General features: G+C 40.2%; 4 protein-coding genes and 2 long non-coding RNA genes across 12 annotated transcripts; 2 read left to right on the plus strand and 4 right to left on the minus strand.

The window, feature by feature from the left end:
• Positions 1 to 11,746: 11,746 nt before the first annotated feature.
• On the minus strand, positions 11,747 to 45,153 carry LOC130929084 (zinc finger protein 585A-like). 2 transcript variants are annotated; one of them, XM_057856005.1, is made up of 4 exons: positions 45,089 to 45,153; positions 42,767 to 43,127; positions 14,569 to 14,691; positions 11,747 to 14,413 (listed from the first exon to the last, which is right to left on the minus strand). In XM_057856005.1, the coding sequence occupies exons 1-4, from the start codon at positions 45,128 to 45,130 to the stop codon at positions 12,072 to 12,074; spliced, it is 2,868 nt and encodes a 955-aa protein (XP_057711988.1). In that variant the 5' UTR covers positions 45,131 to 45,153; the 3' UTR covers positions 11,747 to 12,071. The 2 variants fall into 2 exon arrangements, with proteins under 2 accessions (XP_057711988.1, XP_057711989.1); XM_057856006.1 differs by having other exon boundaries at positions 44,748 to 45,142.
• LOC130929087 (zinc finger protein ZFP2-like) lies at positions 44,175 to 104,281 on the plus strand. Of its 5 annotated transcripts, none has more exons than XR_009066802.1 (5): positions 44,175 to 44,322; positions 77,130 to 77,525; positions 86,583 to 86,732; positions 92,913 to 98,254; positions 98,445 to 100,147. XR_009066802.1 is itself a non-coding variant. In XM_057856014.1 (5 exons), exons 1-5 carry the CDS (start codon positions 44,274 to 44,276, stop codon positions 103,957 to 103,959), a joined length of 2,577 nt encoding a protein of 858 aa, XP_057711997.1. In that variant the 5' UTR covers positions 44,193 to 44,273; the 3' UTR covers positions 103,960 to 104,281. The 5 variants fall into 5 exon arrangements, 3 of the variants coding, with proteins under 3 accessions (XP_057711999.1, XP_057711997.1, XP_057711998.1); XR_009066803.1 differs by having other exon boundaries at positions 92,913 to 97,942; positions 98,102 to 100,147; XM_057856014.1 differs by lacking the exon at positions 98,445 to 100,147 and adding an exon at positions 102,368 to 104,281 and having other exon boundaries at positions 44,193 to 44,322; positions 92,913 to 93,302.
• Positions 50,040 to 51,306, minus strand: LOC130929122 (uncharacterized). The gene is made up of 3 exons (XR_009066819.1): positions 51,044 to 51,306; positions 50,477 to 50,653; positions 50,040 to 50,162 (listed from the first exon to the last, which is right to left on the minus strand). It is a non-coding gene; the product is annotated as an uncharacterized LOC130929122 (long non-coding RNA).
• On the minus strand, positions 60,152 to 60,907 carry LOC130929117 (uncharacterized). Its single transcript, XR_009066814.1, has 3 exons — positions 60,835 to 60,907; positions 60,504 to 60,581; positions 60,152 to 60,268 (listed from the first exon to the last, which is right to left on the minus strand). It is a non-coding gene; the product is annotated as an uncharacterized LOC130929117 (long non-coding RNA).
• On the plus strand, positions 66,571 to 67,730 carry LOC130929111 (uncharacterized). The gene is made up of 3 exons (XM_057856062.1): positions 66,571 to 66,885; positions 66,994 to 67,183; positions 67,383 to 67,730. The coding sequence occupies exons 1-3, from the start codon at positions 66,781 to 66,783 to the stop codon at positions 67,688 to 67,690; spliced, it is 603 nt and encodes a 200-aa protein (XP_057712045.1). The 5' UTR covers positions 66,571 to 66,780; the 3' UTR covers positions 67,691 to 67,730.
• Positions 104,282 to 124,452: 20,171 nt separating the features above from the next.
• LOC130929107 (gastrula zinc finger protein XlCGF52.1-like) lies at positions 124,453 to 142,847 on the minus strand. 2 transcript variants are annotated; one of them, XM_057856054.1, is made up of 3 exons: positions 142,524 to 142,847; positions 135,345 to 135,428; positions 124,453 to 127,495 (listed from the first exon to the last, which is right to left on the minus strand). In XM_057856054.1, exons 1-3 carry the CDS (start codon positions 142,648 to 142,650, stop codon positions 126,375 to 126,377), a joined length of 1,332 nt encoding a protein of 443 aa, XP_057712037.1. In that variant the 5' UTR covers positions 142,651 to 142,847; the 3' UTR covers positions 124,453 to 126,374. The 2 variants fall into 2 exon arrangements, with proteins under 2 accessions (XP_057712037.1, XP_057712038.1); XM_057856055.1 differs by having other exon boundaries at positions 124,454 to 127,495; positions 135,335 to 135,428.
• Between the last annotated feature and the right edge of the window lie 1,332 nt (positions 142,848 to 144,179).

The raw sequence follows: 144,179 nt of genomic DNA on the forward strand, positions 1-144,179 counted from the left end.
GCACTGAAGTAGAGAACTACAACAAATGACTTAGCATGAGGCATAAAATAACAAACTGCAGTCAAACCCTATGATCACACTTACTATGTCCAATAACTGCGGCTATGAATGCTGGCAGTAACAGCAAAGAAGAGATTTTGACGTGACAAAAAATGTAAGCACATGAGGAATGGGCCACAGATGGGAACAATAGGTAATCACAATCAGAGACAGGTGAGGCAGCAGGAAGGGTGAGTGGCGGAAACCGGAGGGTGAGGCTTCAAAATGGAAGAGACAACAATATACCTAGACAGGAAAACCCTTACCCAGGTGTGTCAGAACCAGTGTTTGGCACGTTACTTTAAAAAAGTAATTAGTTACATTACTCACTACTTCTTCCAAAAAGTAACTGAGTTAGTAACTGAATTACTCTATAGTAAAAGTAACTAGTTACCAGGGAAAGTAACTATTTCGGTTACTTTAAAAAGAATTTGTGGTATGTCAAAGAATTTGAAATTTTCTGAGCAGTATTCGAGTCAGTGGAATAGAGAAGAACAGACAGGTAGTTAACTTGTTAGGTGCTTCAGCAGATTTGAATTGCTTACCACAGATGTCGACAAAAGCTTTGCCCTGGGACATAAATTACACATTACATGCAGGTTATTTCCTTTAATTTCGACAAACTTGAAATAGTGTCTGTATCTCCACCTCTTAAAGGACAATTTTTCTTCTGAATGCTCTGCCATCCTGACCCTGTGCATCTGTTTTGCGTGTGTGTTTGCCGCACGCGCGGTTCCGGTTTGCTTGTGAAATCACCGGCTCTGATTGGCTTACCACGACACATGACTCTAATGCCCCTTTCCCACTGAAACTAGTGGGTCAACGCGCGTTTTTTCCAAGCCGATGCAACCCACTAGCAATTGGCATTTGGCACCTTTCCCTTTGACAAAAAAAAAGCCGTCTTTTTTTTTTCACCCGTCTAACCCCCCACCCCTCCTCAGCCGTGCGTAAGGTTACGTGACATCACCACGCTAAGATCAATGTCGACAAGTGCGACCGAATTCATTTAGTTCAAGGAAGTAAACAATGCAGAGCATTATGAAATCCTCCTTTCCGTTTGTGTTCTCTGTTTTCATGATTTTTACTGCCCTCAAAATGGTCAAAATGCGGCAAAGGATCAACCCTGCTTGTGCTGGGGCAACGTAGGCGACGTGAATTCTTCTTCTACTAGCTTTGTTGTTAGCATCGACGTGACTACGGTTGTGGGGCGTGTTAATTGGGAGGCGACTGGCATGTTGTTATGACGCATTACGTAAGATTAGCGTGTTGGCTGTTGACCCGGGGTTTTGCTTTCACACTGCATGACGATCAGAGCCGAGGTGATTTTAACGCGGGTCGCTTGGCGGGTTGATTGACACGGGTCGAGGCGGGTCGCTGCACCTTTCCCACTGCCACCAAAAGCCGATTGTTAGTGGGTTGACACGGGTTTTTTGGCCAGTGGGAAAGGGGTATAACCCTCAGCCAATCACAATCACTTCCATCGCATCTCTCGAGGGGCTGCATTCAGGTAGTCTGGTTTCCCGACAATTCACGTCACCTTCAAAGCGTCTGCCGTCCTCAAGATGGAAGCAGAATTATTGCTGGCTGACAGTGGGAGATGGGAACGAGGCTAACGTCAGGCGTAGCAAACACAGAAACGTTACCAAACAACTGAAAAGCATTGTCTAATTGAATGAGCAGGGACAAACAGCTTGGAGTCAGAAGTACGTGCACTATTCTCGAACCTGAACGCACCCCAAGTCTTGGATGACAAATCAACAGAGCAGAGAGTTGACTCGACACGGCTGGTAGTTTCTTCAATTTATTCAGAGTAAGTAACGCACCGCTTTTGACCGTCAGTAACGGTAACGGCGTTGTAACGGCGGGAAAAGTAATTAGTTAGATTACCCCGTTACTGAAAAAATAACGCCGTTACGTAACGGCGTTATTTATAACGGTGTTACTCCCAACACTGGTCAGAACCAAAGGCAAAGCATCACTCTGGGCTTGAAAACACAAACTGTATTGAATTATGTGTAGTGTGTGTTACAGCTGGATTCCCTTTTCCCCGGTTACACGGGTAGCGACTAAATGAAGTCTTTTGACCTTCCAATTTTATTCTTGAACGGGAGGATTCCAATTTTAGTTGTGGATGAATATTTTGTTTGTGTGTGTTTGGTTTCTTTCAATAAAAGTAAAGAAACAATTACAATCACTGACGTCAGCATAACAAATTATAGCATCAGTCTGGCATTAGCAACATTGTTTCATGTATTATCTTTCGGCCAAATTAAGGTACTTGGGGAAATGAAAACATGGGAGGTGCTATACTCAACTTGTGCCATCAAGTTTCCTTTTAGCTGCACGAACTGCATGAATAACAAACTTTGCATTTTTATATTAGCAAACAGGTTATGAATAGTAACGGAATGTCGAAAATAATCGGCATCACCTAGCAAAATGGGCCCGAAGAAGGTGCTGACTGCCGAAGAGGGCGGCCATATCAAAGGATCTCTTGACTTCCTATCAGAGGAGGTCTCTGTGATTAAGTTGACGCAGAAATCAATCCTGAACCTGGTGGAGGAGGTGACGGCTCTCCAAATCCAGAATGCCGAGAAGGACCGGCGTCTGGCGCAGTTGCAGTGCCGAGTGGCAGAATTGGGGCAGCACACAAGGATCAACGATGTGATCGTAACTGTGCTCCGGATCAAGCCTTGGTCGTACGCCTGGGCCGTGACAGATAACATTGGGGAGCCCACCGAGTGAGCAGGATGTCGGCTCTGTTGAGCAACAGGTGGCTGTATTTTTCCAGTCCAAAGGGATTGAGGTGGATCGGAATAACATCGGGCCTGCCATCTCTACCCCGGAGAGATGACAACGACAAACGAGGTGTTTTCATCAGGTTTGTTAACAGAATGCACAAAACCGCACTGTTAAAAAAAAACAAGGAGGTTGGTGAAGGGAACCTACGTATTCATGGGAACGAGCATCTGACTAGGCAAAACGCACTGGTATGAAAAAACAAGGGAAAATTCAGCACACATGGACATCAAACTGTAAAATATTCATCAAACTAAATGGGACACCAGAAGAAGCCAAAACATTGGTCGTCAGGAGCATGGAGGTATTGGTCAGGTATGAATGAGCAACATGGACTGTGAGGTATGAAGACACACACCATTATGACACACCCATCACCATTTACAGACAACAGGAATATATTCCAAAGGATTGCTGATCATGGGAATCTAGAGCTCAGATTATTTCAACATACCGAACATAAATTACTGGATCTGGAGAATGATATAGATTGAGTGTGACAATATGTCGATACAGCGATATATCGCGATATTTTGCAACCCGATCGGTTATCGATATGCTCTCGCCAAGTATCGCTACTTTTATTTAACATATTGGCCATACAATGGAGTATGGCTGCTGTAAACTGCTCAATGTTTGTTGAGCAATTCTTTGGCGGTCCACTAGGGGGGCTCGGGAGTGGCGGTGAATGTAAAGTGCGCACAAGTTGTCTAGAGAAGAAGAGAGGAAGCTCCAAGTGGGTTGAAAAAATAAAAAGGCTTCGTGAGAACGCTGGAGGAAAAAATGAGAAAAATATTGCTACAGATCACACATGGGGACACACTTTAGATTTTACACCAACAAGAAAGGAAGTAAGGTGAAGAAGGACTTTGCTGTATGCAAGAATTGTCTAGCAAAAACAAGGTTCACTGGGAGCTGGTGACAAAGTGCACACCGGATTTCTTCACTGCTTCGCTTTCATCACTTGAGGTAAGAAAGTTTTGCAATGTAATTGATTTTTAATTTACATGTATTATTTTGATGACATTTGGTGTTGAATGATATAAAATAAACCAGGACCCTAAACTGGATGAAAATGAGTATCGAACAAGCCCACATGAATTTGCCAATTTATTTGATATTATTTGAGAACCACTTTCCATCTAGTTTACTACACAAACTGTTATTACTGCCATTTTGATACAATAAGCTATAAAAATGGTTTGAATAGGTTCCAAGTTATATAAAGTGATGTGCATGATAATTAATGTAGCCTACATATTAAAAATAGGAAATTATTACATTTTTAATTTCTATACATTCAATTCATATATTTTTTAAATTTAATACTTCCAACACACACAAAAATCTGGATTTCAAATCCAAAGCTATGAAGTAGCTAATATTTTTGTTTTATTTTGTTGTTTTTAAGGTGAGGAAGACTGTGACTGACCAAGTCTGACATCTCAAATGCTGAAGCAGATAGTGGAAGTGCTCAAACCAACGCTTATGGCAACAAAGGTCATATACGAAGAAAAGACCCACCAATTTTATCATTGCCCCACTCCAAGCTCAACTGCCGACTGACACCTACAGCACTGTTTTTTTTTTTTTAAATGATTGAAAACTTAAAAGAAATTAAGGGTGCCATGCATCATGATCTCTCCAAGAGATATCAGTGGTTGTGGTTTGTTTCCTATTTATGTGCAGGTGCACAATTTGCAGCAGATTTATATTTTACAGCAATGTTGCATAGAAAAGGTGTCACTGTTTAATAAATGACAGTATTTTTTGTATTTTGAAATATCTTTTTTTTCCCCATTTCAACAGTTGTCCATCCATCCATCCATCCATTATCTTCCGCTTGTTCCGGGGTCGGGTCGCGGGGGCAGCAGCTTTAACAGGGAAGCCCAGACTTCCCTCTCCCCAGCCACTTCAACCAGCTCCTCTGGCGGGATCCCAAGGTGTTCCTAGGCCAGCCGAGAGACATAGTCTATCCAGCGTGTCCTGGGTCGTCCCCGGGGCCTCCCGCCGGTGGGACATGCCCGGAACACCTCTCCAGGGAGGCGTCCGGGAGGCATCCGAACCAGATGCCCGAGCCACCTCAGCTGGCTCCTCTCTACGCGGAGGAGTAGCGGCTCGACGCCCAGTCCCTCCCGGATGACCGAGCTTCTCACCCTATCTCTAAGGGAGAGCCCGGACACCCTGCGGAGGAAACTCATTTCGGCCGCTTGTATCCGGGATCTTGTTCTTTCGGTCACGACCCAAAGCTCGTGACCATAGGTGAGGGTAGGAACGTAGATCGACTGGTAAATGGAGAGCTTTGCCTTTCGGCTCAGCTCCTTCTACACCACTACGGACCGGTGCAGAGTCCGCATTACTGCAGACGCCGCACCGATTCGCCTGTCAATCTCCCGCTCCCTCCTACCGTCACTCGTGAACAAGACCCCGAGATACTTAAACTCCTCCACTTGGGGCAGGATCTCATCCCCGACCCGGAGAGGGCACTCCATCCTTTTCCGACTGAGGACCATGGTCTCGGATTTGGAGGTGCTGATTTTCATTCCAACCGCTTCACACTCAGCTGCGAACCGCTCCAGTGAGAGTTGGAGGTCACGGCTTGATGAAGCCAACAGCACTAAATCTTCTGCAAAAAGTAGAGATTCAATGCTGAGGTCACCAAACCGGACCCCCTCAACGCTTCGGCTGCACCTAGAAATTCTGTCCATAAAAATTATGAACAAAATCGGTGACAAAGGGCAGCCTTGGCGGAGTCCAACCCTCACTGGGAACGAATTCGACTTACTGCCGACAATGCGGACCAAACTCTGACACCGGTCGTACAGGGACCGAACAGCCTTTACCAAGGAGCTCGGTACCCCGTACTCCCGGAGCACCCCCCACAGGACTCCTCGAGGCACACGGTCGAACGCCTTCTCCAGATCCACAAAACACATGTAGACTTATCGGGCAAACTCCCATGCACCCTCGAGGACCCTGCTGAGGGTGTAGAGCTGGTCCACTGTTCCACGGCCGGGAAGAAAACCACACTGCTCCTCCTGAATCCGAGATTCGACTTCTCGGCGGACTCTCCTCTCCAGCACCCCTGAATAGACTTTACCAGGGAGGCTGAGGAGTGTGATCCCTCTATAATTGGAACACACCCTCCGGGCCCCCTTCTTAAAAAGGGGGACCACCACCCTGGTCTGCCAATCCAGAGGCACTGTCCCCGATGTCCATGCAATGTTGTAGAGACGTGTCAGCCACGACACCCCTACAACATCCAGAGCCTTTAGGAACTCCGGGCGGATCTCATCTACCCCCGGAGCCTTGCCACCGAGGAGCTTTCCAACCGCCTCAGTGACTTCAACCCCAGAGATCGAAGAGCCCACCACGGAGTCCCCAGACTCTGCTTCCTCAAAGGAAGGCGTGTCTGTGGAACTGAGGAGGGCCTCGAAGTATTCTCCCCACCGGCTCACGACGTCCCGAGTCGAGGTCAGCAGTACACCATCTTCACTATACACAGTGTTAATGGTGCACTGCTTTCCCCTCCTCAGGCGCCGGATGGTGGACCAGAATTTCCTCGAAGCCATCCGGAAGTCGTTTTCCATGGCCTCGCCGAACTCCTCCCATGTCCGGGTTTTTGCCTCGGCGACCGCCGAAGCCGCAGTCCGCTTGGCCAGCCGGTACCTGCCTCCGGAGTCCCACAGGCCAAAAAGGCCCGATAGGCCTCCTTCTTCAGCTTGACGGCATCCCTTACCGCTGGTGTCCACCAGCGGGTTCGGGGATTGCCGCCACGACAGGCACCGACCACCTTACGGCCACAGCTCCGATCGGCCGCCTCAACAATGGAGGTGCGGAACATGGCCCACTCGGACTCAATGTCCCCCACCTCCCCCGGAACAAGGGAGAAGTTCTGCCGGAGGTGGGTGTTGAAACTCTTTCTGACAGGGGATTCTGCCAGACGTTCCCAGCAGACCCTCACAATACGTTTGGGCCTGCCAGGTCTGGCCAGCATCTTCCCCCGCCATCGGAGCCAACACACCACCAGGTGGTGATCAGTTGACAGCTCCGCCCCTCTCTTCACCCGAGTGTCCAAAACATGCGGCCGCAAGTCCGATGACACGATTACGAAGTCGATCATCGAACTGCGGCCTAGGGTGTCCTGGTGCCAAGTGCATATATGGACACCCCTATGTTTGAACATGGTGTTCGTTATAGACAAACCGTGACGAGCACAGAAATCCAATAACAGAACACCACTCGGGTTCTGATCGGGGGGGCCATTCCTCCCAATCACGCCCCTCCAGGTCTCACTGTCATTGCCCACGTGAGCGTTGAAGTCCCCCAGGAGAACGAGGGAGTCCCCGGAGGGGGCGCTTTCTAGCACACCCTCCAAGGACTCCAAAAAGGGTGGGTATTCTGAACTGCTGTTCGGTGCATAAGCACAAACAACAGTTAGAACCCGTCCCCCCACCCGAAGGCGGAGGGAGGCTACCCTCTCGTCTACCGGGGTAAACCCCAACGTACAGGCGCCAAGCCGGGGGGCAATAAGTATGCCCACACCTGCCCGGCGCCTCTCACCTTGGGCAACTCCAGAGTGGAAGAGAGTCCAACCCCTCTCGAGAGGATTGGTACCAGAACCCAAGCTGTGTGTGGAGGAGAGTCCGACTATATCTAGTCGGAACTTCTCTGCCTCACACACCAGCTCAGGCTCCTTCCCTGCCAGAGAGGTGACATTCCATGTCCCAAGAGTTAGCTTCAGCAGCTGGGGGTCGGACTGCCAAGGCCCCCGCCTTTGGCTGCTGCCCAACTCCCTACGCACCCGACCCCTTTGGCCCCTCCCACAGGTGGTGAGCCCATGGGAAGGGGAACCCACGTTGCCTTTTCGGGCTGAGCTCGGCCGGACCCCATGGGGACAGGCCCGGCCACCAGACGCTTGCCTTCGAGCCCCACCTCCAGGCCTGGCTCCAGAGGGGGGCCCCGGTAACCCGCGTCCGGGCAAGGGAAACTGGGGTTCATTTCAACAGTTGTATCGTAGAATATCATGTATCCATTTTCTGACCAATATATCGGTAATCGCTGTATCGTGATATCGTGAGATAATCGTTATCGTGAGCATTGTATCGCAAATCGTATCGTATCGTGTGATGCCCTGGGGTTCCCACTCCTAATATAGATCCAGACAATAATTACTTATTTAATACCAAAATCAACTGCTGCTATTACACGGAGGAACAGTACAACTCTACCATTAAAATGAACAATAAATTATCAGTAATACAGCAGAAGTATGTATGCTAACTTTAGTAATATGAGAGAATATCTGAATCAATTTATAAGACCATTCAAAATAATTGCCATATCCGAAACATGGCACAAAGCAGATAAAGGAATGCATTTTGAACTGGATGGTTATGAATTTAACTGAACCAAAGGTTTAATGTCATAATCCGCTGTATATATAAAGCACCAGGCTCTAGCATTGAAGCATTCAGGGACTGGAAAGGAGAGATGTTTTCAAAAGCCATTCAAAAGGTTGTGTTCATTTTTGTGGATTTCAATATTGATTTGCTCAATCCAAACAAGCACCAATCGGTTGATGAATTTATCAATACCATGTACAGTATGAGTTTGTATCCAAAAATCACCAGACCGAGTTGAATCACAACTTACAGTGCTACTATAATCGATAATATATTCACCAAGGACATCGAAATACAGTAAGCGAGCTGTTAATTAACCAGATGATTGATCACCTACCAGTTTTTACAGTTTATAACGGCACCCAGCTAAGAAATTTGCCAGAGCAGAATGTCAAGTACAGGCGACTGAGGAACTCATTTAAAAGGATTTATTGGCACAAAATTAGGAAAATGTACCTTATGGAATTGACATTGACTGTGTATATGAAACATTTTAAAAATATATATATATTCACATCATTATATGATAATAACTGTCCAATACAACGGTACAGCAGAAAACAAAAGTATGTTGGACCAAATCTGGCAACAACAACAAAAAAAGTTTATCTGAGGAGTGGAATAGAAACCTCATTGAAAGGAATCCCAGCTCAATGGCCTAACTTACAGCAGTGGTGGAAGAATAATTGATACTGTAAATACATGTAAATGCAAAACATCCACTGATTGAAATTTTTTTTAATAGACATGGTCACATTGTGTTGAAGAAACGTATGCGGCGATCCGTTGCCGACCATTACGGTACGTGACGTCACCATTTTGTTTCGGTAGTACTTCACTCTAATCGGCCGAATGATTTCGTCAGTGTTAAAATTCTAATTTTTTTCCAATCTTCATAAAGCACAGAATTTCTTGAACTCATTTGAGTCAACGTTTATTACAGCTCCGCGACTCGGACCATAACAAACGTAAGCACACAGACTTCCTGTGTCCGTCAACTATATCTGTCCCTCGGGAAACTCAAACCCAAATAACAATAGCTCCTATTGTTACTGTCGTGTCGACAGCGATGAGCTCTCACGGTTTCCGACTGACGTTCTCACTTTCATTTTACCATATCAATCCATGGAAGAAACATTTATTCATCATGATGAAACAAGCAGGTTAGACGGCAGCCTTTAAAAGAAAAGTCATATCTGTTTTGTTTTCTCCTAGATTCTGATAAGTTGAAGAAGTTGTCAAATCATATTATTACCGTAAATATTGTCAGTTTATGGTAGTGTTTTGAACTACCAATGTGCTATGCTTGTGCTGTGTTACTGACTGGTGAAAGTCAGTAAAATGACATTTCTGTATCGTTACACGAGCTGTTTTCTTGTATTCTTCTATTTATTGGTGCTAAAATTAGGGTGCGCATTATAAACGGGTACAATAATTTCCCCTGGATTTTGCAAGTAAATTTGGGGTGCGCATTATACACGGGTGCGCCTTATATTTGGGAAATTACGGTACTTAAATCTTAAGAAAACATTTGACACTATTGATCATGACATTTTAAACAATAAACTTGTAAAGTACGGGATCGAGGGGGGGGTGCGACTAGACTGGGTGAAGAGGGTGACTATTCATCAGCATGCTTGGACATTGCTTGTGGCATCCCCCAGGATTCAGTGTAAGGTCCAAAACTGTTTATTCTTGATATAAATGATATACGCAAAGTTTCAAGAATACTAAAATTAGTTTTATTTGCAGTTGACGCAAGTATCTTTTGCTCTGGGGGGATGTGCATGAGCTCCTGGGGTGGGTTTCTGGTGAAATTTGTAAACTAAAGACATGGTTTGACACAAACAAATTATCATTAATTTTAAGTAAAACCAAATTCATGTTATTTAGCAGATACAATAAATATAGTCAAGTGCAAATACAGATAGATGGGGTGAATATTGAAATGGTCTATGTAAACAGGTTTCTTGGGGTAATTGATGACAAGGTTAACTGGAAAGCTCATATAAAACATATGTAAAGTATCAAGAAGCATATCAGTCCTGAATAAAGCTACACAGTCTTGAGAATAAATCACTCCACATTCTTTAATCCTGCCATATTTACACTACTGTGGCAGAGGTCTGGGGCTAACACTTATACATGTACAATAAAATCACTATTTATTTTACAAAAATGAGCCATTGTTTCATTTTCAAACAGTTCAGCTCATGTACAAGGCTATACACAGGTGACTTCCTGCCAATATACAGAAATTGTTTTATTAAACAGATAAGGTCAATACAGTTTGAGGGGGGAGCTTCACTGACAGCATCAGAGGGTACAGACTACATTAAAATGTTTTTGTGTTTCTGTTTGTTGAGTGACGCTGTGAAATAAACTAGATGAGGGGCTCAAGCAATGTCCAAGCGTCACTCAGTTTAGGAAGTGGTACAAACACATGGTTTTCACAGGGTATAGAGAAGAAGAGGGGTTCAAAGACAGGTGGTGTTCAAATATCTGTTATTGGCTTTGTCCTATTTATTGTTGTTCATCTTGCATCTTATGTATATGGTTATTAACTTTATTTCTTTGTTGATATGAGGACTCGTCAAATAGGGCGAACTGATATACTGTAATTAAAGAATAGAAAAGGGGGTGTTGGTGTTAATAAGCAAATGCTTCATCCTCCTCCTTTTTGGACACAATGAATAAATTCTGATGTTATTAATATTGTCTTAAATGTTGTTGCTGTTATCTCAAGTATTATCATTGGTTTAGTCAGTAAAAAAAAAAAAATCTCATGTCGTAAGTAAAGCATTCATTCATTCAAAACAAATGTGTTCGTTGGCTGTCACCGAGTAGCATATGTGATTGCTACACGAAAGTAACAAAATAAATCATCCCGGACAACGGTCAGAGACGTAAGACAACCAGAGGATATAACATTTCAGAAAGACAGGGCATATGGTGGTAAAGGATAGATTGTTGAAACAGGAGAATGTCATTGTCAGTGGCGTAAGGCTACCTCTGGATCAGGTCTGCTCTTTTGTCCTGACTTTTTTGGCCCTCGACATTCACGCCATATCTTTAACTGAACATTTGTATGTTCTTCCACATCTTTACCAGTGAATTTGGCACCAGGGGCATCATTTTTGGACAGAATTGGTAGGTTTAGCTCAGTAAACATCTCTTTCGTACATTATTTACATGAATGTACCATGAGGGACAAATGCATATTTGATGACCCCCAGCAACAGTTTCTAACGTCATGAATATTAATGAGCAAAGGTGACATGTTACATGCGGTACGCTATTTTAATGAACATCCAATATTCTTAAGTAGTTAAAATTGAGGTTTTGCATTTAAGAAATGTGGGGGGGGGGATTAGGAGATGGAGTTACTGCTCGTTCTGTGAATGAAAATTTGTTTGTGTTATTGGAATAACTGTGCCAAAAGCAGTTTTATCTAAATGTCAGTGTTTTTCCGAGGTTTGACCCCCCCCCCCCCCCCAAAAAAAAAGACACTTCTAGCCACTTTTATCCCTGGTACAACTTTGCTGCAGTTTGTGTTGTGATGAGGAACACATTTACTGTGTATGTGTTATGAAATGACAGTGAAATAAGTACTCGTCTTCTACCTGACCTATGTCCTGGAGAGGACTGTGGAGATTCCAGTGTGGTCATAGACCGAAATCACAGAGCCGGCATGGGGCGCCAACTCTGCAGAGAAGCACTGCCTGGATGTGTGAGACAAAATATGTGGGCCTGTGTCTCCAGCCAGAGAGGAACTTCCACTGGCAGTGCACAATCTGATAAAGGCAGCATGGATGACAGGCAAAACAGTCATTGGCCACTGCCTCTCACACCAATACACACGTGACCACAATCTGAGCAGGAAAACGGTTTTTCACCAGTGTGGGTTCTTGTGTGTACGGTTAAGTGGTGACTTTGAGCGAATCCTTGACCACAAACTGAGCAGGAAAAAGGTTTTTCACCAGTGTGGGTTCTTGTGTGTACGGTTAAGTGGTGACTTTGAGCGAATCCTTGACCACAAACTGAGCAGGAAAAAGGTTTTTCACCAGTGTGGGTTCTTGTGTGTACTTTTAAGGCACTCTGATAACTGAATTCTTGACCACAATCTGAGCAGGAAAACGGTTTTTCACGAGTGTGCGTTCTTGTGTGTGTGTTTAAGGCCCTCTTCTCAGTGAATCTTTTTCCACAATCTGAGCATGAAAATGTTTTTTCACCAGTGTGGGTTCTTGTGTGTACGGTTAAGTGGTGACTTCGAGTGAATCCTTGAACACAAACTGAGCAGGAAAAAGATTTTTCACCAGTGTGGGTTCTTGTGTGGTTTTTTAAGGTGTCTAAATGAGCGAATCCTTGACCACAATCTGAGCAGGAAAAAGGTTTTTCACCAGTGTGGGTTCTTGTGTGGTTTTTTAAGGTGTCTAAATGAGCGAATCCTTTACCACAAACTGAGCAGACAAAGGGTTTTTCACCAGTGTGAGTTCTTTTGTGTGTGTCTAAGGTGCTCTTCTCAGTGAATCTTTTTCCACAATCTGAGCAGGAAAACGGTTTTTCACCAGTGTGGGTTCTTGTGTGTACGGTTAAGTGGTGACTTCGAGTGAATCCTTGACCACAAACTGAGCAGGAAAAAGGTTTTTCACCAGTGTGGGTACTTGTGTGGTTTTTCAAGGCGCCTTTTAAAGAGAATTTTTTACCACAATCTGAGCAGGAAAAGGGTTTTTCACCAGTGTGGGTTCTTGTGTGGTTTTTCAAGGCGCCTTTTACAGAGAATTTTTTACCACAATCTGAGCAGGAAAAGGGTTTTTTACCAGTGTGGGTTCTTGTGTGTACGGTTAAGTGGTCACTTCGAGTGAATCCTTGACCACAAACTGAGCAGGAAAAAGGTTTTTCACCAGTGTGGGTTCTTGTGTGATTTTTCAAGGTGGCTTTTTCAGAGAATTTTTTACCACAATCTGAGCAAGAAAAAGGTTTTTCACAAGTGTGGGTTCTTGTGTGTCTTTGCAATTGTTGTTTATGAACGAATCCTTGACCACAAACTGAGCAGGAAAAAGGTTTTTCACCAGTGTGGGTTCTTGTGTGTTTTTTCAAGGTGTCTTTTTCAGAGAATTTTTTACCACAATCTGAGCAGGAAAAGGGTTTTTCACCAGTGTGGGTTCTTGTGTGTTTTTTCAAGGCGCCTTTTACAGAGAAATCTTTACCACAATCTGAGCAGGAAAAAGGTTTTTCACCAGTGTGGGTTCTTGTGTGTACTTTTAAGTTTCTCTTCTGACTGAATTTTTGACCACAAACTGAGCAAGTATAAGGTTTTTCACCAGTGTGGGTTCTTGTGTGTACTTTTAGGGCGCCTTTTACAGAGAATTTTTTACCACAATCTGAGCAGGAAAAAGGTTTTTCACCAGTGTGGGTTCTTGTGTGTTTCTTTAAGTCGCTCTTGCTACTGAACCCTTGACCACAAACTGAGCAGACAAAAGGTTTTTCACCAGTATGGGTTCTTGCGTGTTGTTTCAAGGTGCCTTTTTCAGAGAACTTTTTACCACAATCTGAGCAGGAAAAGGGTTTTTCACCAGTGTGGGTTCTTGTGTGTTTTTTCAAGGCGCCTTTTTCAGAGAATTTTTTACCACAATCTGAGCAGGAAAAGGGTTTTTCACCAGTGTGGGTTCTTGTGTGTACTTTTAAGTTTCTCTTCTGAGTGAATTTTTTACCACAATCTGAGCAGGAAAAGGGTTTTTCACCAGTGTGGCTGCTCATATGCATACGACAAGTATAGTTATTAGCAAAGGTTTTCCCACAGTGAGATGTCTTCTGACCATCATCTTTGTAAGGTGAGTGTGAAATGGCGCCATTTCTATCTGATGGCGCAATGAAAATGTGTGCTTGCCGTCCTTCCGTTGAGCTGCTGCTTGGAGGCTCCGTCCCTCTGCTGGCCTCACTTGGACCATCCTCGCTATTCAAGGGCTCACCAGTCAACATGGTGATATTGTCCTCCTCTTTAATGTATGGCAGCTCTACCTCCTCCTTTTTGATTGGAAGTTGTTCTGCTCTCTTTTGCTGTTGAGGGTGCTCTGGCTCTTCCCGTTTCATTTGCAGGTGCTCCAATTCCTCTTTAACGGCAGGAGACTCAGACTCCTGCCACTCAGGACCAAGATATTTGCTGAATCCTGCAAGACACAAGAAGACAAAAGATATCATTTGAGAGCATTTGCACAGTTTGTTGTCACGGTGAGATTTCTTATGACCATCATCTTTGAAAGGGGAGTGTGACAAGGCGCCATTTCTATCTGATGGTGCGATGAAAATGTGTGCTTGGGCTCACCACTCGACATGGTGATATTGTCCTCCTCTTTAACGTATGGCAGCTCTACCTCCTCCTTTTTGATTGGAAGTTGTACTTCTCTCTTAAGCTGTTGAGCGTCAGGACCAAGATATTTGCTGAAACCTGCAAGACACAAGAAGACCAATGATATGTTTTATAGACCATCTATGCAGCTGGTAGGACGTGAGGGTAGACTGGCTGAGAGAGCGAGTGTGTATGTACGCGTGCGTACGAGATGCTTTCTGGGCTGTCATTCACAATGCACCGATTGGCTGCTAGTCATCGTGCATTGACACACCCTCATCCTTCAGGCGCAAGCAGTGGCAATTTTTTTTATTGATTAAAAAAAAAAACACACACACAGTCATTGACAAAGCTGAGGCTTGGGTGAGGTTGGACCTTCCAACAGGACAATGATCCTGAGCATACCTCAATATTTACCACTTCTTGGTTGCCATTGCAATCACCATACTTAAATCCCATTGAAAATCTCTGGTGGTTCTTGAAGAAGGCAGGTGCAGCACGCAAGCCCAAAAATGTTCATGAACTGGAGCCCTTTTCCTATGAGGAATGGGCCAAGATATATGTGGATCACTGCAAGAAACTTGTGTCAGGCTATGCTTCATGTCTAAAGGATGTTACTGTTGCAAAGGATGTTGTACTAAATACTCAAGTTATACATACCTAAGGGGTAGAATAATTTTGTTGATGAAGTTGTCAGGGAAATTCAATTTTGAATTCCAAGACAAGTGTCAACTCGGTAGCTCGATGAGAAATGAATCAGACCAACAAAAGATTGCCTGCTTCTAAGACTATATAAACATGATACATCAAGGGTACAGAATAATGTGATTCAGCCAGCAGCTGTGACCACCCAGAGGTACATAGAGGAACCATCAAGCAAGTCGTATATATCATTGAAAGGGCTGTGCCGAAGCCCACCGTGAAACGAAACTAAGAAACGAAACTCATCATTTCACAAACCTGGGTATTTTTCCATACAAAAAATCTTTGAGCTGGGACCTTGAGCACTGGTCCCGGCTGGTACAGAGTGAGTCATATCTGATAAGGGGGTCCACAGAAACCCATTGTGAATGTTCAAAGGAATGTTTGGAGCACACGAATATAGCCATGTATTATGCTATGATACAGTCTCACAAATGAATAAAGTATCACACCAGTTATGTGTTTTATAAGCATGAATAAAATTTCTTTCACAGACTAAATTGGAATATTCCCAAAAATATTTAGGTTATTTCAGCTATATTTGTCTATTTGACATGTCATTATTTGATGTGATTATGAACAAGTTGAAAAATGAATGTCAAACTTTTTGTCACAGTTTGGCTCACAAGCTCATTCACTTACAGTCTGGTGTCTAGACACTCGCGAATGCTTTCTGTTATGTTTTTATGCCTCGGAAATATACAGTGCCTTACAAAAGTATTCGGCCCCCTTGAATCTTGCAACCTTTCGCCACATTTCAGGCTTCAAACATAAAGATATGAACTTTAATTTTTTTGTCAAGAATCAACAGCAAGTGGGACACAATCGTGAAGTGGAACAACATTTATTGGATAATTTAAACTTTTTTAACAAATAAAAAACTGAAAAGTGGGGCGTGCAATATTATTCGGCCCCTTTACTTTCAGTGCAGCAAACTCACTCCAGAAATTCAGTGAGGATCTCTGAATGAGCCAATGTTGTCCTAAATGACCGATGATGATAAATGGAATCCACCTGTGTGTAATCAAGTCCTTGTATAAATGCACCTGCTCTGTGATAGTCTCAGGGTTCTGTTTAAAGTGCAGAGAGCATTATGAAAAACAAGGAACACACCAGGCAGGTCCGAGATACTGTTGTGGAGAAGTTTAAAGCCGGATTTGGATACAAAAAGATTTCCCAAGCTTTAAACATCTCAAGGAGCAGTGTGCAAGCCATCATATTGAAATGGAAGGAGCATCAGGCCACTGCAAATCTACCAAGACCCAGCCGTCCTTCCAAACTTTCTTCTCAAACAAGGAGAAAACTGATCAGAGATGCAGCCAAGAGGCCCATGATCACTCTGGATGAACTGCAGAGATCTACAGCTGAGTTGGGAGAGTCTGTCCATAGGACAACAATCAGTCGTACACTGCACAAATCTGGCCTTTATGGAAGAGTGGCAAGAAGAAAGCCATTTCTCAAAGATATCCGTAAAAAGTCTTGTTTAAAGTTTGCCACAAGCCACCTGGGAGACACACCAAACATGTGGAAGAAGGTGCTCTGGTCAGATGAAACCAAAATTGAACTTTTTGGCCACAATGCAAAACGATATGTTTGGCGTAAAAGCAACACAACTCATCACCCTGAACACACCATCCCCACTGTCAAACATGGTGGTGGCAGCATCATGGTTTGGGCCTGCTTTTCTTCAGCAGGGACAGGGAAGATGGTTAAAATTGACGGGAAGATGGATGCAGCCAAATACAGGAACATTCTGGAAGAAAACCTGTTGGTATCTGCACAAGACCTGAGACTGGGACAGAGATTTATCTTCCAACAGGACAATGATCCAAAACATAAAGTCAAATCTACAATGGAATGGTTCAAAAATAAATGTATCCAGGTGTTAAAATGGCCAAGTCAAAGTCCAGACCTGAATCCAATCGAGAATCTGTGGAAAGAGCTGAAGACTGCTGTTCACAAACACTCTCCATCCAACCTCACTGAGCTCGAGCTGTTTTGCAAGGAAGAATGGGCAAGAATGTCAGTCTCTCAATGTGCAAAACTGATAGAAACGTACCCCAAGCGACTTGCAGCTGTAAGTGGAGCAAAAGGTGGCGCTACAAAGTATTAATGCAAGGGGGCCGAATAATATTGCACGCCCCACTTTTCAGTTTTTTATTTGTTAAAAAAGTTTAAATAATCCAATAATTTTTTTTCCACTTCACGACTGTGTCCCACTTGTTGTTGATTCTTGACAAAAAATTTAAATGTTATATCTTTATGTTTGAAGCCTGAAATGTGGCGAAAGGTTGCAAGGTTCAAGGGGGCCGAATACTTTTGCAAGGCACTGTATGTTTGTAATTATTTTAGTGTTTATAATAACATATGAATACGCAGTAAATGTAAGCCTGTCGCAATATGCAATAATTCCATTTATCGCACGATAAAATGAAGACAGTATTTTTTCCGCTGCGATTTATCGCCTCACGTGCGTGCACGCGTACGGAAGACGTGCTGTTAAATGTTTGGATTCCCTGTTAACAAATACGCAAAATGCATCTTCGTTCCAGGTCCGGCCATAAATAGCGCCGGAGCCAATCCGTTCCCATGGTATCCTATTGTTCTACGTATACCGGCCGCGTCGGTGCTCCGGATTGACTGCGGACCATCTCTGGCGTGCCGGAGCCCGCCAAATGGTTTAGGCAATGATCTATTTTTGCTGGAGACGCATCCGTCAAAATGGGCGGATCCAGGCCTTGAGTCGACAGCCCAGTGTCTTATTGACGGTTAAAACACCAGCGAACATGGACGAAGAACGTTTCATCATGGAGGTGGAAAGTCACAAAGTGATTTATGATGCAGCAGATCATGATTATAAGGACAGTATTAAAAAGGAAGCTGCAAGGTGTCCTATTAAGTGTGTTTTTCTGGCAACGATATCAAACACAAGACGTGCTGACAACTTTTGTTTTTATTAACACATGGCGCTAACAACACTTCCTCAACCTGTGGCTCTCGGTAAACAGTCTCTTTCTCATTCCCGCATCACATGAACAAAACAACATCACTGTTGCGTGTGCTTCAGGATATTTACAACGAAGTCCGCCAAAACATTGTTACCAACTTGGCTGCTTACGAACAACCTCGCTTTCACAACGGACAGCTGAATGGACATGATGAACAATGAGTGGCAAATTAAGAGCGCTGTGCTTCAAACTCGTCCTGTTTATGAAAGTCGATTGTCAAATGCTGGTGTTGTGCAGTAGTGCAGACGCAGTGACGTGCGGTCAGAGGAGGCAGGTGAGGCAGAGCCTCCCCTGTCATCATGACAAAAAAATAATTATAGCATCAAATTTATATTAATATTTGTCCATTGCTCTTTATGTATGACTCATTTCAAACATTTTTTATAGTCAAAATCGCTGAATTTGCCCATTTCCTGTTCAAATAACGAAATGAAACGAGAGGTGCGGCAGCAACGAGTAAAGCCTCACCTCTGATTGCGCAATCCATAACAAACTGGGTTGATACATGGAATTGGAGCGTGCTGGTTGCCGTACATCTGCATGTCGCCATTATAATGTTTCCAGATACGTTTATTTGACCTGATTTTCCACAGTCTGGCTAATGTCTTTAACCCTTAAAGTTTAATTTTTGTTAGCGACATATTTAGTTTTGCTGATGGGAAATAAAACCGCAGTGAAATGGCACAGGTTGCGGCAGATAGTGCTCTGCCGCACTGAAAGGGGGCGTACGTGAAACTGGACTTTCCGTCAAAAGTGGACGCGATCAACAACACCGGAGCTAAAAGGTTTGCTTCAAACTAGGGGACAGAAGATAACTCGCGCTTTTCAAACGGACTGGTACACCCGAAAAGACTGGCTATGTGGCTGTCCTTCGAAAAAATCGGCTTTGCTGCTTTCCCTGCCTTTTTTTCTCAACTTGTGCCAATGTCTGGACTAACAAGAGATATTGTGACATTAAAAAACTACCACGAAGCCTCAGCAAACACGAGAGCTCGACCACTCACATTCAAAGCCTGATTGCTTTAAAAACTTTTGGAAGCTCAAGGATCGATTTGGCTTTGACGAACAGCGGAAGCTCAACGGTAGCATCTAGAACGCTAAGGTAAAGAGTTTGAAATACCTCATTAATGCAACCTGCATCCTAGCTAAACAGGAGTTAACATTTCATGGTAACGATGAGCGTGTAAGCTCTTCTAAACGTGGCATATATGTAGAACGATTACATGGTTTTGCTGAGAAAGATGAAAGGTTAGCTAGACATTTGGACACATCCACTTCTGGCTTGTCAAATAGAACACAGCGATCTAATTGAAGCAATCCTCTCCATTGAGGCGGAGAGATTTTTTTTTAAGTAAAGGAAAATAAGGAGGACTTTTACAAAAAGGGCGTAGGTTTGACATAACACTAACAACTTTTCAGGATGCTAAAATTGTCCCCACCAACGTTTAAGCAACCTTACCTTTTTTGCATGATATAATGTTCAGTTATATAGAGAATTTAGATCTTTCAATAGTTCCATATGTTGTAAGGATAGAATTGACCCTACCATTATTAAGTGAATTATTTTCATTATGTTTATGCTAATAAAAACCAGACATTTATTCAGGAAGTTTTCAAAATGTTTCTTTAGTATTTTTTGAAAACAAAGGTTTGAATCGAACAGTGTATCATCTGAAATGCACATAAAAGTTATCAGTAGATAAGGATTTATTTTGCATTGATCATTTTGCCTATTAATTAACTAGGTTCATATACATGAGAAATGTGGCCCTTTGCCCCCTTCATCCAATCTGTTTGGTCTTATCAATGTCCCGTCCCCAGCAAAAAGTGTACCTACATGCAGGTTATGCTGTTATATCGTCCCTACGAATGTTGAGACCAAACCTATGCTCTTCCAAAGTAACGGCGGTTTTTGTGGTGAAGGACAGGCGCAAGACCACAAACAGTTTTCATTTCAATCTTATAAAAAAAAAAATTTTTTAAAAAGAGCTTAGACTAAGAAAAATACAATAGAATATTTAAAAACTAAATTCTGGCCTTAAATAAAATATTCTTTGTTTTTCTTTTCACATTTTTTGTTTAGCAATCTGTAATAAATTGATTAAAGTATCAGAATTACAAGTTTTAAAAACAACTGAATATTTCACTAAAGGTCAGAATTGAATTCTGTGGTTTTGTACACCACTCTTTACTCTCATTTATGTTGCATGAATTATCGCAAATGCATGTTATTTTCTTACTTTTACGTATCGATAATATGTACCGTGTGCGTGTGTTTTGTGAAGAATGCTGATGAGATATGAAATAACCAGTAGCCAATTGAATAAGCTACCCTTTTTGGTTTATATATTTGGAAATCTGACACTAAAGGAGTCAGTGCCTCACCAACCATGAACCTCACCGCACGTCACTGTGCAGACGTGACTTGTGTGGCGTTTGCTAACTTTTTTAATGTGCGCGTACACTAGATATCATGAAATGGCAAACTAGATGTGCTGACGTAGTCCATATACTAATCGATGAATTATAAACCGAATGACTTATGAATTATAGACTGAATGGAAATTAAGCAGGCCAAATCAACCCATACCAGTGAGGCAGTGACTATCGATAATGCTGCAAATACTGTTAATTCAGTACGTGACACAGATAGTTTCGCACCACAAATAGGATGTTTTGCTCATGTAGTTAACCTAGCTGCTAAGAGAGCTGTAGGAATCAACAGTGTGCGCCGCCTCACTTTACAAACAGTAAAGATTGTTCTTAGCACTTTTATACACAATTTCTTTAGGTCAGTAAGAAGTAAGCACATAAATATTATGCACTAAAATGCATGTTTATATAATGGTAATTTAATTTTTGCTCGGTAGCAAAAAACAATTGTTTTTTTTTTCCAGAACATTAAATGTAATGAATCGGATCGAAAATCGTGTCCCCCCTATCGAAAATCGTACCGAACCGTGACTTAACTGTATCGTTGCATCCCTATGGAACACCATTGCAGAAGCTATGAGGGGAAACGTTTTCATTTGCCTAAATGCTTGAGTTGTTATGCTTGAGCAATTTTACTTTTTTTTTCTTGAAAAGGACATTTTATTTCTTCTGTGTTTCTGTGCGGGTATTGTCTTATACTTAAGAGGCATGGTCTATTGTTTTTAGTTGTGATTTCTTAAAGAGTAAACATTTATCGTGTTTAAATGGGTGTAATTCGTCTATTAATACAGTGGGGCAAAAGGGTATTTAGTCAACCACCAATTGTGCAAGTTCTCCTACTTGAAAAGATTAGAGAGGTCTGTAATTGTCAACATGGGTAAACCTCAAGCATGAAAGACAGAATGTGGAGAAAAAAAAAACAGAAAATCACATTGTTTGATTTTTAAAGAATTTATTTCCAAACGAGAGTGGAAAATAAGTATTTGGTCACCTACAAGCAATATATCTGGCTGTCAAAGAGGTCTAACTTCTTCTAACGAGGCTCTACGCGTTACCTGTATTAATGGCACCTGTTTTAACTCATTATCGGTATAAAAGACACCTGTCCACAACCTCAATCAGTCACACTCCAAACTCCACTATGGCCAAGACCAAAGAGCTGTCGAAGGACACCAGAGACAAAATTGTAGATCTGCACCAGGCTGGGAAGACTGAATCTGCAATAGGTAAAACGCTTAAGTGTAAAGAAATCCGCTATGGGATCAATTTTTAGAAAATGGAAGACATACAAGATCATTGATAATCTCCTTCGATCTGGGGCTCCATGCAAGATCTCACCCCGTGGCGTCAAAATGATAACACGAGCGGTGAGCAAAAATCCCAGAACCACACGAGGGGACCTAGTGAATGACCTACAGAGAGCTGGGACCACAGTAACAAAGGCTACTATCAGTAACACGATGTGCCGTCAGGGACTCAAATCCTGCACTGCCAGACGTGTCCCCCTGCTGAAGCCAGTACACGTCCAGGCCCGTCTGCGGTTCGCTAGAGAGCAATTGGATGATCCAGCAGGCATGAAAATGGGTCAGAGGTTAAAAAGGTGACAAGGGTGTGAAGGAAATATGTTCTGGTAGGCCTGTCCCAAACGACAAATTTTCTCCCAATTAGTCAGCCAACTATTTTTACAATTAGTCGGCTAATAGAAAGAAAAAAATATATAAATATTTTTTGGGGGGTTTTTTTGTTACTAATTTAGCAATTAAATTTCTGTTGACGCTTATTAATTCACAGAAACATTTTGGAAAACTTAAATTCTTTATTGAAGTACAAATAAACATGTAAATAACAATAATTAATCACATATAAACAATGAGGTCAAATGATCATAGCATTAACTAGTGAAAAACAATGGAATGTAAACATTCAGCACACTGACTTTGCCTTTCCAACATGATTCAAAACAATTCTTAAAAAAAAATCTAGCATTATTATCATAGAATACTACTATATATAATAGTATTATAATAATTATAATATTCATTGGCAATCATTTTTCAAAAAGGGTGTCATTTGAAAGCTATTCTTAGTGTAGAGTCTAAATTCTGTAGTATTATAGTATTTACATATTATAGTATTACTTCTGAAGTATGTGGGATTAACTCTAGAAATCGGTATTTATATGAACGTGGCATGCTTTTGTTTTGAAATGTACACCGGAAGTACATTCGCTAAACCGCTAACAGCTTCACACTCCGCAAAAAAATTACTTTTCGTCATTGCTTGTGGTGTCACTGTCACTCATAGTTTGTTTTTTTCTCTCTCGATTTTTTCATTAGCAAATGATGTTAACATGCGATTTTTCATGTTTGAAGTGTCACCTTTTGACCGCAGGTTTGTGTTTTGGAAAAGACTGCCAATGTTTTATAGCAGGCTAAAGTAGGTTTGTCTTTTTTTTCCCCCCATTAGTCTCAATGTAACAATGCTAACGCTTACAGTGTTTAGCCCTTTAACACCTAAGCCTATTTTGGCCGAATTTGCATGCATTTGATTTTGCATTTATATTTCAAAGAAAAAATTGTTCACAACGGCCAAGTTGGTTCCTTTTTTCAGGACACTTTGAACTGTTCAAACTGTTGTTTTCTTTATTGACCAATTATAATCCAAATTTTGGACCCAAAAAGACAAAAAAAATCCCAAAATCTTTTTTCAAAATTTGTAATGTTGATGTCCTATTGACAACCAAACATGCTCGACCAACCGTTTTGTAGCTTGATAATATTTATTCAACTTGTTAGGCTAAACATTCAATAGAAAAAAATTAGTTTGAAAAGTTTTATGTTTGACAATTTAACACAAACAGCAGGTATGGTTATAGGCGTTTTTGACCTTTACACATACTATGGTCAAAACAGGTTATATACAGTGCAAAATAGTAAGAAAAAAATATATATTTATTAGGGGTGCAAAAACCTCGGTTCGGTACGTACCTCGGTTTTGAGGTCACGGTTCGGTACATTTTCGGTACAGTAAGAAAACAAAATGCAAAATATAAATGTGCTAGTTGTTTATTACACACTTTTGTGCTTTCAACAATAGGAACATTAGCCTATACAAAGCTAGAATTCTGCTCAAAAATAGAAAATATAATATTCTGAAATGTAGATATTTTGAAAAACAACATAAAAATAAATAACATTGGCTAAGACTTTTTCTTTAAAAAAAATATCTGATGTGCAAAATTGAACAGTTGCAACACCGAACAGTTTCAAATTTCTCATATTAACTTTATGACCACAGCCTCGAAAAGTAAAGGTTAGGTAAGGACTGTCAAACGTTTAAAATTTTTGAGTTAATCACATCTTTAATTGCAATTCCCCATTCAGTGGCCAACCGATGTTACACCCCCGTACCGGCGCCGTATATTCGGCTTAGACTCCAGCAGACTCCGATGGCTGGATGGAGCCCTGGTGGCCATTATGCTTGCTTCATACTTTTATATCATTGGCGTAGCCACCTGCCACTCAAACACACCGGAACTAGCATTGAAGTTGAATCTTTGTGTCAAAATGATTCAATTGAAAAAAAGTGCCTTCAAAACTTTTTCCACTTCAAAAAAAAAGTGTTCAAAACTTTTTCCACTTTGAAAGAAAAAGAGTTTAAAACTTTTTGCTTTTCAAAAAAAGTGACACTTCAATAAAAATATATATATATATTTCAAATTAAAAAAAATATTTTCAAAAAATATATATTTTTGCAAATTATTTTTTTCTTTGATTAAAAATAATTTTTTGATTAAAGCAACTTTTATCGCGATTGAATGATTTTGACACAAATGTCCTACCCCTTATATGGTTCAAACACAAAAAGGATTGCTTCAATCAAAGAAAACAGTTTAAATGAAAAAGTGTTCAAATGGGAATTTCTGAGTCTCAAATATTTTTTCACATTCAAACCTTTTTTTCTGCGATGGAATATTTTTAAAATTTTTGATTGAAGTGATTTTTCTCTTGAAAATATATATTTTTTGTTTGAAGCAACTTAATTTTTGATTGAATAATAAAGACACAAATGTCCTAGCCAAAATGTGGTCCCAACGCAAAATTACATGACTTCAATCATAAATGGTGTTTCAATCAAAAAAAACTTGACTTAAATCCAAAAAAAAAATTTTCAATCAAAGAAAAATAGTTTTCAAATATATTTTTGGGAGTTTCAAATTTATTTTTGGATTCAAACACATTTTTTTGATTGAAGTGACGTTTTCTTCGATTGAAAATATATATTTTGATTGAAGCAACTTTTTATTTGATTGAAGCAACTTTTTTTTTGATTGAATAATAAAGACACAAATCTACCTCCATATATATGCATCTCTCATCTGTCCAAGGGCGAAAAAGGGCAGGAATTTGGCCGAAACGGCGGTCAACTTGCTAAGCCTTCGGGGCTACGTCAGACAATGGCTTTCTCTTCAGGCTCCGTCGAAGGATCTTGCTGAAAATGCGTCGACTGGGATTTTTAATGACATTGACTACAGGTAAGCCACACACACGCCTTTTGTTGTGAATAACTATGGGAGTTGGGGGGCTTCTGGTCATATCACATATAGGCATTTGCCGGTATGAGATTTTCACGGTACGATAACCGTGAACAAAAATACCGCGGTTTCACGGTATCACGGTATTGCAATTATAGCTCCAAAATTTTGAGATGGGTTTAAAAAAAAAAAAAAATTCCATTGAACAGGATTTTTTTTCAAAACATATTTGCAAATAAGAACATGAATATAATGTGAAAATAAATAAACAAAAAATAACATTTTATATAAAATTAAAATGAATATAACCTAGACTATACCCACAGCCACAGCTCAAGTTGCTCAATATTAGACTAAGAACAAAATAATTGCTATAAAGAGTAAAAAGACTTCTAAATAAAATTAAAAATATATCCTGTATGACTTGTTTTAAGGGGGAAGCTCAAGTGAATTTTCGCCATTTTCAGCCACTGTGTCAACTCTAGTCTACATGGTGCCATGCCTTTGTGTTAAAAAGAACAAAGAATTCATAAGTTAATAAGTTAGTTGAAAATGTATAAGTTAGTTTTATAAATTAGTTAAAATGTAAATATTGTTGAGGAAAGGTTTCATCTAAAAAAAAAAAGTGAGGAGTGAGACCTCCTTTTCTCAATTAGCGATCTTTGACGCGATTCTTTTTCTTCCCCCCTTCATTCAAGCTTGTCTCTCACTCAGCGGCTGTGAGACATAAAACCACAACGAAGCTGCTCTCCCAGCTTAGCCTAGGCTAACATTCGTCTTTGTAAGTTTTAGTTAGTTTGTATATTGAATTTGAAAGGAAAATGTGCGTTTTGTTTTTGGCGAACTTTTTAATGGTGTTACTGCTATCCTGTTGAACCTAATCACACGTGGAAAAATACAATTGTACAACGTTTTAAATGTATTCATTTGTATATTTCACCACGATTTGAGTGCTCAATAAATTGAAGAAAAGTACGCCTTGTGTTTGGAGGATTTGTTTGTGGGTTTGCTGGCTGTTTAGCAGAATACCATCACTGACACTCAAGGCAACAAACGGGAAATTTTAGTGGTTTTGAAACCGCGACGTTTTCACACCACGGTAAACCGTGAAACCGGTAACCGGCACATGTCTAATCACATATGAAGTTAAGACTTGCAATGTGAGTTCTGGGCTGTAGCGGTCATTATTATGATGTTATATTGATAACTTTGAGCAAAAAGTTTAGATTGACAAATAACATAGTATTTAGTTTAACTGTAATTCCAAAAACCTATTTGATAATTTTATTCAGGAAAAAATGGCAGAATAGACAAGCCTAGATAATTTGGATTGGAAGATGATGTAAATATGATATGGATGAAACAGTTCACACATGGTTTATGTGTGTGTGCGTGTTTTTCAGAACTGAAACACCCTTCACTGACAGCTACAACTTCTTCTGTGAGACCGTTGTCCATTAAAGGATTAAAAGAGTTGACCAGGAAGTGCTGCGAATGGACAAGCTTGTGGAAATATGGCTTTATTGGGACCATGGAAAAAGTGCTTAGAAAATGGATTTCATTCCACTACGCTGGATCTATGCGTTCAATGCATTTTTTCAAAGCCAATACCCTCCTAACTTAGTCACCAGCCAGAAATGTATCTTGATGTGAATACACAAAAATACAGATCTAGTGTTGCTGTTTTTGCTTGTTTTAAGTGTTATATTAATTATGGCAACACAAAATCTTTATCAAATGTCATAAACACATCTACCAAACATTTGAAACAAGTATTGGTGCCTTAGTAGACACATAGGTGAATTCAGAATGAGAAATGTAGCTAATTTCTTGAAGGAAACACTTCAACATTAATGATTTGCACCCAGCACAATGAAATATATACTGAATTAAGCTAAAGGCTTATGTGTCATATATTAAAAATATCACAACCTACTATGCAATGAAATATATGAAATAAAAAATGCACACTATGATCATAAATGGCTGAAAATCAACCGAATTGCAACCACACCCTCCTAAATGTGAATCATGGCAAAAATGGAATCAGACAAAAAATTACAGGGTGATCAAAAAATAATGTGCCAAAATCATAAGGTGATACTTAAAAAATGAAAGACATCACAAAAGAAGTGATGGACACGTGTTGAAGATAACTTCCAAGTTTTATTTCATGTTTCACAAGTGCTCAAATGTGAGCACACCCAGCAGCACGGACAAAATCAAGCCACGATGAGAATTCCTATCAAACGTGTGCATGTCGCAGTTATTGTCTTGATTGCAACTGTTGTTCGATATTTCACATCATCAGTACTTGCTGGACGTGTTGGTATGTTAAAGACAAAGTTCATTATCCATCTTTATGGCACATAACGTATGTTATACACTAAGTGTATGTTCCACCACTTCCAGCAAATATTGATGACATGAAAGATCGAATAACAGACGCAGTCAACGCGGGAGGGAGGAATTCTCATGTCAACTTGATGTTGTCCATGCTGCTGGTGATGGCCATATTTGAGTACTATGAAAACATGAAATTAAACTTAGTTACTTCCTACATCTGTCCAAGGTAGAGTTTTTTTTTTTTTTTTTTTTTAATGTTTTTCGTTTTTGACATGGCATTATGATTTTGGCACAGCCTTTTTTAATCACACTGTATATACACAAAAGGTTGGAATCATTCAAGTATGGTACTGTTGGTACACAACATTTATTTAAACATGGAAGTGTCTCATACTATAAAAATACACATTATTACACATACAAATATTAAAAAACGAATTAAAAAATATATATATAGAAATAAAAAAATAGTAAAACTGTACATGACAACATTACTCCTCAAAATCGCTTTCATCAAAGTCATCATCCCATCAAAGTGTCTTCTGTTTCTTTGGAAACATTCTCACATGCTTGGCACCGATATAAATCAGTACAAGAAAGTTTTGCAGACATACAGGAATATCTTCCCGTGTCACAATTGGTTGCCTTTCAACTACAGTTGACTACTTTCAAAACAGTATCAGGGGCAGGATTTTTAGTCATCCATGTCACTGCCAACTGCCCATCCTCAATGTCCCACCCATTCCCAATGGGTGAAGGGGCACACATTTTACCTGTCAGACAACGTTTCATAATTGCTGCTTGATAGTTTGCTTGCAATGTTGGTACAGAGCATCAGTTTTGGGGGGAATAGAATGTTCTGGCAAGACTGACGAGGCCATACACTGCATTTGGCATCATTTTTGGCACATGAGTGGCCAAACAGGTGGCACACGTATTTACACAACTTGTTAAATGTTTGTAGGTCAAGTTTAAAACTGCTGCCCAGCTTTGCAAAACCAGTCAGGTATTCTTTTTTATGACGTGCAAAAGAATTACTTTTTTTTTGCCTTTGCCATGAAAGGCACAAGCAGAGTCACAACCTGTGAATGTATGGATGCCAATGAGTGCTGAACACACACTAGTGCCAGGAGCTGCAGAGACTAGTGTTGTATCGGTCGCGAACGAGTCGTTCTTTTTGAACGAATTGTTTGGGTGAACGAGACCGAACTAATCACCTTCTGCACTGATTCGTTCTATGAAGTTGGGGCTGCGTTTGCTGTGTGGGAGGGCTTTGAGCAAGCGGCAGCGTCTTCTGACATCGCACACGACCAATCAGACGCCAGCACCAACGCGGGCAGGGGAGGGCGCGGAAACAGAATCAGGGCATCTGTCACTCACTTCCACGTGTGGCCAATAAGCAGCCAGCGTGCAAGCAGGGGGCAAGACTGAGTTATGTCACTTCCCGTTCACTTACTCGGTCCTCTGGCTCCTGACCGAGCTTGTTGCTAACTTGCCTTTCCAGTCATGCGGTTAACGAGTCAAAAAATGAAAGGAAATGACTTTCTCACCTATTTGTTAATGTGGAGCCTATCATATGCTGCTCAAACAGACAAAAACACCACACAAACCTAGCGAGCATGGTTTAGTGTACTACTTTTCTCAACAGACTCGGGACTACATATGTGACGACATACTATCAAATTTACAGTAGTTTAAAACACTTGCGCAGGTAGCTACGAGGCAAGCAAAAGCTGAGCTGCGGTCGCGTGACGGCAGTGCAGGGGGGTGACAACTGCCATTGTATGGAGGCTTCATGGCAGCGATGTTTACCTCATATATGCACAGAAAAAAGAATATTTAGTATGATCACCATAATACTGATTTGCAATGAAACTGTATTACATGTCCATTTTTCCGAGTGTTTAATTTATTTTTTTTCTCGTGTCAGAGCGTGTCGGGTGTGGTTGGTTTGACAAATTATGTCCATCCATCCATCATGTGCTACTCAAGCGCCCAAAAACAACGCACGCGGGCACGGGAGATGTCGCAATATGTCTACATTTTTCTTAACAGACTAATGAGAGTAGAAAGGCAACATTGTAAAGAGCAAACCATTATTTCTCGTCAGCATTTGACAATCTGAGATGAGGGGACGACAGGGGAGCTGACTGGATTATTTTATTTATTAATACCAGTGATTTGCATTGAAACAGTCTATCAAAATGTAGTATTGTTTTCATTTCAGAGCAACACATTTGACAACTAGCTATTTACACTTTAGTTTTAACAATAGTTACCAAAAATAATAGTGATGAGCATAAAAACAAAAACACAACAGAGCGTGAGGTAAATATGATGTGTTGGCCGTTCCATAATTAGAAATTAAACTCTCGATTTATTTTTATTTTCGTGACAGCAAGCATTGTGTATGTGATCAAGATCATGCTAAAGAAAGTCCGTGCGCCCCCGTCCCCAAACCCCCACTCCACCCACAAAAGGAAAACGTTTAACCGTGTCCTAAATCGAAATGCAAGCACAAGCCATGACTTTGATCCAATAGAAATACGACAGACGACGCGGAAGTGCTCCCTCGCTTTTGCAGCAGCGAGAGGGAGACGAGGCTGGGAAAGCAGAATGATATCGTCTGTCACTCATTTCTGAAACTACCACGAGCGGTCAATGAGGAGCCTGTGTGCAAGAGAGGGAGGGACTAAGCAATGTCACTTCCCGTTCAGTTATACTGCGAAGCGGTCTTTGGTGATTCGTTCGGCAACGTCACTTCCCGTTCACTAACTGAACGATTCATTTGGGCGGGGAGGTGGATGAGGGGGGCGAACGATTCGTTGAACGATTTGTTTGAACGAGTCTTTTTACTGAACGAACTGGAATGGATTCGTTTCCTCAAGTGAACGACAGATCCCGTCACTAGCAGAGACCTTAGAGACGTCAGTCCTCGTTCTGTTGCCTCCTCCTGTGAAAAAATGCAATTTACACTGCAAATCTATCTGCAGACTTACAGCAATCACTGCCACGTCAGTATCAGGGCTTTTATTGACTACAGCTTGATGTTCTTGAGCCAAAAGGTTTATTTAACCATTGTCACCCATAACAGGTTTGCAATAAAAAGTTCTACTGGATTCACTTTCGACACACTGTACCCTATATACATTTTATAACAAAGTGGTATTGATATCTGGGCTAAAAATGGTATCGTTACAACACTAGTTTAAATAAGAATTTTTTGAGCATAAGTTAATAACAATTAACCTTGTAGTAAAGGCGTGCGTGTGGCTTACCTGTAGTGAATGTCGTTAAAAAACCCAGTCGACACATTTTCAGCAATATCCTTCGACGAAGCCTGGGGAGAAAGCCATTGTCTGACGCAACCACGCGGGCTGTGCACGTTTTTTCCAAATTCCTGCCCTTTTTCGCCCTTGGACAGCTGAGAGATACATATAACATCGTTTCGATGCCTTTTGACTGAATTTCGAATCCGTTTACTTATCTTTTGTTCATCTTCACTTGTGTCGTAGCTTGACATGGTCGCCGCCATGTTGTTTGTTTTACAAACCATAGCAACAATCCTCGTCTTCCATTGGTGCACGTGACCTAAAATGGCTTCACACACTGACGATACGACTCCGCCTTATCAATATTACTGCGCCACGGGAAAAAAAAAAAGACCGACACGAAAACGCTAATTGCTAAAAAATGACTGGAAACCGTGAGTAGAACTTTTTTTTGGGTACTAATTAGCATCATATGTAAATTATAATATAGAGGTCATGTAGATCCACTTTAGTGGAACGAACCAACACAATTTTCGCTCAGCCAATACAGCCTATAGGTAATTTTCTGAGATTCTTCCAGTCAGCTGATCGTCGCCTCCACCAGCTGGCTGCTTCCCCTCCCACTGTGACGACAACTGATCGACGCAGGACGAACCGACGACGTCACCGCCGCTGATTGGCCACGGAAAAAGGCGCCAAGCTTCTTAAACCTGCCGCTGTCAACGTTATGGGAGGTCGCAATTTGGCAGCATTCTGTCGCGTTCCTCCTCGCTAGCTGTTTGCTCGCCATTCACGCTCGTTTGCATTTTGATCGCTAGTTTGATACACTCCCGCTTTTTCGGTGAGGTCTTTTGTGTTTATTCATTATTGTTTTTGTTCACCTCTGTAAATAAGAGCACTGAAGCTAGTAAGGGTATGTCGCCATTTCTGTTCAACCCGTTTTCTCCTGTTTTGTATAGAGTAGGAAGTTAGGTTAGAAGCTGTGTTTTCTTTGTTCCTTTTACATGATCAGGGCTTAGTTAGCAGGTGGGGTTTGAGTGTAATTCCTTTTGTTTGTTGTTTTGGCCTGGGGTTACCCTGAAGTCACGCTTCCTCGGCATTTTGTACATATTCATTGCGAGTTTGATTATTGTGTAAATAAATTTGTGTCCACTTGTACTTTTTGTGTGGATTGTTTTATGTTACGCCTTTCGCGAGCCATCTTTGGCACGTAACATGATGTCACATCAAATCCTTTAATGGCGCATGCACCAAAGCAAAACCAAAAAAATGGCTGACTGCAGCGTTGTGCGTGGAGCTAACCTGTCAGGTGACAGTGATAAATCACTGGTAGAGTCAATCGCATGTTTTTTCAATATTTTTGTACTTTGTACTTTGTACTTTATTGTACTTTATTATAAGATGTACAGTTCCTGGACTTACAGTTACTGTTGTAGCCCGTAACTGCCTTTGTTTTGCCATAATTAACCAATATTGATTCATATACAGGGTGACCCAAAAAGATGCGTACCCATGAAAATTTCAATTGTGACTTTGATTAAAAAGCTATTTATTTCAAATTACAACCACACATTATTCAGTTTATGGAAGACCATTCACCAGAGTTTCAGCTATTTCTGTCAATTTTTGGTCAATTTATGGCTTTCCCAAGATGTGTTCCAAATGTCCACCATTCCGTTGCAAGCAAACCTGTACTCGTCTGACAAAGTTGTCAATCACTTTTACACACTCCTCTTTCGGGTTGGGAAGGGTTGTGAGAGCTTCACAATGGTTTCAGCAAGACGGGGCCACACCTCATACAGCCAACGAAACCATTGCTTGGTTGAGGCAGAGGTTCGAAGAGAGACTCATAAGCAGAAGATGCGATGTGGAATGGGCCCCGCACTCACCAGATCTTAACCCCCCAGATTTTTATCTGTGGGGTAGGCCTGAACGATATTGGAAAAAACTATTGTTGTGATTTTTTTGAGGTGTGCAATATATTGCGATATTATATTGCGATAGTAAAAATATATATATATATATATTTTTTTTAAATAATTTTTTTAAAGAAATTTTCACTAGATGACTTGAATAGCTGTTTGGAAATACTTTGCATGACACACCGTGACCACAGTGTATTCATATAATACCGTTTCATTTGTGAATGATTAAGATTGCTGTATTATTTTGAAGGGATCCAGGAAGCCATGTCTGCACAAAATAGATAATTTATTGAACACCACATTTGACACTTCAACAGCAGCAAATACATTAAATGACAAATAAAAGAGCAGGTGCATTCGTCCCCTAAGTTTTTGACAAAATATAACAATAAATAAAAACTTCAGTAAAATAACAAAAAAGTTGTAAACATATTTGAACAAAAATATTAAATATGACAAATAAGAGTTGTTCACAAACTATAACAATAAATAAAAACCTCAGTAAAACAATAAAGTTGTCAACATATTTGAACTTAAATATTAAATCTGTCAAATAAAAGTGCAAGTGCATTAGTCCCCTGAGTTGTTTACACAAAATATAACAATATAGAACTGCAAAACTGCAACAAAGTTGTAAAAATATTTAAAAAATATTAAGTATCAAAACTTTATGTGCAGCTGTACTATAGTTATTTGAAAAATACGATTTACAATTAATTTAAATATAAAAGAAACAAACTCAATTGAACTTGTAAATAATTGAACTGAATAACAGCAAATAACTGATGAATAACAGAACCATTTTAACTCCCAAATTTCCTGCCTTCCTGATAGCTGTCACATGAATAAAAAGAAGGAAAGACATTCCTGCAGCTGTGTTATGTATTTGTCTGCATATCGTCCACCTTCCTTGCTCAGCAATTCTCAACTGGGTCTCATGGGTTTTTGGCCAAGACTACTAGTTTATCCACCATTGCAGGCTTGAGACAAGAACGTTGGCACGTAACAATGTTCCCACCTGTACTAAAAAGCCTCTGATGGGAAGCTCGTAGCAGGAATGCATAGATACCTGCGTTTTAAATTAGGCCTGAACGATATATCGTTTAAACATCGCCATCGCGATGTGCGCATGTGCAATAGTCCCATCGCAAGGACGTGCGATAGTTTTTTAATTTCATTTTTTTAAATCCACAAACGTTTGTTTTGAGGAAGGAGAGGGAAAAAAAGCGCACAGCTTCTCTTTCTCTCCAGCAAGTCATCGGCTCCTCCCCCTCCCCCTGCAACAGCGGAGTGGAGGGAGGAGGGGCCGAACAGCAGAGCGGAGGGAGGAGGGCCCGTTCTCAAAGTGAAAGCAAGCAATCAACACGTTGGAGGAGCAAGGAAGACTGTATCCAAAAGGAGTTTTGGAAGTATTTTGGCAAGAACAAGACTATAAGGAACAAAAAACAGCCCTGTCGACAGTGCCTCGCCATGGTTGCCTCAACAAGAAGTAATCTGTCAAACATGTGGGACCATTTAAAACGCAGGTATCTATGCATTCCTGCTACGAGCTCCCCATCAGAGGCTTTTTAGCACAGGTGGGAACATTGTTACGTGCCAACGTTCTTGTCTCAAGCCTGCTATAGTGGATAAACTAATAGTCTTGGCCCAAAACCTATGAGACCCAGTTGAGAATTGCTGAGCAAGGAAGGTGGACGATATGCAGACAAATACATAACACAGCTGAAGGAATGTCTTTTCTTCTTTTTATTCATGTGACAGCTATCAGGAAGGCAGGAAATTTGGGAGTTAAAATGGTTCTGTTATTCATCACAGTTATTTGCAATTATTCAGTTCAATTATTTACAAGTTCAATTGAGTTTGTTTCTTTTATATTTAAATTTATTGTAAACCGTATTTTTCAAATAACTATATATAGTACAGCTGCACATAAAGTTTTGATACTTAATATTTTTGTTGAAATATTTTTACAACTTTGTTGCCGTTTTGCAGTTTTATATTGTTATATTTTGGGTAACAACTCAGGGGACTAATGCACTTGCACTTTTATTAGTCAGATTTAATATTTAAGTTCAAATATGTTGACAACTTTGTTGTTTAACTGAGGTTTTTATGTATTGTTATAGTTTGTGAACTCTTTTGTCATATTTAATATTTTTGTTCAAATATGTTGACAACTTTGTTGTTTTACTGAGGTTTTTATTTATTGTTATAGTTTGTGAACAACTCTTTTATTTGTCATATTTAATATTTTTGTTCAAATATGTTGACAACTTTGTTGTTATTTTACAGAAGTTTTTATTTATTGTTATATTTTGTCAAAAACTTAGGGGACTAATGCACCTGCTCTTTTATTTATCATTTAATGTATTTGCTGCTGTTGAAGTGTAAAATATTGTATTCAATAAATGATCTATTTTGTGCAGACATGACTTCCCGGATACCTTCATACAGAAATCTTCATCATTCACAAATTAAACGGTATTATATGAATACACTGTGGTCACGGTGTGTTATGTAAAGTATTTCCAAACAGCTATTCAAGTCATTTAGTGAAAATTTCTTTAAAAAAGATAGATCTTTTTTTTTTAATATCGCAATATAATATCGCAATATATTGCAAACCTAAAAAAAATCGCAACAATAGTTTTTTCCAATATCGTTCAGGCCTATTTTAAATGGTCCCACATGCTCGACGGATTACTTCTTGTTGAGGCAACCACGGCGAGGCACTGTCGACAGGGCTGTTTTTTGTTCCTTATATTCTTGTCGATAGCCAAAATACTTCCAAAACTCCTTTTGGAGACAGTCTTCCCTATTCAACGTGTTGCTTGCTTTCACTTTGAAAACGGCCCCTCCTCCCTCCGCTCTGCTGTTCGGCCCCTCCTCCCTCCACGCCGCTCTAGCAGGGGAGGGGGAGGAGCCGATGACTGCGAGCTGGAGGGAATGAGAGGCTGTGCGCTCTCCTTCCCGCTCCTTCCTCAAAACAAACGTTTGTGGATTTAAAAAAATGAAATGAAAAAACTATCGCACGTCTTTGCGATGGGACTATTGCGCATGCGCACATCGCGATGGCGATGTTTAAACGATATATCGTTCAGGCCTACTGTGGGGTTTCCTCAAAGACAATGTATACCAGGGAAATCCACAAACAATTGAGGAACTGAAAACTGCCATCACAGCAAAAATAAGAGCCATCCCGAAAGAGGAGTGTGTAAAAGTGATTGACAACTTTGTCAGACGAGTACAGGTTTGCTTGCAACGGAATGGTGGACATTTGGAACACATCTTGGGAAAGCCATAAATTGACTAAAAATTGACAGAAATAGCTGAAACTCTGGTGAATGGTCTTCCATAAACTGAATAACGTGTGGTTGTAATTTGAAATAAATAGCTTTTTAATCAAAGTCACAATTGAAATTTTCATGGGTACGCATCTTTTTGGGTCACCCTGTATATACACTCACCAGCCGCTTTATTAGGTACCCCTGTCCAATTGCTCGTTAACACTTAATTTCTAATCAGCCAATCACATTGCGGCAACTCAGTGCATTTAGGCATGTAGACGTGGTTTAAGACAATCTCCAGCAGTTCAAACAGAGCATCAGTATGGGGAAGAAAGGTGATTTGAGAGACTTTGAACGTGGCATGGCTGTTGGTGCCAGAAGGGCTGGTCTGAGTATTTCAGAAACTGCTGATCTACTGGGATTTTCACGCACAACCATCTCTAGGGTTTACAGAGGATGGTCCGAAAAAGAAAAAAATTTCAGTGAGCGGCAATTCTGTGGGCGAAAATGCCTTGTTGATGCCAGAGGTCAGAGGAGAATGGCCAGACTGGTTCGAGCTGATAGAAAGGCAACAGTGACTCAAATAACCACCCATTACAACCAAAGTAGGCAGAAGAGCATCTCTGAACTCACAGTACGTCGAACTTTGAAGCAGATGGGCTACAGAAGCAGAAGACCACACCAGGTGCCACTCCTTTCAGCTAAGAACAGGAATCTGAGGCTACAATTTGCACAAGCTCATCGAAATTGGACAATAGAAGATTGGAAAAACGTTGTCTAGTCTGATGAGTCTCGGATTCTGCTGCGACATTCGGATGGTAGGGTCAGAATTTGGCGTCAACGACATGACAGCATGGATCCATCCTGCCTTGTATCAACGGTTCAGGCTGGTGGTGGTGGTGTAATGGTATGGGGAATATTTTCTTGGCACTCTTTGGACCCCTTTGAGCATCATTGGAACGTCACAGCCTACCTGAGTATTGTTGCTGACCATGTCCATCCCTTTATGACCACAATGTACCCAACTTCTGATGGCTACTTTCAGCAGGATAATGCGCCACGTCATAAAGCTGGAATCATCTCAGACTGGTTTCTTGAACATGACAATGAGTTGACTGTACTCAAATGGCCTCCACAGTCACCAGATCTCAATCCAATAGAGCATCTTTGGGATGTGGTGGAACGGGAGATTCGCAACATGGATGTGCAGCCGACAAATCTGCACCGTGTGATGCCAACATGTCAATATGGACCAAACTCTCTGAGGAATGCTTCCAGCACTTTGTTGAATCTATGCCACGAAGAATTGAGGCAGTTCTGAAGGCAAAAGGGGGTCCAACCCGATACTAGCATGGTGTACCTAATAAAGTGGCTGGTGAGTGTATATGGCGCATTGGATTAAAGGGCGCACTGTCTGCTTTTGAGAAAATTGAAGGCTTTCAGGTGCGCCTTATAGTGCGGAAAATACGGTAGTCTTACAATGAGGTAACTTGGTTACTTACTCAATTATTCTATGGGAGAAGTAATTAGATTCTTAATTCATTAAAGTATAAACTAAATACTTTTTTAAGCAGGACTAACAACACTGGTCGCCGTATAAAAATCTGAGCCAAAGGAAGAGATGCTATGGAGCTCAGCATGCGCCGGTATGGGATTTTGACGGTATGATAACCTTAAAGAGATCCACGGACATAAAGACTTGTAGTTCTTAAAAATCCATGTTAATATGAGTCAGAATAATTTGATATTATAACCCCTCTCAATGTTTTTGTTTTTAGAAAATTTGTAACATTAGCTTAACTAGTCGGTCGCCATTGTTGTCGTCTTCGTAATGCACTCTGGGAAGTGACGTCAACGGGTCATGTCGTCTGTCCAGCCGTTTCGATTTGAACCCCAGCTGAATATTAATGAGCAGGACGCAGTGTCGGTATTTCACAAAGCGATCCTTTTTTGGAAACCGCGGAGGCGAACAATACTGACGTGACATTTCTGCTCCTCGTTTTACACATGGAAGCATTTTTAAACATTACCTTTGAATTAGGGCTGTCAAAATTATCGCGTTAACTGCCGTTAATTAATTTTTTAAATTAAATTAAATTAAATTAAAAATATTTGACGCAATTAACACACTAGGCCCGCTCAGAGAGATTTAAATGTCAGTACAGTGAAAGGCCAACTTGTTAATTGTGTTTTATGGAGTTTTTCCGCCCTCTGCTGGCGCTTGGGTGTGACTTGCATATGTTATGTGGCGTAATGTCGCCCTCTGCTGGCGATTCAGTGCAGCTGATTATTTGGGTTTCGGCGCGCTTTTCTGACGTGATTATATGTCGACGCGAACTCACACTAATAGACAGTGCTATTCAGACCAGCTAACGTCCGCATCCAGTATTTAGTGGCAGTTGTCATAGCCCCATCACACTGTTTGTGTCTAATACATGCATCGTTTGTGAGTTATATTCTTCCTTTGTTTATATTCATTAGCATTAGATAGTTATTGATGATGTGTATTTGAATTTGTTCACATATATGGTGAAATGCAGTTACATTGTTAGATGCTTGTGAGCTAATTGGCTAGTGCTACTGCTCAAATGGACACGTGTGTGTACATTTTATGTTATTTTGTGATTTATGCAAGTTATTGACACATTGCCTTGTTATTTTCAGTTTTACAAAAATACAAGAAACGTGCTCCTGTCAAAAAGAGATGACTTCAGTAAAGCCCATGCAACTTTGCCACACCATCTGATTTCTTTTTGGAACTTATGTTCGCTATCTGTCAATTTGTGTACTCACACACATTGAGGACAGAATAGGGCTACTAGTTTATTTTTTGATTGAAAATTTTACAAATTTTATTAAAACGAAAACATTAAGAGGCGTTTTAATATAACATTTCTATAACTTGTACTAATATTCATCTTTTAAGAACTACAAGTCTTTCTATTCATGGATCACTTTAACAGAATGTTAATAATGTTAATGCCATCTTGTTGATTTATTGTTATAATAAACAAATACAGTCCTTATGTACCGTATGTTGAATGTATATATCCATCTTGTCTTGTCTTTCCATTCCAACAATAATTTACAGTAAAATATGGCATATTTTATAGATGGTTTGAATTGCGATTAATTGCGATTAATTACGATTAATTAATTTTTAAGCTGTAATTAACTCGATTAAAAATTTTAATCGTTTGAAAGCCCTACTTTGAATACATCCTGAGTAGAAACGCACAATTGCTGGAATAAGGGCTACACAACAGCAAAGACTGCAACAATTGTTGGGCAGTAGTTTGGAGGAACGTCAATCTGGAAGGACAATTTTGGACCGCAGACAGTTTCAGCCCCCAGTATCAGTTGTGCGAGAGGAAACAATAAAGGGCATGATGATGACAATGGCTTCTCTGTGCGTTACCTCAAGAAGCCACTTTGCATACAACAGGGGGGAGGATGTTAGCATCATCCGAGAAGGACCACCTGATTACTATAGATGGGTAGTACCTACTCCTGCCGACTATGAAATTACAAAGTGGGGGGGACTTCCTCTTCAAGATCTAGTCATTGATTTTGTTTCCCTGATTAAAAAACAAAGACAAAAAAAAAAAATACTTCCCCTGCTCCAAAATTGCCCAATTATCTCCCCTTTGTTGATTTGAATAAAATTTGTGTTCCAAAATGTGACTTGAAGTGTTTGTTATTTAATATGTATGGGTGTCCAAAACATTTAGGGTGTTAAAATTTGCCCTCCTGCTTAAACAAAACACAAAAAAGATATTTTAAACTTTCAAATCATGTATCACACATGCATGTTGGCATTTTTGTAATTTGGTAAAATTGGGGGAGTCTCGGAACGGTACTTGAGATTTTTGCACCATGTGCTCGTCTTTCACACAATCATGGTGGATATGCTTGTTCTGCAAACGCTCACTCTACACACACTTGCGTTTCCTACGTTTACACATACAGTGGGGCAAATAAGTATTTAGTCAACTACTAATTGTGCAAGTTCTCCCACTTGAAAATATTAGAGGCCTGTAATTGTCAACATGGGTAAACCTCAACCATGAGAGACAGAATGTGGGAAAAAAACAGAAAAGCACATTGTTTGATTTTGAAAGAATTTATTTGCAAATCATGGTGGAAAATAAGTATTTGGTCTATACAAAAAGTTCATCTCAATACTTTGTTATGTACCCTTTGTTGGCAATAACGGAGGCCAAACTTTTTCTGTAATTCTTCACAAGCTTTTCACACACTGTTGCTGGTATTTTGGCCCATTCCTCCATGCAGAGCTCCTCTAGAGCAGTGATGTTTTGGGGCTATCATCGGGCAATTTGGACTTTCAACTCCCTCCTCACCAGAGGTTGCGCTAGACATTTTCGTTGTCTGTCATTTTGACTGACAGGGTCATAAAAATCCGGTCATAGTCTATTTTTACCGGTCACTTAAATTTTTAAAATGATAATGATGACATATTCAATAGTATTTATTTTTCATTCATTTTTAATTAATATTGTAACGCTTGCTTGGCGGCGAAAAATTAAGACACGGGAGTCGTGGTATTTTTCTCCCTTTTTACTCTGCTTACCGCCAACAACTCCGCCCCCAAAGAAAAAGAGGCAACGATATAGACCCCAATCACCAACGTCACACAATGATCTTAATTGTGGTTGTCAGCTCAAAATCTTCTAAATATATATTAGATGCATCTTACCAGATATAAAATGACTACTACATAGTCTGTGGTGATCGTTTGGTGCCCAGATTTCTTGTCGAATTACAGCAGTCCATCTCGCTCTCATCCTCCCGGGTCTCTCAGAATACGGTAGAACTTCAAGTCTCTCCGTCTATCTTTTCTGTTACAGCAACCAACCGCCACACACGCCTTCACCATTTTGATTATTAATATTAACGAGCAGAAAAACACGCCGTAATAGGAGGCATGTACGTAGCGGTAAACATGAACAGCTGACACACAATATGGCGGCTCCAGTCAGGGGGGCGGAGTTGTGGCGTCATGTGATTGGGCGGCAATCTTGTCCATCAATTGGATGACGCGCTGGCACACCGGGTGCACCAATAAGAACCTCGCGTTGATGTGTCAATCACGGTGCCGCCGCCAGACCCCGGTGACGCTACAATATTCTGACAAAAGAGCCAACGACGTCATGCATTAAGAGAGACAATAGCTAATTAATATCGCCACCCTGTGGTCTGGGGTGTGAATTGCAACCTGTCAAAATGGCGGACGGACGTCAGTTTTTTCCGTCACCGTTTTAAAAAACCAGTCAACGACGGAAAATATCTGGTTAACGCGACCCCTGCTCCTCACCCCGTGGCGTCAAAATAATAATAACACGAGCGGGGAGCAAAAATCCCAGAACCACACGGGGGGACCTAGTGAATGACCTACAGAGAGCTGGGACCACAATAACAAAGGCTACTATCAGTAACACAATGCGCTGCCGGGGACTCATATCCTCATGTCCCCCCTGCTGAAGAAACTACATGTCCAAGTCCGTTTTCGGTTCGCTAGAGAGCATTTGGATGATCCAAAAGAGGACTGGGAGAATGTGTTATGGTCAGATTAAACCAAAATAGAACTTTTCGGTAGAAACACAGGTTCTCTTGTTTGGAGGAAAAAGAATACTGAATTGCACCATACCCACTGTGAAGCATGGGGGTGGAAACATCATGCATTTTCAGATGAAACCAAAATAGAACTTTTTGGTAGAAACATAGGTTCTCGTGTTGGGAGGAGAAAGAAGACTGAATTGCTTCCAAAGAACACCATACCCACTGTAAAGGATAAGGGTGGAAACATCATGCTTTGGGGCTGTTTTTCTGCAAAGGGACCAGGACGACTGATCTGTGTAAAGGAAAGAATGAATGGGGCCATGTATCAAGAGATTTTGAGTGAAAATCTCCTTCCATCAGGGAGGGCATTGAAGATGAGACGTGGCTGGGTCTTTTAGCATGACAATGATCCCAAACACACAGCCAGGTCAACAAAGGAGTGGCTTCGTAAGAAGCATTTCAAGGTCCTGGAGTGGCCTAGCCAGTCTCCCGTTAGAAAATCTGCGGAGGGAGTTGAAAGTCCGTGTTGCCCAATGACAGCCCCAAAACATCACTGCTCTAGAGGAGATCTGCATGGAGGAATGGGCCATTGAAATACCAGCAACAGTGTGTGAAAAGCTTGTGAAGACTTATAGAAAACGTTTGGACTCCATTATTGCCAACAAAGGGTACAAACAAAATATTGAGATGAACTTTTTGTATTGACCAAAAACTTATTTTCCACCATGATTTGCAAATAAATTATTTAAAAATCAAACAATGTGATTTTCTTTTTTCCCCACATTCTGTCTCTCATGGTTGAGGTTTAACCATGGTGACAATTACAGGCCTCTCTAATATTTTCAAGTGGGAGAACTTGCACAATTAGTGGTTGACTAAATACTTATTTGCCCCACTATACATGTGTTGCACCACTCACACTGATGTGCCAATGTCAAAATGAATCAAGTCATATCGTCAAACAACAAGGATTGGACACACTATCGCATCAAAACTAAACGGATGGAACGGATGCCACCAAATGTCAGTTCCGGCTTCTTCAGAAAGAGCCCCACACTCCCCTTAAGGTGAGTAACGTGATACTCACAGAACAGCGAGTGTGATGTGAAGTCGTCACTCTCTGATGGTCGAACGAAGAGGTTGTCAGCTTGGAATCCTTCTTTTGAACTGCTCCTGCTGCCAGACGGAGGCTCTGCCCCTGTGCTGGCCTCACTCGGACCTCCATCTTCACCCTTCAAGGGCTCACCAGTCCACATGGGGATGTCCATCACCTCCACTTTAACATATGGAGGGTGCTCTTCCCCCTTTTTGAGGGGATGAGGTTGCTGCTGCTTCTCAATTTGAGTGTTCTCCATTTCAATGAAATACTCCTCCTGTTCCTCTTTAATGTGAACAAATTCTTTCTCTACGTTCTTGATGTATAGTGACTCTTCCTCATCCTCAGACTCCTGCAAGACCAAGACCATAATCACACATTGTTGACTTTGGGGCATTTATGGTCACTTTCTGTTGATTTTGGGTTACAGGACAGGAAGTGACCCAGGGTTTCCTCTACATAGAAAGGATTGTGGCACGCCGCCACACCAAAATAAAAGCTGCCACGTGAGATTTTTTTTTTTTATTTAACTATACATTCTACTTTACAATTTGTATAATATTACATCTAAAAGTATATATATCCGGTTTTGTCAGTAACGCTTTTCTGGAATCGGATTACCGTAATTTTCGGACTATAAGAAGCTTTTTTTTCCCCTTCAGTTTGAATCCTGCAGCTTATCGCCCAGTACGTCTTTATTTGTTGATTTATTTGGGTTAATAGGCAACACCACCCTTCTAGCATGCATTGCAGTGCTACAGATGTAAATAACAATCAAAACCCATTGTCTTTGCTAATTATTTGTTCAGTTACTGTTCCAGTTGTTTCATTAATTGCTTGTTATGGTATTTGGCGTCATAAGCCTGTCAAAATTATGAAATGAGACTACCATGGGCATTACTGAATTCTTATGACAGATGTCATTAAGTGTCACCCAGCAAATACAATTGTTCCCTTTTTACGCCTTACTTTGAAAATCGCATCAGTTCTCTTATTGTTAACTTGCGCCCGAGTTTGTCAGAGTGGAGTTAGGGAGAAAAATCTGATTTGATGAATTCTGGTTTGAGCCTGTGAAAACAACCTTAGCATGGCATCGACGTAACGTTGAGGTTTTTTATGGCGTGTCTTTGACCAGAATCGTCGCGTCCTAGCCTAACGTTTCTACGTTACTGATGTCACTCGTTGTAATTTCAGATGTGTATTTTGAAGTATTTTGGAAAGAAAAAAAATTTCTGAAGATAGGGTCAGGTGACAAAAAGACTATTATTGTAGTGGTAATGTAGATCGTCACGTTCTGAAATATTTAACTAGCTTGCTAATAAAATATTTTGGAACGTGAGGCTCACCCTCCCAGGTTCTGAAGGTATTTAGCTCTCACGTTCAGAAGAGTATAAAAACTGAATGAGGCAAGATCACAGCTGGAGATGAGAGATCAGGAAGGCGCACTTAAACCAAGGAAGGAGAACGGAGAAAACGGGGAATCTGGCTGGGACGCAACATGGACAGAAAAAGCTACGTTCAAGTCCTGGCTGACCACACAACTCAAGGTGAGTATTAAGAATTGCGCAACTATTATTTTTCTTAATCATAATCATATTGTGTGAGAGAATTTTACTCATGCTTAAAACACAACCATTATACATCATATTTTGTATGCTTTTGTTATGCTTGCACGAGAGCATTATAGCATTAATCTGTTAAGTTTGCCTTCACAATATGTCCAAATATGGACTCTAATTTTCCTGTTGTTTTCCAATATGCCCTGAATGTATGTATACAATGTGGCAACTGTGGCTTATCAAACCTCGTCCCAGCCACAGCCGGTGTTTGTCAGAACACCGGTGTTCAAGGTTATAGCTTGCGATTAAAAATTCGAATGCCTTGACAGCATCACCTTTAACATCCAAAATGAATTCTCAATACTGGGATCCGTCTGTCATGTGCAGTTTACGTATCAACAAAGTGGACCAACCTTCTAATCTGTGAAGGACCTTTGCGTGCATTATTTTGCACATAGTCGAGTCTTTGTGACGTTGGGGCTCCTCTTTTACCTCCTCGAACTTTACTGCAGCCGGCGTCGTTCTGCCGGACATTTTCTGAACGCTTGACGACGTGCCTTGTAGCTTTGTTAGCGGTTGGCCAGCTAGGCTAGGCTAAAGTAGGTCGCAAACTTTCAACGAGTGCTGAGACTTGAAGACTGATGTTTGAGTCCGTAATGCGGCTAATGCCAGACACGTCGTCGAGGCTTCGATTTAGTTAAGTGACTAAAATTAACGAAAACAACAAGACGCGCACAAAGAAAAAATGTTCCACCTTGGCGAGTCTTCTCTTTTGCATTTCCGACCAGGATTGCATGCCCACATCGACGCCATTTCCTCCCGAGGGATGACGGGAGATATAGACATTAATGTGATAGATTCAACGATCGAAATACATTTAAAATGTATTTTTTTTTATCGGTAGGGGATGTGAGGTACACCCTGATCCAAGCAATGCATGTGTACACACAAAAGAAAACGTTAAGACTTTATTTAATCATGAATAAATCTTAGGCGGGCCTCGATTGGTTCTGCGCATGCGCGTAAGCACCGCCCCCACTTGAGCCACGATGCCTCAAGAGTGATTTATGTGGTAGATTCAGACATATAAAAACATTATTAATCAACCTAGAGCAGTGCTTCTCAATTATTTTCTGTCACGCCCCCCCAAGGAAGACGTAAATGTTTCGCGCCCCCCCAAACTCTCTGCCGCCACTGTAAATAGTATCATTTGTCTACAAAATTACTATTATAAATACGCATGTGCCTAACATCGTGTCCTTTTTTCTAATAAAGAAAAAAAAGTAACATAGATCAACTTATAATAAAGTATAACTTTATTAACAGTTTTGTTTGTAACAGAGAAGACTTGACGTGCATCAATTTGCCTGAATTTAAAAAAAAAAAATTCACATCCAAACTAAAAAATACACTCAATGTACATTTTTGACCATTTGATACAGAAAAATAAAATGTAATAAAATCAGTAAATAATAACAAATTAAAATTGATTAGAAACATTCACTCATGAGGACAATGTGCCAAAAAATTTGACCGAAAAAACAAATCTGAATAAAAGAAGAAGAAAAAAAGTGTCCTTGGACAGGACAGTTTTTATTTTTGCTGCTCACAGTATTTACCTCCTTTGCAATGGTGTGGAGTTATTTTGCAATTAGCATGCTAACTATGCTCACTGGCTTACTGATATAACACTGACAAAGCAGGACGATTGTTGGCAATATTCGGCACGTTTTCACTGAAAAAATCAAGCGGCTTAACAATGAGATTGGGGTCTAATGTCTTTAAGTGGCGTCTTAATTGATTTGGCTTCTGGCTGTCTGCTATAATTATTTTTAGACACAGTAAACAGTGGTCTTTCATCATCACCCACTGTATTAAAAGTCAAAGCTAAAAGGCAAACGGCACGAAAAAAGCGCATTCACGGCGGCCGAGGTAGAACCGTAGGTGAGGGCAGTCGTCGTGACGATCCCAAGCCGAAAATGGCACTTCTCGGGCGGCGACGTGAGAACCGGACAAGACAGTGGGTCGCTGCTTGAGTGAGTCCGGTCGGAAAACAGCTTTCGAAAACGGCGGTGGCACACTGCTCTTCATATCTGTTGTCTGTGTGTGCTGAGTGCTCTTCCTTAGTTCAAAAATACTGCGCGCACTCTGAAAATGAGAGCGCGATTGCCACCTACTGAGTGGATGTGCAAGTACACTTTATTTCAGTACGGCAAAAAAAAAAAAGAAAACATGTTCCCCGAGGTCACATGCGCCCCCCCCTGGCATCGCTCTGCGCCCCCCAGGGGGGCGCGCCCCACTATTTGAGAAGTACTGACCTAGAGACAAATCGAAGAATAATTTTTACGTCCGAATCTCTAAAAAGCCTTCGAAGGAAGTGACGTAGTGCAGTCACGCGAGAGACGGTCGCAATCGGGTAGCTATCTGCGCATGCGCGTTAAATTTTTTTTTTTTTTTTATTAATCGCAAACTTTAGTGCATACTGCCATCTACTGTATAAAAATGTACACCACCTACAGTTTACCTCCACCCTTATCTGTGTATCAATATAGTAATAATAATTATTTAAAAGAATTGAAAAAGTGCTTTCCTTACATACCTAAATGTCTTTCTCTCCCATCACCCCAAGTAACCCCTTCAGAGACAATTCACGCTGGTAAAATTTAAAAGAAAAACTTTAAACCTTACGGACTTTGTTATAACATACGTTTCTCAATGGTATTACAATTAGAAACTGTTATTGTAATAATGTACGAAGGCTCCAGAGTCCTAGATTTGTATAGTGAGTATAGTTTAGTCCTTAACAGTAACAACTAAAAAGAGCCTCTATTTTGACTTTTTTATATTTAGTATATATATACAAAATTTTGTTAAAGCCCATTTTATGATTTAATTCTGCAGCTAAATCCGACAATAAAATGTTTTTGTTTTGTATTCATTTTGGTATATTCGTAGTTTCATGTAATTTGTTGTGATTATAAAAAACAAAACATTATCACTGTCAAATTTATTTTTGTAATATTTCGACCATTTTATAAGGGTTCAAGGATTTTTATTGTCTCATCAGTTCACATTTACATGTTAATGGTGAGAAATTAGAACTCCGGTCCCGTTTTAAAAGTCAATATAAATGCAGAGTGAGTATAAAAGAGCAAAATTGTAAGGTGCATACAAAAATAACAAGCAAGAAAGACAAAAATGCTGGATAGAAGTATAAAAGTACGTAACTACGAAAACAATTTAGCAGTTGGCTGACTTGGGCCTGTTAGGGGCTAAGATGTGCGTGAGGTACAGTATATAGATATGATCATAAGTGATATGATTGTCTTTAAAGTGATTTCAGTGATTAAAGCGAGTCCAGTAATATTGGGTGTGTGTGTGTAGGGGGGGGTCCTATGGAGCATGGCAAGAGTTCAACAGTCTGACAGCTTTAGGGAAGAAGAACAGAAAATCTATGATAACACTGAAAACTATGTGGCAGTCATTCTACAGTAAGAAATACATAATACAAACCTACAAATGCAGAAATATGATTAGAAATACTCTTGAGGATAATCAGTAGAGAAGGTGAATAAATAAATAAAAGCTGTAAGGTGACATTTATTGCTGTATTAAATTTAGGAAAAAAATAAAGTTTCATAGGAAAGCATCCAATGATTATGCCGTAGATTGAAGAAAACAAAATCCCTTAAGCTGAAACAGTTTTAATGGACATCTGTAGAACAAACTCAAACCAAAACATTAAAGTTTAATGCATTGGACAGCAGGAACGACTGCGGTATCCTGTAGGTGTTTCCTCCTCGCTGTAAAACGCCGTTACTTTACCCCTTTTCCCCTCTTCCAACAAATCCTATAAAAGAACATGAAACACTGAGAAATACTGTTTCCAAGCACTGTGGCTTTTCCACCATGTCTATACTATGTTGAGATTTTAAGTGTCTCTAATGACACAAAAATAAGCTTACACAGTGCAACTCACCTCGTGGGAATTGTTTGAACTGCTCCCCATACCCATGGCAGATCTCAATGGTGTACATGTTGTAATACTCTCTCCTGAATCCTGCAGAGAACCTGCTCCATGTCCAGACACCTGTGGGATTTAAAAAAAAAAAAAAAATCACGTTTACATATATAGCTTGTAGACAAATGTGACAACAGCACAAAAAAAGTACATATCATTACATTTTACTGAAGTACTTACTGTTAAGCCATTTAAAATGTGCCCGTCTTCTGAAGGAGTCTGGAGAACCAAGGTCTCTGATTCTGGAGCACACAAGCGCCAATGTGCATATAGACCCTACCCACCGACGTCACAAAATCACGTGCTCGCTGTATGGTTCCGCCCCCTTGTCCGTCATTTTGTGTCTGTATTATCAATGGTCTCAATTGATCGAGCAATTTATAATGCATTTCATGGAAGACCCGGTGCTTTCGGATGCCGTAAACTCACTTGATGCGTTGCATAAAAGGCGTTATGTGGAAAAGCTTCAGTTTATCCATTCGCCAGATCCATATTTGATGCCTAAATCGATGTTTTTCGACCCGCTGGCTTCGCCTGACATCTGCTATCCTAATATTTACAACTATCTTGTCCACACAAAATCAGCCTATTCTCACGAAAGTTTGAAAAACTTTAAGAGCTTGGAGGCTTATAAATACTTTGTTGCTGGTTGGGTGAAACAGGTCCTCGTACACGAAAATTCGGCAGGAATCTTGTGCTCGGAAGGTGAGTTACGAAATTTTCAATTCAAAATCTTTTGTTCTTGCTAACATCCACTGTCAAGTCTAATGTATTTCATGTCATTTGTCAATGGAGCTAGGGCTTTTAATGTTTATATGGTTTAGCGATAGCACTCACTACATACATACGTGTATGTTGTCGGCGATTAGCCTAGCAATGATCTTAATTGTGGTTGTCAGCCCAAAACCCTCTAAATATATATTAAATGCATCTTACCAGATATAAAATGACTACTACATAATCTGTGGTAATCGTTTGGAGCCCAGTTTTCTCGTCGAATTGCAGCAGCCCATCTCGCTCTCTTCTCTCCGGGTCTCTCGGAATCCGGTAGAACTTCAAGTCTCTCCGTCTTCTCCGTCTATCTTCTCTGTTATTGCAACCGACCGCCACACACGCCTTCACCATTTTGATTATTAATGTTAACGAGCAGAAAAACACGTCGTAAATAGGAGGAATGTACGTAACCGTAACAGGTAAACATGATGTGTTGACGGACAATTGGGCAGCACCAGTCAGGAGGAAGGAGTTGTGACGTCACGTGGGTAGGGTCTATAGCACGGTCACCTTCCCGAAGGACAACTTCTTCATGTATGTTGGCAGTCAAAACGTCTGGCAACTGTAAAAGATAGGTGAGCAGACAATGAAAAAGTATCAAATTTATTAAAAAACAAACGTTTAAAATGTAATTGGCTTCTCATGACAATTACTAAACTCCCTGTGCAATACTGCCTCATTGGGCCCTGCCTCTGATTATAATTACTAGTATAGCAGTTATGTTCTCAATTTAAATCAAGGGAAATTATGTCCAGGATTAGGCAGCTGTCAGTGTCATCCTCAACCTTTCAAAGAAGACATAATTTACACATGACATGCAGGTGAACGTTATGACCAGGTAAGCAATCAATTGCAGTGATGACCTTTCCCCTTATCAACACTGATTGATTATCTTGTAGTTTTCTTTTACCTGTCTGATTGAAGTTTAGTAAGATATAGAGGGGTTGCCTTTGGAACCCTGAAGACAGGCTGTAGAGTTCCCTGAAGGAGAGGGGACACTTTCTCTGTCCAGAAGGCAAATCTATGCCGATGCCTTTAAAAAGAAATGCAAATAAATCCATGCCCAATACCTCCCAATGTTCTTTGACCTAAGTGTCACAAAATGAAAAACAGACCACCAAAAAGGCTTTAAATATGTGACAATGTTTGATAATTTCTCAGAAATTAAAAATACAAATGTATTTACAATATTGCAACAATTCTGAAAAGCAGGATGGTCTAACACTGTAATGTCTGTTGAGAAGTGAAAACAATCCATTTGTGCTTCAATGTAAATCATTACATTAGATGAAATAAATTTCATGTAACACTTCTGATTTAACTTAGTTGCTCAATTAAGGCATTTACCCATTCATTGATGTCCTGAATCATTGTTGGCCGAGAGAAGCTAGAAATGGCTCTGTTGCGGGTGCCCTCGACGTCGCTCTCGTTCCCAGTACCAGAGTTATTGTGACACTCCATGAAGATAGTGCGCTTCCCCTTTGACTTGATGACCAGGCGCATATATTTTATTGGGGGGGTTATCTGTTGGACGAAAATTAAAAAAGCAAAGAGAATCTTAAAATGCAGCAGATTAAAATGACCACCACCTGAAAGAGATTAATAATAATAATTTAAAAAAATAAAACTCAGCTCTGGACCTTCTCCCACCTGAGATTCACAACAGTTTCTCTTATTTTTATTTTAACATTTCATATCTTTCTCATTTTCTACTTAAAAAACAAAAATAGAAAAAGTGCCTCTTTTTTCAATTATTTAAATATCTTTATAAATAGCTTATGGAGCTGCGTTTTTAAATGGCCAAAAATAGTCACTTGGCCTATAAAGGATAAAAAAACGTAGAGGCTCATATATTCATGACCCTCTTTTCAGACTTATAACACAAATTGCTAGTATAACATCAGTTTTACTTACCTTTAACAATGAAATCACGCACCATTTGTCGAACCTTAAGGCGCCCCACTTAAGTAGTTGGAAGCGTTCCGTCAACCAGGTACGTTAGAAGATGCTAGGTATCCACATTCATCTTCTCGGATCACTCGAAGTATCTATTTAGACAAATTCAAGCATTTCATGCCACTCTAAGAATTAAACTAACCACACAAGTTTGATGTATCCACTACTCGAGTCAAAGTTCGCAGGAACCTTTCGAAGATCGTGGCGTACACACACGCATAAAAAACCCTCAATGTCTGAGCCGAACGCATGATAGAGTTGTATCGGTCGCGAACGATTCGTTCTTTTAGAACGAATTGTTTGGGTGAACGAGACCGAACTAATCACCATCTGCACTGATTCGTTCTATGAAGTTGGTGCTTGTTCACTGCGTGGGAGGGCGTTGAGCAAGCAGCAGCGTCTTCTGACATCGCACACGGCCAATCAGACGCCAGCCTCATCGCGGGCAGGGGAGGGAGCGGAAACAGAATCAGGGCGTATGTCACTCACTTCCACGTGTGGCCAATAAGCAGCCAGCGTGCAGGCAGGGGGGCAAGACTGAGTTTTGTCACTTCCCGTTCAATGACTCGGTCCTCCGGCTCCTGACGTAGCTTGCTGCTAGCTTGACTTTCCAGTAATGACTATGCGGTGAACGAATCAAAAAATGAAAGGAAAGGACTTTGTCACATATTTGTTAACGTGGAGCCTATTAAATGCAGCTCAAAAAGACAAAAACACCACACAAATCTAGCGAGCATGGTTTAGTGTACTACTTTTCTCAACAGACTCGGGACTACCTATTACGACATACTATCAAATTTACAGTAATTTAAAACACGGGTAGCTACGAGGCAAGCAAAAGCTGAGCTGCGGTCGCGTGACGGCAATGAAGGGGGCAAAGAACTGTCACCATATGGAGGCTTCATGGCAGCGATATTTACCTCATATGTGCACAGAAAAAAATATATAGTATGATCACCATAATACTGATTTGCAATGAAACGGTATATACATGTCCATTTTTTCCAAGTGTTTTATTTTTTATTTTTTCGTGTAAGGTGTTGGTTGGTTTGACAAATTATGTCAATCCGTCCGTCATGTGCTACTCAAGCGCCCCAAAACAACGCACATGGACACGGGAGATGTCGCAATATGTCTACATTTTTCTTATCAGACTAATGAGAGTAGAAAGGCGATATCGTAAAGAGCAAACAATTATTTCTCGTCAGCATTTGACGATCTGAGATGCGGGGACGACAGGGGAGCTGACCGGATTATTTTATTTATTAATACCAGTGCAAAAATTCAATACGATCACCAGAATACTGATTTGCAATGAAACTGTATATACATGTCAATTTTTTCCGAGTGTTTTATTATTTTTTTTTCGTGTCAGAGCGTGTCGGTTGGTTTGACAAATTATGTCAATCCGTCCATCATGCGCTACTCAAGCGCCCCAAAACAACGCACGCGGACACGGGAGATGTCGCAATATGTCTACATTTTTTTTAACAGACTAATGAGGGTAGAAAGGCGACATCGTAAAGAGCAAGCAATCATTTCTCGTCAGCATTTGACGATCTGAGATGCGGGGACAACAGGGGAGTTGACCGGATTATTTTATTTATTAATACCAGTGCAAAAATTCAATACGATCATCTTAATACTGATTTGCAATTAAACTGGCAAATATCAAAATGTAGTATTGTCTTTATTTCAGAGCAGAACATTCGACAACTAGCTATTTACACTTATAGTTTTAACAATAGTGACTAAAAATAATAGTGATGAGCATAAAAACAAAAATACAACAGAGCGAGAGGTAAATATGATGTGTTGGTCGTTCCATATTTAGAAATTAAACTTTCGATTTATTTTTATTTTCGTGACAGCAAGCATGCTGCGTTGGCTGGTGGCAGCAGCATTGTAAATGTGATCTAGAACATGCTATAGAAAGTCCGTGCGCCCCCGACCCCTACTCCCCTCACAAAAGGAAAATGTTTAACCGTGTCCTAAATCGAAATGCAAGCACGAGCCATGACTTTGAGCCTATAGAACTAGGACAGACGACGCGGAAGTTCTCCCTCGCTTTTGCAGCAGCGGGAGGGAGGGAGACGAGGCTGTCTGTGAAAGCAGAATGATATTGCCTGTCACTCATTACTCGGTCAATGAGGAGCCTGTGTGCAAGAGAGAGGGAGGGACCAATAATGTCACTTCCCGTTCAGTTATCCTGCGAACTTGGCGAAGCGGTCTTTGGTGATTCGTTCGGCAACGTCACTTCCCGTTCACTAACCGAACGATTCATTTGGGCAGGGAGGGAGATGAGGGGGGCGAACAATTCGTTGAACGATTCGTTTGAACGAATCTTTTTACTGAACGATCCGGAATGGATTCATTTACTCAAGTGAACGACAGATCCCGTCACTAACGCATAAATCTATATCTCCCATAATCCCTCGGGAGAAAATGGCGTCGATCTGCGCGTGCGCAGTAGCAAACCGTCACAATTGATGCACCCGTCACGATCGGGTAATGACAAGCCCCATCACACAATCACACCGTAAAACTTCTTCTTCTTTTTGTTTATTGGCAGTTTACCCCTCGGTGCCGTGGGGCATTACCGCCACCTACTGGACCGACGGTTTGGCACGAGATCAGGCAGTTACAGACTAAAAGTAATCCCTCCTGACAGCCAGTGAAACACACCCAGAGTGTAGACAAAACCCAAGCCAAAAAATTGGATAAATGAAATACTAACAACCAAATTAAATACTAACGAATTACCCTCTGCCTATATCCTTTCCAACAGCCCTGTGTCCTTGAGAAACTTTATTAACCCTTTTTGAATATTGGCCCTTTTCATCTGTAGAACATTTCCCATCCCAAACGTCTCTCCTGCCTGGTCCAGCACCATTGTGAACCGATCCCTCTGCTCTCCATACTTCCCGCATACTATTAGAATGTGTTCAACCGTTTCACGCTCCCCACAGTGTTTACATTTCCCATCTTTGTGTTTTCCTATCCTATGCAACAAATCATTTAGCCCCGTGTGCCCTATCCTCATTCGACTCAACACCACCTCCTCCCTTCTGCTTCTCCCCAATCTCCTTCCCACACCCACCTGTGACTGTATTGAGAATAAATGTCTCCCCGTTTCTTGTGTTTCCCAATACCCTTGCCACCTCTTTTGTACGTAGCCCCCAATAATGGATTTCTCTTCCGCTCTACTCAGCACTACTTTCTACTTTCTATCCCCGGTACTCTCAGCGATTGCTTGGCCAGGATATCCACCACCTCATTACCCTCAATCCCCACGTGCGCCGGGACCAACACAAACTCCACCCTGAGCCCATCTTTCTGTGCTTCATACAGTAGCCTGTGCGACTCGAATGCTAAGTCAAGTCTACTGGACTTCATGGTTAAAATACTCGTGAGCGCCGACCAACTGTCTGAAGCAATCACTGCCAATTTTATCCCATTTGTTTGAACCCACCCAAGTGCCATTAAAATTGCTGTTACTTCCACTGCATAAACAAACAAGTGATCTGTACACCTCGTTTTAATGTCCACATTGTAACTCGGCACATGTACCGCCGCCCCAGTATGTCCAGTTTCAGGATCCTTTGACCCGTCCGTAAATATCAGAACGCTTTGCCCATACCTCTGTCCCAGATACTCCTCGGCCACCACACCCTGGTTTCCCCTCTCCCAGATCATTTCCTTGATCTCAAAATTTACCACTGGACATTGGTACTGTTTTGCCGAACTCCAACTGGCTAAGCCCTGCCAGTTCTGCCACTGCATTCCCCACCCCGCTGAAGGTCATCTTCTGTCGATTTATGTCTTCCCACCTGTCCATCAGCACTTTCTTTACTGGATGTGTGTCTCCATGGCCCCTTACGCTCACCCAATAAGCTAGCATAATTTTCAATCTTCTAAGTCTTAAAGGGAGCTCCCCCAATTCCACCTGTACTGCTGCGACTGGGGACGTTCTGAAAGCTCCACTGCATATTCTGAGACCGTGCGCTTGTTGCACCTCCAGCTTTCTGAGGTGGGAGTTCGCTGCCGAGGCATAAGCCACATACCCATAATCAATAGAAGACCTCATGATCGCCCGATATATGTTGAGCAAGGCAGTTCTCGCTGCTCCCCAATCCCTCCCTGACCGGCACCTCAATATGTTATTGACCTTTTTACATTTTTCCACCAATCTATCTATATGCTGTGCCCATGTAAGCTTTTCATCAAACCACATCCCTAAAAACCTCACGCTTTTTACCTGTTCAATTACTCGTCCGTACAATTTTAACACCACCTCCTTATGTCTCCCATAGAAGCATATGGCCTGCGTCTTCACAACCGAGAACCTAAACCCCCACCTGTCCGCCCACTCCTCAACCCTATTAATAGCCATTTGCATCTTCTTTTGAAGAAAGTCGCCATTTCGCCCTCTCACCCACAATACCCCACCATCGGCATACAATGCCCTCCCTACTCCTGGTCCAACATCATCAAATATATCATTAATCATAATATTAAATAAGGTTGGACTACAGACACTCCCTTGGGGAGTCCCATTGTCCACCTGGTACATCCCAGAAAAGTCTGCACCTACCCGCACTTCTATTTTTCTATTCAACATAAAACTCAATATCCAATTATACAATCTCCTCTTTACCCCCAATCTAGTCAATTTAATAAGAAGCCCCTCTATCCACAACATATCATATGCTTTTTCAATATCAAATAATAGAGCTATCACTATTTCCTTATTTACTCGGGCTCTACTAATCTCGGATTCTAGACATATTACATTATCCATCGTTCCTCTTCCTTTTTGGAACCCACTTTGACACTGAGTTAAACAGTTATCCCACTCCAGAGCGTGATTCAACCTTTGTACCACCATTCTCTCCATAGTTTTCCCCAATTGGGAGGTCAACGCTATAGGCCTGTAATTTTCCGGCCTCGTCGAATCCTTCCCTGGTTTTAGAATTGGAATCACCACTGCCTCCTTCCACTGTGCTGGTACCTCACCCGTTTCCCAGATTCTATTAAAAAGTTTTAGGACCACTCCCAACCCTTGGTCACTCATATGTGCCAACATATTATAACACACCGCATCCTTCCCCGGTGCTGTGTATTTGCGCTTCACGTTCGCTAATGTTTTCTTCAATTCACACAAGCCGAATGGCACATCGAAGTCCCCGTCTGTCACCGGCCTCCTGTTTTTAGTTCCCGGATACCGACTGAGAGTCTCCTCCCTACTCGCTTTGGCCCTACGTGTCAAATTCCCCATGCTGTGAATCCCAACAAACGTCTTAGCCAGCAATTCTGCCCTTTCAGCTCCCACCACCGCTTTGTCCCCCTCATGTAGTACTGTTGAAACGGTGCCCCCTTTAAGTCCATTCATTCGACGTATCATGCCCCACACTTCCGACAACTGTGTTTCCCTAACCAATTTTATCACAATAACCTCCCCAAAATGCACGTTTTGCCGCCCTTATGCGCCTTCGTACCACTGCTTGTTTCTGCTAATACTGACACAATGTCCCCATTGTGTGGTGCCGTTTGAGGAGCCTGAACGCTCTGTTCCTTTCCTTAATTGCTTGCCTACACTCATCATTCCACCACGGTACCCTCTTATTGTACGTACTCCCACGTGACCTAGGGATGGTATCCTGCGCCGCCTGCATTATGGCCCCTACCACTGCTTCATTACCGTATTTTTCGGACTATAAGTCACATTTTTTTTCATATTTTGGCTGGGGGTGCGACTTATACTCAGGAGCGACTTATGTGTGGAATTATTAACACATTATGATATAATTTCACGTTATTTTGGTGTTTTGCAGTGACACTGATGGTTTTGTAAAGTTGTTCGCATGTTCTTATGCTATAGTCTTCTGAATAACTCTTTATAGCTATGGCCACGTTCGCATTCTGCCTTTGGCAGTGTATGTTCAATTGTATTATTGACTTTTTTATCTTGAAATGGATGCATTTAGTTTGTGGCGCTTTCACTCCCACGTGAGGGCGCACTCGCACTTGTTTACGTGATACGCCAGAAGAAGACGGACAGCTACGTAGTAGTGACGGGATCTGTCGTTCACTTGAGTAAACGAATCTATTCCGGCTCGTTCAGTAAAAAGATTCGTTCAAACGAATCGTTCAACGAATCGTTCGCCCCCCTCATCTCCCTCCCCGCCCAAATGAATCGTTCGGTTAGTGAACGGGAAGTGACGTTGCCGAACGAATCACCAAAGACCGCTTCGCAGTATAACTGAACGGGAAGTGACATTCTTGGTCCCTCCCTCTCTCTTGCACACAGGCTCCTCATTGACCGCTCGTCGTAGTTTCAGTATTGAGTGACAGGCAATATCATTCTGCTTTCACAGACAGCCTCGTCTCCCTCCCGCTGCTGCAAAAGCGAGGGAGAACTTCCCCGCGTCGTCTGTCCTAGTTCTATGGGCTCAAAGTCATGGCTCGTGCTTGCATTTCGTTTGAGGACACAGTTAAACATTTTCCTTTTGTGGGGGGAGCGGGGGTTGGGGTCGGGGGCGCACGGATTTTCTTTAGCATGTTCTTGATCACATTTACAATGCTGCTGTTACCAGCCAACGCAGCATGCTTGCTGTCACGAAAATAAAAATAAATCGAAAGTTTAATTTCTAAATATGGAACGACCAACACATCATATTTACCTCTTGCTCTGTTGTATTTTTGTTTTTATGCTCATCACTATTATTTTTAGTTACTATTGTTAAAACTATAAGTGTAAATAGCTAGTTGTCGAATGTGCTGCTCTGAAATAAAGACAATACTACATTTTGATATTTGACAGTTTAATTGCAAATCAGTATTAAGATGATTGTATTGAATTTTTGCACTGGTATTAATAAATAAAATAATCCGGTCAACTCCCCTGTCGTATGGAGGACCAAAGCTGCCAAAATTCAAAATACAAATAAAAATAAATCAACCAATAAAAAGCAAAATAAAAACGAAAATGAATACAAAAATAAGAAATATGATACAAAAATTAAATATAAATACAAAAATAAATTTGGAAATAAGTAGCTAATTAAATAAAAGTAGAAATAAAAATGAATATATATACAAAAATAAGAAATTACATTAAAAATGTAAGAATAAATACAAAAATAAATGTGGAAATAAATACAAAAATAAATATACTGATTGAAATAAATGTCAATCAATAAATAAAAACGCTTTGCCATATATTTACTTATTTCATTGTCATTGCCAACGTTCAAGTGGAAATGTTATTCAAATGAGGGGGCGGTACTACATGTGTTGAACTATTCACCCAATGGTCGATCGACATGCCAGTTCAGTGATCCTCTCGATCGACGAAGTAATGTCTGCCTTCCTGCTGCTTGCTTGCTTCGTAAATTAATGGGACGAGACGAGAAGGTCGGAATCCAAGCGGCTACGGGATGCTGGCAATCGGTTGGATGAGGACAAGGTACGTATTAAATTGATAATTTGGTGTGTGTTTTTTTAAAAAACTTTTTACTTAAGTCCAGTTGAGGTATGTTGAATCTATATAATCTTCCATAAGCTAATACCTTGCGTTGGGTCTCAGGAAGGGGAGGCAAGGCGGGACATGGATAAAGCTGCTAACAACATTAAACTCACAATTCAATTCAATTCAATTCAATTTTATTTGTAAGGAATAGTTTAGCGTTAGCGCAATTTAGTGAAGCAAAATTCACACATTCAAGTTCGTGTGGTGCTCCGCGAGACTGTTTGCACCGGCTGGTATCTCGTTTAATGCTTTCATAGCTAATCTAGTATACCATTTTGCCGTTGTCATCTATTTTCTTCTAGATACTTCTGAGGAAGGTTGGGGTGTCGTTCCTCAACAATAAGACATCTCTCGTCCTCACTTATCTACGTGCTTTTTTTTTTTTTTTTTTTACCCTAAAGCTCCCCGAAGACGCAATAAATTTACATTTCAGGGAATGCTGATGGTGAGCAGTTGGCCAGTATTAGGGGAAAAAGTTACTGACCTTAAGTGGCTCATGTTGGTGTCCAGTGGACAATTTTTTTGATGAACGAGTTAGTTGTGCTGGAAGTCCTTTTTTGTACATCAATTGCCTGTTTATCATTTGTATTGTATTACACTGGTCATCAATAAAATATTACTTTGCAGAAAAACAATCATTGCCTTTATTATTTCTTCACATTATTGAGGTACTGTCACATCAACGACAACCAACATTCTATGCTGTCATTTAAAACAAGTCCAAATATTTGACGCAGGATGGATAGTCTCGTTGTAGACATTCAATACATTAGAAAATTCTGACATCTGCTGAATTTCTTCAGAAGTGGAGGCCTGTCGCAGCTGCACTTCTGGGACTGACATCGACATGGGGGTGATGACCATGTGGACAATCACATAAAACTGCAAATATGTAATTTAAAGTTGAACCAACTAGTCCTAAAATATAACTAAACATGTACACATCGTATATGGCAAATTTAGTTATTGATTAGCCTCATCTGTATGTGCCTAGCCCTAGACTGTGAAAGTGTTCGCATTTATATAATTTAACTTTTTTGGTCAGGGATATTTCATGCTTTGTTTTTTTTTTTTAATGTTACGTTTTTGATTAGAAATGTGCACTTTACATTATCCCTTTTGAAGTTGAACTTGTTAAGCCATTTTCAAAGAGCCAACAAGCAAAGAGGGCGTGCCACACCTCATAATTTGATTTTGATGGGTAAAATTTCATCCAATCATCTCCCAGAAGTGGCAACTAAAACTATACCAACATTTCTGCAATAACAGACAATGTGTTGCAGGGCCCAGAATTTTTTTTTCTTAATTCTGAGACATAAAATTTTAGGGTTTCTTATTTTTGCAAGCCATAAACATCAACATTTAACTCATTGGCTGCCATTGACAGCGCTTGACATCCAATCAATTTTTGACTGGGAGAGGCTGGCAGCGAAAGCACTCCAAATCTAAATGAATTAGATTCCTAGCGCGTAATAAATTTTTGTACTTCCTTCCGAGTCCCCCAATATAGAGCTTTAATTTCTGACTTTATGGTTGCCTTTGACTGTTGGGGGCTGGCACAGAATATCATCTACGGCGAACAGTTTGTAGTTGTAGTGTGCGGACAATTCCCGGTGGATCCAGACGTGGCATGGATTCTTGCACACGAAGTCCTCCATGAAAAAACAGGAAAACAAGTTGCAATTTAAAAAGTTGCATTGCATAAAAGCTGAAGAAGTAATTTTTAGTGTTTAAACAGGACTTGAAATAACAAAATGGTTTAACCCTGATGGCAAAGTCATGATTCGGCTTTTTTTTTTTTTTTTTAACACAAATATTTCCTCTTGACACTTCATTTGAATGAATGAAACTATAGTCCAAGTCAAATTATTAATGACATTCACTTACTCTGAACCTTTGTACGTCGGAACCTGAGACGTCCTTGCATCATTCTGAACCCAGAATTTGGATGAGATCCTGGGATCCCTGTAATCACTCAGCATCCAACGTTGCGATGTCAGTGGAATTATTCAAGTCAGAGACTCTAAAAACAATGTTATGGTGAGCAGGAATATCATTTGCTTTCATGAGAACTTAGTTGTAACTTCTGCTAAGCTACACTGGAGCAGTTACAAGTAGCTTTGATACCAGTAGCAGTCAGATATATATAGAGAGTGCAGCATGCCATACGAATAACCAAGTTTTCATTTTAAAATATGCCACTGTCATACAAACTCACCTTATACCATGCTTTGACATTCGGCGGTGGATAATGCATATTCTCTCACTTCTCACCAAGTAGGACTACTAAATTATGGGGCGCCGTTTGTAAAGGAGCACATGCTGAAAATTACGACAACATTTTCTCATATTTAGCGCCACACAGTGTTTAAAATGTGGTGTGAAATTTTTTGTCACTTTTTTTTTTTGCACATTTACAACATTATTTACAAATAAATATTTAAGTTGCTAAACAATCAGTATTGTACCTGAATGTTGAAATCCAGAACTAAATGTTTATTTATATCTTAAATGTAAATATTAAATTCATATCCTCCCCTCCCCTCACACCCCCATTATGGTGCTGGGTGATGGCTGCCAGTCGGGAACCTGGCAGCCACAGTAATAGGGTGGTAGGTGGGTCCCACACTTTTTCTATATGGCGTGGCTCCCGGGGTGTGGCCTCCCCTCTGCCTCGGCTGCCGGCCGCGGGAGTGGGTTGGGGGGTCGGGTCTCCGATCTTGCGTCGCCCCATGGCAGTCCCTGGGCGTTCTCCTGCCTCCGCCTTCCCCTCTCTTCTCTGGCTGGGCGTCCGCCCTGCGCTCCGTCGCGGGTCGCTGGCTGGGCGCCGGTGTATCAGCGGGGTGTCGCCTGCACCGGCGGGGGGCCCTGCCTTGCCTGGGGCTTGGTGGGCCGCTGGGGGTCCCGTGGTGTGCCGTGCCGGTTGGGGGGCTGTGGCTGTGGCTCGTGGCCCGGGTGGGCGGGCGGGGGTGGGTGTAGGCGTGGGGTTGGTGATGCGTCCCCTCCTGCCATCCCTGAAGGCTGGTTGATGGGCGCGCGGGTGGCCCAGGGGACCACCCTGGGTCCCGGGGGGGGGGGGGGACGGTGGCTCCTTTGCTGGGCGGTTGGAGGAGGGATGGGCTGCGCGTGGCCCCCCCACCCCCCCGGGCTGGCTGGGTGTGGGCCGTGGCCCTGGGTTGGTGCCCGCGCGGTCTCTCCGCCCGTCTGCGTGGCTGTCGCGCGCCCGGTGGGGCTTGCGTGCTGCTGGATGTGGTAGGGCATGCTCGGGTTGGGGGTTCCGGTGCCGGGATTGGCGATGCGGCGGCGTAGGGTTGGTCGCCAACGGGCTTACACTCATAAGAGATTCACACGATTACTGGGTTCTAGATCACAGAACTGATTTGTGTACACTCTACCCCTTTCAATCACTTAGCTTATAGTCTTATAGACACCCCTACCCCCATTCTCCTCTTTCACTGGCCAATAGGCCCCCACATGGTGTAAACCGGAAATACATCTCGCTGACGATAGCACCAGCATATTAGTAACTAGTTTAGATGTTCAATGTATTTCTTGTTGTTGTTTGTGTATGTGTTTCATTTCTTTCTTCTCTTGTATTTCTTTTCTTCTGTCCCCCCATAATCCCTTCCTGTTCGCTGCTTTGTCATAATAAAAAGGTATTTTGAATGATCACAATGGGAGTATGTCAGACTCTCAATGTGAAACATTAAAACTGTTCAGAATCCGGGCACTTAGACTTCCATTCTCTGTGTCAAACAGCTGAACAGGACAGGTTTAAAAAAAAAAAAAAAAAAAAAAATTCATATCCTAAATATTACATTTATATCCTAAATTTATATGTTAAATCCAAACTTCATATTTATATATTAAATCTAAATGTTAAATTTATATCCTAAATTTATATGTTAAATCCAAACTTTACATTTATATATTAAATCTAAATTTTAAATCTAAATCTTAAATTATATCCTAAATTTAATATTTTAAATCTAAATCTTAAATTATATCCTAAATGTAAATATTAAATTTATATACTAAATGCTAAATTTAAATGTTAAATCTGAAAAAGGGTGAAACTAAATATTTAGCTTAATATGCAAATTCACACGACTGGACACCGGAAGTAACAAAATAAAAGCTTGGAGCAGCTCAGACTGTTTGTTCACGTTGCTTGAAAATGAATAAAGCCTACTGAACGGTGGCGTTCGCCTCTTGGACATGAGTCATTGTGATAATAACAATGTCTAGGTTAAATACACATTTAGGAGAAACTATTTAAAGAGTATTTTGTGCTTTTCGTGTCACTTTTACGTCCATGAGCCCAGTAAAGTTACTAAGAATAGCCACCAGGGGTCTCTGTTGGACTGGACCGTAGCTCAAGGTTGACCTTTCTCACTTCATTCATTCATTCATTTCTACTGCAAAAATCCCGCGTTTCTCACAGTCGGCGAAGGTGGGTTGAAAGAAAATATGTCGGGCGAGTCAAGTTTAGCAGAGACTATCGGTCAAGCCATTCTCACAGCAATACAAAATTTTCCCACAGCTACAGCGTCGGCGACAGCGGCTTCCACTTCACGATCCAATTCGGTAAGTTAAGTGTATTGTGACTGTTCTCTAAATCGCATTTATTACTGTTGGATTCTCAGCTATGCTAATTTACCAGAACTAGCTAACAGGCGCCAGGACCGACTTGCTACAAGTGTCAATGCAATCCACAAGTAGATCCTTTCCCGCTATCATATTAGCAGTCAAACTAAGAATGGCAAAGATGATGCGGGTTCATTTTAACGTGTGCAAAACCTACAAATCAAATAAAGTTTATTTTCAATTTGTGACAAAATGTTGTGGTCGACGCATTTAAAGAATAAAAACATTTTTCTTTGTTTTTTATTTTTTCATACATTAATTCATCTAATGAACCGCTTATCCTCTTCAATTACAGTAACTGCGCCAAATCAAAATTTGGCCTAGTGCGCATGCGCAAATTGTGACGGTGATGGAGTTCTCCGGTAGAAAAAGGACTTGATGGGGCATTCATGTGGGCACTGCTCATGAAATAATAGAATAATAGAAATAGAATCGTGTAAGCATTGGTCTGTGTAAATTGTCAACATCTGTCCCTTTCTCTCCCTGGACTTTCTGTTGTACTTGTTCATCTTTGTTTTATCAGCCCTGTACATCTAGAGGAAGATGAGGCTCTTGAAGAGGCAATTCAACTTAGTCTACTAGAAGAGTCTGATGGACCTTCTAATATTTTAAAGTATGAGTTACAAGCATTTTGGTAAATATCTTGAAGGTAATGGAGTAACTGCACAAATATCTTTGTCTATCAATTGTCCTTTTAATATAGGTCATCAGAAATGTTGAGCAAGGAAGAAATCACAGGCCTTCTTAAAGCTTACAGTGAGAGAGTTATTACACCAAGGCAAAGGTTATTACAACAAGGCAAATCTATATCAGTCGAGCTAATGTTTGGAGCACAGCCTTGCGTGCCTTCAAGAGATCCAGTTTTGCAAAGAGGTGTGAAATGCTCCATGTCACATTTGCAAGCGATGAACATAATGGTGAGGAAGACGCGGCTGACCTTGGGGGTCCCAGGCGGGAATTTTTCCGCTTACTTGTGAAAGCTGTCTTACAGGACAGTGGAGCTTTTGAAGGTATATGTGTATATATAGACTATGTGTCCATAAATATTTATTTGGAAATGTCAGAAAACATATAATACAAAATGCAATGTTAATAGATGGAATCTTTTAGGCACACCGAATGGATGCGCACCTAGACTGAACATTATCCACTTGCAAAATGGATTGTATCGAACCATTGGCACGATGATGACTACAGTAATAGTGCAAGGGGGTGAACCACATGCATTCCTCTCTCCATATGTAGTGGACTACATTGTGTCTGGGGACATCTTTCAAGTTAATGTGACACCTGAGGATTTAGGTGACGCAGGTATAAGAGAGAACCTCAAGAAGGTAATGTGCAATATTCTGGAATGAAAACTATACACACATATACAGTGTATGTATGTGTGTATATATATATATATATATATGTGTGTGTGTGTGTATGTGTATATATTTATAGAGTGTATGTATACAGCAAGGCAAATAAGTTCGCTGCTTTCTCCTAATAAGAGGTACATTGAATGATCACAATGGATGTATGTCATACTCCTAAGTGATACATTAAAACTGTTCAGATTAATCCAACACGCAGATCTCCATTCTCCGTGTCAATCAGTGAACAGGACAGATTAGAAAGAAAAAATATATAGTTATTACATTTGAAGGATTAAAACGAATTATTAAAATATATACATACACAAATGTTTTTTTAATGATACTTTTTGAAAGAAAAAAGTGAAAAAACATGTCTTTTATGTACAGTGGGGTCAACATGGGTGAACCTCAACCATGAGAGACAGAATGTGGGAAAAAAACCAGAAAATTACATTGTTTGATTTTTAAAGAATTTATTTGCAAATCATGGTGGAATATAAGTATTTGGTCTATACCAAAAGTTCATCTCAATACTTTGTTATGTATCCTTTGTTGGCAATAACGGAGGGCACACATTTTCTGTAACTCTTCACAAGCTATTCACACACTGTTGCTGGTATTTTGGCCCATTCCTCCATGCACATCTCCTCTAGAGCAGTGATGTTTCGGGGCTGTTGCTGGGCAACACTTGACTTTCAACTGCCTCCACAGATTTTCTATGGGGTTGAGATCTGGAGACTGGCTAGTCCACTCCAAGACCTTGAAATGTTTCTTACGAAGCCACTCCTTTTTTGCCCTGGCTGTATGTTTGTGATCATTGTCATGCTGAAAGACACAGCCGCGTCTCATCTTCAATGCCCTTGCTGATGGAAGGAGATTTTCACTTGAAATCTCTCGATACATGGCCCCATTCATTCTTTCCTTTACACAGATCAGTCGTCCGGGTCCCTTTGCAGAAAAACAGCCCCAAAGCATGATGTTTCCACCCCCATGTTTCACAGTGGGTATGGTGCAATTCAGTATTCTTTCTCGACCAAACAGGAGAACCTGTGTTTCTACCAAAAAGTTCTATTTTTTTTCATCTGACCATAACACATTCTCCCAGTCCTCTTCTGGATCATCCAAATACTGTCTAGCGAACCGCAGACGGGCCTAGACGTGTACTTTCTTCAGCAGGGGGACACGTCTGGCAGTGCAGGATTTGAGTCCCTTGCGGCGCATTGTGTTACTGACAGTAGCCTTTGTTACTTTGGTTCTAGCTCTCTGTAGGTCATTCACTAGGTCCCCCCGTGTGGTTCTGGGATTTTTGCTCACCGTTCTTGTTATCATTGTGACGCCACGGGGTGAAGTGGGAGTTGAAAATCCGTGTTGCACAACAACAGCCCAAAAACATCACCGCTCGAGAGGAGATCTGCATGGAGGAGTGGACCAAAATACCAGTAACAGTGTGTGAAAAGCTTGTGAAGAGTTACAGAAAACGTTTGGCCGCCGTTATTGCCAACAAGGGGTACATAACAAAGTATTGAGATGAACTTTTGGTATTGACCAAATACTTATTTTCCACCATGATTTGCAAATAAACTCTTTTAAAATCAAACAATGTGATTTTCTGTGGGGTTTTTTTCCACATTCTGTCTGTCATGGTTGAGGTTTACACATGTTGAGAATTACAGTCCTCTCTAATATATTCAAGTGGGAGAACTTGCACAATTAGCGGTTGACTAAATACTTATTTGCCCCACTGTATATGTGTGTCTAGTGGATTGTGGCATATCGCTATTGTGAAATAAAATGGTCCATATTGAGATAAAATATTTTTTTCCATATCCCACATCACTAGTTGTTCATTTTTTCATTGTCACTAGTAGTTCGTTTTTTCACTATTCCACAGAAACACAGATAATCCTAGCTCTGTGAAAGGCATTATTATTATATATATATTTTTTAATTTCCCCTATTTACCAAAAAATACCATTCCAATGGTTTCTTGTCATAGGCAAGTATCTCTTAAGTGAAATTTGAGAAAGTAAGATTTTAAAGATTTGATCTGTACTGTTTAGGTTCAAAATGCAACTCTGCCAAATGATTTGGAGAGTGCAATCAGCTCCTGTGACTCATGGCGATACCAAGTTGAGGGTCTTCCACTCACTGTCACCATGGCCAACAGAGATCTTTTTGTGACAAACGCCATTCTTTACCATACTGTTCTGCAACGGCAGAGCTGTCTTGACCAGCTTATTGATGGCTTGCACCACTATGGCGTAAGATTTACAATTGTGTATCATTTCGGGGATACGCTGTTAAAATATATTCATTAAGAGTCATTTACTCATAACTTTTTTTAAACTTCCTTTTGCGTTTACCTGCAGGTTTTATCACTACTGAGAGAGACCCCCAGCTTGCGTGTGCTTTTTGACAGACCTAAAGAGGGCAAAGTACTAGCTGCTGATTCAGTCGCTGGGATTCTGAAACCAAGTTATTCTGTCCTTGGAAGCAACAAAAGATCTTTAGAGGAGATGATGGTCATAAAATTTCGGGATTTTCTCCTCTGTGTTGAAAGTAAGTATAATCCAGAAAAAAATGGACTCATTTTATTTTTCAAGCACAACCACTGTAATTCTAATTTCTTGAAAGTGTAAAAGTATTTTTCAACAAATTACCGACACAAAAGTCAATGACTACCTCAGTTCAGTCTTTTTTAAACTTTAGTACAATATTTATTGTGTCCAAATAACCAATGGCTTCCCTTTGCTGTTAGATGGACAGCTGAAAGAGACATATGGAGAGAGGATTTTAACGAAGGATGAGGAGGCATTCCTGAAGACATTGAGTCCTGCTCACATCCTGGCATTTGCAACGGGAAGCAGCAGAGTCCCAGCAACTGGTTTTCATCCAACACCTAAATTAGTATTTGTTCATGATGACAACAAGCATCTTCCGATTGCACACACATGTTCAAATGAGCTCCTACTTTTTGTGAACTCAAAAACCACAGCTGATGATGATGAATTCAACAACTATTTTCTAGTAGCACTAATGAATGGATCAGTCTTTAGCACAATTTAAACAAATTTCAGGTATACTTTTGTTTTCTGATACATTGCACCAATACTGTATTTTTGGTTTTGTATGTGGAAAAACCATGTTAGGATATGACTCCATATATTTAGATTAACGGAGGAATTGTGTTTGGGCAGAAAGCTAGTCCACCTCCTAAAGGTCATCACTAAAATAATCGCAAAGATAAAAACTTTTTTTTCTTAAAAAAAAAAAAAAAAAAAAAAAGCAATCTTTTCAGAGATACATGATTAATGATAATATGACATATGTTTGAAATGTTCAGAAAGAATACTGACAGGACTTCACAGACTAGTTTTTATTTTTACACGATTCCATGTTAAGATCACACATTGACAAGTTTGTTGAAAATGAACTGTTGTGCTCTCTGAAACAGTGTTATGCCATTGTTGTTGTCATCTTGAAGAGGATGAATGGCATCGTTCAGCTCATTAAAATCTCTGGCATTCAATGGAGTGAATCCTGTTTGAGAGTTTGGTGCAGAGCTAAACAGTTCTGGGATTTGAAGATGAGGCAAATCACTGTCCAGCACAAACAGCTGAAGTGGTGTTCTGTTTCCTTCAACGGAGATTGAATGATTGTTATATCCAGATTTGAATTCTTCCAAAGTGCGGTTGATTCTGGGTATAAAGACATAATGGAGACAAAATATGTCTGTTTCATTGTCTACATTTAGGATACCCAGGGATTCCATTTCATAAAAAATGGGTGCATAAATGTGGCTACAGTTTTTATTCAAGTCTCGATTAAAACGCTCAATCCTTTGATTGTGTACAGAACTTCCTGTAAAAACAGAGCCTTCACCCCTGCTTGCATGCATGTCCGCCCAAATTTGAGCATTCTCCCCTCCGTGATCAGTTCTAATATGTAGTGGTCTGCCAAACTGTTCAACAGCTGTATTAAAAAGATTTCTCACAGTTTCAGCACGATTATTGTTGGAACAGTGAAGAAAAATCAACATCCTACTGTAGCCATCTATTGCACCGTGAACGACCAATTTCCACCGAATCAACTTATGATTTCCGTCTATATGCCATATAAAATTTGGATGTGGGACAGAGTATACTCTTCGGACTATTGCTGTTCTTCTCCTGCTTAGGACCCCAATTGGGTCAATCCGTCGCAGTGAATCTCTTACACGTTTTCTCTGAACCACAATGTTTTTGGAGCGGAGGTGTCCCATAAGCATCACTTCTCCAACATTTGGGTGTTGAGTTTTTATTTGGGACACTTCACGATCCAAGTGTTCATCACTGATGCTTTTAAATTTGGACGGTGTGATATTGAAGTCTTGCAGTAACTTATAGAAAGTTGGCCTTGAGATGGAAAGAATAGATGCTGCTTCTGTGAAGGTGGTTTTCAGTTAAAGAACATGTTCAAGCTCCTCTTTGGAGATCTGATGTCTTCCTTCATTCTAGAACACAGCAAAGAATATGACATTCAGCATGTTTTATAACAAAAAAAAGGTTAAATGCGTGCCCTAAATAGCATTCATCCATCTTCAGAACCGCTCTCATGAGGGTTGCGGAGGTGCTGGAGTCTATCCTAGCTACGTTCGGGAAGGAAGTGGTGTACACGCTGAACTGGTTGTCAGCCAATCGCAGGGAACATATCGACAAACATCCATTCACACACACTCACACTTACGGACAATTCAGAGTTATCAATCAGTCTGCTTTGCAATTGGCTGGCAAGCAGTTCAGGGTGTACCCCGCTTACTGCCCGGAGAGACCTGCGATAGGCTCCAGCATCCCCCGTGAGGATAAGCGGGTCAGATGATGAATAAATCAGTCTATCATGCTGGTTTCTGTGATGTGACAAGAACCCAGAGTACCCAAAGAAACCTCACATAGGCACTGGGGAGAACATGCAACCACACTTTCATCATGCTTCTCAGACTAGTGACTATTTTCGGTAATTTGAAAAAACCTACATTTTATATATATTTTTTGAATTACTAACCCTTTACGAATCCCTCATTGAACTTACTGGCTGCCACTGACATTGCTTGAAATTCAATTAATTTTGGATTGGAGTCCAAATGGATTTGATATTTAGCACTGTCAATGGAATTGAAACACGAGCTGCCTCATATGAACTCGGCGTCTATTTTTATTTATTGCATGTAAAGAGTTATTAATAAAAAATCATTTTAAGTGTAATATTAGTTTTTGCTCCAGATGTATATTTTGAATCGAAAAAAAAATTGGAAAAAATATATTATTTATAATATATATTATAATATATTATATAACTTGTTATAAATAGAAAACAAATTACCTTCTTTTTTCATTTAAAAAAAATAGATTATTAAACTAAGTTTTTTAAATTACCAAGAATATCCCACAGGCCCATTAGGGTATTATGTAATGTTTATTATGAAGGAAAATGAAAACGTGAGGCTAATGACAGGTAAATAGCAAAAATATATGAACATGAATATTAGCACTTACCATCTGAGCAATGTCTGCTGCTGGTAAATGTATGGTATTACTGGAGCTGGAACCCTGAGTTGTTTTTTTTTTTTTTTAATAAAACCAAATTAACATGTTTTCATGAAGCACTGCGAAAAACCTGGCACTGTGATCAGAATTTATGTGTCAAATACTCATAAAAAGAACATGAATTTTTACCAAATGGTATGTCCCAGTGGTGGTGGTGAGGGAAGCTGGACCATTTGCATTGCTGTAGCTTGTGGGGGCCTAAAGTAACACCATAAAAATAATAGTTGTGATCGGTGAAGGATAAGAGAAAAAAAAAAAAGCAATGGAAAATGTAGAAACAATTAGCGGTACGTTTACTAGTTTTTCTTTTTTGTCTCAGCCAGCTGCTAATTCAAGCAAGAAATGTAGTTTACATCTTTAGCCAATACTACTGAAGCCTTTGCATGGTGCCAGAATTATGGTGAATACACTTGAAGAGTGGAAAATTGCGATAGGGACTTGGGGGTGGGGTGGGGGGGCTCATGAGCAGTGCCCACATGAATGCCCCATCAAGTCCTTTTTCTACCGGAGAACTCCATCACCGTCGCAATTTGCGCATGCGCACTAGGCCAAATTTTGATTTGGCGCAGTTACTGTAATTGAAGAGGATAAGCGGTTCATTAGATGAATTAATGTATGAAAAAATAAAAAACAAAGAAAATGTTTTTATTCTTTAAATGCGTCGACCACAACTTTTTGTCACAAATTGAAAATAATCTTTATTTGATTTGTAGGTTTTGCACACATTAAAATGAACCCGCATCATCATAGGGAATGGGACGTACTACGTCATTGTTTGGACGCGCCTCCATGCTGGCAATATGATTCACTTCCGGGTCGGCAGACTCAATGCGGATTGTAACGTGTGGTCGTGCTAAGCTAACTCTTTCGGTGTTTTAGAAAGAAATTATGGGTGTGTATTGTTGTGTTACCGGGTGCAACAGCTTCTCCTACGACTAAAAAAAGGGCGAGGAAAACTGGACTCACTTTTCACCGTTTTCCTGCATGGAGGACCAAATATCAGATCACGAAGGCACGACGGATGGCTGGGGCGCAGCGGTTCGTTGGAAAAGCATTTCTCTTGATCATATTTCTGCTGGAATGAGAGTGTATTCCCCTCATCTCTACTCTTGTAAGTTGAACGATTTATCCGTTTTGGTTTCAATACGTTTTGTGTTTTTTTTAAACTGTTGTGTAAATCTGCCTCGGTAGCAATGCCAACCTTCTCCTCACCTACCTGTTGTGTTACTAGGAAAACCTGCATATGAAATGCTGACAACACATCCCGATTGGTCACCATATCTCTTCTTGGGTTATTCTGAGGTCAAGCGCACCACATCGGAGCGTTATGAGAGGTTGGAAAGGCGAAGAGTGCACGCTGAAACTTCAGTTTGCTCTGCTCTTACGAACACGATCCCAAGTGTTGTTGTGAAAAGTCAATAAAATATGAATACCAAAACATGACTTGAACAACTTCTTGACAAACTGTAACTGCTTGTTGTTTACTTCAGGTCTTCATAATAAACAGGTGTAATAATTACAAAGTCAGGTGACTTAATTTTGTTATTCTATTTGGAATATGCATTGACAATTTTTGGACAGTGTTGTAGACAAGAACTGGGACTGATAAGTTGCAATAGATCTATTTCAAGTAATGCAATTTCTCCAATACGATATTTGAATTGACAGTTTAAAATCTTTAAATTAGTGCAAACAAGGCCCACCCTCTGACGGTGGCAGCAAATATTATATAATTATAAGTAATACACAAATACAAGATCACAATAAACGTGTCTTTGTCAAAGCAGTTTAAAACACTATTTACTGGCCTTGGGTAAATTGCCAGACAGGATAAATATGTGCTTTAAAGTTCTTGCATTTCCATTTTAAGTATTGCAAGTACTAGTCTCCAACACAGTATTTGAACTGACAGTTTAAAATCCTTTTAGTACAAAATGGCCCACACTCTGGCAGGGGGCAGCAAATATTATAATACATAATACATTATAAAAAGCTATATACTATATAAATACAAGATCACAACAAAACCTGAGTTAAAAAACATCCAGTGGCCTTAGGGAAATAAAGGTGTATAAATATGTACTTTACAGTTCTTGCATTTCTATTTTAGGTATTGCAACTTTTCCAACACTATTTGAATTGACAGTCTAAAGTCTCCATAAGTGCAAATAAGAATATTATAATTTAAAAATAATAATAGAATATATAAATTCAACATTACAATGAAACGTGTCTTTGTCAAAGTGGTTTAAAAATAATAATAATTATAATACGTCACTGGCCATAGTTAAATAGCCAGGCAGAATAAATATGTGCATTAAAGTTCTTGCATTTTCACAAGTTAAAAGCCCGCAGTTCATCGACGAGAAGGGCAGACCCAGATGGCGTCTGCTGCAGGGGCTTGTTTGAGTCCGACACAGGACAAATGGAACCACTCCATTGAACAAATTTTCTTTGTGAAATGATCCAAGAAGAGAGATGGTGACCAATCGGGATGTGTTGTCAGCAGGTTTACCTAGGAACACAACAGGTAGGTGAGTCGTAGTAGGCGAGCATTGCTACCGAGGCAGATTTACACAACGGTGTAAAAAAACAAAAACGTATTGAAACCAAAAGTGGATAAAGCGTTCAATTTACAAGAGTAGAGATGACAGGAACACACTCTCATTCCAGCAGAAATATCATCATAAATGCTTTTCTGACGAACCGCTGCAATCCAGCCATCCGTCGTACCTTCGTGATCTGATATTTGGTCCTCCATGCAGGAAAACCGTGAAAAGTGAGTCCATTTTTCCTACCCCCTTTTTTTGTCGTAGGAGACGCTGTTGCACCCGGTAACGCAACAATAAGCACCCATATTTTCTTTCTAAAACACCGAAAGAGTTAGCTTAGCACTACCACACGTTACAATCCGCATTGACTCTGCCGGCCCGGAAGTGAATCATATTGCCACCATGGAGGCGCGTCCAAACAATGACGTAGTACGTCCCATTCCCTATTGCCATTCTTAGTTTGACTGCTAATATGATAGCGGGAAAGGATCTACTTGTGGATTGCATTGACGCTTGTAGCAAGTCGGTCCTGGCGCCTGTTAGCTAGTTCTGGTAAATTAGCATAGCTGAGAATCCAACAGTAATAAATGCGATTTAGAGAACAGTCAGAATACACTTAACTTACCGAAGTGGATCGTGAAGTGGAAGCCGCTGTCGCCGACGCTGTAGCTGTGGGAAAATTTTGTGTTGCTGTGAGAATGGCTTGGCCGATAGTCTCTGCTAAACTTGACTCGCCCGACATATTTTCTTTCAGCCCACCTTCGCCGACTGTGAGAAACGCGGGATTTTTGCAGTAGAAATGAATGAATGAATGAAGTGAGAAAGGTCAACCTTGAGCTACGGTCCAGTACAACAGAGACCCCTGGTGGCTATTCTTAGTAACTTTACTGGGCTCATGGACGTAAAAGTGACACGAAAAGCACAAAATACTCTTTAAATAGTTTCTTCTAAATGTGTATTTAACCTAGATATTGTTATTATCACAATGACTCATGTCCAAGAGGCGACCGCCACCGTTCAGTAGGCTTTATTCATTTTCAAGCAACGTGAACAAACAGTCTGAGCTGCTCCAAGCTTTTATTTTGTTACTTCCGGTGTCCAGTCGTGTGAATTTGCATATTAAGCTAAATATTTAGTTTCACCCTTTTCCAGATTTAACATTTAAATTTAGCATTTAGTATATAAATTTAATATTTACATTTAGGATATAATTTAAGATTTAGATTTAAAATATTAAATTTAGGATATAATTTAAGATTTAGATTTAAAATTTAGATTTAATATATAAATGTAAAGTTTGGATTTAACATATAAATTTAGGATATAAATTTAACATTTAGATTTAATATATAAATATAAAGTTTGGATTTAACATATAAATTTAGGATATAAATTTAATATTTAGGATATGAATTTAATATTTACATTTAAGATATAAATAAACATTTAATTCTGGATTTCAACATTCAGGTACAATACTGATTGTTTAGCAACTTAAATATTTGTTTGTAAATAATGTTGTAAATGTGCAAAAAAAAGTGACAAAAAAATTTCACACCACATTTTAAACACTGTGTGGCGCTAAATATGAGAAAATGTTGTCGTAATTTTCAGCATGTGCTCCTTTACAAACGGCGCCCCATACTAAATTAGGTCGGCTGTTTCCCTGACTTTCAGACCCACGTTCTGTCATCTGTGGCAGGCATGGCTAGTAGATTTCAGAAATCGAATGACGATCAACCAATAAGCGAATAGTTCAACCCATGGTCAAAATGGTGAAGTCGTGTGTGGCGGTCGGTTGCAAAAACAGAGAAGATAGACGGAGAGACTTGAATTTTTACTGTATTCCGAGAAACCCGAAGAGGAGACCGAGATTGACTGCTGCAATTCGACGAGAAAACTGGGCTCCAAATGACTACCACAGATTACGTAGTAGTCATTTTATATCTGGTAAGCTGCATTTAATATATATTTAGAGGGTTTTGGGCTGAGAACCACAATTAAGATCATTGCTAGGCTAATCGCCGACAACATACACTCAGACGTTGTGAATGAACTACCTGAAAATATATAATTATAAGGGGATAATCAGACAGTTGTCATACAATTAATTTACAATTTCACTATTGAGGTCAAAAGCCAAAAAATAAATTCAACTAGGGACAATCTGGAGTAGTGCTATCGCACTTCATATTTATTACGTATTATATATGTATACAGTGAGAGTGCTATCGCTAAACCATATAAACATTAAAAGCCCTAGCTCCATTGACAAATGATATGAAATACATTAGACTTGACAGTGGATGTTAGCAAGAACAAAAGATTTTGAATTGAAAATTTCGTAACTCACCTTCCGAGCACAAGATTCCTGCCGAATTTTCGTGTACGAGGACCTGTTTCACCCAACCAGCAACGTAGCATTTATAAGCCTCCAAGCTCTTAAAGTTTTTCAAACTTTCGTGAGAATAGGCTGATTTTGTGTGGACAAGATAGTGGTACAGTTCAGGATATCAGATGTCAGGCGAAGCCAGCGGGTCGAAAAACATCGATTTAGGCATCAAATACGGATCTGGCGAATGGATAAACTGAAGCTTTTCCACGTAACGCCTTTTATGCAACGGATCCAATGAGTTTACAGCGTCAGATAACACCGGGGCTTCCATGAATTGCTCTATAACTTGCTCGACTAATTGAAAACAATGAGAATAGGTCTGAAAAAGAGGTACAATATGGCGGCCGGAAACAGCGACACGCCCATTTTGTGACGTAGGTGAGTAGGGTCTATAGGCCATGTCAAGGCCACACGTGGAAATGAGTGACAGACGCCTTGATTCTGTTTCCGCTCCCTCCCCTGCCCGCGATGAGGCTGGCGTCTGATTGGTCGTGTGCGATGTCAGAAGACGCTGCCGCTTGCTCAACGCGCTCCCACGCAGCGAACAAGCGCCACCAACTTCATAGAACGAACCAGTGCAGATGGTGACCCATGTGGCTCTCTATCTTCACTGTTTGTTTTTTTTGTTTGTGTCTCGTTCTAATTCTAATTTTAATGTGATGTAGAAGACTTGAATTAAAATAGTCTCATGTATTAATTCTACATATTTACCAATTAGTAAATGGAGAAACGACTTTTTGGTAACATCCGATAATACTTGCTGGACACAAATATGTAAAAACACATTTACCTCGACTACGAATAGCAATCTGCAATTTATCCAATTTAAAATACTGCATAAATGGCATACAACTTAATTTAATACGTACAAAATGTGTTTTTCCCAATCCAATAAATGTCCAAACTGTCAGGAGAATACTCCAGATACATATTTGCATGCTATTTGGCAGTGTGAACCTGCTGTACAACAGGTCTGGCTGCGGGTAATGAATAATGGGACTCTCATCCCTTTCCAACTGCAGGATTCATTTGTCTCCAAATTTTGGTCTGCTTGGCGATATAAATGTTGTGAATATCACATACTGTGTTGTCACAGATTACTTGAAAAAGCATTTTATATACTGATTACTTCATCATCAAAGTAACAAAGTTACTTTAAAAGTAATCTACCAGTTACTTTTTACCAATTTTTCTCCCTTTGCCGGCTCAACACAAGATTGACAAAAGAAAAATGATTACGTAGCTGAATAAGCAGCTACGTGATTGACGTAGTGCCATGCCGCCTCCTTTAAAATCAACAATATTGAAGCCATCTTGTGTTTTAGAATTGGTCTTACAAAAAAGGAAATCCTGAATATTTTGACCCATGTCCATCAAATGATGACCAATTGAAAGATGTATAATCTAATGCTTCGTCATAGCTCCCAGCTAAGGTAACGTGTGTAACAGTTTACAGTCGCATTACCACTACGTAATAATGACTTTATTCCTCGTAGCAATACTACACCTTTATTCTTGTAGTTCTTTTTTACTTAAGGCCGTATTGCCCATCCCTAATATGGATTTACGAGAGACTACACACGACAGTGACACCCTCCTTTTATCCGTTGAATTAAGTCCATGCTTTGGCCACTGTGGTCTGCTTTTTTGGCTTTGTGCCACTTTCCTTGCTTGCAACCCGAGCGTCTGACATTCTCAACTTTCCACGCATGTATTTTATTTATTTTTTACTCGCCTTTAACCGTCGACGAGATATTGTGCTCGTCGACGCATTTACTTCATCGACTATGTCAACAACTTCAACTAGTTGGGACGGCTCTATTACATTGTGTCGTAGTGGATGACAACAAGATACGAATAAATACAAAATGGTCTCAGAGGATAACTTCTGAAGCGGTACAATTTTGCGGGGACCAATTATGGCAAATGAAGACATAAAATTTGGCCCATGTGTGATTATGGTCTTGGTCTTGCAGATGTCAGTCAAGCGCATCGTCCTGAACGCCAGGAGTCTCCTCGTATGGAGGAAGAGTCGCCATACATCAAGAAGGTGGAGGAAGAATTCGTCCACATTAAAGAGGAGCAGGAGGAGTATTTCATTAGAGTGGAGAACCCCCACATTGAGGAGCAGCAGCAACATCATCCCCTCAGAAAGGAGGAGGAGGACCCTCCATATGTTAAAGTGGAGGTGGTGGACATCCTCAAGTCGACTGATGAGCCCTTGAAGAGTGAAGATGCCAGTGTGAGGGAAGCCAGCAGAGGGTCGAAGCCTCAGAATGGCAGCAACAGCAGTTCAAAAGAAGGATCCCAAGCAGACAACCTCATCGCTCGGCCATCAGAGAGTGACAATTTCACATCAAACTCCCTGTTCTGTGAGTATCACATTACTCAGCTTGAGGGGAGTGCCGGGCTCTGTCTGAAGAAGAAGCCGGAACTGTCATTTGGTGGCATTCGTTCAAACCGTTTAGTCTTTATACGATAGTGTGTCCAATCCTTTTTGTTTTACGATATGACTGACTCATTTTGACATCGGTATCATCGCGAGTTAAAGGTGCAACACATTTATGTCTAAACTTATGAAAAGAAAGCGTGTGTAATCGTCTACAAAACAAGCATGTGCACCATGATTGTGTGAAAGACGAACACATGGCAGAAAACACTCATGTGGTTTGAGGTTCGTTCTGAGACCCCTAATTCAAACATATTTAAAAAATGTCGACATGCAAGTGTAATACATCATTGAAAATTTTAAAATACAGGATATATTTTTTTCTGAGTAGGAGGGAATTTTGGACACCCTAAAAGTAGGTCAAATCATGTGAGCTAAAAATCGAGTTTCTCATTTTAAGTTTTGTATGTCCGTACGGATATTTATTAAATAACAAAACTTCAAGTCACATTTTGCAACAGAAAATTCATGAAAATCAACAAAGGGGAAATAATTAGGTAATTTTGGAGCAGGGGAAGTTTTTTTTTTTTTTTTAATCAGGGAAACAAAATCAACAACTCCATCTTGAAGAGGAAGTCCCCCCTTTTTGTAATTTCATAGTTAGCTGGAGTAAGGACTACCCATCTGTAGTAATCAGGTGGCCCTTCTCGGATGATACCAACGTCTTCATCACTGCTCTATGTATTGAGGCTTCTTGAGGTAATGCACCAAGAAGCCATTGTCATCATCATGCATTTCATTGTTTCCTCTCGCACAATTGATACTCGGGGGCTGAAACTGTCTGCCGTCCATGTCCTACCAGACTGACGTTACTCCAGACTGCCGCCCAACATAAATTTGTTTCAGCCTTTGTCGTTGTGTAGCCCATCTTCCAGCAATTGAGCATTTTGTACTCCGGAAGTATTCAAGGGTAAGGTTTACAAACGCTCCCATGTGTAAAACGAGGCGAAGAAATGTCTCGTCTGTACTGTTTGCCTCCATGGTTTACAAAAATTTGCGGTATATAAACATGTGCCGGGTACCAGTTTGAAGGCATAACAAGGTATGAAAATGTCACGGTTTCAAAATAACTAAGACTTTCCATCATACAGTATTAGCTATTCTTTGTATCCCTAAAATGCAGGGAGAAATTCCTCGCAGCTGCAGGTAGGGCTCACCCCTCCCCTCCCACTCTGGTTGTTTTCTCAGTGTGTCAGCTGTGTTAATGGTGGCTGCAGGAGGTGAAACAGTCCAATGTTTTCCCTCATCGAAGAAAACAAAGTTACTGGTATGGGTTTGGTTAGGTTTCTAGCTTTGACCTAGCAAGAGAAGTCTCTGTAGCTCTACAATTGAAGGCTTCAAATGTGCAAATCATCGTTTAATTTGTTTCACACCAGTCTGTGGAAATTTATTCAAGTGAGAGGCTGTTGTCAGTCACTCAATGAAGCCTTTAATAAAGACAAGCATTTTTTTCTTTGTTAATCTTGTTTAAAAATAATTCAAATTATGAATAGTGGTGGGAACCTCTTGCTACCTCATTAAACGATACGATTTACGATGTAAAGCTCACGATCACGATGATCTCACGAAATGGCGATACAACGAGTATTGATACATTGGTCAGGAAATTGTTCTACAAGACAGCTGATAAACTTAAAAAACAAGCTATTCTCATCCTTCGGCTGTGAGTTTATCACTGGTAGACGTCTGATCCATTTGAACTGGGAGTGTGAACGAATGTTCATTCGCTGCCATCCCTCACACTTTAAACCGATCAGACATCTAAAGCGGTCAATGGCAACCAATGAGCTTAATTTGGGGGCATTTTAGGTCAATTGTTGTTCATTTTGGGGCCTTTTTGACTCACTTCTTGTTGATTCTTCCAGTCTAAGGGGATTGAGAGTCTAGCTCCGTCAATGGCAGCCAGAGTTAAGAGACAGTGCAACAAAATACTGCAAAAGTAAATTTGCAGTAATGCATCTTTAATTGTTGATGAAGCTTCTCTTTATACACTAACAGTAAAACTAGTAAAGTGAACAATATGATTCACATAAGCTACAAATCACCCAAACAGATGCTTTAGTTGTTTGTTTACTTTCACGCTTGCTTCAGTCGGAAATGGTGTCATGCATAATGTGATGTTGTACATCTTTCAAAGGAGACTTCACGTCTCTGCTCCGTCAATGGGAGCTAATGAGTTGAACATCAAAACAAATATTGATCATTTTTGTTTTGTGCCGATTAGAGCTGTCCCGACTAATCGACGTTGTCGACGTCATCTATGACGTAAATGCGTCGACGGGCAAAACATACTGTCAACAGGTAATGACGGGTTAAAAAAAAAATTTTTTTTAAATACATGCGATAAAGTTTAGAATGGCAGGTGCTCGCGATGCAAGCGGTTGTTGCTGGCACCCCCGAGGGGGGCGCTGTTATTTCAATGTGACTGGCATTGTCAGATTGAGCAAAGAGGAATAAAGTGGGCGAGCGAGATCGGTGAGTTGGGAAAGTATGCGGGTAGCGCGGAGTTGAGTGAGTGGATCCCCACGTTTTTGTTTTGGTCAATAAAAGTATCCTTAAAGAGCCATCCGACGCCTCTCGGTGTTACTATGCACGCCGCCGCCTTCCTGAGGAGGAAATCGGACGAACCGACGTCAATGAGCCAAGTGAATCGCCGGTTCACTCCACACTACGGCGAGGAGTTGAAAACACCGCCAATTACCAAAAAGGGCAGAATTGGAAACACGTGAAAGCGGCATAAAGCCAAAAAAGCTGACCAGAATAGCCAGAGCCTGGAATTATTTCAAGGAAAATATGGAGGGTGCCAGTGTGTGTTCTCTTTGCTATGCTGAGCTCGCATACCACGGTAGCACGTCGGCTATGAACGAACACTTGAAGCGCTGTCACCCAAGTGTAATTTTCAAAGACAACAAGAAATAACAAGCTAGCGGATTGTAAATCCATACAACTTTCTAACGATTTTTTTTATTTATGGAAGTTGCCTTTATGTGCGTTGTATCAACGTGCATTTTAATTTAATAAAAACATTTATAAATATAATAATATATATATTTTTTAAATTATTATGAAATTTATTAGGATCATGGAAGCTCCCACTTGGGGAAAATATATACATACAGTTGTTGTCAAAAGTTTACATACACTTGTGAAGAACATAATGTCATGGCTCTCTTGAGTTTCCAGTTATTTCTACAACTCTGATTTTTCTCCAATAGAGTGATTGGAACAGATACTTCTTTGTCACAAAAAACATTCATGAAGTTTGGTTCTTTTATGACTTTATTATGGGTTAACAGAAAAAGTGATCAAATCTGCTGGGTCAAAAATATACATACATGGATCTGAAAAAGCGAATCATTGACTTGAACAAGTCAGGAAAGTCACTTGGAGCCATTTCAAAGCAGCTGCAGGTCCCAAGAGCAACAGTGCAAACAATTGTTTGTAAGTATAAAATGCATGGCACTGTTTTGTCACTGCCACGATCAGGAAGAAAACGCAAGCTACCACCTGCTGCTGAGAGAAAATTGGTCAGGAGGGTGAAGATTCAAACGAGAATCACCAAAAAGCAGATCTGCCAAGAATTAGAAGCTGCTGGAACACAGGTGTCAGTGTCCAAAGTCAAGCGTGTTTTGCATCTCCATGGACTGAGAGGCTGCCGTGCAAGAAGGAAGCCTTTGCTCCAAAAGCGGCACCTTAAGGCTCGACTGAAGTTTGCTGCTGATCACATGGACAAAGATAAGACCTTCTGGAGGAAAGTTCTGTGGTCAGACGAAACAAAAATCGAGCTGTTTGGCCACAATGCCCAGCAATATGTTTGGAGGAGAAAAGGTGAGGCCTTTAACCCCAAGTACACCATGCCTACTACTGGTGTCAACAATAATCGATGCGGCGATGCATCCCGATGCGGGCCATGGACGATGCGATTCGATGCGGGCAACAAGCCGAATCGATTCAGCACATATTAAAATATATAAGTCCGTTCAAAAATCTTCCAGTGATGCAATGGATTTGGTTTCCCATTTGTATTATTATTCTCATGTTTACCTGTAGAGGGAGCTACTGTACAAGCAATGCAGGGGGGGACGAGGAACTCAAATCTGCTTCCTCACGGGAGTAACGTCACAGACATGCGCAATTGCGCAGTGGCACTCGAGAAAGCAGAGATAAAACATAACAACAATGGCTGAAGCGCAGAAAGAGGGAGCGCGAAAGATTATTGACGCACCAAAGACATTGAAAGCAGGCATATGGAGACATTTTGGCTTCTATGAGGTTGGTGGGAAACTTGACCAAACTTATGCGGTGTGTAAAAAATGAAAGGCTGCTACTGTGTTTAAAAAAAAAAAAAAAAAAAAAAAAAAAAAAAAAAAAAAAAAAAGAAAGCCCTGGTCTCATTCAAAGCACTAATTAAATGCTGTGATGTTTTTTTATTATTTTTATATATAATACTATTTTCATTTGACTACAACCAGGAATGACACAAGAGCCTATAAAAAGGTGTTTAATGTCTGACCGCTTGTGTTGCCTCATGATTCACGAAAAATATGCTTTGCTTTAGCATTTTAATGCATCCCAGGCTTTAATGCATCGTGATGCATTGCCGAATCGAACCGAATCGAATCGTGGCCCTCTTAATCGAATCGAATCGAATCGTGGCCCTCCGAATCGTAATCGAATCGAATCGTGAGGGCAGTGCCGATGCACACCTCTAATGCCTACTGTCAAGCACGGTGGTGGTAGTATTATGCTGTGGGGCTGTTTTGCTGCCAATGGAACTGGTGCTTTACAGAGAGTAAATGGGATAATGAAGAAGGAGGATTACCTTCAAATTCTTCAAGATAACCTAAAGTCATCAGAAGATTGGGTCTTGGGCGCAGTTGGGTGTTCCAACAGGCAATGACCCCAAACACACATCAAAAGTGGTAATGGAATGGCTAAATCAGGCTAGAATTAAGGTTTTCGAATGGCCTTCCCAAAGTCCTGACTTAAACCCCATTGAGAACTTGTGGACAATGCTGAAGAAACAAGTCCATGTCAGAAAGCCATCCAATTTAACTGAACTGCTCCAACTCTGTCAAGAGGAGTGGTCAAAGATTCAACCAGAAGCTTGTGGATGACTACCAAAAATTGAAGTGAAACTGGCCAAGGGACATGTTACCAAATATTAGCGCTGCTGTATGTATATTTTTGACCCAGCAGATTTGATCACTTTTTTCTGTTCACCCATAATAAAGTCATAAAAGAACCACTTGATGAATCTTTTTTGTGACGAAGAAGTATCTGTTCCAATCACTCTATCAGAGAAAAATCAGAGTTGTAGAAATAACCGGAAACTCAAGAGAGCCATGACATTATGTTCTTCACAAGTGTATGTAAACGTTTGACCACAACTGTATATCCTGTATATACATAATATAATAAAAATATATATGGAAACAGCACTGGCCTGCTTACTGTAATCCATTACTGCACTAATGTTAGTTACTTTATATCATAAAGTATTATTGTGTATATACATATAGTAGTATACTATAAAATTAATAATATATATTTAATTTTTGTTACTGTGAGTATGTGTGCCTTTCATTCAAAATAATTGTAATATTTCAGTGTGCCCTCTACTTTATCTATTTTTAGGTTAAAACAAAAGTTGAACAGTTTTTCCCTTCCCCCCAAAATGAGGAATGCACACCAGAAAAAGCATCTGAACTCACACAAAGTATTCTGAAAATGGTTGTCCGGGACACTGCAATTCATTTTAACATTTAGAACAATATAGACAATGACATACCACAAAAAGAGTAAGAATTGTTTCGACTCCTGTTAAAGAGGTGAAGTCACAGTGTTTCCGTTTACGTTTTTTTTAGCACTAGTTAATGCCAGCAGCATTTGACCTCATTGCCTGTGATTTATTTTTGATATTTATGCTATTTATTTATACGATAATAAAGAATTTAGGTGTTCCAAAATGTTTTTCGTGAATTAATAAGCTTCAACAAAAATTTCATTATTAAAGTAGTGAAAAAAAAAAAAAAAAAATTAGATTAGTCGACTAATCGTAAAAATAGTCGGCTGACTAATCGGGAGGAAATTAGTCGTTTGGGACAGCCCTAGTGCCGATGTGGATGTGGGTGACGCATGCGCAGTAGCGGAGTTACTCACGGAGCTAGCCACATTGACATTTGTCTGCACATCCACGCCACCATCTCGTCGCCACACTAGTGACTGGATAAACAGTTCACTTGAGGGAGCGAATCCATTCCGGTTCGTTCAGTAAAAAGACTCGTTCAAACGAATCGTTCAACGAATCGTTCCCCCCCCCACCAAATGAATCGTTCGGTTAGTGAACGGGAAGTGACGTTGCCAAACATATCACCAAAGCTGCTTAGCAATATAACTAAGCCCACCCCCTCTTACAACAGGCTCCCCATTGGCCGCTCGTTGTAGATTCAGAAGTGAGCGAAGGATGCTATTATTCTGTTTTCTCCCTCGTCCCTCCTCCACTGCTGCAATAGTGAGAGGGAACTTCGTCGGTCATATTTATATGGGATCAAAGTCATGGTTCGTGCTTGCTTGAACCATTTGTTTTTGGACATTCTGGATGATTGATTTGGCTGAATTTGATTAAAACTTTTACCTTTTCCCGAATCCCCCCCTATCCCTCCTCTCTTCTGCTGAGGGAGCTGCACAGTTGGCCTTATCTGTTACCTTTTGCCAACAGGCCAAATTCAGTAAATGACTAATAGTTCCCTGGTGCAAGGTGCAGTCTTTTTTTATATCTTGGGTGTGTATGAGAGGTATCCCAACCTGAACACGGCTGCATTGAAATATTACTCATTTGGCCTGGCGCCTCCAAGTTAGAACAGGAAGCGCCCTTTTTTGTAAGACAGGCTCGTCCTCCAAGGGAAAAAAATGAATTCGCCTCAAACCTGCATCAGGGGAGCCTTAAGACATGTGTTCAGGTGCCTTATGAAAAATATTGAGGTTTCGTTGAAGCGGAGCGGTCCAAACAGGAAAGTGAAAAACCCCGTCCTAATTTTGTTTCACCACAAATTTTGAACAGTCATACTTGGCAGATATACAGCCCCGCAGTATTGGTGTGTTCGATACAGCAATCCAACGTTCCTATTGGTGCGTTCGATATGGCAACGCGACGCTTCCATTGGTGGTGAAAAGAGAGCTACACTCCTGTGCTAATTTACTGAAGCAACATTCCGCTGCCAATCTTTGCAAGCACTACAGTATTAATTAATATCTAATTTTAGAACGGCTATAATCTAGTTATTTAAACCAACCGATCACCTTAGAAAATAAAAGGATCACCAGGATCACAGTAAGAGCTTTGCCTCTTTCAGAGGGGCTGCTAGACTAGATCAAAGCGCCTTCAAGTTACAAACATTGCAAAACACACGGAACAGGAAATACACCAACATAAAAGCGTAACAGGAAGTTATCGTGAATTACGAAATAAAATACGTTCGTGAGACAGAAATTAGGCAATCTCACCAAAATTATGCATACGAGTAACAACAAACAAAATGATTTTCAACAATGAAACCACAATTCAGTAAGCTTTCAAACATTCCAACACAAGAATTTGCTTTTGTACAGGACGCTCCACAACAGAAGGTTTACTAGTGCGTTGCCCTTTGTAATTCAGTCTTTTATCACCAAAGGATATTTTCACTGTCCGTACAAGCCATCCGTGTTTCAAGTTTGCTATCAAATAATGTTTTGAACAATATGTATTCATGAATTTCTGAGAAACAAGCTTGTTTTAAGATTATATATTGGCCTACTAACTTTTTGCTCAAAATGAGTCTGTTTCGAAAAATAGCTAGCTGAAAATAAACTTATTTCAGGATATCTAAGTGAGTAAAATTTGGCTTATAATTTCCTGTATTTCTAGTAAATTTACACTCTGTCAACGAACGAGCGAGTGAAACCGTTAAATTCAAAACCGTAGTCCATGCGCAAAACTACACTCTAGTCCAGGGGTCCCCAACTGCCGGGCCGCGGACCGGTTCCGGTGCGCATTTACTACCGGGCTGCACAGAAATAATTGAATAACGACCGCATTCTTGCCGAATTAACCTTGTGCCCCTGCTTAACATACCAATATCCCTGTCTACTCTAGATATAATACTACGGGATAGATTAGAATGTCGTCGTAGAAATCCATTGATTGGTACTAGCAGTACATCTTGTTTGTGTATACAGGGTGACCCTAAAAAAAGTTTACACTGCCATAATACAACTTAAATGCCATGTTTATTCATCTTAGAATTAGAATTTAATCACAAATTATACATTATTGGAAAGAACATGTACAGTACACTAGGCATGTGCCGGTATGAGATTTTCACGGTACGATAACCGTGAGCAAAAATACCGTGGTTTCACGGTATCACGGTATTGCAATTATAGCTCCAAAATTTTGAGATGTATGGGTTTAAAAAAAAAAAAAAAAACATTTTCCCATTGAACAGAATTTTTTTTCAAAACATATTTGCAAATTGGAACATGAATATAATGTGAAAATAAATAAACAAAAAATAACATTTTATATAAAATTAAAATAAATAGAACCTAGAATATACCCACAGCCACAGCTCAAGCTGCTCAATATTAGAGTAAGAACAAAATGATTGCTATAAAGAGTAAAAAGACTTCTAAATAAAATTAAAAATATATACTGTATGACTTTTTTTGAGGGGGGAAGCTCAAGTGAAGTTTCGCCATTTTCAGCCACTGTGTCAACTCTAGTCTACATGATGCCATGCCTTTGTGTTAAAAAGAACAAAGAATTCATAAGTTAATAAGTAAGTCAAAAATGTATGTTAGTTTTATAAATTAGTTAAAATGTAAATATTGTTGAGCAAAGGTTTTATCTAAAAAAACAAAAAAAAGTGAGGAGTGAGACCTCCTTTTCTCAATTAGCGATCTTTGACGCGATTCTTTTTCTTTCCCTTCATTCAAGCTTGTCTCTCAGAAGATAGACGGAGAGACTTGAAGTTTTACCGTATTCCGAGAGACCCGGAGAGGAGAGCGAGATTGACTGCTGCAATTCGACGAGAAAACTGGGCTCCAAACGACTACCACAGATTATGTAGTAGTCATTTTATATCTGGTAAGATGCATTTAATATATATTTAGAGGGTTTTGGGCTGACAACCACAATTAAGATCATTGCTAGGCTAATCGCCGACAACATACACTCAGACGTTGTGAATGAACTACCTGAAAATATATAAGGGGATAATAAGACAGTTGTCATACAATTAATTTACAATTTCACTATTGAGGTCAAAAGCCAAAAAATAAATTCAACTAGGGACAATCTGGAGTACAGCTATCGCACTTCATATTTATTACATATTATATATCTATGTAGTGAGAGTGCTATCGCTAAACCATATAAACATTAAAAGCCGTAGCTCCATTGAAAAAATGACATGAAATACATTAGACTTGACAGTGGATGTTAGCAAGAACAAAAGATTTTAAATTGAAAATTTCGTAACTCACCTTCCCGAGCACAAGATTCCTGCCGAATTTTCGTGTACGAGGACCTGTTTCACCCAACCAGCAACGTAGCATTTATAAGCCTCCAAGCTCTTAAAGTTTTTCAAACTTTTGTGAGAATAGGCTGATTTTGTGTGGACAAGATAGTTGTAAATATCAGGGTCAGGCAAACACGGCGAAGACAGCGGGTCGAAAAACATCGATTTAGGCATCAAATATGGATCTGGCGAATGGATAAATTGAAGCTTTTCCACATAACGCCTTTTATGCAACGCATCCAATGAGTTTACGGCGTCAGATGACACCGGGGCTTTCATGAATTGCTCTATAACTTGCACGACTAATTGAAAACAATGAGAACAGGTCTAAAAAATACGGACAATATGGCCAAATACAGCGACATGTCATTTAGTGACGTAGGTGAGTAGGGTCTATAGCAGACATGTCCAAAGTCCGGCCCGAGGGCCAAATGCGGCCCGTGGTCAAATGTCATCCGGCCCCCAGCTTCTGTCATAAAATCAATAACGTCTGGCCCGCACACAGACTTAATAAATTGGTCAGTAGTACTGCTACCAGCTTATGAAGTAGCTTAAATACTAAATGCCGCATCTCATTTACCCACTAAAAGGCAGCAGCACTCTAAGCAACATTACCCTGTGTAACCCTTTACTTCCAATTTTCTAAAATGGCAACAATTAACATTAAAAACAAAAAATGAAAGTTGACTGCGACGGCCGACGTGTCAAAGATAGATGGAAATTGGACTATTTCTTCACTAAAATACGCAACAACTGTGTCTGCCTTATTTGCAAAGAGACAGTTGCTGTTGAGTTCAATGTGAGGCGATATTACCAAACAAGACACGCTGACATGTACGACAAGATTATAGGGAACATAGGCAGCGAGAAATTGAACCAACTTGAAGCTAGTTTAATTTCTCAGCAGCAGTATTTTGCAAGAGCCCGAGAGTCGAAAGAGAACGCCACAAAGGCGAGTTGCGAGATTGTTGAAATTATTAATTATAAAATAATAATAAAGCGAATGTGACACACAGAATGGCTTGCTAAAATTGGCTCAAATATATAACGTTCTATGTAAAGGACGTCAGCCAAGGTCGGCCCCCCATATTTTTGCCACACCCAATCTGGCCCCTTTTACAAAAAGATTGGACAACACTGGTCTATAGTCTATGTGAGGCATGCTGCAAAATGGTCCCCCTGTTCCTCAAGTCTGTCTTCACCTACACAGGAATTAGAAAAAAATGTGATCTAGGAAATGAAAACACTCAAGCATCTCAAACTTACATTGCACAGTTCTGTACAATGCCAATACGGAACGCAGTTTATTCCGTATGTCCCATGGGGCGACCAGCGGCTCCGGTGGCGGGCGGCGGTGCGCCCAGCCCATGCACGTCTGTCACACACAAACACACACCTCCTGCGCTCATGAGTGACCACTGAGCCAAGAATAATGAACAAAAAGGGCAGGAGATATTAAAGACAGCAAGATAGTTATCTGCCTGCACGCAGCTGTCTGCCCTGCACTGCGCTCCACTTCCGGTTTCGTTGCCTAGTTACCTCGCTCGCTCGCTCTGCTCAGCGCACCGCCCCGTGCCTTTTCAAAACAAAAATGTCTTCTTCAACAGCAGAAGGTCAGGACACCCCACCTCATCTTCAAAAGGGGAAACGCCTCCAAAAAATATAGTGGAGTGGGAAGAGGGGTACCCGTAGCTCGATAGAGTCACTGATGATGATTATAAAGCGAACTGCAAGGCAGGCAGGAAAGTTTTTGCAGTGTCTCACGGAGGTGTAAAACAGCATGCTGCAGGGGACCTCCACAAACAGAATATAAGATCCCAGAAGCGCCTTCGTCACAATTCTTTGTACCTGAAACATCTCCTGAGCTTGATTTGGTATGTTATTATGTTGTTGTATATGGATAACATATAGGCTATATTTATATTTAACTTCATACATTTTGCATTGATAGGAGCATAGCTAGGCTATTTCAGTTGCTACTATGGTTGATTATTTTCAGGAATGTTGATTTTTTTTTTTTTTTTGAAAGATGGATTTATTATCAGTCAATATGGAACGAATTTATGTACCTTATAAAGAGCATCTTATTTTGTTACGCTAACTAATGCTCCTCATTTGGAATTATTCCTGATAGATTAACAGCAAATAAACACTGAATAAATAGTCCTACTGCGGATATATATTATCTATTGATTGATTGATAGTGAATTTGACATCACCCCACTCCTACCCTCTAAATTACTGCAGCTGAGGTGACACAGGTATACCACACAGTAAAACGTAGCCAGCCAGAGCCACAATAGTGCTGACTGTGTACACAGGCTCAATCATAAGATTTTTATGTGATTCCAAAATGGTGAAGAAAATGACTTTGGGGAGAACAAAGCAAGAGGCACTGTTGAAACAAGTCCTGGGTCCAAAGGCAGTGGGTGATGTGCTCAAGATTAGAGGTTAGATTTTGTGCCCGAACCCGACCCGACCCGAATGTCGGGTCGGGTCGGGCCCACAATTTAAGCATTCACGTTCGGGTCAGGTCGGGTCGGGCCGCCATGCCGGACTAATAAATTATTTAAAAAAAAAAAAAAAAATGGAGAGCATGCTCTCTGTATTGCGCTTTTGCTTGTGCGTGTGCACGAACGCCGTGGCGCCGGCCGCTTTTTCTTCTTGTCCTCCCGCTGCACGGCCGAGGCGCCGCCCTCTCCTGTTCCCTCTCCTTGTCAGAGAGGCGCGTCCATGTGAGAACAATATCCCACACACTCAGAAATATGTTTAACAAACTTTCCCAGCGTTATTTCGTTGTGTGAATGCTTTGATAATTCTAAAAAAAATATGTAGATTATTTAAACATTAAGAAAACTTGCGTTTTTTTCTGCCAACTCGAAGAAATGAAAATAAATTGCTGCTGCTGCGTTTTTTCCGCGCCACTCAAAAAAAAAAAAAAATAAATAAATAAAAAAAATGGAGAGCATGCTCTCTGTATTGCGCTTTTGCTTGTGCGTGTGCACGAACGCCGTGGCGCCGGCCGCTTTTTCTTCTTGTCCTCCCGCTGCACGGCCGAGGCGCCGCCCTCTCCTGTTCCCTCTCCCTGTCAGAGAGGCGCGTCCATGTGAGAACAATATCCCACACACTCAGAAATATGTTTAACAAACTTTCCCAGCGTTATTTCGTTGTGTGAATGCTTTGATAATTCTAAAAAAAATATGTAGATTATTTAAACATTAAGAAAACTTGCGTTTTTTTCTGCCAACTCGAAGAAATGAAAATAAATTGCTGCTGCTGCGTTTTTTCCGCGTCACTCAAAAAAAAAAAAAAAAAATCGGGTTTTTCGGGCTCGGGCCTGCAAATCTAGTTAAGTGATCGAGCTCGGGCCGGGTCGGGCCTCAATACCAGCGGGCCGTGTCTGGTCGGGCTGGATTTTTTAGGCCCGAACTAGGCTCTACTCAAGATGCAGGACTTCATAGAGAATGCAGACGAGTCAGCTGCTGGAATTGTAGCTCTCCTGGAACATTCCCTAAAGAAATTTGGCTTGTCAATGGATCACGTGACAGGATTCAGTGCCGACAACACAAATGTTAATTACGATATTCACAACTTCGTTTTCACTAACCTGTAGAAGAAAAAAAAAATCTGCTGAAGGAAACTGCCATGCCCACATAGTGCACAATACAGTTTTCTCATCTAAAAATAGATACATTTCTATGCATTTTAGGAGTTTTGGGGATGCCTCTTTTTTTCACCCGTAAGGCTTGGGCGCGAGGGGGGCGTCCCTTATTTCTATTTCTGAAAGGTGGCAACCCTAGTTTTGAGGTCACAGTACGGTTCATTTTCAGAACAGTAAGAAAACAAAATGAAAAATATAAATGTGCTAGTTGTTTATTACACACTTTTGTGCTTTCAACAATAGGAACAGTAGCCTATACAAAGCTAGAATTCTGCTCAAAAAGTAGCAGGTATTGAAAGATAATAATCCAAGAACAATTTGCCTTTCAGACCTCGCGTTTTGGTCAGCTTTCTTTCTGAAAGAAAGAAAGAAGAAAAAAGAAGTCCTGTGCTAAAGAGAAAAGCAATCCCAGTGACAAAGATTTTAACATGTATTTTACAAATGAAATGCCTCAATGATTTTTTTTTCTTATGAACGGTTTTCAAAAACTTTATTGGTGGATTTTCTCAAGGTAAAGCGCCACACAGAAATTAATAAATTTAATTGTGTAAGCAGGATCTGTGTATTACTCTTATTATTTAATTACAGGTGTTTTAGCTCATTTCAATTTATTTTATTATGTGTTTGTATTTTACAAATTTGATGTAGTATTCATTTATATTGTCTATTTTATGTTGTATAACGTTAGCTCCTATGTGAATATTAGTTCCTACTTGTTTTGTTGTGGTAGGAGGGTTTTGTATTGAACACGGGGCCGTGTTGGTTATTATTATAGCAGAGAAGACAACTGTATATCAACAAAGACAAGTCAACTGTGCCCCGATCTACCACTCAAGAGATCTGATGGACTCAAAAAGTGGGTTACGATTGCATATTAGTTTGAAAATCGACCAGATCCCCCGTATTTTTACACGAGTGACTTCCGGTCTGCTAGCTAGTAGTATTGACGCAGGAGGGCCGCGTCTCGCGTCAAATAATAAACTCAGCCATTCTTCAGCCGACACAGTCCACCACAACTTCAAAAAAATCGTAGGGGAAACCCTGCTATTACATTGTGTCTTAGTGGATGATAACAAGATATGAAAAAATACAAAATGGTCACAGAGGACACTAGAGGTTAGATTTTGTGCCCGAACCCGAACCCCGGGTCGGGCCCACATTTTAAGCATTCACGTTCGGGTCAGTTCGGGTCGGGCCGCCATGCCGGACTAATAAATTATTAAAAAAAAAAAAAATTTGGAGAGCAGGCTCTCTGTATTGCGCTTCTGCTTGTGCGTGTGCACGAACGCCGTGGCGCCGGCCGCTTTTTCATTTCCTTGTCAGAGAGGCGCGTCCATGTGAGAACAATATCCCACACACTCAGAAATATGTTTAACAAACTTTCCCAGCGTTATTTCGTTGTGTGAATGCTTTGATAATTCTCAAAAAAATATGTAGATTATTTAAACATTAAGAAAACTTGCGTTTTTTTCTGCCAACTCGAAGAAATGAAAATAAATTGCTGCTGCTGCGTTTTTTTCCGCGTCACTCCAAAAAAAATAAATAAATGGAGAGCAGGCTCTCTGTATTGCGCTTTTGCTTGTGCGTGTGCACGAACGCCGTGGCGCCGGCCGCTTTTTCATTTCCTTGTCAGAGAGGCGCGTCCATGTGAGAACAATATCCCACACACTCAGAAATATGTTTAACAAACTTTCCCAGCGTTATTTCGTTGTGTGAATGCTTTGATAATTCTCAAAAAAATATGTAGATTATTTCAACATTAAGAAAACTTGCGTTTTTTTCTGCCAACTCGAAGAAATGAAAATAAATTGCTGCTGCTGCGTTTTTTCCGCGTCACTCAAAAAAAAAAAAAAAAAAAAAAAAAATCGGGTTTTTCGGGCTCGGGCCTGCAAATCTAGTTAAGTGATCGAGCTCGGGCCGGGTCGGGCCTCAATACCAGCGGGCCGTGTCGGGTCGGGCTTGATTTTTTAGGCCCGAACTAGGCTCTAGAGGACACATATGAAGCAGCAAATGTTTTGGGGGACAGATTATGGCAAATGAAGACATAAAATTTGGCCCATATGTGATGATGGTCTTGATTTTACAGATGTCAGTGAAGCGCATCGTCCTGAACGCCAGGAGTCTCCTCGCATGGAGGAAGAGTCGCCATACATCAAGGTGGAGGAAGAATTTGTTCACGTTAAAGAGGAGCAGGAGGAGTACTTTATTAGACTGCAGAACCTCCACATTGAGGAGCAGCAGCAATCTGATCCCCTCAAAAAGGAGGAGGAGGACCTTCCATATGTTAAAGTGGAGGTGGTGGACATCCCCAAGTGGACTGTTGAGCCCTTGAAAGGTGAAAGTGGAGGTCCGGGTGAGGCCAGCAGAGCGGCGGAGCCTCCCAATGGCAGCAGCACTTCAAAAGAAGGGTCCCAAGCAGACAACCTCATCGCTCGACCATCAGAGAGTGACGAGTTCACATCACACTCGCTGTTCTGTGAGTATCACGTTATTCACCTCGAGGGAAATGTCTGAAGAAGGCGAAACTGTCATTTGGTGGCATTCGTTCAATCCGTTTAGTCTTTATGCGAAACTGTGTCCAATCCTTGTTGTTTTACGAAATATGACTGACCCATTTTGACCCATTCGGCACATCAGCGTGAGTTTACGGTGCAACACATCTATGTGTAAACTTATGGAAGCGCATGTAGAGTGACCGTCTGCAAAACAAGCATGTGCACCTTGATTGTGTGAAATACAAGGTCAGACCCCCAATTCGACCATATTGAAAAAAAATGTCAACATGCATGTGTGATGCATCATTGGAAAGTTAGAAATATCTTTTTTTTCTGAGCAGGAGGGCATTTTTGACACCCTAAAAGTACGTCAAATCATGTGAGCTAAAAATCGAGTTTCTCATTTTAAAGGACCGTACTGGTGCATATTGAATAACAAACACTTCAAGTCACATTTTACAACAGAAAATTTATTCAAATCAACAAAGTGGAGATAATTAGGAAATTTTGGAGCAGGGGAAGTTTTTTTTTTTTTCTTAAATCAAGGAAACAAAATCAACAACTACAGTAGGGCAAACAAGTATTTAGTCAACCACCAATTGTGCAAGTTCTCCTACTTGGAAAGATTAGAGAGGCCTGTAATTGTCGATATGGGTAAACCACAACCACGAGAGACAGAATGTGGGGGAAAAAAATCGCATTGTTTGATTTTTAAAGAATGTATTTCCAAATTAGAGTGGAAAATAAGTATTTGGTCACCTACAAAGAAGCAAAATTTCTGGCTGTCAAAGAGGTCTAACTTCTTCTAACGAGGTCTAACAAGGCTCCACTCGTTACCTGTATTAATGGCACCTGTTTTATCTCATTATCGGTATAAAAGACACCTGTCCACAAACTGTCAGTCACACTCCAAACTGCACTATGGCCAAGACCAAAGAGCTGTCGAAGGACACCAGATACAAAATTGTAGACCTGCACCAGGGTGGGAAGACTGAATCTTCAATAGGTAAAACGCTTGATGTAAAGAAATCAACTGTGGGAGCATCTATTAGACAATGGAAGACATACAAGACCACTGATAATCTCCCTCAATCTGGGGCCCCATGCAAGATCTCACCCTGTGGCGTCAAAATGATAACAAGAACGGTGAGCAAAAATCCCAGAACCACACCGGGGGACCTAGTGAATGACTTAGAGAGCTGGGACCACTGTAACAAAGGCAGTAACACAATGCACCGCCAGAGACTCAAATCCTGCACTGCCAAACGTGTCCCCCTGCTGAAAAAAGTACACGTCCAGGCACGTCTGCGGTTCGCTAGGGAGCATTTGGATGATCCAGAAGAGGACTGGGAGAATGTGTTATGGTCAGATGAAACCAAAATAGAACTTTTTGGTCGAAACACAGGTTCTCGTGTTTGGAGGAGAAAGAATACTGAGTTGCATCCAAAGAACACAATACCCACTGTGAAGCATGGGGGTGGAAACATCATGCTTTGGGCTGTTTGTCTGCAAAGGGACCAGGACGACTGATCTGTGTAAAGGAAAGAATGAATGGGGCCATGTATCGAGAGATTTTGAATGAAAATCTCCTTCCATCAGCAAGGGCATTGAAGATGAGATGTGGCTGGGTCTTTCAGCATGACAATGATCCCAAACACACAGCCAGGGCAACAAAGGAGTGGCTTTGTAAGAAGCATTTCAAGGTCCTGGAGTGGCCTAGCCAGTCTCCAGATCTCAACCCCATAGAATATCAGCGGGGGGAGTTGAAAGTCCGTGTTGCCTAACGACAGCCCCAAAACATCACTGCACTAGAGGAGATTTGCATGGAGGAATGGGCCATGATACCAGCAACAGTGTGTGAAAAGCTTGTGAAGAGTTAGAGAAAACGTTAGGCCTCCGTTATTGTCAACAAACGGTACACAACAAAGTATTGAGAGGAACTTTTGGTATTGACCAAATACTTATTTTCTACCATGATTTGCAAATAAATTCTTTAAAAATCAAACAATGGGATTTTCTGTTTTTTATTTCCACATTCTGTCTCTCATGGTTGAGGTTTACCTATCTTGAGAATTCCAGGCCTCTCTAATATTTTCAAGTGGGAGAACAATTAGTGGTTGACTAAACACTTACTTGCCCCACTGAATATTAAACACTGTAAACGTTAGCATTGCTACATTGAGAGTAATGGGGGGAAAAGACAACCTAATTTAGCCTGCTATAAAACATTGGTCTTCTCCAAAACGCAAACTTGCGGTTAAAAGATGACACTTCTAACATTAAAAATCGCTGGTTAACAGCATTTGCAAACAAACAAAAAACAAAAAAACAAAAAAAAAAAATCAACGATTTCTGGAGTTAATCCCACATAATTCAGTATTAACACTATAAAAAATGAATACTATAATATAGGGGTGTAACGCAGACCTGGCGGCATGGGCGGGCATTAGGGGGCCAGGCCCGCCCTGAGGGACGGCTGTGCCCGCCCTAGCTCGATTAAACTGTACTGTGTTTTTTTTTTTAATCTTCCACAAAAACACACACACACACGGAGAGAATGAACCCTATATTCCAGTGTTTTTCAACCGATTGTGCCGCCGCCGTGAGAGATTGTCAGGTGTGCCGCGAGAAATTATCCAATGTCGCTTTTTTTAACATCGTCGGGCAAAGTGACATTGCTCAAGTCCCCTGTCTGATAGTTTTTCAAGCCTAATCGCTAAACGTTTCACATAGGTCACCTACCTTTTCGTTCAGTTTCGCTCGGCTACCAGGGGCACTAAATAATTTCTTCATAAAATAGATTTATTAGTTCTAAGTAAGAATCCGTGGAGTTCACCCTCTGAAAAAGTGCCAATTTTTTGTTGTTGAAACCCCGGGAGTATTTTTGCGTTGAGGCGCATTGATCTCTGGTGTGCGCGTAGTGCCATTAGGTCGGGAGTGGTGTGATTTTGGTCACATGAGCCAATCAGGTAGCCGCTTTCTCCTCACCATAACAACCAGATATCAAAAATGGCGACTACAACATCGGAGAGCGAAGACGAGCGAATGGAGAAAAAAGTTAAAAAGAGAGCGCAGAAAGTGGGAAATAAACGATGCTACATGAATCTTTTTTCCGTGAAGAATGAGGACGTCTTGGACTTCACTTATCAACGGTGGATCACGTACAGAACCTGCTTTAAAAAGTGGCTTTGTCTTCACGGCGCTAACAAGGATCTTGCAGGAATATACAAACATTGCGTGGATATGGATTTTGAAAATATTCCTGCCGACGCTGGATTCCACACTACATGCTACCGGCGTTTTACTGATAAACAGAAATTGTTAAAGGCTGAGAAAAAATCCGCACGTGCTGGGGGAGAGCCATCTGCAGCCGCGAGCCATTCTGACCCCCCTGCGAGTACGAGCAAAGTTGCAGAAGCGTCTGAAACTCCCAGAAAAAACTTCGTTCCCGTTCTGGTTTGCCCATCGCTTCTGCTGGCCCTGTCCTTCCAGCCATCTGCATCATTTGTAAAAAAGTGTCAAAGTATGCTCGTTTGGGATCGGAAGGCAAACGGCAGCTTGATCATCTCGTCAAAGTAGAGACATTGTCGGCAGGTATGTGCTTCACACACACGCGCCCATTATTTTTTACAATAGGACCGATATTTATAAATGGACTGAAAATACTTTGCTGTTAAGTTAATTTTTAAGGCTATAGTTTAGTAAAGATGAGATGCTAAATGATTTATCGAGTGAATCCAGCAGTTGTTACCAAACTCGGGTTAGCTGTGCCCCTCACAGTCATAGATCACAGCTACAACCCCCCCACCACCACCCCCGCCCCACTCTCACCAACCTCAACAAACCCTTTACTTTTAAATCTGTGATGCGTATATACTGAGAAAAACGGTGATGTGACAATAATACTTATTTATAATATAGTACTATAATACTTACCGTATTTTTCGGACTATACTGTAAGTAGCAGTTTTTTTCATAGTTTGGCTGGGGGTGCGACTTATACTCAGGAGCGACTTATGTGTGAAATTATTAACACATTTTTATATCATTTCACATGTTAATCTGGTGTTTTGGAGTGACACTGATGGTTTGCTAAACTTGTTAACATGTTCTTGATGCTATAGTTATCTGAGTAACTCTTAATAGCTATGTTACGTTAACATACTGGCCACGTTCACATTTTGTTGTTCATGCATCATGTAACATTATCATTATCATACTTATTCAGCGTGTTGTTCTATATTGTATTTTAATTTCAAATTGCCTTTCAAGATGAAATATCTGTTCTATGTGCTGGATTTGATTAAGTAAATTTCCCCCAAAAATGCGACTTATACTCCAGTGCGACTTATATATGTTTTTGTCCTCTTCATTGGGCATTTTATGGCTGGTGCGACTTATACTCAGGTGCGACTTATAGTCCGAAAAATACGGTAATTCTTTTTTTGTGTAAAGGCCGGTTGCTGCAGGCAGCAGAGATAAAGACTCTTCAATCCTTCTACATATCAAAGACAAAGACTGTTGCAAGGGAGGTGCGATACCATAAATCCTGTTACCGAGATTACACCAGGTTCCTAACCTAGTCAACAGCAACAGAAACTGCAACGAGGGACGAAGAAATGTGAGTTATTACATTGTACTATTCCATTTACACTTTGCTAAAATTACACATTTCAAAGATAAAGCATTGGTCAACAACATGTCACCTGTATTCTGCTTGCCTTTAGCCAAGCATTGAAAGCGTTAATCCTTGCACATCCTAAGTATGTGTGTGTTTCAGACAACCCTGTGCTGAGAGCTACAAACTCTTTTGTGAACAAGTGGTCCGTCAAAGGATTATCGTTGACAAAGATGTGCTCAGAATGGACAAGCTAAGAAGGTTGTTCGTGAATACCGTGAAGAACCATGAGTATCTTGATGGTTCAGACTACAGGTAATTATGAATCTTCAAACTAAATTTTTTTTATGTGTTTAGTCTCTAAAAAAAGGCTTTGAGAGAATGTTTAATTTTGTTCTCTTTGGTGTATTTGTGTGAATGAGAAATATAAGCGCAAGAGTGAATGTGGGTGTGTGTGATGTGAATGTGTGTCTTGTGCTCATCTTTCCCTTTAACTTTGTTTCAGGTAGGTTTTGCTGAAAAGAAGATTGAAGCGTGATTTCCTCCAGTTGGTTTTTCACACCCCTTTCCAGCGCACCATGTCTGAAATGTTTTTTTGTTGTTGTTTTTTTTTGAGACATTATCAACAACAGACAAACTTTTAGACAGGATACCTCAGTCATCGGCTACATTAGCAACCAAATCTACTGAGGTAAGCCAAGAAAGTGACACTGAACAAATGGCTAGCACAACATCTGGTTGGAAAACCAGCTCTTGGCCCAAGTGTTTGTTCAGCCCTCATTGGCATCCATACATTCACAGGTTGTGACTCGACCAGTGCCTTTCATGGCAAGGGCAAAACAAAGACATTTTCTCTTGCTTGTCAGCAAGAAGAATACCTGACTGCGTTTACAGATCTGGGTAGTAGTTTTAACCTTGACCAGTCTACATTTGAGGCATTGAGCAAATATGTGTGCCATCTGCATGGCCAGTCAACTGCCAAAAATGTCAACGATGCAAGATACAAGGCATTCTGTATGGCATCATCAGCTTTTTCCAGAACTGTCCATTCCTCCAACAAGTGATGCTCTCTTCCAGCACAGCAAAAGGGCAAACTACCAAGCAGCAGTAATGCGACATTCTCTGACTGGTATGATGTGTGCCCCTTCACCAATTGGCAATGTATGGGACATTGAGGATGTTGAATTAACAGTAAAATGGATGACTTGAAATCCTGCCCCACATAGTGTGCTACAGGTAGTCCACTGTGGTTGCATGATAAGCAAGTGTGAGACTGAAAGATGTTCACTCTTGTCTGCAAAAATGTCTTGTACAGATTCATGCTACTGCCAGAACTGTGAAAATATTTCAAAGGAAACAGAAAGAGGCACATGGGATAATGACACTAATGATAGTGATATTGATGAGTAATCACCCACCATGTAAAATCTGTCCTATGTTTTGATTCATTATCAAGATGGTACTCTCCATTTGAACACTTTTAAAACAAACAAAAAAAATGTCTGTATTCCCTTTTCCCAAAAGATAGACCTTTGTTCAATTTGACTGCCAAAAAAGATGGATGTAAATGACATGCTGTGACATAATCTGACACTTTAATAAATACTATTTGTTACAATTATCTGGGCTCTTAATGCATCTATTTTCATCCAGTCCATTTTGCCTTGTTCCAGTTTTGAGGTGCATTGTATTATTTTCAGCCATTTTTGGCCAATGTGTGCTGCTTCTTGTGTACCTTTCATTACATAGTAGGTTGTGAATTGTTTTCATATATAAAACGTAAGCTTTTAGATAAATGTAACATATGTGCTCCATGTGCTGGTCTCAACTCTAAGTGATTTCTTTGCACAGATTTGCTACATTTAATGATCTAAATTCACATTTGAGTATATTAAACCACCAATACTTGTTTCTGATATTAGGTACATGTATGTATGACATTTGAGAAAGATTTTGTGTTGCCAAATTTAATGTAAGACATTATACAACCAGAAATGGCAGCACCAGATTTTCAATTTTTGTTATTTCCCTATATATATATATATTCCTGACTTTTGACAAAATTGGTGCAGGGAAACGTTGGGTGAACTTTTAACCCAAAGTTCAGAAAGGTATTATCTATCAAAAAATGCATTGAACAAGTAGTGCCCAGACAGTGGAACGAAACTCATTTTCTAGGCACTTTTTCAGGGTCCACCCCAAGGCCTAACACGGAGTAATGATAAATACTGAGAAATTATTTTATAATTAAATATACTGTACAGAAAGTAATTATGGAACATTTTGGTGTGGTGTGCCGCGAGATTTTTTCCAACGTAAAAACGTCCTTCAGAAAAGGTTGAAAAACACTGCTCTAGTCATCCTATCTTGATCTGTCGTCATTCAATTCAACCAATCAGAGCAGCGAATGTAGGCAATTTCTAGCCAATCACAGATAAGGGGGGCGGGCTGAGTAGCCGGCCATTGTGTACTGCGATTGGATAGGGATTGCTCCAGTTACAGAAATGGCGATTGAGCCGCTCCTCCGTTGCTAATTCAAATTGGAATGGACATCCGTGTTTTTTCAAGAAACTAAAGACGAACTCAAGCCATGACAAAGACGCGGCCGAAAGTCAACATGACGGGATAGCACTGCCACCTCCTGCAGTTTCACTGACTTACACTATCATCAGAAAATATAACGGGTAAAAACGCCGCTGTTACGGCTAAATTTACATTGAAGAAGTGTGCCCCCCCCCCCCCAAAAAAAATGTAATGCCCCCCCTGTAATTTCTCTCTGCAGCCGGGTCTGGTGTAACGGTACACAAAAATCTCGGTTCGGTACGTACCTCGGTTTTGAGGTCACGGTTCGGTTCATTTTCGGTACAGCAAGAATACAAAATGCAAAATATAAATGTGCTAGTTGTTTATTACACACTTTTGTGCTTTCAACAATAGGAACATTATATTATACACAGCTAGAATTCTTCTCAAAGAGTAGTAGGCATTTAAAGATATTAATCCAACAACAATTTGCCTTTTAGACCCAGCGTATTGGTTAGCTTTCTTTCTGAAAGGAAGAAGAAAAAAGAAGTCCTGTGCTAAAGAGAAAAGCAATCCCAATGACAAAGATTTTAACATGTATTTTACAAATGAATTGCCTCACTGAATCATTTTTTTTCTTATGAACGGTTTTCAAAAGCTTTATTGGTGGATTTTCTCAACTTAAAGCGCCACACAGAAATTAATAAATTTATTGTGTAAGCAGGATCTGTGTATTATTTTTATTAGTTAATTACAGGTGTTTTGGCTCATTTCAATTTATTTAATTTAAATGGGCTATAATTTATTTTATAATGTGTTTATATTTTACAAATGTGATGTAGTTTCATTTATATTGTATATTTTAAGTTGTATAACTTTAGTTCCTATGTGAATATTAGTTCCTACTTGTTTTGTTGTGGTAGGAGGGTTTTGTTTTGAACACGGGGCTGTGTTGGTTATTATTATAGCAGAAAAGACAACTGTATATCAACAAAGACAAGTCAACTGTGCCTCGATCTACCACTCAAGAGATCTGATGGACTCAAAAAGTGGGTTACGATTGCATATTAGTTTGAAAATTGACCGGATCCACCGTATTTTTACACGAGTGACTTCCGGTCTGCCCGATCCTAGATAGTAGTTTTGACGCAGGAGGGCCGCATCTCGCGTCAAATAATAAACTCTGCCGTTATTTTCGCGTGCGTTGCGTCGAGCAGCTTCTGGGACGCATCTAACACGCGGCCGCACTGCGACTGGTGTGCATTGGCTGATTGACTTTACCACCCGTGTTTCACTGCGCGTTAGCGGCCGCCACGTTATCACGCTGTTGACGTTTCTGGGTTCTATACTGTCCTACCATGTTGGTCCTCATTATAGTAGAGAAGACGGAGTAAATATAATCTACACAAAGAAACTGTAACCCGATCGACCTCGAAAAGCAAGGGTTACATTACGTCAGAAACTCATTCAGTACGCCTCCATTCCGCACCGAGCACCCCGTACCGAAATGGTTCAATACAAATACATATACCATTACCGTTGCTTCTCTCCTTGTTTTAATGACATCATCGCAAGAGGGACTAAGTTCTTCAAACGATTTGATGGTAAACTTCCGGTCTACAAAACATATAAATCGAAATGGTATTTGGCGTCGAATTTTTGGTCGCATCTTGATGCGTAATCATGTCTCTTGCGCCTCAAAATAAAACCGCATATTTTTTCATGCAATTTTTTTGTATGAAAACTTTAGAAAACCGTTAGGTGCACTGAATCCGTGCAACCTGAACAGTGAAGTCGTGAGGGAACACTGTACCTGACTTGTCCAAGTTTTGCACAAAGGAAAGATTGGCCGATGACTGGGTGGGGGTCCTTAAAATATTTCAATGGTTTTCTTGTGTCTTGCAGCTTTCGGAAAATGTCTTGGTGTTGAGCGGCAGGAGCCAGAATCTCCTGGCGTTAAAGAGGATGTTGAGCTCCCCCAAATCAAAGAGGAGGAGGAGCCAGAGCCCCATCTACAGAAGCAACTTCCAATCAAAAAGGAGGAAAAGGAGGAGCTGTCATATGTTAAAGACGAGGAAGGTATCACCGGGGCAACTGGTGAGCCCTTGAAGAGTGAAGATAGTCTGAGTGAGGCCAGCAGAGGGGCAAATCCTCCGAGTGGCGGCAGCAGCTTAACAGAAAGATTGCAAGCAGACATTTTCATCGCTCGATCAGATAGAAGTGGCGCCAAGTCACACTCACCGTACAATAATGATGGTTATAAGAAATCACGCCGTGACGACAAACTCTGCAAATGCTCTCAGTGTGGGAAAACCTTTGCTAATAAGTATACTTGTCGTACGCATATGAGGAGCCACACTGGTGAAAAACCTTTTTCCTGCTCAGCTAGTGGTCAAGGTTTTACTGAAAAGCAAAACTTACAAATGCACATAGGAACCGAAACTGGAGAAAAACCTTTTTCCTGCTCAGTTTGTGGTCAAAGATTCAGTCGCAAGTCCACTTTAAAAATACACGAAAGAACCCACACCGGAGAAAAACCATTTTCCTGCCCAGTTTGTGGCAAAAGATTCACGCAAAAGCAACACTTGAAAATACACACAAGAACCCACACTGGCGAAAAACCTTTTTCGTGCTCAGTTTGTGGTCAAAGATTCGCTCGAAAGCCATACTTGGACATACACACAAGAACACACACGGGAGAAAAACCTTTTTCCTGCTCAGTTTGTGGTCAAAGTTTCGCTCAAAGGCAACACTTGAAAATACACACGAGAACCCACACTAGCGAAAAACCTTTTTCCTGCTCAGTTTGTGGTCAAAAATTCACGCGAAAGCCATATTTGGACATGCACACAAGAACACACACGGGAGAAAAACCTTTTTCCTGCTCAGTTTGTGGTCAAAGATTCGCTCAAAAGACATACTTGAAAATACACACAAGAGCCCACACTGGCGAAAAACCCTTTTCCTGCTCAGTTTGTGGTCAAAATTTCGCTCGGAAGGACTACTTAAATCAACACACACGATCCCACACTGGAGACAAACCTTTTTCCTGCTCTTTTTGTGGTCAAAGATTCAGTCGCAAGTCCACCTTACACATACACGAAAGAATCCACACCGGAGAAAACCCTTTTTTCTGCTCAGATTGTGGTCAAAGATTCAATCGCAAGAGAGCCTTAAAAACACACGAGAGATCCCACACTGGAGACAAACCTTTTTCCTGCTCTTTCTGTGGTCAAAGATTCACGCAAAAGCAACACTTGAAAATACACACAAGAGCCCACACTGGCGAAAAACCCTTTTCCTGCTCAGTTTGTGGTCAAAATTTCGCTCGGAAGGACTACTTAAATCAACACAGACGAACCCACACTGGAGACAAACCTTTTTCCTGCTCAGTTTGTGGTCAAGGATTCACTCTGAAGGATCAGTTGGAGAGACACATGGCCAATGATATTACATTTTTGCATCGGGGGAAAATACTTTTTACTTTAAAATCTTAAAGCGAGTACTTTTGTACTGAGAATTTTTTTTTTTCACCTGTACACCAACTCAAAACTATTTTATTATTTAGTCACATTGGACTATTATGAACACAACCACCTACAGGGTCGGTTGTAGGCAGACCTGTATGAGGGCAGTCAGAAATGTGTAGGGGGCATCATATGTTCATATCATGCTCGCCACTTTCACACACACTACCCGGTTTATTCCTGGGACATTTCCCCATGTGTGAAAGCAGTGACACGGCTAAATCCCGCGTCACCTTATACTAAGTCTTCAGTCTTAATAGTCGGGTCATAAAGTGAGGTTCTGTGACCAACCTCTGGCAAGGATGTTTTGATGATTGATTTGACATCTATGGACCATTTAGAAAAGATTTAGCCCCCAGGTCCCTCCCAAAAATTCCGGCATTTTTTTCTAGAGAGGCAAATTCAAAACGGCGCCTGGCCACGTCTCAAAAATTAACTTTTGATCTGATTGACCTAAAATCATGTATGAAGGCACTTTTCCATACAAGTAAACCATGAGGATTCCAAATCTGACATTGGTTTAATCATTAAAACTAGTTTCGACATTAAAATTAAAGATGCCCTCTGTCTATTGCAGTGGTTCTCAACATTTACAGGCCGTGACCCCTTGTTGTGGGCTATATCGTTTCTTCCGGGATATTTTTTTTTCTTACATTTTTAGAGAATATTTCAAGGCAGCCTTTAAATGCGTATGTTGTCATAAGAATATAGTTTTATGCAATTTACCATTTCGTCAAATGTACAGTTATCTTTTCTAAAACTTACAAAGTCAACAAAACCAGGATAAAAACACTTTTTTATACGGGAAAATGCTAAAGGCTAGTTAGGCTCAAATAGAGAATATTCAGATGTCTTTATCGTCCATGCAGGATAGCTCATTCACCTTGAGACCTCTCTGTTGAATTACAGAAAATAGATACTTAAGACATGCTGCATGGCACAACAGCTTGATTATGGAAGAAAACAATATATCAACAGGGACAAATATGACTGCATGTGTTTTTCAATGTGGTACTCTGTGTAATGAAGCCACAGATACCATTAGGTCAACTCAACGATGGGAAAACATAAAACAAAACTCACTTTTATGGAGTGGCCTTGACAGGTTTGGGCAGCTCTATGCAACTGTTGATTGGGATAAAGGTCCAGTTGGAAAATTTGTCCACGAAGCATGTAGGTTAACGCTATGTAACGCTAAAAAACTGGAACAAGCCAAAACAAGACAGAGAAAACAAGAGACTAATGAATGCCCATCTCAGTCATCTTCTATATTAGATGAATGTCTCAGAGCTGCAGATCCACCTGCCGAACGACTGCGATCAAGTCTTGGGCAGATACATGATAAAACAAAATGTGTCTGGTGTTGTAGGCCTGAGTCCCCAAATCACCCAGGCACGAAGTTGAGCCTGATTTCCTATGATCATGCATGGGCAGCTTTCAAGAACCATACAGTGGCCCTGGAAGATCAGGCAAAGCGGGACAGAATCATCGATTCTGCAGCTGATCAGCCCTATGCACTTGAGATCCGATATCATTACACATGTTGGATGAAATATGTGACAAAATACAAGAAAATGACAGAAGATGACAAACTCCCACATATGCACAATGTCACTCTATGTGAGGCACAGACTATGTTCTTTAATCACGTAACAAAAATTATTTATGAGGAACATGAGTTAAGGTTACTGCAGAGCCTCCTCCAAGACTACAACTCTATAATTTCTCGTTATGGATTCCCAACGTCTGGCATTAAATCATTTTACATCAAAGATATTCTGACCCAGGAATTTGGGAATAAGATTGGTTTCCATTCACGCTCACAGAGGAACCAGAGTGACCTAGTCTATGACACGTCTGGAGGTGGGTCATATGTTGAAGCTGCACTAAACTCCATTGGCGTCAGTAATGAGCAGCTGGTGTACAATGTGGCTCAGCGGATCATGGATGATATAAAATCTGTAAAACTCACCCGATGGCCGCCAAGGGTTGAAGAACTGGAGGATGAGGAAGAGCTCTCACCTCTCTATTCAGAAAGCAGTGACTCGGAATGCTCTGATTCAAACTGATACATGCTTTCTGGTTACAGGTGTTGCTGTTATTGATGATACCTTCCTCTCCACATACAGCAAGTGGCACCTCTGAATTGTTGTTTTTTTTTTTTAAATGCCCCGAAAAATCTTTAAAAAAAACAAAACAAAACAAAAAAAACTACCCTCTCCGGGAACCGTCACCTTACCGTGGTGGAGAGGTTTGTGTGTCTCTATGACCCGAGAGCTATCTTGTCTGGAGCCTTGTGCTCTTGGTAGGGCCTCCCATGACAAACTGGTCTCTGGTGAGGGGCCTGACGAAGAATGGTTCAGGGTAAGATGGCAGGCCCTAAGGGGGAAGTACCCCCAGCTGGTTATCTGGCAATTTTCACTATACTGAATGTCGGCCATCTTGAAATTTAATGTCAAAACTAGTTTTAATGATTTAAATGATGTCAGATTTAGAATCCTCATGGTTTACTTGTATGAAAAAGTGCCTTCATGCATGATTCTTGGTCAATCAGATCAAAAGTTATTTTTTTGAGATGTGGCCATGCACCATTTTGAACATGGCTCTCTAGAAAAAAAATGCCGGAATTTTTGGGAGGGACCTGGGGGCTAAATCTTTTCTAAATGGTCCATAGATGTCAAATCAATCATCAAAACATCCTTGCCAGAGGATGGTCACAGAACCTCACTTTATGACTCAACTATTAAGGTGTCATCCAGATTTTATAAACTAACAACATATATATTAAAGGGATGACCTGATGCTCAAATAAATTGGAACCTGAGAACTGAAAGGTAGTCTTATAAATAATATTATAAAAAATACTTCGCAAACTAATTAGATATACTAACTAAACAGAACTTTTGGGGGGGGGGGGGGGGGCTTTTATTTTTTTTTGTTAGCAAAAAAAATGTTCAAAAATCTCCCTTCACTCCACTCGACGACAAGTGTCCTACTTCCCTTTGCAAAATCTCACAAATTCATCCATGTCCAAGTTGTTAAGGACTTCTCATGGGCCAAGATTATCATATGTCTTCAGTCTGTCACTTGAAGTGGACACTGACTTATTTCTGTGCTTGTTGTGACTAGTGTTGTTAATCTTACTTTGAAAAAGTAATTGGTTACAAATGACTTGTCCCAAAAAGTAATTGCGTTAGTAACTGTTACCTAAACCTAAGAGTACCGTAATCGCCCGAAGATTGCCCTGATTATAAGACGACCCCCTCTTTTTCAAGACTCAAGTTTGAAAAAACACTTTTTGAACACCAAATTCATTTTTATACAGAAAATAATTACATCTGAAAGTTCAAACAAATGATTATAACAATATATTTGAGAGAAAAAGCATGTTATTTTGCTTCATTCAAATCTTAATATCTGAACATTTAAATATGTAAACTAAAGTGCAATCACATTCGTAAATTAATGGCTTCTGGTTCATGAAATATAAATAAACCAATCTACTGTGATAAAACAACAAAATTGCAATAACTGCATTAACCATAAGAGGTTCGCTTTGGCCTGTGGAGTCAAATTCAGCATTCGCTTCAATGATATCTGGCGCCATCTAGCGTCGTGAATGGGTATAATGTCTAGACCCCAAATATAAGAATACTCCTGCTTTTTCAGTCTTATTTCAATGGTAAAAACACCGTTTTATATTCGGGCCAATACGGTAATTGGTTACTTGGCAAAGTAACTGACGTTACTTTTCATGTTTTTCACATTATTATTATTATTATTTTTTAATTTTATCTTTATCAGGCAGTCTCATTGAGATTAATATCTATTTTACAACAGAGGCCTGAGCACAAAGAAACATTCACAAATATCAAACAATTCGAAATACACTAACGGAAACAGTTACAATAATCAGTAAAAACATTAGACAAAAGAGATTTTAAATCACCAAGATGAATGATTGACTCTAGTTTAAGAGTAGTTTGCAATTCGTTCCATTTAAGAGGAGCATAGTAGCTAAAGCCAGTTCTGCCACCATGAGTGCAAGTGAATGGAATGTTTAGGGTTAAGTAGTTGGATGATCATGTTTTGTAGTTACTGGATTAGAATGACAGGAGAGATGTGAGGTAGTCCGGAAGTTTGCACAGTAAAGCCTTATAAATGAATAACATGATATGGATATTTCTTCTTGACTGTAGTGAGGACCAACCAACGTTTTGATAAAGGGTACAATTATGAGTGTAGAAATTGTCATTGGTGATGAAACGTACTGCCCTGTGATAGACCGGGTTTAACTTTTGAAGAGTTGATGGAGCTGCATGACAGTACAGGATGTCCCCATAATCGAGAACAGAAACAAAATAAGATAATACAATGGTTTTTCGGTTAGAAGTTGACAGCCTTTGATTCTATACAGGAAGCTAAGTTTAAATTTAAATTTACGGATTAGATGATGAATATGACTTTTGAATGATAAATTACTGTAAATCCAAATTCCTAAGTATTTGTATGAATCAGTGAGAATACCATTTTGTCAGTTATAGTGGAAGTGGAGAAAACCATGTATTTAATTTTTTCAGCATTTAAAACTAATCTGTGATTATGAAGAGATATTTGAAAGCTATCAAAAGCAGTCTGTAAATGAGTCAGAGCTAGTGATGGGGAAGAACCGGGCACATACAGAATACAATCATCAGCAAAAAAGTGGACATTACAATATTGATTAGGAAGAAAAAATTATTAATGTATAACGTAAAAAGGAGTGGTCCAAGGACAGACCCCTGCGGCACCCCATTTTTAATAGTAAGTGGACTTGATTGAACGTTCTGCTGCTTGTCAGAATTTGTTTTTCTTGCAGAGCCGGCTGTGGGCGCGTGCCGACGTCTTACCTGCAGCTAATCCCTGCTCGTCAGCTACAGTATATAAACGCAGGCTATCCGGGAGAAGAACGCCATGATATTTCCCTAGCTGGTCGCCATTAACACGTACTGCTTTCGAGTCGCTTTGTATTTGCCTTCTAGTTCTTCGGACATCTTAGTTTTTGATCCCCTACCTTGTGCAGGTATTGAGTGTATTTTTGTTTGTCTTTTTGGCTCTCTGCCCTCCGCTCAGTTTTCTCGGTTTGATCCCCGTTTGACTTATTTGTCACGGACCCCTTTTGTTATTCCCTTTTTACCGCGTTCGCGTGTTTTGTTTATTTATGATCAATAAATCCCCGAATGCTTCCCCTCTGTTGTCTGTTGTTGGGTTCAATCTTGTTCTCCGCATTCGCGGATCCTGACAAACTTTGTATTCTGTCTGTAAGGTAGGACTTAAACCAGTTGAGGACATTAATGTCTAAACCTATGGCCTGCAGTTTATGAAGTAGAATTTTATGATCAACGGTATCGAATGCTTTTGAAAGATCAATGAAAAGAGCAGCACAGAACTGTTTATTATCAAGAAAGGAGACAATGTTATTTAAGACAGAAACTGAAGCTGTAATTGTACTGTGACCTGGGCGAAAACCAGACTGTTGCGGCTGAAGTATGTTTGAATGAATGAATGATAAAAACGCAAGCTTGGATATTGGACGGTAATTATTGAGGTCAGAGATATCACCATTTTTATGTAGCGGGATTACAGTAGCAGTTTTCCAAGGGGATGGGATGATGCTGGAAAGAAGCGTTTGATTAAAAATGTGAGCTAAATATGGACTGATAAAATGAGCACTTAATTGAAGTAGATATGGATCTAGATGGTCTGCACCAGCATTTTTGGAAGCCTTCCCTTTCCTCAAAATTTTAAAAACATCAGAACTTTGAAATAAGACGAAAGAAAATTTGGGTTGAGAGTTGAGTTGCGAATTAAGGGCTCCGTCTAAAGGAACGTTATGATAATTGCTTTGAGTTGACATGGAGAGAGACCAGAGGATGGGAAGTGATTGTTGAATAATTCAACCATAGATAATTTATCAGAAGTGACTGCTTGAGTGATATGTGGAGGGAGATGTGGCTTAGGTGAATTCTTTAGAGATGAAATTGTTTTCCAGAATTTGGCAGTGTTGTCAGAAGCAGATTTGATTTCGCTTTCCTCATCATGCTGGTGCAGATATTCCTTTTTTGCCTAAATAATAACCAGTCTTCAGGGGTGCCACTGGATCGAGCCCTGGACCACGCCTTATCTCTGCTGTAAATGACAGTAGCAAGTTGTGGGGAAAACCAGGAATTGAATCTGTTTTTAATTCTGTGTTGTTTAAAGGGATCATGTCTGTCAGCAATAACAGGGGCGGACTGGTAATCTGTGGGTTCTGGAGGATCACAGAACGGCCGGTGCCCTAGACGGCCGGCGGCCGCCATTCATTTTACATCACTGTTTTTATCCCCCCTAGTCTCTAATTATCTACAGTTCGCACCCAATCCGACAGGTGGCAGCAATGCGCCTGGCTGTTCATCGCACAAAGTAGCCTTCATTGGTTCTTTGTAGAAGCAAACTACGACGAGCGTTAATGCACAATATGGATAGTGGTGGCAAAAAAAAGAAAAGAGAAGGGTGGCGCGGAGAAGGTTAGGGAGAAAAAAAATAAAGAAACTGGAGAGCGAAGCATTAAAATGTCATAAGTTGACAAATATTTTCGCAAGCAGCAGTCTGGCTGCAACGGCCACGTCGGGTAACAACTGCCCAGCCCTCGTCGATGGTGAGAGTGGCAGCTGCAGATGCTCTGAGGTGCAGGGAGAGAGAAAAGAAGAGAGAGGGTGTAATGATAATCTGGTGGAAGTTCCCCAGACAAGCGCAGGGCAAGTAAAAAGGGATGAAGAGAGTCACTTGCTCGGTATACTGGCAATTGTTATCCACTAGTTACCTACATTTTAAATGAAATAAATGACAATCAAAGGGTTAGTTCCCGCTAGTCCGTTTGCAATCGTGTCGAGTTACAGTATGCTAGTCCTACTACCACTCTCCTAAGGAAAAATATTTTAGCTGTAAAACAACGTATACACACGCAGCAGCAAGATTAATTCAGAAGAAATATAACAAAATATTAATACAATGAATGATTTTACTTTAAAGTTTAGTTAAATTTATATATTTTTTTAATCATGTATATACCTTTTTGTTTTCTGGTTAATACTTTCCAATGAAGGTTATATATCCAGGATTTGTCTTGAAATGTTTATTGTATTTTCATTTAAATTTATTATTTGTATGGCAAGATTAATTATGGCAGGGGTCTCCAAACCGGTCCTCAAGGGCCGCTGTGGGGCCTGGTTTTTGTTTCAACCGTCCAGTACCGACAGTTTAACCAATGAAGTTTCTGCTAAAACAAGCAGCACCTGACTGCAATCAACTGATTACACTTGTAAGAAACCAGATTGGTGCATAGGTGTTGTCTTGTTTTGTTGGAATGAAATCCTGCGCCCCTATGTGGAATAGTTTGAAGACCACTGAATTATGGCATAAACAATGAAATCATTTTATAGACAGAGATATAGAGAGATATATTATAATCAATTGGATACATAAAACTTGCTTTGAAAAATAAATTATTTCATTGTTTTTTTTTCAGGTTGATCATAGAGCTAGTACAGAAAATGAACCCAACTCCAGTTCAGCCTTGCAGTACTTTGAGCGCCCCAAGTCAGACAGTCACAGTCTAGACACATTTTCTTCATTTTCTCTCATCAAAGTGCACGAAATTGATGCATTTTACAATAAAATGTAAAAAAAAAAAAAAAAAAAGTCTTCCGTGGGGGGCAAGCCCCCGGACCCCTTAGGGGGTCTGTGTTTCCCTTCGTATAGCGATTCTTGTGGGCTGGGCCGAGTCAAAGTCCAGGGCTGCTTTTTAGTCCCAGTCCGCCCCTGAGCAATAATGTTAAAAGAATGTGAAAAACGTTCCAGTGCCACAGTAGGGTCCGTAACGGAGAATAAATTATTTATATTTGAGGCAGACACATCCGTAATAAAGTTCTGGAGACTAAAATGTTTGTAGTTTCGTGTGGAAATTAACTGAGAATGGGATTTGGGCATTTTAGTGTTTCGGATGCAGGCAATGGGACAATGGTCACTGATGTCAAGTGGAAGAACTCCAGATGGAGGGTAATTATGAGGTCTGTAAAAATGATATCAATTAAAGTGGAATGGAGAGGGTTTTTTTAATTTGGTCTGGTGGGTTTAACTATTAGTTAAGTTGAGTTCATGCCACAATTATTTTAATATATTAGAGGTGTCAGAGAGCCAATCCAGATTTAGATCACCCATGATTATTAATTCTGAGTGGATGTATTTTGAGAGAATCTTACCAATATCATCGAGAGTGTCAACATGAGCAGAGGGGGGGCGATATATACCAGTAATGACTACATGAGTGTTATTTCCAAAACATAAATCCAGAGCAATATATTAGATTTTTTTAGGAACAGCAGATGATGAAAGTTTATGCACATTGAGACAATCCTTTACATAGATTAAAACTCCACCTCCCTTGCTTTTTCGGTCACACCTGAAAATAATATAACCATCAATGTTCAATTCATTATTCGATATTTTGGAAGACAGCCAGGTTTCAGACAGAAGGAGGATGTCTGGAGAGGTTTGATGAATTAACACATTAATATAATCCATTTTTGGGAGCAAGCTTCTAATATTGAGGTGTAATAAGCCAAGTCCGTGGCGTGGTTTATAGTCATGAGATGTAACAATTGAAATGTGGTCTAAGGAGGTGGTAACAGAAAGAGCGACAGGTTGAGATGGAGGGATATATTAAGTTGTTTAGTGACGCACATAACGGTCAACTGCTGTGTCTGGGTAAGCGATCAGAATTATGTATGACTGTTATGGTGTTAAAACCAGACTGTGAGGGTGATTGAAGAAGGCTGAGATTTGGAGCCCGAGCCATATTATTTGATATCCTGAATACTAAGGGGCGAATGGGAGAGCTATGTGTATGGTACAAAATGACAGGATTTTGAGACAATGAATGACCGACAGCGTAATGGAACGGACTCACGAAACATCAGTAGAGCTGCAGAGCATTGGAAGATTTAAGAGCCAGTTGCATATTGATGGAGAGAAGACATGATCCGCGGTAGTTTGGGTGTAGTCCATCATGTCTGAAGAGGTCTGGGCGGTGAAGAAAAGTGGTAAAATTGTCCACAAATGGGATCCCAAGGGTGAAACAGTATGCTTTCAGCCAAATATGTAATTGGCGAGCTCGGCTGAATTTCGCATCGCCAAAGCAGGGGGTGGGAAGCGGGCCGGAAATGACAAAACGACGATCAGAATTGGAGAGGTAATCAATGAGGTTCCTGAAATCAGCTTTAAGTAATTCAGATTGTTTGAAGCGCAGGTCATTTGCACCAACATGGATGCAGAGCGATGCGGCGGTTGGGTGTTTATCCAATAGCTGCGAGATTTTGGAGTCAATGTCCTTGACGGTAGCACCTGTGTGACAACTGATTACAGCTGCAGGCAGTGACTCCAAAAGGAGTCCAAGGCGTTCAATATTTAACAGCCGTTTGAGAGGATCGGGTAAAGAAACTTACCGGCACGGGCCCAAAGACTGGGCCCGGAGAGGTCATAGGAGTCGGGTAAGCTCTGGGTTCCTCCGCGTTGCACGGTTTGACTTGATCTGATACCGATGTCTTGCCTGCATACTGTATTACATGATCCATTCTATATGACTTTCACAAATATGATTATATTAACTGATTGAATTGAACTGTCTTTTTCATTCCTGCACCAAAAAACCATCGGTCACCTTTTTACATTCATTCAAATTTCAACACTTAAAAAACTGATCCAAGCCCTTTGATGTAACACATTAAATTTTTGTTTGATTTGTTACAAGAAATCTATTATATACGAAATATATTTACATTTCATAGTGTCAACGTAATAATTTCATTTTCACATTCAGAACTCAAAATGAATGTGTTTCATTTGAATTGGGACCGCCGATTGCGCATGTGCAATTCTACGCGCGCTTCGCCTCTGTTCATCCGGTTTGGACTTGCTTTTTCACTTTTCACCGACAACTTCTTTCGGCACAGCAGCGGGGTTACATATACTTTGCAGAGATGCTCAAAGGTGTTGAAAGCCCACTCATTGCTGAGTACGCGATTATGTAATATTTTAAACAACTTGCTGCGAAAAGACCGTGAGACAAATTTTACCGTCACTGAAGTCAGACATTGCGAGCTTAGCTAGCTAGCTATGCTAAACTACACGAGGGAGAGTTTATATAAATTGTGGAATATACCGGTCAAGTTGTACGGTTTCGGCGTAATTTGTACAAGTGGGCACTGGTTTTTAAATGTGTACGCCGTACGTTCAAAACCTGTCCGTTTTTCGTGCATTAAAGTGATCCTCTGATTTAAATACATGTAGGCTCTAATAAACCACAATTGTTCTCTTGTACTAAAATATGTTGTTAGAAACACATAAAATGTTAAATCAATGGCAATATTTTATAATATTCAGTCCATATTTTGACCGTTAGTTGACGCCATGGTTTGCGGGCTCGCAGTGATGACGTCAATGGCATCTTTCCAAATGTGTAGCGTGTTCAACAATTGCTTATTGCTGCCTAAACTCGCAAAGTAAAATGCCACGATGTGCTGCTTTTAGATGCAATTTCCAGTCAAATGGAAAAAGGAGTGAAGTGAGTGGTCAAGGTGGAATTATTTTTAGTGAATAAATGTGCACAAGTGGAAGCTTCTCCCCCTTTTTGGTCCCTGTATGCATGTATCCTACCCACCTCGCGTTACAACTGGCGCCCGAACATTTTTCCTAGATCCTCAGTCAAGTAAGGGTCCCATCGCGTCTGCAATAACGGTTTTGGATCTGTCCATTTATTTTTATTCGTCGGTCCCACAGCGGCTTTTTGGATCCGTCTATTTTGTGGAATCAACGGCCTAATCGCGGCTGTGATATTGCCATGGGGTCAGTATAATTCCTGGATCTTCGAGTGAGTAAAAAACTAGGGTTGGGAATCTCTGGCATGAAGCCGATTCGATATGTATCTAGATACACAGGTTACGATTCGATTAAAAAAACGATACATTTTTAAGGCCCAGCGATTCGATACGATTCGATACAGTTTAAGAACGATACGGTTCGATACAGAGTGAAAACGATACATTTTTAAGGCCCAGCGATTCGATACGATTCGATACAGTTTAAGAACGATACGGTTCGATACAGAGTGAAAACGATACATTTTTAAGGCCCAGCGATTCGATACGATTCGATACAGTTTAAGAACGATACGGTTCGATAGAGTGAAAACGAAACATTTTTAAGGCCCAGCGATTCGATACAGTTTAAGAACGATACGGTTCGATACAGAGTGAAAACGATACGATAGTAAACATTTGTTGTGTGTGTTCGTACAGTATTTTAAAAATATAAAAAAGACCATATTTTTTAATAGCAAAATTTACAAAATTTGATACCAATGTTATGTTTTATTTTTTATGAGAAAATAAATAAGGCTTACTATATTTTGTTGGATGGGACTGATAATACAATAAAACTCCAGTCACAGACAACAATAAAGTGCAGTAATTCAATTACTGTATTTCCTGGTGTTTTTAACACAAGAGGTAAGTAATTTAAGTGCAAACTTTCAATGTAAACATCTTACAAACAAAAAATATTAATTATATGCAGCAGCTCTTGAAAAAAAAATTAAACCTGCTAGAGTTATCATAAATAAATAATAAATTATGCTTTACGACTAGTATAATTGGGGGAATAAAAACATAGCATTTTAGACAGGTCAATAATCATTACTTTAACCTAATACACAGCAAAGTCATTCACTTATGCCCGTGCTTCCTCATTTTTTATTGCTCATCACTGTCCATATCTTTTTTGAAGGGCAAATTTTTCTTAAGGAAGATCAACTAATCCACATGTTCATATTTAAGCAGACTGCGTTTCGTGGAAACAATATGCCGCCCTTTCCAGCATTGTAGTGGGTTATTTTTCAGGGTTAAAACTCACGATTTCTGTACCACTTCACACAAGCTCTGTCCCATGCGAACAGATCTGGCTGCTTTCATCACTTAAAAGTCCGACTTTTGTTTTCCTGGGTGCGTTGAAAATCAATCACAGCACGTCGCTGCCGTCGGTGATCACACTGTCCATTGTTTTAGCATGTTGCTTCGTTGCCACTACTAGTTTCGTTTTCGTTTTGGGCTGTGAAGAAAACGCGACGCTGCGTGCGTTACAGTGGTTTCGTTAGCTCTCGCGTTGTTATGACACGCCCGTGATGATCAGGTAATGACGGCGACTAGTAGCGGTTCTGCCGAAATGCATGGGAAGTAACTTGTGGCAACCACGACTGTGAGTAGTGCTTATCCATATTATATCATGCGTGCGGTCTCGATCTATGTGTGCGCTGTGTGGCGAATGACGCGCACTTGTGTCATTCACTGAAAGACACAAGCGTAGCATGTGAAGTAAAAGCTAAATTATCATATTAAGCAATGCATTGAACTAGGCATTAGAAGCCGATTCTTGTGCTCGCGATAGCCGAATTCTATCTCTACTATCGGTTCACTGAATATTTAATGGCTAATTACTGTGGAATGGTAACTTTACAATCGATACATCTGTATCTCTCACCTGGAAAACCGGATATCCGGTCGTATCGGTTTATCGTTCTCAAGCTTATAAAAAACGCGGATTTGGATTAGTATTGCTATCTTTTTTGTTGACTATTCTTCGTGGGAGTTTTCCCCAAATAATACTAAATAATGAAAGCACTATGGCAAGCTACAGTGACGACAGTGACTCTGATGTGGACCTTTTCAGGGAATGCATGTTTGCGTACTGCTGAGCTCCCGAGTGAAGAGTGGTCAAGGTGGAAATATTATTTTTTGTGAATAAATGTGAATAAGTGGAAGCTTCTCCCCTTTCTGGTACTTTTATACACTTATCCTAGCTACCACGCATTACAATGTACAAGACCTGGATTACACAAGGTGTGCTCTTTGGCCTGTACAGTATGTAAAGCACACGACAGCTGTGGATGCTAACAATCTACATAATTATATTGGGAAAATGTTTGAAAATGCAATATGCTTACCTTGAATATCTGCAAAAAAAAAAAACGGAGTTCCCGAATCCCAACAGCATGCACTCTCGCTCCCAACCGGAGTTCCCAACTTCCCAACAGGACTCCCTCGCATCAACAGTTTTGCCCAACTTTTGTCTTATCAGGTATTTGCTGCACGCATTTTTCCCTGAAGCTCGTCTTGTGAACCACCGACAGTGCTGTCCTGCTTTTCACTTTTCAGATCGTGTTCAAATAGGAAGGGTAGAACTGACGACATGTTGGGAAAGCTAACGAGTGACAAGCTGGAATTTCGGCATTCGGGGCCAGTGACGTCACGCACTGCGACGTAACAAGAATGGCGACCTATCACTTAAAATAATTTTACCAACTTTATTAAAACAAAAACATTAAGAGGGGTTTTAATATCAAGTTATTATAACTCATACTAACATTTATGTTTTAAGATTTACTTGTCTTAAAAATAGAGGATCCCTTTAATTTTTTTTTTTTTTTGTGTGGATTTTATCAGTTTCGGCAATGAGACAATGTGCGTTACTACTAGTGTTGCACCGATACCATTTTTTGGCGCCAATACCGATACCTGGCTGTGCAGTATCGGCCGATACAATACCGATACCACCCCATTTGTATATATATTAGGGCTGTCAAAATTATCGCGTTAACGGGCGTTAATTAATTTTTTAAATTAATCACGTTAAAATATTTGACGCAATTAACGCAGATGCCCCGCTCATAGAGTTTTAAATGACAGAAAACATTGAAACGCTCACTTGTTGTGTTTTATGGAGTTTTGCCGCCCTCTGCTGGCGCTTGGGTGCGACTGATTTTATAGGCATCCATGAGCATTGCGTAAGTAATTATTGACATCAACAATGGCGGGCTACTAATTTATTTTTTGATTGAAAATTTTACAAATTTTATTAAAACGAAAACATTAAGAGGGGTTTTAATATAAAATTTCTCTAACTTGTACGTTTTTCTATTAAGAACTACAAGTCTTTCTATCCATGGATCGCTTTAACAGAATGTTAATAATGATAATGCCATCTTGTTGATTTATTGTTATAATAAACAAATAGTCCTTATGTACCGTATGTTGAATGTATATATCCATCTTGTGTCTTATCTTTCCATTCCAACAATAATTTACAGAAAAATATGGCATATTTTATAGATGGTTTGAATTGCGATTAATTACGATTAATTAATTTTTAAGCTGTAATTAACTCGATTAAAAAATTTTAATCGTTTGACAGCCCTAATATATATATATATATATATATATATATATATATATATATATATATATATATATATATATATACACACATACAGTATATATAGACTTTTTTTGGATAAATGTAAAAATCTTGTGAAAATGTCTTTGAATGTTAAAGAAAAAATATTGAAAAATAATTAACATGAAATACCTGATTGAGAATGGGTCATGTGACCCCTGTGTGTTTAACACACCTGTGTGTGTTAAATACATAAAGAAGCCATGGGCGAAATGCCTGGTTTGCTCTGAATAAAACCACAGCAACACAGTTCAGAGTGCAGTAGTTTATGTTGATGTTCTGACTTGAGATGTTCCTGCGGCCGACCAGCACCTGATTCCTAAAACTGGTTGTGCAGAGGGAATTCTGTTCACTTATGTTTGATAATTGTATTTCAATGATATTTGATCATTGCAAAAAACGGAGTGTTACCTAAAAATTCATCGTCAGTCAGGCTCCTTTAAAAAGTCTGCCTCTGAAATTTATTTCATTTGCATTTAATATGTACAGTGCCTTGCAAAAGTATTGGGCCCCCTTGAATCTTGCAACCTTTCGCCACATTTCAGGCTTCAAACATAAAGATATGAAATTTAATTTTTTTGTCAAGAATCAACAACAAGTGGGACACAATCGTGAAGTGGAACAACATTTATTGGATAATTTAAACTTTTTTAACAAATTAAAAAACTGAAAAGTGGGGCGTGCAATATTATTCGGCCCCTTTACTTTCAGTGCAGCAAACTCACTCCAGAAGTTCAGTGAGGATCTCTGAATGATCCAATGTTGTCCTAAATGACCGATGATGATAAATAGAATCCACCTGTGTGTAATCAAGTCTCTGTATAAATGCACCTGCTCTGTGATAGTCTCAGGGTTCTGTTTAAAGTGCAGAGAGCATTATGAAAACCAAGGGACACACCAGGCAGGTCCGAGATATTGTTGTGGAGAAGTTTAAAGCCGGATTTGGATACAAAAAGATTTCCCAAGCTTTAAACATCTCAAGGAGCACTGTGCAAGCCATCATATTGAAATGGAAGGAGCATCAGACCACTGCAAATCTACCAAGACTCGGCCGTTCTTCCAAACTTTCTTCTCAAACAAGGAGAAAACTGATCAGAGATGCAGCCAAGAGGCCCATGATCACTCTGGATGAGCTGCAGAGATCTACAGCTGAGGTGGGAGAGTCTGTCCATAGGACAACAATCAGTCGTACACTGCACAAATCTGGCCTTTATGGAAGAGTGGCAAGAAGAAAGCCATTTCTCAAAGAGATCCATAAAAAGTCTCGTTTAAAGTTTGCCACAAGCCACCTGGGAGACACACCAAACATGTGGAAGAAGGTGCTCTGGTCAGATGAAACCAAAATTGAACTTTTTGGCCACAATGCAAAACGATATGTTTGGCGTAAAAGCAACACAGCTCATCACCCTGAACACACCATCCCCACTGTCAAACATGGTGGTGGCAGCATCATGGTTTGGGCCTGCTTTTCTTCAGCAGGGACAGGGAAGATGGTTAAAATTGACGGGAAGATGGATGCAGCCAAATACAGGAACATTCTGGAAGAAAACCTGTTGGTATCTGCACAAGACCTGAGACTGGGACAGAGATTTATCTTCCAACAGGACAATGATCCAAAACATAAAGCCAAATCTACAATGGAATGGTTCAAAAATAAACGTATCCAGGTGTTAGAATGGCCAAGTCAAAGTCCAGACCTGAATCCAATCGAAAATCTGTGGAAAGAGCTGAAGACTGCTGTTCACAAACACTCTCCATCCAACCTCACTGAGCTCGAGCTGTTTTGCAAGGAAGAATGGGCAAGAATGTCAGTCTCTCGATGTGCAAAACTGATAGAAACATACCCCAAGCGACTTGCAGCTGTAATTGGAGCAAAAGGTGGCGCTACAAAGTATTAACGCAAGGGGGCCGAATAATATTGCACGCCCCACTTTTCAGTTTTTTATTTGTTAAAAAAGTTTAAATTATCCAATAAATTTTGTTCCACTTCACGATTGTGTCCCACTTGTTGTTGATTCTTGACAAAAAATTAAAATTTTATATCTTTATGTTTGAAGCCTGAAATGAGGCGAAAGGTTCAAGGGGGCCGAATACTTTTGCAAGGCACTGTAATTGTTATGCATTCTTTTCTTGTTCTACATCTATGTTGTTTCAGATCAGGATTAAAGGTCTTACACAATGACAAATCCAGCTGTTCTACGGGTCATCTTTGGTGATGCATCTGACTCAAGAAAATTGCACCTGTGCTCTGGTATTCCAGAAACGGTGGACGAACTGCATCATCTCGTAAAGACATGCTTTCAATTGAATGAGGACTTCCGTTTGCAGTACATGGATTCTGACTTTAATGTGTTCATGAATCTAACTTCAGTGTCTGAAATCCAAAATAAGAGCACACTCAAAAAGTAATAGACATGTCTCTCTCGCCACCTGTGGAACACTACATCACTTTGTACCCAGTTGAACCGTCTGATGAGGCTCCGAATACCACAACCCCGAATTCTGAAACCTTTTCTTCATCACTGGCCTCATCAAGCAGCAATGATACGCTGTGCACATCGACCTCACATTCATCCCCAGAATTTCATCTCTCAGGATTGTCCTCCTGACCCCAAGTTTTTGTGGTCCCTAAATTCACCTATGAAGCTGAATTTGAGCTACAGCAAAAGAATAATGAGTTTGAGACAAATGGAACATACTTCAACCCTGAGCCAAAGCTAAAAGGGGTCATCCTTGATGGCCTAGCGCAAGAGATGATAAAGTACACCAAATACGCAAAAGACTATCAGTGTGAAGAGGTAGCAGCAGCTTTGACAAGGGCCCATCCTTGTTTGGGGCAGCTAGGAACCAAGACAGGATTTTCGGGATGGAAGCAGTCACTTAAATATAAAATGCAAAATTATCGAACAAAGCTTGGAAGACTCGGTCATCCTGAAATCTGTGTAAACTCCTTGAAACACAAAGGAGAAGGCCAAGGCAAAGCTGCAGCTAATATCAAGAAGCCTAGAAAAGGCTGAAGTCAACTACATACCTCTGCACCCAAAAGGTGAAACTGCGGAGAGCTTGGAGAACGAGAGAATGAATTTATTGTCAGAACTGAAAAAGAGGGACAATGAAGTTGTAATAAAAGCAAAAATTGAGAAAACCTTCTCTCACAGACGTCTCGAGGTTGTGGAGCAGAGGCCTATGATAGCAGACTTCAAAAATAGATGGCCTGCCCTGTTTGGGCAGTGTGAAGTAAGTATATGTTTTTGTGTTAAGTTTTATTTTTGTCCATGGTGATTAATTGCTGCAATTTGTATTGCAATAACCCTGCATCCCTTTATGGCAGTACAGGTAACATGTCTGTACATTGTTGAAAAATTTTCAGGTGAATGCAGAGTTCTTGCGTATCACCACCAAGCCACTGCAGTCAAAGTTCCTGTCACAGATGGACCACTTCATGGACAAGCTGATTCAGATCTTTCAGAAAAAAGGAGGTGTTAAAGGGCAAAAGATCAAGCGCATCCTGGCAATGACAGACTCGGTTCGTATAAATGCGTCAAACAAACTTTCACTGAATTGTGCCGATTAAGTTTTTTCTTGTTTGTAGCTGCTCATTTAAAGAAATATTTTACAGCTGGAAATATTGTGTTTTCATAACACTAGAAAATAGGTGCTACATGAACAAAGAAAATGGGCTGTGGCATTTGCTTTTGTCTAAAAGGGAAGAGGGAAAATCTGCTGATAAGAATGCACTTCAGTGTACCATCCAAAAAACACCTCTTGCAAATTGAGTGGTGTTTGGTTGACACAAAAATGGAAATAGAAATGCATCTGTCCTAGAACCAAAACCAAATGGTGGGCAGTTTGTCCTTGTAGATCTGCAACTCGCCTGATAATGCTAGCAGTCTGGTTTAAAGTTAACTATTCCTTTAATCTCAGTAAGAGGGAGGCTTGAAGTAAGGAGGTGAATGCTTGAAAACCTACCTAGTGCAGCTATAATTTTCACAATTGAATGTCTTTCTTTTACAATTTGATTATACAATTATTCTTTTCACACGACAGCCCAAAAACCCATTGATCTTAAGACTGCTCTAATCCCTGCCCCATCATTACAACAATGTGTTTTTATTTGTCACCGATGTTTAGTGTGATGACATCAACATAAGGAGGGAGTGCATCCTGAGATGCCTTGTCGTCTATGTCAACGAAGACCCGGATGTGTTTTTCAAGGAAGTAAGTTTATCACAGTTCTTTCTCATGTAGTATAATTGTAACGCATACATGTCGCTAATGTAAACATGCAACGCAAAAAAATACTGTCATTCATCTTTTTCTATTTTTACTGTATTTCCTGACTTATGGCACCTCTATTTTACTCGTCAGGAAATTACTGCAATCTAATGACACAAAGTAGTCAAATTAAAAATACTATGAAACAGCCAATGACTTTAAGAAAAAACTGATGTGTGCATCAGAACATTCTGTGAAAGCCTGACACACCACTATCACTAACCATGGCCAGATATCTTAGGTCAAATGTTGAAGGCAACAGCCGTCTTAAAATTGGCACTTGTTTTGACCAGGAAAACTGATGAACTGTTGCTTTAAACTACTCTATGTAACTGTGCATTTATATTTTGTATATGATTCTCTGTTTGTTGTTTAGCATTTTACTTAAATTTGTTTTCTGTGTTCAGTCATCTGCTGCTGAGGATGCAGAGAGAGACATCGCCTCCACAGTCATGGGGATTTACATAGTCAAAAGAGATGGACATAAGAGCCAGAGGATGTGGGGATTGTGATTGAGGGCAATAAAGTCCTCGGAGGTGTTGGCAGTGTCATTACAGGGTTCATTCTGCTGTTTGGGCTCATTTATGCCCTTGACCTAGCCTTTCCTGAAAAGCTGAAGTACACCTTTGAATTCATCCAAAAAATTATAATGGACATGGATGGACACAAGCTAAATGCAAAAATACAGCAGCTGAAAATCAAGCTGTTTTCATAATTGACAGACACTGTGTTTAAACCTTCAGTGACACCGTTGATGATGTTCTAAAAAATGTTAATGTTTTCAGGTTCTGTATTATTGTTCTGCATGTGTGTTGTACATGTAAATTTAATATGCGTTTGCAGGCGTTAAATATTGCACTTCATGGTAAGGTTTCATGTTTAATTGGAGCTAGTTATACCATGCCTTAGCCTTTTCAAATATTGTACTTATATTATTGTTCTACGTGTGTTGTACATGTAAATTTAATATGTGTTTCCAGGCGTTACTTATTGCACTTTATGGTAAGGTTTCATGTTTAATTGGAGCTTGTTATACCATGCCTTAGCCTTTTCAAATATTGTACTTGTATTATTGTTCTACGTGTGCTGTACATATAAATTTGTGTTTGCAGGCGTTACTTATTGCACTTTATGGTAATGTTTAATTGGAGCGGGTTATACCATGCCTTTGCCTTTTCAAATATTGTACTTGTATTATTGTTGTACTAGTACTTGTGCTACTTTGTTTGAACCACTTTTGAAGTCAGATTACATTTCTAAATGTGATAGGTCATGCACTGTCTTCATCATAGAGGAAAAAACAAGAGAATGTTTTTCATCATTATTTTGATGAGTTCCATGTTTATGATAAGTATACTGTAAATTGGGATGCGTTATTTGTTTTGAAGAAAAACACTAACCAGATGTTGTGTTCTGTCTGATATGAGGGTTAAATGAAGTATGAAAAAAATATTTTAGACTATATTGAGTTAAACAAATGTAAATAAGTTTAGGCCAGTTAAAGTACAAATTTGATTTTGGCTGTATTTGATAAAACTGAGTTGGACGAACTCCATTAACTCATACAACATGGAGGTACTTAGTTTGAGTTGGGGCTACATAAATGGATGGAAATCCTGCCCAAAATGTATTTGTGTTCATCCAATGAGGTTTTTTTTTTTCAGTGTATATAAGCGTGGAATTGTATACAAACTTAACTTCAAATGCTGTGAGAAAAAAAGCCTTTTTCCTGTTGTATTGAACCGTGACTTGTGTGTACCGTCACACTCCTAACATATACAGTGCCTTGCAAAAGTATTCGGCCCCCTTGAATCTTGCAACCTTTCACCCCATTTCAGGCTTCAAACATAAAGATATGAAATTAAATTTTTTTGTCAAGAATCAACAAGTGGGACACAATCGTGAAGTGGAACAACATTTATTGGATAATTTAAACTTTTTTAACAAATAAAAAACTGAAAAGTGGGGCGTGCAATATTATTGGCCCCTTTTGCCAACAGCACCTTATCTTCTTCTATAATGTTTCAAAAGATGGGAAAAGACAGAAAGAGGGATCTTCAGCCATTCCTCTTTGCAGAATCTCTCTAAATCACCCAGAGACCTGGGTCCTCTCCTCTTCAGCTCACCCCACAGGTTTTCAATGGGGTTGAGGTCTAAAGACTGAGATAGCCAAGGGAGGAGCTTGATTTTGTGTCTGGTGAACCATTTCTGTGTAGATTTGGCCATATGTTTAGGGTCAATGTCTTGCTGAAAGACCCAGTGACGACCCAGCTTTCGGGGAGAGGGCAACAGAATTTGATTTAAAATGTCCTGGTATTTCAAAGCATTCACGATGCCATGCACCCTAACAAGGTTCCCAGGGCCTTTGGGAGCGAAACAGTCCCACAGCATCACTGACCTACACCCATACTTCACAGTGGGTATAAGGTGCTGTCTACACGTCAACAAGCTGTTTGGGAGGCATGCACGGGGAAAACCTTTCCTCACTCACGATCATAAACACAAACGTCTGGAGTTCGCCAAGCGCTATTGGGGCTTTAACTGGGACCGTGTGCTTTGGTCAGATGAGAACAAGATTGAGCTTTTTGGCAACAAACACTCTAAGTGGGTCAGGCGTGCCACGAAAGATGCACATGCTGAAAAGCACGTCATACCCACTGTGAAGTATGGGGGTGGGTCAGTGATGGTGTGGGGCTGTTTCGCTTCCAAAGGCCCCAGGCCCTCGTCTAAAATAAAGCATTCATTCAAAAAAATAAATGTGTTCGTTGGCTGTCACCGAGTAGCATATGCGATCGCTACTTGAAAATAACAAAATAAATCACCCCGAACAACTGTCAGAGACATAAGACAACCAGAGGATATAATATATAAGAAAGACAGGGCATATGTTGGTAAATGCTAGCTTGTTGAAACAGGAGAATGTCATCGTCGTAAGGCTACCTCTGGATCAAGTCGGCTCTTTTTCCCCATCTTTTTTGGCCCTCGACACTCAAGCCATCTCTTTAACTGAATATTTGTATGTTCTTTCACATCTTTACCAGAGAACCTGGCACCAGGGACATCATTTTCGGACAAAATTGGTAGGTTTTGCTCTGTAAACATCTCGTTCATACACTATTTACATGTATCAAGCATGAAGGACAAATGCATGTTTAACCCCCCCAGCAACAGTTGCTAACGTCATGATATGAATGAGCAAAGGTGACGTGTTACGTGTGGTACGCTATTTCAATGAAAATCTAATGTTCTTAAGTAGTTAAAATTGAGGTTTTGCATTTAGGAAACATGGGGGGGAAATTAGGAGATGGAGGTTGGGGTTACTGCTGGTTATGTTAACTTTTATTTTGCAAATCATTTCAACAATTTTGAATGAATGTTTGTGTTATAGGAATAACTGTGCCAAAAGCAGTTTTATCTGCATTTCAGTGATTTTTGGAGGTTTGAGCTCCTCGCTAAGGAGTGATAAATACTAATAAGTAATAAATAAGTAATAATACTTTTTTTCTTGCAGTAAGAGTACAACTTTAATCTCGTAGTCATTTTTCCCTATCTTTATTTGGCCCGAATACTCTGTCTTACTATGTCACTGTCAATCAATAGCAGTAGCTTTTTAAATTATAATCACCTCTCCCCAAAAAAACTACTATTTGCGAGCCAATCATAATTTTCCAAATTTATGTAATTATGCTGTTGAGTGATTCAGAATTTTTGTAATTTGGAGTCTACAATTTAGATGACAGGCAAAATAGTCATTGGCCACTGCTTCTCACACCAATACACACATGTCTCTTAATCCGATCCTTGCGAGTGAATCTTTGACCACAAACTAAGCAGGAAAAAGGTTTTTCACCAGTGTGGGTTCTTTTGTGTCCATTAAAGGAACTCTTATAACTGAACTCTTGACCACAATCTGAGCAGGAAAAAGGTTTTTCGCCAGTGTGTGCCCTTGTGTGTACTTTTAAGACACTCCTACGACTGAATCCTTGACCACATAATGAGCAGGAAAAAGGTTTTTCGCCAGTGTGGGTTCTTGTGTGCGTGTTTAAGGTGCTCTTCTGAGTGAATCTTTTTCCACAAGCTGGGCAGGAAAAAGGTTTCTCACCAGTGTGGGTTCTTTTGTGTTTTTGTAAGGTGAACTTGCAGCTGAATCTCTGACCGCAATCTGAGCAGGAAAAAGGTTTTTCACCTGTGTGGGTTCTTGTGTGTACGTTTAAGTGGTGAATTTGAGTGAATCCTTTACCACAAACTGAGCAGGAAAAAGGTTTTTCACCAGTGTGGGTTCTTGTGTGTGTGTTTAAGGTGCTCTTGTGAGTGAATGTTTTTCCACAAACTGAGCAGGAAAAAGGTTTCTCGCCAGTGTGGGTTCTCGTGTGTGTTTTTAAGGTGGACTTGCAGCTGAATCTTTGACCGCAATCTGAGCAAGAAAAAGGTTTTTCACCAGTGTGGGTTCTTGTGTGTCTGTCTAATTGGCTCTTGTGAGTAAATCCTTGACCACAAACTGAGCAGACAAGAGGATTTTCACCAATGTGGCTCCTCATATGCATACGACAAATACAGTTAGTAGCAAAGGTTTTCCCACGATGAGATGTCTTATGACCATCATCTTTGTAAGGGGAGTGTGACGTGGCGCCATTTTTATCTGATGTTGCGATGAAAATGTGTGTTTGCGATCCTTCCGTTGAGCTGCCGCTTGGAGGTAATGCCCCTCTGCTGGCCTCACTCTGATCATCCTCGCTCTTCAAGGGCTCACCAGTCGACATGGTGATATCGCCCTCCTCTTTAAAGTATGTCAGCTCTACCTCCTTTTTGATTGGAAGTTGTACTACTCTCTTTAGCTGTTGAGCGCCATGACCAAGATATTTGCTGAAACCTGCAAGACACAAGAAAACAAATGATATATTTAGTGGACCGTCAATCCAGCTACTTGGCCGTGAGGTTAGACTGGCTGAGAGAGCGAGAGTGTGCATGTACGCGCTTGTACCAGATGCATTCTGGGCTGTCATTCCCATGACAACAATGCACCAATTGGCTGTTAGTCATCGTCCATTGACTCGCCCTCATCCTTCAGGCGCAAGCAGTGGCAATTTTTAAATTTTATTATTATTATTTCTCAATTAAAAAAAAAAAAAAAAAGTAAGCAGTTACAATTTTAATCATGACGAGTATTTTTTTCACCCAATACTTTTTGAGTCAAATTTTTGTCTACTCTACCCTCCTCTGCTGAAAAGGAAGTGACCCCAAATGAAGTATAAATAATACATCAAATGAATAAATCCAGGGTTTCCCCTAGGATTTTTTGAGGCTGTGGCAGCGGGCTGCATCAGAGTCGGACAGCCTCACGATGTCGTGCCATGGAGAAATTGGGTCATATCACCCCAGATAAGATTTTTTCCCCCAAAAAGAACCATAACAAAGATCTATTTGAAATATTTCATTAGCCAGGCTAATGTCGTAGCTCTCAGCTACAGTAGATGTACGTAAAATGCGTAACTAATTACAGCTACGTTACCCTTCATAATAATTGGGCTTTTTCTCTTAGCAATAGTACGACTTCCATGTCGTCGTCCTTTTTTTCTCTCTTTTATTTGGCCCTAATTTAGAATGAACTCGACGACAAGCTAAAAGGGTTAAAATCCATCTCCAACTTTGAAACGATGCTAAAAACCATTCTGATCAGTACATATAAAAATTCCAACATATTGAGGTTATAAATTCTTCTTTTCTATGGAAGTATTTATTTGTGTGTGTGTTTGTATTTAGTGTTTAATGTTATTGTTTGCATGGGGATACTATAATATGCGACAATTCACCCTTTCTGCTCTTAGAATTTTTCTTATGCTTGTCTTAATGTACGCAGGCTCCTGGCTCTAAGCTTTGGGTAGCTTCTTAAGAAGACCAGACTCACACATGATCCTAACTCAGCATTAGGAGATGATGTACACTTTTTTAATATGAATGTGTGTGTGTGTGAATACATTGAAATTGAATTGAATAGTACTACATTACCACAACAATAATAGTCCTTCTGTTAACGGACGCATTTCAAGGAGTAGGGGGAAATTCTAATATTAGTTCTAATTCCAATTGCTCCCCCCCCCAAAAAACATTTTATTTGCAGGGAGCAGCGGCTTTTACTTTGGTGTGGCGCTGCGCCACACTCTGATAAATGTAGGGGAAAACCCTGAAATAAGACTTCATATTTGAAAGAAAAAAAATATGATAATTATCGATTTTAACTGATCAATTTTTTCATTGCGATAACAATTTTTGTCATATCGACCAGGTTTGAACCAAACGTCCTCTTTTGCCTGGACGTCCACTTTTTACATACTGACAGAGGCGTTCAGCGGGGTTTTATAAATTCATAACTCTTGACATCCATTTTTCATCTTGTTTATGATCACATCAAATAATGACATGTCTAGTAGAAAAATATAGCTGAAATATATTGGGAATATTCCAATTAATGGCTTTTCTGTGATTACCTCATTGACAAAATTATTCAACCCCCCAAGTCCACCACTCTTAAGACCAAAAGGTTTCCATCAGGTGTTGTCAAACTGCTGATGAAAACATCTGTAGATGTGTACAGAACCCTAATGAGCAGCAATTAAGCAGATTTAAAACGACTGTGACATACAGTGCCTTGCAAAAGTATGCGGCCCCCTTGAACCTTGCAACATTTCGCCACATTTCAGGCTTCAAACATAAAGATATAAAATTTTAATTTTTTGTCAAGAATCAACAACAAGTGGGACACACTTGTGAAGTGGAACAACATTTATTGGATAATTTAAACTTTTTTTAACAAATAAAAAAATGAAAAGTGGGGCGTGCAATGTTATTCGGCCCCCTTGCGTTAATACTTTGTAGCGCCACCTTTTGCTCCAATTACAGCTGCAAGTCGCTTGGGGTATGTTTCTATCAGTTTTGCACATCGAGAGACTGACATTCTTGCCCATTCTTCCTTGCAAAACAGCTCGAGCTCAGTGAGGTTGGATGGAGAGTGTTTGTGAACAGCAGTCTTTAGCTCTTTCCACAGATTCTCGATTGGATTCAGGTCTGGACTTTGACTTGGCCATTCTAAAACCTGGATACGTTTATTTTTGAACCATTCCATTGTAGATTTGGCTTTATGTTTTGGATCATTGTCCTGTTGGAAGATAAATCTCCGTCCCAGTCTCAGGTCTTGTGCAGATACCAACAGGTTTTCTTCCAGAATGTTCCTGTATTTGGCTGCATCCATCTTCCCGTCAATTTTAACCATCTTCCCTGTCCCTGCTGAAGAAAAGCAGGCCCAAACGATGATGCTGCCACCACCATGTTTGACAGTGGGGATGGTGTGTTCAGGGTGATGAGTTGTGTTGCTTTTACGCCAAACATATTGTTTTGCATTGTGGCCAAAAAGTTCAATTTTGGTTTTATCTGACCAGAGCACCTTCTTCCACATGTTTGGTGTGTCTCCCAGGTGGCTTGTGGCAAACTTTAAACGAGACTTTTTATGGATATCTTTGAGAAATTGCTTTCTTCTTGCCACTCTTCCATAAAGGCCAGATTTGTGCAGTGTACGACTGATTGTTGTCCTATGGACAGACTCTCCCACCTCAGCTGTAGATCTCTGCAGTTCATCCAGAGTGATCATGGGCCTCTTGGCTGCATCTCTGATCAGTTTTCTCCTTGTTTGAGAAGAAAGTTTGGAAGGACGGCCGGGTCTTGGTAGATTTGCAGTGGTCTGATGCTCCTTCCATTTCAATATGATGGCTTGCACAGTGCTCCTTGAGATGTTTAAAGCTTGGGAAATCTTTTTGTATCCAAATCTGGCTTTAAACTTCTCCACAACAGTATCTCGGACCTGCCTGGTGTGTTCTTTGGTTTTCATAATGCTCTCTGCACTTTAAACAGAACCCTGAGACTATCACAGAGCAGGCACATTTATACTGAGACTTGATTACACACAGGTGGATTCTATTTATCATCATCGGTCACTTAGGACAACATTGGATCATTCAGAGATCCTCACTGAACTTCTGGAGTGAGTTTGCTGCACTGAAAGTAAAGCGGCCGAATAATATTGCACGCCCCACTTTTCAGTTTTTTGTTAAAAAAGTTTAAATTATCCAATAAATGTTGTTCCACTTCACGATTGTGTCCCACTTGTTGTTGATTCTTGACAAAAAAATTAAATTTCATATCTTTATGTTTGAAGCCTGAAATGTGGCGAAAGGTTGCCAGATTCAAGGGGGCCGAATACTTTTGCAAGGCACTGTATAGCTCTTCTTGGCAGTTAATGACATCTTTACAACATGGTGAAGGAATGGTAAAAAAAAAAAAAAGTTCAGAGAGGAGGTCATTTCACTCCATAAACAAGGATATGGATATAAAAAGATAGCAAAAGGATTTAGAAAATTCAAGAGATACAATGGGGAGCATAGTCCGCAGGTTTAAAGCTTAAGGCACAGTGGAAATGCTACCTGGGCGTGGTACAAAGAGGAATGTCGGCAGCTGCTGTGCGATACCTGAAGCCAAAGGTGGAGAAAAATACCCAGGTGACAACTAGGCAACTACGACAGGCCATGTCATAGGAAGGTATTCAGGTTTCATCCCAGACAATAAAACGTACACTGCAAAATGATGGGTTCCATGCAAGAACTGCCAGCCCCCCCCCCCGTCCCGCTGATTACAAATCACAAGAAGTATGCCAAAAGCCAAGTGGACAAACCACAAAGGTTTTGGGATACTGTTCTCTGGAGTGATGAGACCAAACGAACTTTTTGGGCCAATGTATCAACGGTACGTGTGGAGGAGAAAGAATGATGCCTATAAAGAAAAGAACACCCTATCTACTGTGAAGCACAGTGGGGGGGGCAGTCATGCACTGGGGTTGTTTTGCTTCTTCAGCTACAGGGAATCTTCAGCGTGTGCAAGGTATTATGAATTAAGCTTAATCTTAGATTCAAATGTCATGCAGTCATTGACAAAGCTTAGGCTTGGGTGAGGTTGGACCTTCCAACAGGACAATGATCCTAAGAATACCTGAACATCTACCACATCTTGGTTGCAAAAAAAAGTGCTGGAAGATTCTGGAGCGGCCATCGCAATCACAATGCTTAAAGCCCATTGAAAATCTTCGGTGGTACTTGAAGAAGGCAGTTACAGCACGCAAGCCCAAAAATGTTAATGAACTGGAGGCCTTTGCCCATGAGGAATGAGCAAGGATACAAGTGGATCCAGGGTTGACCCAAGGGTTTTTTTGAAACCGCGGTGGTGGGCTGCACCGGAGTCAGACCACCTCACCATGTTGTGTCACGGCCAAATTGCGTCATATCATGGCAATTTTTTTTTCTTTCACATTTTGTTTCCCAAGAGGAACCATAACAAAGGAAACCAAACATAAGACTGTGTTTTTTGCAAGGAAATAAGACTGAAAAAGTGTAGGTTGTCTTATATTCGCGGTCTAGACATTATACCCATTCACGACGCTAGATGACGCCAGATTATCATTGAAGCGACGTTCTGTCATGACAGATCTCCGTTTAACCAGTTTGCATTATTTCACTGCAATGTTTTTCCTTATTCAGACTTGTTTCACGACTACAGTTACAGTTAGACTTCATTTTGATGGTTAATGCAGTGATTTCAATTTTGTTGTTTTATCACAATAGATTGATTGGTTTATTTACATTTCAAAAACCAAAAGCCATCCGTTTACGAATATGATTGCACTTCAGTTTACATATACGTAGATATTAAGATTTGAATGAGGCAAAACAACATGCTTTTTCTCTCAAATATATTGTTATAATCATTTGTTTCAGATGTACTGAAATTATTTTCTGTATAAAAATTAATTTGGTGTTCAAAAAGTCTTTTTTCAAACTTGAGTCTTGAAAAAGAAGGGGTCGTCTTATAGTCAGGGACATCTTGTATTCGGCCCAATACAGTATTTGAAATATTGCATTAGCCAGGCTAATGTCGTAGCTCTCAGCTGCGGTACATGTAAGTAAAATGCGTAGCTGATTACAGCTACATTACCCTTCATAATAATGACTTTTTTTTCTTGTAGCAATAGTACTACTAACATCTCCTTTTTCTAGTATATAGTCCTTTTTCCTTTCATTTGGCCCCAATACTAGTATGTACCACATTAACCCAACAAGAATAGTCCTTCTGTTAATGGACCAATGGCATAGGTTTTCATAGGGACCGGTAGAGACATAACACTAGGAACTTTTCAGGATGCTCAAATTGTCCCCACCAACTTTTAAGAAACCTTATTTTCATTATATAATGAGTTCATTTATAGAGGTCATTGAGATTGTCTTCTCATATTTTGTAAAGATAGAATTGACCCAACCATTATTAAGTAAATTACTTTCATTAAGTTCAGTGACACGATTTCCCCCCCCCAAACTCACGTTTGATTGGCTGATGACTAAATTACCTTGTTTTCAGTGTAATGCCAGCAGCATTTGACCTCATTGTTTGTCATTTATTTGTACTTTAAGAATTTAAGTGTTCCAAAATGTTTTGTGTACTAACAATCGTCAACAAAAATGTAACTGCAAGATGTAAAAAAAATAAAAAAATAAAAATATTAGAATGGTCGACTAATCGTTAAAGTCTGCAGACTAATCGGGAGAAAAATAATCATTTAGGACTGCCCTAGATTGAAGTGAAGTTATTTGGGGACTGAAACAACTTTCTGATTGAATGTTATTATTCAATCCAAAAAAATAAGTTGCTTCAAACAAAGAAAAAATATTTCTAAAAGAAAAATCACTTTCAATCTAGGGCTCCAGACTGCCCCCAATGGTGGTAATTTGCGACTAAAATTAAAGCCTGAGCGAGTTTTTTATCTACTCGCACTCCTTCATGGTTAACTGACTAGTTCGCTGTAATGTAACGAGAGCTGGTTTACCAAGGGAAAATACATCAGAAGAAAAGGACTTCCAGGCCACTTCCAGAAGAGAGCGAGACTTACTAAACGGCTGTTTCGAGAGGCACTGCTATCTTCCAAGTGTTGAGTGCACATTGACTGTAACATTCTAAGTAAAGATGTTGTTTAATTGAGATTTCTTTCGCAACTCTGCGACTACTTGTAAAAGCAGAGTGTGACCACGCAGCCCCCCCCCGGTGGGTGCATTCAAATGAGTTCACGAAAGAAACAGTGCTCTTTTTAAAATATGTTGGGTGTTTTGGCTCTCTCGGTCAAAAAGGTTCCCGACCCCCGACTAAAACCCATGACTATCTTTAGATTCTGCATTTTAAAAACTTTTTCATATTTATATTTGTTTTTTTGTCATGAATGGGACGCATCCATGTTACAGCTGGGGCTCCCGAGAAAAAAAAACATGTTAAAAGGGAACAGGCATGTGCCGGTATGAGATTTTGACAGTATGACAACCTTAATCAAAATTAGGCATGGCGAGAACTAGGTCGTTTACAAACACAACTGGAGACAGAATGGCGGACAAGACTTCCTCATCGTATAGACCCTACCCACCGACGTCACAAAATCACGTGCTCGCTGTATGGTTCCGCCCCCTTGTCCGTCATTTTGTGTCTGTATTATCAATGGTCTCAATTGATCGAGCAATTTATAATGCATTTCATGGAAGACCCGGTGCTTTCGGATGCCGTAAACTCACTTGATGCGTTGCATAAAAGGCGTTATGTGGAAAAGCTTCAGTTTATCCATTCGCCAGATCCATATTTGATGCCTAAATCGATGTTTTTCGATCCGCTGTCTCCGCCGTATTTGCCTGACATCTGCTAGCTAACCTGATATGTACAACTATCTTGTCCACACAAAATCAGCCTATTCTCACGAAAGTTTGAAAAACTTTAAGAGCTTGGAGGCTTATAAATACTTCGTTGCTGGTTGGGTGAAACAGGTCCTCGTCCACGAAAATTTGGCAGGAATCTATCTTGTGCTTGGAAAGGTGAGTTACGAAATTTTCAATTCAAAATCTTTTGTTATTGCTAACATCCACTGTCAAGTCTAATGTATTTCATGTCGTTTGTCAATGGAGTTAGGGCTTTTAATGTTTATATGGTTTAGCGATAGCACTCTCACTACATACATACGTGTATGTTGTCAGCGATTAGCCTAGCAATGATCTTAATTGTGGTTGTCAGCCCAAAACCCTCTAAATATATATTAAATGCATCTTACCAGATATAAAATGACTACTACATAATCTGTGGTAATCGTCTGGAGCCCAGTTTTCTCGTCGAATTGCAGCAACCCATCTCGCTCTCTTCTCTCCGGCTCTCTCGGAATCCGGTAGAACTTCAAGTCTCTCCGTCTATCTTCTCTGTTATTGCAAACGACCGCCACACACGCCTTCACCATTTTGATTATTAATGTTAACGAGCAGAAAAACACTTCGTAAATAGGAGGAATGTACGTAGCCGTAACAGGTAAACATGATGTGTTGACGGACAATTGGGCGGCACCAGTCAGGAGGAAGGAGTTGTGACGTCACGTGGGTAGGGTCTATAGTCAAAATCGGGTAAGTTAGGTACGTCGTAACCCCGGGACTACTTGTAGTCAAGTCGATGCCATGGTGCAAACCTTCGTCGGTTCACGAGTCCATTGCACGGCTACTGAGTAAGCAAAGTCACTATATTAGACAAAGACATTTCTGTACTTATGACAAGGTACCATATTTGATTTCTGCCTCATCTGAAGAAGAAAAAAAACCACTTAAAATGACCTTGGATGGGTCTGGACTCTTCCTCCTCTTTGATGCATGCAGACTCTTGGTGCTCAGGACGATGGTCTTGGCTGACATATCGATCTGCAAGACCACAGACACATGGGCCAAATCTTATTTCATTTGCAAACTTGTCCCCAAATTTGTTTTCTGTTAGAGAAAATTCCTTCCTTGCCAATTTTCTTGTGTTTATTCATGCTTTGTTGTCATCCGATCCAATTCAAATTAATTCAATGGGCTTGACAAAAGAGCGACTAGTTGACATACTTGACGTCATCGATGACGTCAATGTGCTGATGAGCACACCATCCCGTCGACGGTTAATAAAGGGTTAAAAAACAATATATGCGTGGAAAGTTGAGAATGGCCGACGCTCGGGATTCAAGAGGGGAAAGTGGCACAAGGCCGAAAAAGCGCACTAGAGTGACCAAAGCATAGCCTAGTACTCCAGACTCACCGCTGTTCCAGCTATTGAGTCTGGCCACCATTAAGCGGATAAAATTTTCAGGGCGGAGCAAGCCACAGCAAACACAGCGGAGTGGACCAATCGGCAACGGGCGGGACAAGGGACTTGCGCGCGGAAGTAAACTTACGAGGAGAGCGGAGTTTATTCAACATGGCTAGCGCGAGTCAGACTGTTGTCAATGACTTGTGTCGATGTGTTTTTGGTCATTTAAAACTGATTTTACCATGGATTGGAACATATTCAGTTAAATAAATGAATAAATGTGTCATTAAAATGCTTCTATTTCAATATTCATTTCTTAATTTCAATACTTATTTCAATTGTTATATAGATTTAAAATTTTATTTATCATTCCAATATTTATTTTATTACAACAGTTATTTCATTCTTGCACTCTTGTTCCCTTTGTACTGCATAAAATAGTTTTATCTGTCAATGGCTCATCAAACTCCTAAGGCGGGCGGGGTTTGAGTCGATGGAGTCAAGCAATTGCTTCTTCCTTCCCAACATGGCAGCGATGGCTGAGGTTCTGCATGAGCTCTCTCTGGATTTACTAACAGACATATGAGACTTAGCAGAACATAATGACGCAGAAAATTTGGACCCTGAGCACGTGGCTTACAAAACACAGCGGTTTAGTTTATTACTGCAATCAGGCTAGCCATGTTGGGAAGGAAGGAGACTTGATCAAAGCAAAGTCCGCCTAGTTCACAGAGTTTGATGAGCCAATGACAGAAAAAAAATGATTTCATGCAGTACAAGGGGAACGAGAGTGCAAGAATTCATAAAAAGTGAAATAAAATAGTTAGATAAATACTAGGGCTGTCCCAAACGACTAATTTTCTCCCGATTAGTCAGCCGACTAATTTTACGATTAGTCGACTAATCTTATAATTAAAAACATTTTTTTTTTTTTTTTTAACTGATTTAGCAATGAAATTTTTGTTGACGCTTATCAATTCACAAAAACATTTTGGAACACTTAAATTCTTTATTGAAATACAAATAAACGGATAAATAACAATAATAAATCACATATAAACAATGACTTCAAATGCTGATAGAATTAACTTGTGCAAAAGAATGGAATATACACGGATTCAGAACACTAACTTCTCCTTTCCAACATGATTCAAAACAATTCTTAAAAAAAATACCTAGCATTAATATTATGGTATACTGTAGTACTATATAAAATAGTATTATAATTATTATTCATTGCTAATCAGACTTTTCATAAAGGGTGTCATTTCAAAGGTATTCTTAGTGTAGAATCTGAAGTATGTGGGATTAACTCCAGAAATCGTTATTTATATGACGAACATGACATGCTTTTATCTTGAAATGTTCACTGGAAGTATGTTCGCTAAACCGCAAGTTTAAGCTTTACACGCCGCAAAAAAAGCACTTTTTGTCATTGCATGTGGTGTCAGTAATAGATTTATTACCCTTTTGCAAACGCTGTTAACCAGCGATTTTTCATGTTTGAAATGTCACCTTTTAACTGCAAGTTTTGGAGAAGGCTACCTGTTTTATAGCCGGCTAAAGTAGGTCGTATTTTTTCCCCATTCACCTCATTGTCACAAGGCTAACATATATAGTGCATAATATGGATGTGTTTTCGTATTTTGTATGTCTGAACTTTAATTCTACAGCGTATTGATGTGAGAAAAGAACAGGAGTCTCATATGCCATCAGCACGCATGCACAAATGTACGCACTCACGCGCGCAGCGATAAAACGCAGCTGTGAAAATAAAACGCAGCCGTGAAAATGACCGCCCTCATTTTTATTTACCATGCGATAAGTGGACTCATTGCATATCGCGACAGGCTTAGCAACTTCAATAAAACATGTAATTAGTTAGTTAGATGGACTTACAATCTCCAGTCGTTATCATTCACGGCCGACGTGTAGCCAAGCTTGGCATTGAAGAGACAGGACACAACACTGTAACCTCCTTTGTTTCTTTAAAAATAAGTCAATGTTTTGGACTCTCTGGTGTGCTTTTTTGGCTTTGTGCCGCTTTCCCCGCTTGCATACCAAGCGTCCGACATTCTGAACTTTCCACGCATATATTTTTTTAACCCTTCATTAACCATCGACGGGATGTTGTGCTCGTCGACGGATTTACGTCATCGATGACGTCGACTATGTCGACTAGTTGGGACAGCTCTAATAAATACAAACTGAAATAAATTAATAAATGTTTGAAATTAATATATATTGGAATAAATAAATATTTAAATTAATATTGAAATAAAAATTGAAACAAATAAATACACATTGAATAATATTCTCTCATATGAATATTCATCTGAAATTACAACGAGTGACGTCAGCACCGAAAAAATGCTAGGCTAGGACGTGACGATTTGGATCAAAGGCACGCCATAAATCTTACGTCAATGTCCACATTGAGGTCGTTTTCACAGGCTTAAACCAGAAGTACTTTCATTAAGTTGAAGTACCTTTCTGCTTGCCTGGCATGGCCACACTGTTCTCCCTGTATTTTTCAAACACTGAGCGAAAAGTCTGGGAACCATCCCATTAACGGCCTCTCGAGCAGGTACAAAATCAATCGACAAATCAGATTCGTTTATTTGCGTGACGTGTTCTTAACGAGCAACGTCACTCTTGCGCGTCAGAAGTAGTCTTCACAACAACACAGACGGTAAACAGGAGAGCCGAGAATATGTTCCAATCCACGGTAAAATCTGTTTTAAATTACCAAAAACACATCGACACGAGTCATTGACAACAGTCTGTCTCGCGCAAGCCATGTCAAGTAAACTCCGCTCTCCTCGTATGTTTCCTTTCGCGCGCAAGTCCCTCGTCCTGCCCTCGTCGTTTTACTAACGTCACGTCTGCCCGTCGCTGATTGGTCCACTCCGCTGTCTGTTTGCTGTGGCTTGCTCCGCCCTGGAAATTGTATCTGCTGAATGGTGGCCAGACTGAATAGCTGGAACAGCGGTGAGTCTGGTGTACCAGGCAACCTTTCTGCAGCTTTTTCTCCCCATTTCCAACTCAGCGCAGACGTAGTTAGGAGCAACAACAGGAAAACCAATGCGATTTTCAAAATAAAGTTTGTAAAGGAACAATTTATATTTGACGGGCTATTTCAGCCGACTTATGCCAAATAGTGTATAAATAAATAGCTATAGACCTCCTTTTACATTGTTCAAATTACGATGTATCTTTAAATCTTTTTTTTTAAAAATCTCAATTGCAACGCCTGGCGGTTTTTAACTTGGTGCACCATAAATAATTTTTATGTTGGGGAAACAAAAATATTGTCCCTAATAATTTGTAAAGCCGATTCTGAAACACCAGATGCCTTGAATATTGTTAATTTTAACGGACGCGGCGTTTATTTAAAAAGTAATAGTATTACTCCGAGAATACATTTCCAAGTAATTGTTCGAGATTAAAAGTTGTATTATTACGTCGGGCTAATGTAGCTGAACAAGCAACCTCCGTTAAAATCAACAATATTGAAAGCATCTTGTGTTTTGGAATTGTTTTTACAAATAAGGAAATCCACATTATTTTGCCTTATCTACATCAAATTATAATCAAGAGAGAATTTATATTAATGCTTTGTCGCAGCTAATATTGTGACTTTTTTTTCCTCGAAGCAACAGTACAACTTTTATCTCGTAGCCCTTTTTTGAATTTATTTATTCCAAATTTATTCAGGTTTTTTTTACGTACTTAATTCCATTGATATGTGACATTTATGCGGATAACAATATATACATACCACAAAAAGAGAAAGTAAACAGTGAAGTCACAGTATTCTGAGTGTTTACATTCTGTTCTTCTGCACTAGTTGATGCCATCAGCATTTGACCTCATTGTTTGTATTTTATGTGTTTTTGTACTTTGGGGAAAAAAATTAAGTGTTCCAAAATGTTTTTGTGAATTAATAATCGTCAACAGAAATTTAATTAAAAGATAAGTAAAAAAAAAAAAAATATATATATATATATATATATATTGGACTAGTCGACTCATCGTTAAAGTCTGCAGACAAATGGGGAGAAAAATACTCTTTTAGGACAGCCCTAGATTGATTTTTTTTTTTTACTTGATTGAAACAACTTTTTCGATTGGGGGAATGTTGTCTTGATTTTGGGCCACATAGGACACTAGGCATGTGCCGGTATGAGATTTTGACGGTACGATAACCGTGGGCAAAAATACCACGGTTTCACGGTATTGCAATTATAGCTCCAAAATGTGTTATTTTGAGATGTATGGGTTAAAAATATTTTTTTCCCCATTGAACAGGACTTTAAAAAAAATGTTCAGAACATTGCAACGTTGCAAACTGGAACATGAATATATTGTTAAAATAAATTATCAATAAAAAAACAAATAATTCAAATAAAATTAAAATAAATATAACTTATAGACTATACCCACAGCCACAGCTCAAGTTGCTCAAGATTAGAGCAAGAACAAAACAATTTCCATAAAAAAGTAAAAACACTTTGAATAAATTTTTTAAAAAAATTTACTGCATGACTTTTTTTTTTAGGGTGGAAAAGCTCAAGTGAAGTTTTGCCATTTTCAGCCATTGTGTCAGCTCTAGTTATACATGTCACGCCTATGTGTTAAAAAACAAAGAATTTATAAGTTCATAAGTTAAAAATGTATAAGTTAGTTTAATGTGTAAATATTGTTGTGGAAAGGTTTCATCTAAACAAACAAACAAAAAAACATTGGGAGTGAGACCTCTCCTTGATCCAGCGAACGTGGATTTGTGCTTAGGGCAAGAGCATCTTTCGTAATTAGCGATCTTTGATGCTATCCCCTTTTCCTCTTCATTCAAGCGAATCAAGGTGGTTTTCTCACTCTGCGGCTGTAACACTCGACGAAGTTGCTCCCCCAGCTAAGCCTAGGCTAACATTCGTCTTTGTAAGCTTTGAGTTAGTTTGTATATTGAATTTGAAAGGAAAATGTGTGTTTTGTTTTTGGCAAACTTTTCATGGTGCTAAGCTGTTGATGCTACTCACACATGGAAAAATACAATTGTACAACGTTTTAAATGTATTAATTTTGTATATGCCACTTACCATGATCTGAGAGCTCAATAAATTGAAGAAAAGTACGCCTTATGTTTGGATGATTTGTTTTTGGGTTCACTGGCTGTCAAGCCGATAGCGTCCCTTTCACACGCAGCAACAAACTGGAGGGGCTGAGCGCTGCTGCGCCAAGCCACTTCTGGCTGCATTTTTGACACATGAAAATTAGCGAATACCGTACTACGGTCCTAGGGAAAATTTTAGTGGTTTTGAAACCGTGACGTTTTCACACCACGGTAAACCGTGAAACCGGTAACCGGCACATGCCTATAGGACACGAAGGACATTTGTGTGTAATTCCATTAAAAAATAAGTTGCTTCAAAACAAAGACAAAAATATTTTCAAAAGAAAAATCGCTTCAATCAAAAAAGATTATGTTTTTTAATCCAAGGCTCCAGACTGCCACCAAATGGGGGCTTTTTGCGACTAAAATCGGAGACAGTGCAAGTATTTTTTTCATTTACTAACACATGTGCGACAAGTAAGATTGCCATTTTTTTCTGACACACTCTTTCACGGTTAAATCGACTAGTTTGCTGTAATGTAACGAGCTGGTTTGATAGCCTTATTTTGATTGAAGCAAATTTTTTGTTGTTGTTAATTGAAAAATGACACAAATCTACCTCCATTCTAAGTAAAGGTGTGTGAAATTTCAGATTCTTAGATTATTTGCGATTCAACCGCTGAAGATTCGAGAACGATTCACAAACATCCACATTCCGATTTTAAAAAAATGCTTACTAAAGCGGAACTAAAACACAGTCAGCACGGTCTTCGGGATGCAATGAGGAACGGACCCAGAGTAAACAGCCACATAAACCGCCGACAGATGCTACAAAAAAAACGCCCAGTTGCTGTAACCTTCGCCCACTTTGCTAAAAACTACGTCCACATAATGCTACGGTATATATCACATTATATACAACTAGTTGCAAAATGACTCGCAGGCATGAGTAAACAGACGCCATCTTAAATCAGTAGACTTCTCAGGAAGGCTCTGTTGTAGCAAACTTTCCAAGCAAGGCTAATTCACTTTTTAAATACTCCTAAATCGGCAAAATTTTGACTTGAATCTATCAACATTAAATTTAATTGATAGTAGCTTTAAACTCTTTTTTTCAGAATTGTGACTTGAGTATTTTATTTAATATTTTGAACTCTTAACTTGATACTGAAATAGTAGTTTATTTAAGCCTGGGAGGATTTTTGTACTATTTTTGTAACTAATGTATGAAACGATAAAAGCAGCTAATAGCTGGGGGGGGGGGGCACCAATAATTGATTTATAATCGAATCATAGCCTCTGAATTGTATTCGTAATCGAATCGTTAGGTGCTCAAGATTCCCACCTCTAAAAATAAAACAAATAGAATGAATAAAAACCTAAGTATCTCGAGGCCGAGCCGAGTGTCCTCTTTTTGGAAATCAAAGTACGGTCAATCTAGCCAATTTAGGGTCCAAGAGCGGAACTTCAAACCACCCGAGTGTTTTCCGCCATACCCAAATTTCCCTTCCGGAGGATCAATCAAGGATTATCTTTATGATTCAAAACGATAGATGTTCAATACCCTGGGGACAAAAAAAAATGAATTTTACTGCATTTCCCGAATCGGTGAACAAACCTGGTAGCCTGCGAAGAACAACTTTTACTTGCATTTTGCAAGCATTCGATAGTTGATGTTGTCGCTGATGTTTCGCACCACAAAGTTCCGCCTCTAACTTTTCGGCTGGCGTCCTTCTTGCTCGCATTTTGCACACTTTAGGAGGCTCCCACTTGATGTTCAAGCGACGAACCACGTTTTTCTGTTCGGAAGCTAAGCTAAGCTAAGGTAAACCAAGATAACTAGGCTCCGAAGCTTCAACAAGCACAAAGACCACTTGAAAATGGACGGTTCCAGTTAAGTAGTTCTGAACCTCCTGCGTCGCAATGTGGGTTAAACTCCGCACAAAAAGCAGCGTGTTGCTGAGCACGTTTTATTTTTTAGCTCCCGCAGCTAATGGAGCGTACCAACTCTCTCAATAACGGGAGTGTCTTAACAACTAGAACGAACAGAGCACACAAAATAGTTCGGGTCCATTTTGCGATAAATTGGGGGGCTTGAGATATTAATTTCGAGTGATGACGTCCCTCTAAGACCCTCATTTACTGCAAAATGGTTCAGAATTGGGGCCATTCGTTTGTGCTAGTTGTTAGGACACCCCTCTGTTGTTGAGAGAGTTGGTACGCTTCATTAAAATCACAGAGGGAGAGAATTGGTACTTGGGATGGGCGATACCAGTGATTTTGGATTCGATCCGAAACCAAGTAATACCGAGGCCAGATATTGCGATCACGAACGAATTAATTCTATTGAAAGATAATTACAAACAAATCCAATAAACTATAGTCATTCCATTACAAAGCATATTCAATAGTGCTGCAAAGTTCTTTTTATGTAAGATGACAAAAATGCCATATTTATCGTTTCATATTGCACATCAGCCACTAATGCTTATATTGTCTCTGATTATCTATTAATTAGCAACTACGTTACCTGAATAAGTCCTGCCTTTCGCAAACGCCACTTCTAAAGTACTTTGCTTTGCTTCGGCGGCGTGGTATTGTCTTTTCTCATGTCCTCTTCGGCTTGAGCGGCACATTTTTCCATTTAGTTCGTCGTGTGCTTCGGGATGCACGTTTCTTAAGTGTTTCGTGAGGTTTTTGGTCTCACCAAAATATCTGACAGTTTTGGCACAAACTGTGCACTTAGCCTCGTTGCCATTTATTAAAATGAAATATGTCCAAACCGGACTTCTTTTACGATCCGTCGTCGATGCCGCAGCCATGCTACCACTAGCTTCCCAATGTTTGTTAGTTGTGACTGTGTTGGTGCCTCGTGAGAGGGGCGGAGGAAAAGCATGCTGATCGACACAGGATAGGGACGTAAATGGGGGCGGGAGCAGACACCGGTGCTCTGCTTATGTGCGTGCACTGCTTATGTGCGTGTAGAACGCGAAAGGGAAAAGTCGTACAAAGAGTGCACAAAAATATACCCAAAAAATAGACAAAGAAAATATAATATATTAATTCCAAATATCGATACTTTTGCTTGGGGATCGATACCTAAACTTAACTTGCTGGATCGAAATATTGATATTTTGGTATCGATCCGCCCATACGTAGTTGGTACGCTACATTAACATACCATAACAGAGGGGTGTCCTAACAAGTAGCACAAACGAATGGCACTAATTCGGAACCATTTTGCAGTAAGTGAGGGCTGATATAATTGCTAGAA

The sequence above is a fragment of the Corythoichthys intestinalis genome, chromosome 13 (genome assembly GCF_030265065.1).
Source record: "Corythoichthys intestinalis isolate RoL2023-P3 chromosome 13, ASM3026506v1, whole genome shotgun sequence".
Taxonomy (NCBI): Eukaryota; Metazoa; Chordata; class Actinopteri; order Syngnathiformes; family Syngnathidae; genus Corythoichthys; species Corythoichthys intestinalis.

Excerpts from the sequence above, each read along its gene's own strand:
- LOC130929087 (XM_057856014.1), top strand. The coding sequence starts at position 44,274 with ATGGACAGAAAAAGCTACGTTCAAGTCCTGGCTGACCACACAACTCAA. Across the intron at positions 77,526-86,582 it reads CACATCAAACTCCCTGTTCT|CTTGTCTCTCAGAAGATAGA; the intron begins GTGAGTATCACA and ends CCTTCATTCAAG. Across the intron at positions 93,303-102,367 it reads CACATCACACTCGCTGTTCT|CTTTCGGAAAATGTCTTGGT; the intron begins GTGAGTATCACG and ends TGTGTCTTGCAG.
- LOC130929084 (XM_057856005.1), bottom strand. The coding sequence starts at position 45,130 with ATGCAATCCTGGTCGGAAATGCAAAAGAGAAGACTCGCCAAG. Across the intron at positions 14,692-42,766 it reads CACATCACACTCGCTGTTCT|GTTTCAGCAAATATCTTGGT; the intron begins GTGAGTATCACG and ends TGTGTCTTGCAG. Across the intron at positions 14,414-14,568 it reads CAATATCACCATGTCGAGTG|GATTCAGCAAATATCTTGGT; the intron begins GTGAGCCCAAGC and ends TGTGTCTTGCAG.
- LOC130929107 (XM_057856054.1), bottom strand. The coding sequence starts at position 142,650 with ATGCGAGCAAGAAGGACGCCAGCCGAAAAGTTAGAGGCGGAACTTTGT. Across the intron at positions 135,429-142,523 it reads TGTTCTTCGCAGGCTACCAG|ATCGATATGTCAGCCAAGAC; the intron begins GTTTGTTCACCG and ends GTGGTCTTGCAG. Across the intron at positions 127,496-135,344 it reads AGAGTCCAGACCCATCCAAG|GTTTCAGCAAATATCTTGGT; the intron begins GTCATTTTAAGT and ends TGTGTCTTGCAG.
- LOC130929111 (XM_057856062.1), top strand. The coding sequence starts at position 66,781 with ATGGCCAACAGAGATCTTTTTGTGACAAACGCCATTCTTTACCATACT. Across the intron at positions 66,886-66,993 it reads ATGGCTTGCACCACTATGGC|GTTTTATCACTACTGAGAGA; the intron begins GTAAGATTTACA and ends GTTTACCTGCAG. Across the intron at positions 67,184-67,382 it reads TTTTCTCCTCTGTGTTGAAA|ATGGACAGCTGAAAGAGACA; the intron begins GTAAGTATAATC and ends CTTTGCTGTTAG.